This window comes from Chelon labrosus (assembly GCF_963514085.1).
Source record: "Chelon labrosus genome assembly, chromosome: 9".
NCBI lineage: Eukaryota > Metazoa > Chordata > Actinopteri > Mugiliformes > Mugilidae > Chelon > Chelon labrosus.
Window position 1 is genome coordinate 21,831,586 of NC_140359.1, and position 123,989 is coordinate 21,955,574.

Consider the following 123,989-nt stretch of genomic DNA (forward strand, 5'->3'; position numbering starts at 1 on the left):
CACTCTCCAGTTGGTGGGAATGGCACTGGTGGCAAAGTCACTGCCCATCTGCTCCTAGCTTCCAGCCTTACTCCTCTCTCCTGCTCCATCACCAGCTAGAGGCTCATTCTGCCTCTTCTCCCGTCCTGCGAGCTGCTTGTTGTCAGTTGTCTCCAACATCGCCACCAATGGATTATGTCACCCTTCTATCATGTGTGCAGATGTTTGGTTCTCTTATTTATCTACCTAATTTACTGAATACCGTACGTATCACAGTTAAGAGGAGGCTTTGGAAAACCTTCCCACCGCATAAGTATTTTATGGTGGACGCCGCCTTTGAAAGTTTCCATCTAATGTTGCAGGTTTCCACAGATCAGCACATGAATCAGAGCAGTCAACCTCCACAGATCAGTGACACAACACCAGGGACCCACCTGTTCAATAGGTGGAGTGATTGGTGGATTTAACCTCATTAAATAATTGAACAGGGCTGGTAACTGTATCCGGGGATGTTTGTGGTCTGCAGCACTGCAGAAAAACTTTAGGAAACTTTTTAACTAGCGCCTTTTATCTTGGCGCGGTTCTGTTTTCTCAAGATCTGAGCGTTTAAAATGTCCCAGTTTTATCACTGCGGGTTAAACATTAGGTTGACATGGAAAACAGCATAATAGAAATCTGTGTGTGCAAAAACACACACACAAAGCTACGCTCAGACACAGCACCGACTAGATGGCACTGACTAAGGCGCTGTATTATCGAACCACAAGGGTAAAAATGCAGCGAGGTGGAAAGACGCTGCTGTAAATCATCAATCATTGATCAGTTAATGCTGTGATGTTCATACTTGGTATTGTTATTACCCATCAATATGCTTCTTGACCTATACGAAGACAAATGACTAGACAGAGTGCGCCGTGTGTGTGTGTGTGTTAGAGAAAGAGAGGAGGAGCTGATAATTGAAACATGGCTCCTCTATTGCCTCGGAGCCTCCCCAGAGTATTAATTCTCTCCCCACATGAAGGCTCACACATCAATGTAATACTCACTCTCGCTCTCTCCGTCGCACACACACAGCATGCAGTCCATATGGATGTGCCATCCTCCCACAGACACACTGATTCGCACTGACAGCCATACTGAGAGGCTCAAGCAGTCAGGACACAAATAGTATCAGCTCTCGACCATCAGCCCGCTCGCGTATTCTCTGCAGAGAGCCGCCCCTGTGCCGTATCTCAAGAAACGTACACAGTAGTGGAGATATTTTCACTTCAATGGAGATTACAGTGCTGCTCATAATTGGTAAAAGAAAAAAAAAAGCTGAAGACAAACGATGGCTCATTTCCAAACTTCATCAGTCTGCGTCTCTGTCATCCAGCAGCTGTGAAGCTATTTTCCCGTCGTTAGTGACTTGATTTGTTTTTGTGTCCCTGAAAACCTTCTTCATTCACTTCAGATACAGTTTGTTTATGTAGCCTTGTGTTTTACTTGTTGAGTTTAGTTTTATTTATCGAGACAAAAGGGGAAGAAGTGATTGTATGAAAGTGTTTTATAAGTTGCTGAGACTGTAAACGGATCAAATTATGATAAAAAAAACTTCAATATCAAAATGTCTTATTAAATAATGCCCTCCAGAACCATCCATAAGATCCTTGTCATGCTACAGTTTGCAGAACTAGATTGTTCGTCAGTGCTTTCCACAATCATGCGACAGGCAAAGAAGAGCCTACAGAGTGCTAAAGTCAATTAAGCGCTGTAAGTTTCATGAATGTATATTAACGCAGATTAAATGACTGTGTCTAATGTGAAGGGGGTTGCTCATAGCAACAAATAGTTACCCCAGGCTCTGCAGTTTTGTTTCATCTTTAGAGAGCTTTTAGCTATTTTTGTTCTTGTGCCTGCAGCTTTGCGGTTTTAGTCCACCCTCTCTCTCTGGTCGTATTAACATTGCTTCTATTCATAGCAGGAAGTTCAGCCCTGAAATCAAATTGTGCACTAGTGCCTGCTTAGGACCAAACCAAAGACAAAGTTACGGTGGTGACAAGTTTGTCAAAACCAAAACCTGACCTCACCATAACACATTCGCTTAGCAAATTGATTATAGCTGTTGTGATGCTTCGTAGAGGCCAAAACAGTAATTGCTCTTCATGAAGTGGGAGACTTTCAAGAGACACGTTGACCTTTAGTCCCTAGATTGAGTCAAACCTGTCTTTTCATCAGACCACATTCCCTGTTTCTTCACCGTGGTGTCTTCAAACCTTTTTCCGGACTAAACACAGAGGACATTATCCAACTATTTCCACTGGCTGATTCGTTAAACCGATCTTCCTGTTTGAAATTGATGGAACTTCCCTTTATATCGACCATATTTATGAAGAAGCACATGGCCTTTTTCATTCTTCACGCTGCCAGTCATCCCATAACTCCAGGTATGGCTCATTTTGGAGGAAATCTCAGTCATGTTATTTGTCAACACACCGTACCCGCATAATAAGCTGACTCCCCGTGTATCTGCGCGCCACGGCAGAGACGTGAGACCATCGCGCTCAGATTGAAACACCCACTTATGTGTGAGGGTTTTATGGAGTATTGACTGTACTTCTCCCTTTGTGCTGTCAGTCCTTGTCACCACACTCTTCCTTCTGCCTGCACGTCTCATTTCTCTCCATATGCAAGCGCACACGGGCTGGCAGAGTCTGAGTCTACCTCCCTTCCTTCTGTTTAGATCCCAGTTGGCATCTCGGCTTCACCTGCGGAGTCGCCTGGTGACAGCTGACATTATGGTGAGAGAGAGAGGAGAAGGGTGAGGTGTTCCTGTGGGTGGGGGAGAGATGGCGACAGAGTGACTGACTGCGAAATAAATTGGAAAGAATGAAGAGATGACGAGTTGGAGCAATTGAGGGCTGATATGTGCAGACGTCCAGCGTGAAGAAAAACAATAAATATTAATGTGAGCGGCTAATGAAATGACTGCTGTTTTCCACCGTATGAATATATATGTGTGTGTTGGTGTGTTTGTGTGTTTGTGCGAGTCTCATTCTAGTAAAATCAGCCGAGGGCTTTGAAATGTTGCCCTGCGGCTCAATTAGACCTCCTCAGAGTTTGATGAAGGAGGGCTGCACAATAAATAGATATTGAAAGAGAAAGGAAACTCAGCAATGAATGCTTGTGTTGGGGTTTTATTTTATAAAGAAAATCACCCTTTTGTTTTTCATTTCAATACCTTCTGTTGTTTTTTATGTGTTTAACTCTCATCTCACTGCTAATGCAGCTGGTCCCACAGAATCGTGTACGACAGATGTGCAGTCATAATCTGTAAATTATGACTGCAGCGGGTTTAACACTCAAACTTCTAGTATTTGTTTTGTGGTTTTGCCAGCTAGAACTGCAATATTAATTATAACACACAAGCCATCACCAGCTCCGTAAATTAGTTTTCTGTATCGCTATGACGTTTTACCGAGACTTTGCTCCGTACTGACTGAGGTTTAGTCCCGATTATCTGGTAATGCGAAACCTCCTGAACTGCTCGCAGACTTACGTTGGATTAAAATCTGGATGATCACAACGGCCAATGAGAGAATCAAGTCTACGAGGACATAAACCAGGGTCTGTGGCACTTGAGGCTTACGTTCTGACAGTATGACAGATCTAATCTTTAGTTCTCTCTGTAGACATGTTGACTGCACCCCTGAGCAAATTCTCATCCACACTTGTTTTGCCTTCTGATTTATTATTAAGTCACAGCGAGTTCTTCCTCTTCTTCTCATTTGATTGGTAGCTAACAAACCAGCCTGCAGGTGCTTTACTGTAACCAACTGGATTTGGGTGTGGATTAGAAGCAACGCCCTCTCATTTGGCACTGTAATCTAAATTATATCTTGTAGTGTGTGTTGCGTAGTTTTTTTACAATCTTGTAGAGTGTGCTAGTTTGAGATTAGCAAGAAGAACATCGTGATGCATCCTGTAGATTTGGCAGTAAAAACAAACAAAAAAAATGTTCTCCTTCTCTCCAGGTACTCCGGCTTCTTCCCACCGTCCAAAGACATGCTATTTAGGTTAATTAAATTAGCCGTAAGGTGTGATCGGTTGTCTGTCTCTGTGTGTTAGCCCTGCGATAGACTGGAGACCTGTCCAGGGTGTACCCTGCCCCTCGCCCAGTGAGAGCAGGGATAGACCCACATGTTCGACTATTAAATTTGAACTTTCTTACACATGTGTTGATAATTTCATCCAGTATCCAATAGATAGGGGTTCTGTCTGCTAGCATATTTCCTTCGGGATCAATAAAGTATCAATCTATCTATCTATCCATCTATCCATCCATCCATCCATCCATCCATCCATCCATACCAGTACCACACTAGTATGCCACTAGCATAAACTACAAAGCTATTTTTCCAGACTTGCTAATGATTTTAACTTATGAGAGATCACACAAAAACATTATTCAGTCCTATTTTACGCCAGCCTGGAGGCCAGACTAACTTCCAAAGCTGGTCCAGTACGTCTCCACTGGGAACTGATTATGGCCAAGCAAAGATCTGAACATGGGAGCTGGGACATCAAAGCATGAGAGATACATGCTGTCTCTCTCACGTGTCTAACTTATTAATGGGAACTATATAAGCTACACCTCAGTTGTCTTTCCTTTTCCTTTCCTTCACTATCAGTGTTTTCATATATTTATGAGTTTCTCTAGTCACTTAGGGCGGGCTTGATGCTGTGAGAAGAGTAACAACGACATAGTCATCCATGTCGTCTGAGCACTGCGGATTTTAATTTGTTTACAGCAAAACGGCTGCAGTTGGAAAAGCGAGATCTTTATAGTCTGCTATTGCATCTGTTGTAAAATATATTGAAAGAGTGATAACTTCTAATGATGAACGGTTAACAGCAATTAAGGAATTTGTTGAGAATGCCTCAGTCCCCTCACGTCCTCTGACTGGTTGTAGAACTATCCAGTTGTGCGCTGTGGTCGTTTTTCTTTTTGTTCCTCTCAGTATCAGTTGAAACATGTCCTATAATGAAATCCCAAAGGAGTGTTACCAGTCTCACATTGTGATGAGACTGGCTACATCAGGCGAGTTTAATACTCCTGCTCGTGTAGGTTTTTGAAAGGGATGAATTAATCGCTACCCTCCAAATTCAGTGAATAATTATCAGTCTTATTACGTTACGTATTACATATAATTACAACCCTGCGAAAGCTCGACAAACCTGCTGTAACTGGACGGCCAGTTTTCAGGGGTGGGATTTCAGTGAACGATCAGTTCTGTGCTTAATTGAACGCAGGCTTGTTGTGTTTGGTGGGTTCCCAGCTCTATTTAAATTCATATACAGTATCTCTGGGCTGCAGCGTGAGTACGTGGGCGTTTGTTGTATGTGTAGCAGATGTAAAAGGAAATGTGTGTGTGTGTGTGTTTGGGTCTTGGTGTATTTATAGTCCGTGCTCTTGTGTCTGGCTTTATGTCTCATTTTATGCTCGCCTATAGATGTGTTGTGGATGCATCTCTGTGGTCTCAGTAAGACTGTGGGATTATTGTTTTGTCCCTCACAAGGATAGAATATAAAACTAAAGTAACGCAGCTGCACAGCCAACTAATTTATGGAGGAAAAAACATATTGATGTTTCCGTTTTCTGAATGCATACAGTAGAAAAAACTATCTTTAGCGTTAGTGTGGCTGGTTAAAGTTTGGATGTACATTCATTTTCTGTAATTGCTTATCCTCTGGAGGGTCGCGGGGGGACTGGAGCCTATCCCAGCTGTCACTGGGCAAAAACCATTCACGCTCACACATACGGCCAATTTAGAATCACCAGTTAACCTAACGAGCATGTCTTTGGAGGGTGGGAGGAAGCCGGAGTACCCGGAGAGAACCCACGCAGACACAGGGAGAATATGCAAACTCCAGTTGGCCGACAGATTAAAACCCAGAACGTTCTTGCTGTGAGGCATCAGTGCTAACCACCACACCACTGTGTCACCCATTGAGATTTAGTTGTATAGAGTTTATAATAAGTCCCTAAAGAATACTGACATTCGCAGTGCCCTCATCCTTTCATTATGCTTTTACATTTCTTTACAAGTCACCTTGTCGCTAGCTCGCTGTTAGCCTCCATGGCTTCTAGACATCCAACAGTTGCCTAGCAGCAGAGTGCTCTCGAGACCTACGGCTCGAACACCAAGCATTTTGTGTACACGCGTTCCCACGTCGTATCCACAAGCTCATGAGTTCCTTTTTTGGAAGGCGGCAAAACATTTTTCTCCCGAGGTGACATGTTTAAATACTTTCTGACTTCCAAGAAGCAGTCACGCAGAACAGATGAATCTCTGCAGGGTGAGTTTGAGTCACGCTGAGAAGAAGTCAGAGAATATGTGAGCGGGGACATTAAAGCATGAGAGAGACATGCTGCGTCTCAGCTGTGGCCTGGTTAATCACTGATAACTTATTAATGGAAACTCCTTTCTGCTAATATAACATAACCAGACTACACCTCAGTCCTCTTCCCTTTCCCTTACTGTCAGTAGCGTCTTTTTGCACAGCAATGCAGTACTTTCTTACCTCTTCTGGTGTCTGTAGGTTCAGATGAAGAACATCTAAAGAAATGCCAAATATAAATTGCTGCAACCATATATTTAAAGCTGCCCTAATCAGAATTTTTAATCCCAAACTCTGCAGTTCTTTGAATCCTGGTTTGGCCTTGGAGTGTGTTGAACTTCACATCTTTGAGTTTTATTTCTGAGTTTTATATAGCGTTCTCTCCGGGTTGTCATGTTTGTCTTTGTCCACCAATCTCAGCGACCAAGAAGACGCTAATATCTCCCTGATTGTCGGATCACTCAGACAATCTGTCACTCTGGTTTCTGTTCAGCGCAAAATATCACCGAAGTTTACATTTCTATAGATGGCTTGAAGGTGATAAACCTTTATAAACTAGATTGTGATTAATCCAGATTGTCTCTGTGTCGCCTACAGTGGCCTAACAGCACGTAATGAGGCCAGTGTTTACGCTTCATGTAAACCAACATTCACTGAACCAACTACAGCGTCTGACGTTTTAATAATTTACGGCCGAGCATCGCGATGTGCACCGTGTCGCTTGTCTGTGTTTGCTTTGAGGTTTTATTAGTGTAGGCTGCGCCCTATAGGAGGGGTGCGTGTGTTGTACAGTTGTACATGCTCCGCCTCGTGGGACGTGCGTGTTTGTGTGTGTTTCAGAAGATGTTTTGCGCGGCTGCGTTAAAAGACCGAAGTGGTGCCCTAGGACAAAGCTAACTGAAGCGTTAAGGCACAGAAGATAGTGGCTGAATGTGTGTGTGTGTTAGTATTCCTGCGCATCCAGCAGTCCATGAATAAACAACTAATGTAGCACTGGATTTTTCTTTTGTTTACACTGCGTGTGCCTGCATCTGTTTGTCTCGCGGCCCTCTACTTTCCAATTTGTGAGGAGCCACACTGAAAAGAATTCTCTCCGTTCTAATTTACTTCTCCAAACAAGCGAGTCACCGTCGAGCTGGTTCACTGCATCTTTATCGTGTTACTCCTCTCTGTTGTGCCGCTCTGGATTTGTGATTAAATAAGTAAATTGGGCAAATGGAATTGTTTTCATCATTTTTACGTTACGAGACAGTTTTATTCTGTTTGTCTGTGCAGGTGTTTATTCCTTTTTCTCGTGGTATTCCTTATTTTCCACCTTAGTCTCTGAATTTTTGCTCTTTTATCCACGTGTTCATGTGGAAAATGTGCAGAAATAGCCTTGAAAATGTATTCCCCCCACTGCAAGTGCTTTCCTATCTTCACCTCCTCTATCTCTCCCATCCTCCATCCCTTCCGTCCTCTGGCCGTCCTTTGCTCTTCTTCCCAGATAAGCCACAATTCATTATGCTAATTGACGCCAGTTCTTCCAGGAACACGAGCAGACCTTGTTCTCCTCACATCTGTTTCTCTCTCCCTCTATTTTTTCATTTCCCATTGTCTCCCACCACCTTCAAGTGTGGGATTTGCATGGTCTGACTCTCCTGTGTGTTTTTTTGCGAATGTGTGTGCTGCCTCCTCCAATCTTCTTCTTTTCTCTCCCCCTTCCTCTTCCTCTGTCATCCTTTCATTTTCCTCTCCTCCCATCACAGTAAACAGAGCTTCTGTTTGTTCGGTGTTCACCTCTTTCATCTTCCTCCCCACACATTCATGCATGCGTGTGTGTGCGTGTGTTTTGCATGTGTCCATCACAAGCAGATTAATAATACAGAGAGTTTAAGAAGAGGCATTCTCACGAAATCAGATCACATCAGACTAAATCAGCGTTGGCTGGATGAGAAACTGAAAGCACGCCAAGAGATGAAGAAATTGGGGGGAAGAAAAAAATAAAAACACATTGGAGCATAAAAACTTGATCTCCACTGATGAAAGAGGATAAATGCTGAATATGAATGAGTCGGAGGGGATTGGTCTTGCATAGTAAGAGCCGTGGGGATGAAGTTGAAGCTAGATGCAAGAAATTAATAGAGTCGGGATTTTAATTCATCAGAGATTGAACTGAGGCTCGATATTTCAGGACTCGATAACATTTGCTGCAGCCTGAATTCTTAGAAAGCTGATGTCAAGCTTTGCGTCTTTAGGCTGCCTTAACTCTCTCTCTATCTCTATCTCTATTTGGATTGTCATGAGCTACAGTTTGCAGCCAGATTGTTGTAATCCGTCCTGATTTAAACTTTTTCAACACCATATGGTGAGTGACACGACTACATGATGGTAGTGTTGGCTTTAAAAAACGTTGTGGGCGTTCATTCAGACACAGAGATCCAGAAGCGCAACTAGTTCTTGTTGGAAAGTGGAATGATTGACCATGTTTACATGGTCTTTAGTATCCCGATTTTGATCGGGTTTTTGAAGTATCTCGTTTTTGTGTTTGTCCATGTAAACACCAGACTGCGTTTACATGGTCTTTAGTATCCCGATTTTGAGGCTTATCCCGGCTTTGAGCATATTCGGGATATGGTGTTTACATGGAACACAGAGAAACCCGGTTATTCATATCCCCGTATACATGATAAATACCAGTAACCCATTTTCCGATCGCTGCATCCTATCTGCGCATGCGTGTTTCACGTCTTTTTCAATGTTTTCCAACGCGACCTAACTTGTTCAATGGAGCGAGGTGGAAAACCAGCGTCACGTAGCTTTTCCGCAACAGATTTGAATACATAAGCATTTCTGTGTTTTCTGCCATCTAAACACGTCGTTATGTTTAGTTCTTTCATTACTTTAAGGGAAAATTCTGTCTCTTCGTCGCTCCAAAAGTGAGAAGTTCTCGTTGCCGCCATGTTGTTTGTATATGTAGTGCGTCACTTGGCGTCACTCGCGCCTGCGCAGACAGTGGGCAGCCGTCAGAAATCGGGATAAGGTGTATACATGCTCCAGTATCCCGGCTTCTATCGGAGTACTCCAGGTAGCAAAACCGGATTTCTTGAAATCGGGAAATGAGCATATCCCGATTTCTGAATTCGGGATATGGTGTTTACATGGACAAACACAAAAACGGGATACTAAAGACCATGTAAACATGGTCATTGTTTATAGTTTATAGAAATCTAACCACCTAAACACACTCAGCTTGAATTCTCTGTGCAGACCCGTGTTGTTTCTGTGTCATAGTTCAGTCGCCCGTCTACCTCTCAGTATTTTTCCACTGACCCCGCCTCTGCTTCGTTCACCAGCCACTCCCACCTCATCAGTCAACTCAGCTCACCTGTGCACACAGCTGCACCTGATCCGCTTTAATAAGGCCAGCTTATATCCTCCAGGTCCACACTCACTGCTTTGCCAAATCATTCTTGTCTGTGCAGGAGTTTCCAGCATTCTTCTGCTTGACTTCCCGGTACAGACCCTGCGTGTCTCTTGATTCACCTGCTCCCTCTGCCCCCCGGTGAACCATCTCAGCGTTCTGCCTTTGCCCTCTCGGTTCCTTTGTTCCTGAGTGTTGTTTTCCTGCCTGTGGCTGTCTCTCTGTAGTGCCTCTGACTGTCTTGGCCTGACTAAAGGCTCATTGAAGGTACTGCGAGACATAGACGCCGTAGCCTACGCCGGTGGGAGCCCTTTATACTTGTGTGCTCGTTCTTTTTTTTGCCAGTCGGATTCATTTTTGTTTCTGCTCCCTGCTTCACTTTCAACAATGGCGACTGAAACTTTCCTCGAAGACGAGTCGTACAAATGTTTGTATCTCCGAACCCCCTCAGTTGACCTTTCCTCAATGTGTTCCATCTTTATTGATCCAAAACAATCAATTTGAAAATTGCGGAGATCGAGAAATACTAAAGCGGAAACACGCCGCAGCCCATTGTTCCATTTCTGGGGAGGTGCATGTCGGCTACAGCGCTAGGGTCTGCCTATGCTCTGCGTCAAAGTCTAAGCCGCCTGTAACTCCAAACTAATTCAAAAAGAGACGACCAAGAGGTGAAGCTTGAGTGGCCTCTAGTCAGGCAGTTGGCAACCTATGAGGTGATGTGGCCACATCTTTTGTTGCCCCTAAATTTCTGTCCTGTTAAAGTAGATGAGTTATATAAAAATTGATCCATGTACGATTGTAATGAAATTAGCTAGAGAGACAAAACCGATCTCATTTTTTTAATCACTACTTAAAATATACTTTTATTTTGGAGCCTTTTATGATTTTAAGTGAGTTTTAATGTAGCTCTACTGTTTAAATTGTTCTGTCTTTAACTTTTATGTGCCTGTTTTTAATAATGCAGATTTTTATGTTCCTGTGAAGCACGTTTTTGATTTGAAAAGTGCTTTACAATTAAAGTTGCTGCAGCTGCACTCGTTGCGGTAATCATGCATGTTATGTATGTTGCTCTTCTATGTTGAATTGGTATCTGAAACATAGACTCTCTGACAATCTTCAAATCCAGACTCAAAACTCATCTTTTTAACCCGCTTTCCCTCTAATCTCATTTCTATATACTTTTTAAGTCGGCTTTTATTTTTATTGCATTGTATATTTTATTCTCATGAGGTTTTGTATTCCTGTTTTTTGTAAGGTGACCTTGACTGTTCTATAAAGTGCCCACAAATAAAATATATGTTTGGCATGATTTTATTATTCGTTCTTGTGACATTCACAGCACTCACGTAAAGCTGCTATTAGATTCATCATGTAGGGTCTTTAGGTCTTACTTACTTTGCATCTAATAATGCAAAACAATAATCAGCTGCTCTTTTTAATAGTTTTAAATTTAACAAATAGATTAAATACCTATACATGATGTGAAGGGAGCTCACTGTCCTTGGTATTAGTCCTTGTTCATGGTCTTATCAGCACCTTACTGCAGCAGCTTATAAGATGTTAAAAAACACTCCAAAACTCAACAGCCATTTTAAAATGGAGACAAAGTGTTCCTGAAACACTTCCAGATCAGAGGCTAATCATATTTTTCAGGCACACACATAATCTCCTGCTTAATTCAAAGATGGTCAGCCTGGTTTGCCTAATTTCCATATCGACCTGAACTCACTCTCTCTCTCTCTCGCTCTTCCTCTCCCTCCCTCCCTCTTCCCTCGGCCTCCCCTTCCTCCAGGCGGACGGCAAGGCGGTGGATGGCAGCCTGCTGGGAGATGCCAACGGCGTCGAGCCAGCGCCAGGCAGAGCGAAGGAGTCTGGGAAGTGGCAGAAGCCGAGGTTCTCTCGGAAAGCTCTGATGAAGTGCTGCCTGGTCAAATGGATCATCGCCAGCACGCAGCCACAGGACAAAGGTGAGGGGAGGGAGAAATCCTTCTGAATGCTCGACAAGTCTCACTAACAGTGCTTGAATTGATCGCTGGATTGACTGGATGCACCTCCTGGCCTTCTGGAGGTCCCCGCAGGGTCGACTGACTCATTGCGCCGAGCAGATGACCTCAGGGTCAAGTACCGAGAGATCATTTAACTGCATACGCTCATTTATCAATGTGTCTACGGCCGCGGTTTCACCATCAATATTCTCTACACAGACCTGAAACACTGCGATACATCTTACCTCACCCTGTTTGTTCCTCTTTTTATCTTCACAAGCACATGGTGGATAAACAAAACTGCAGGATCTAAGGTAAAACTCAGTTAAAAGACAGTGATTGCAACATAATCCACCAATAAAATATTAAGTACAGATCTAAAGAACAGAAAACCAAACTTGTAGGGCTGGAAATTTACAGAAGTCACACCAAATATCCGTTGCCTCCTTTATTCTTACAGTATAAACAAATAATTTAAAACAACAATTATCAGGCTTCTTGTCAAACAGTAGCTGTATTCGATCCATCTATATCTACTGGATATGTTATGTATTTTTCCTCCTCAGTAGAAGCCTGCTGAGGCTTCAGAAAGGATTTGCAGTCCTGAACAGGCCTTAAAAGACCTAAAAGGTGATATTAGAACATCGTTAATGGTTTTTTCAGCCTTTGTGGAGTCAGGATGTTGCTTGGACTGAGCATCAGTCCTGGTTTGTTTATGAGTCTCAGTGCTCCACCCAGTGGTCCAGCTGTGATCGTGCACAGTTAATCTTTAGCCTTCAAGGAATCAGACTTCATATCTAGTCCGCCTCTTTTAACTGATGTGTTATCACCCGCCACTTATGACAGACAAAGCTTTCTGTGGATGGTTTTCTGGGAATGTGTGGTTGAATTATCCACTATTGTTGCGCTGTCCAAATAAATGTTTTATGGTTCTTGAAACAAGGATCAATACATATGTTTGATATTCTCCAGTCAGAGGCTTTATAACCTCATTCCTCCTCCTTCTCTTCTTCTTCTTCATCTCTTTCCCGTCATTTCCTTCTGCACCTCTCCCTCTCCATCCCTGCATCATTTAAGTACGTCTCTCCTTTCCCATTTATCTCGGCCTTCTCATTTTATTCACTTCTTTTATTAATTTATCTCATACGTGTCTCCTCTTTAACTTCATTAACCCCTCGTCTGCCTGTTTGTCGCCTGTTCCCTTACCCATTTCCTTTCTCATCTGTTTGTTTCTGTCTCCTTCCCTTCTTCTCCCTCCTGATTTCTCTGTCTCTCATTTTCCTTTACTAACTCGTTTTTGCCTTCCATACTGCCTCTTGCTCTTTATCACCACCTGCTTGTTTCCATTTTGTCCTTTCATCCACTAAATGTTATTTTTTTCTGTCCTTTCTTGGCCTCTTCCTTCTTCACACCATATCTTTCTCATCCCTTTTTTCCACTTTTCTTTCCTTCTCTTCGTCCTTGTCTCCTTCCTCCCTACCTGCCTGCCTCCTCTTTTTCTGCATGAAGCTGTATTTCCTTTCCCTCCTTACCTTTGCCAAAGTTGAAACAGGCAGCAAACATTGCCCTGTCTCCTCCACAGAGCTTTAATTAAACCAAATGAGGCGGTGTTCGTGACTCGTCTGAGGTCAGTTCATCCTCACGTAGCGTGTAATGCTACTCTAGCGGGTCACTGAAATGCGAGAGCTCGATTCGGTCGCATCAGGCCCGTCGCTGTGGCTATCACACAATCCTGTTGATCACGCACACATTTTTAATCGGATAAGCGTCTCCTCTTTCTCTCTTGGCTCCGGTGCAGAGAAACGTTGCACTTTGGCGTCCCCCTGTGGCAAAAACAGACTGTTTACATTTGAGACAGTGTGTGAATCCCTTTAATATCAGAGAGCATCCAGCAAGCTGCTTGGATAAAACGTGTTCAGGCTGAAAGTGTTGTTTTCCTTTTTGTCTTTGCAGCAGATTTGGCCTTTGTAGACCCAGGACTTTTTGGATATGGCATCAGTTGCAGTGCATTAGCAGACATATTTTACACTGTGAAGATCTGAATTGCACATACTTAGCGTTACCTGGTTTAGGCAGCTGATTTAGCGGTAAATGCAGTTTGAACTTTTGACAGATGATGAGTATTTTTACAGATTTCCATAATCTATAGTAAGGTAATGCTTTTTTTCTGTGCCTTGCAGCTAAATCTGTGAAAGCGTCACAATAGTCACGGAGAGAGAAAGAAAATCCTGGCTGTGATGAGATATATATATTATCTCAGCAGCGCCGAGGGAGGAGAGATTCAGCTTTGGCAGTGGGCATGCCCTCATAATAGTCGGCAGCTAAAAATAGCCGCTCGGAGATGGTGCACCAGACAGCGGTGGTGGGGAGCTGGATTAGTTTAGGTGTGGAGAGGTTGAGGCTGTTTTATAGACTGCTAGACATGAAGTGCTACGGCTAAGGGTTTGTGGAGATGGATGCTACTCTGACCTGCTGTCAGTTTATTTCTTGTGATACTGATACGATATGAGTCTTTAAATGTTTATTTTTTGGTGCTATTTTGTTGGAAACAGAGAAGGTAGAGAGGTTAAAGGTTGTGCAAAATGTGCTTTACCAGGACTGCATTCGTAGCAGTATGGAGAACGTTTATAAAGATGAATTAACTCTCCATGGCGTCACTCATAGCAGGGAGACTGGTTTTGAAGCTCAGTGTGGGTGGCATCGGCTCTTGCCATCTTGGCTGTGCTTTTGTAGTTCCCAACTTTCTGCTCAAAAACAGATGAAGAGGTAGACGGGTGTCGTGGCAACTGAAAATCAGTCGCTTGTCTAGTGCAGATGAGAGTTGGTCAAAATACCAAGTTATGACACAATACTTCGTTTCTCGAAACCTTTATTGCTTGCAAGCAAGAGCCACTCATCAGCGACGGATGATGACTGAAGAGAGGCAGTCTCTCCTCAGCGTTTATACTATCCTAAACAATGTTCATATCTGTAGTCACATCATAAGATTACATATGACTTGACACAGCTCATTGTACTAACATCTCAGCATGCATCTCATGACACACACTTCTCCTTCACTTTAACCATCATTGATCATGATGTACCGTGACCTTTCTCCAGAACACATATACACGGAAGAGGTACCTCAATTTCCCCTTCAGGATGAACTCCTCAAAGTTAGTTCCTTATGTTAATTCACACAACATATTACACAATGGAGCTTACAACAACATATCCATTCATACCTTGCAACCACATGATTATCATAAGGCAGAGCTTCAGACCATACCACAAGCTTCCACCCTACATACAATCTAATGTTGCATCCAAATATGTTAGGTTTCATATATAATATAAAAATAATAAGGGACATTTAAGAATTTCCCTCACATGGGGCCACCTGTGTGGGAGTCCACCTGTCGTTCAAAGCGCCCACACCCTTAATTATGAATAAACGTAAGCCATAATATAATTTAAACATGTGTGTAAATATTAATTCACCTCTGTACGATTGCCATTAATGGAGAGAGCATTAATTAATGGAGGTTACTGCTTGTTTTAAACCAACACGTCGATAAAATTAATAATCAGAACATCATAAAAACTTTTCCTGGTGGGCTTGAATTTCTTAGGTTGATGATTTGGTGGAATCTGTAAGTTTGTGTGCACTGATCAGCCAGAACATTAATGAGAGATGAAGGGAATTACATTAAAGACATGCTCTTTAGGTTCATTGGTGATTCTAAATTGGCCGTAGGTGTGCATGTGAGTGTGAATGGTTGTCTGTCTCTCTGTGTTAGCCCTGCGATAGACTGGCGACCTGTCCTGGGTGTATCCCGCTTCTCGCCCAAGGACAGCTTCGATAGCCTCCAGCCCCCCCCCCGCAACCCTTCACAGGACAAGCGGTTACACCCCCACCCCTTAGCAACAACACTCCCTGAGTGCAGCCATCCCCAGCAGGACAAAGTGGCCTTCCACACCACAAAAACTGCTTAAGAACAGCTAAAAATATAAATAAATAATATAATCCAAGCTGTCGACTGGGCTTCTAAACTCCTCATACCCCATACTAATCAAGTATCTATGGGATCCTTTGGAGCAAGCCTGATCCACAGAGGCCCCTCCCCTCAACCCATAGGACCCAAAGACTCCTCTATCAGCATCCTGGTGCCAGACACCACAGGACACTCTCAGAAGGCCCATGTCCATTTCAATATTAGATATTAGGCAGGTGGTTTTAATGTTGTGGCTGATGAGTGTACATTCATATCTTGCAGATCTGTTCTTTGACACATCCATCATCTGTCTAATGCCTCAGTTTGAATGGATTTTATGTATTTATTTAACATATTTATTTAACATATTCATTAAATATTCGGTGGAAACTGAGAGACGAACAGGAAAGATATCAGTGGCTGTAATATGAAAAGTGTAATATGAGTCGGATTAGATACTGAGAAGAGGCGAAGAGGGAGGGAGCAAAGTAGTGAGATTTGGTTTCTTATCTGAACTACTGCAGCTTGGGTCTGTATGACTTCTGCCGGTCGGTGAAAGTGAGGTGAACTTCAGAGGGCGAGCGTGTCCCGGCGACCAGCGCGGCGGCCTAATGTTGGCTGAAACAGGAGGAGCGTTGATGGGTGTCGGTTTGGTGTCTTGCGGTTTGTCAGGGTCGGTCATGTGAAACGCCAGCGGATCAGGGCGTCAGGACAGACACAGCATCATGCGATTCAGTTCACCTCCTCTGAGGCAACAAGGGTAGAGGAGAGAGAAGAAGAAGAAGAGGAGATAGGACGTGGAGGAGGGAGTGGACATCACCTGTAAGCAAACTGGGACACCAAGGAGGGTTAGGGTTTTATCTGAAGACGAACAGGCAGCATCAGATCAAGAGAACTTTTTACTTTTTCTGCATGTGCTTTTAGAGCATCTTTTTCCTATTTGCTGAAGTGGTTTGACTGACTTCATCTTGCAAGAACGCAGACTTTTTGCTGCTGCTGGCGGCCAAAGTTTTGAAGATGAGTGCGTGCAGAGCAGGGTGTGAAAAGGAAATCACCAGGCTGCTGCGGTGCTTCTTTGGCTTCATCACGGGGACGCTAATTCAAGGTATTATCTCGTTTGTTATTTCACTAACAACAGGTTAAACGTCTGTCATTGATGGAAACTTTATTTCTTCTGGTTCTGATAACAAAAACAAAAACACTTTGGTTCATTTTCTGATGGTGTTTCACTACGAGCACTGCAGTTACAAGAATATCTGTGTATGTTTTTTATTTTCTGTGACAGAGAGTTCATTCACTAAATATGAATCTGTTGGAGAACGCTGTATATTTATTTAATTTTTAGTTTTTCTCTTTCATATGTTTACTCTTCTTCATTTGAGAGCGTGGTAGTACGGTACTTTTTACACAATTATATTTATCTGACAAGTTGTTTTTATCTTCTTTCCTCTTAACTTATTGATGTCCCACACTTTCACATTTATCTTGGGACACTTTCGGAGGTTCCTGACCAGTAGGTTAAGAAACCTCTGACCTAAACTGATTATAAGGCTTCTTAACATTGAATTATTTAAATTAACTAAACATATATTATTGGATAACTTATCAGTCTTTTATTAATTACCTATATTGCATTTTCGTAAACTTCTAGTCTTGTGTTTTGTTTAGTCTTGCGTGCACTTTTGAATACAGGGTTTATACCACTTGTGCTACTTGTAAAGCAGCATTTTACTTCACTAAGATCGTCAGTACTCTTCCATCTGTATATTAAATATCATTATCTTTAGTGAATATGTAATTCTGACATGTGGCAGACGTTTCGAACCTTTAGGTCTCAAATAGGCTCTAACATTTACCTCTTGTAGCCATACTTAAAAAGACTTTATGCCTTTTTTGTCCTCAAATCCTCATTATCATTGCTGTTATGCTGCTATGGTGTGCGCTGCTGGTGGATTTTGTCCAGCCAGTGGCACATTTTCCAAATTACTGCCATTATTACTATTCTGTCCTTCTTGTGTTAGCCTGTCTGTCCTTCAGGTCATCATTGATTGGATGAAAGTCTATCCTTTGTCCTCTTCCCGTGTCCTCTCATCCAACAAACACTTCATTGAGTCACCACCAGCTGAATCAGCACTTCCTGTCCCCAGGTTCTCCCCCTTTAGCCGTCCATCCATTCCCCTATTTGTGAAATCTCCATCTTTTTGTAATATATTCAGAAGTGTAAGGACGCCTCAGGGTGCCCTGTTTACACGTCCTCTTTTAGAGAGGCAACAGGAGACGGGACTGGAAGATGAACGCTCTCTGCAGATGAGAACCACTTTCTTTTGCCTCCTGCTGGTTTCAGTCTCACTGCGTCGTCTGTCGTCTTGGCAGTTCCCAGTTTGAATCTCCATAATTGAGTCCTCCTCCAGGTAGCTTCAGGTGTCCAATCCGTTAACCAAACCTAATTTCGCCTTAGCAGGACGGGCAGATGGAAGGGAAAGGGATAGAGATACTTAGGGGATGGATAAAGGGAAATGAGAGGAATAAAAATACAACCAGGGCAGGGGAGAAAAAATGAGCTTTGATTAAGAAGTACCTATTTTAATTACACAGCTTAGGTTGGCTTTGAACCTGCCCTGCTGAGGTGGTTTTATGAAAAGGAGATTATCTCATGTGGAAGTGAGACTTGGGTTTACTTTTAATTGGAACGCATCAAACAGTAGAAAGGTAAGAAGCAGAGATAGCAGATGTGGAAAAAATCCTGAAATAACTTTTCTGTTATGACCATTGTTAGATTTCTGCAGCTCTTGTACAAAGCTGGAGAGGCCGTACTGACGGTTTAATTGTCTGGGGTGTTGTAAACAGAGTGTGTAGCGGGTAGTTTTTATGAACACTTGATGCAATGTGAAGAAAAGTTTTCATCTTTAGTCCCTGGAGGTGGCTGTTAGAGAAGAGGCAAGCAGTAAAAAAAAAAAGATACGACCTGAGCAGCAGCGCTTCAACCCACTGTACTGTTTGTTTTGTGTGTAGAAAACCACCATGCAGATTTCCACTTGTGTGCGTATTTACATGTCCAGAGAATCAGGTGCAGGTTTAGATTTCTCTGTGGCTTGTTTCTCCTTGTGTTGGTTGTTGTTCCAGATCAATCACAGAAACTGATGACAAACCTCAGAGCGTGTACCTATTGGTTTGCAGCTGAGTAAGCTCTTTATACGATCTTTGAATAGCCAGAAAAATTTGATCCACTCTCTCATGTTTCACTTCCTTCTCTGTCCTCTCTGATTGTGTTAGTGAATGGACGTTAGCGGCTCCTACGCTCGGCTGTGTGTAGTCTGGTGTGTGACGCCCTCTAGTGGACAGATACGTGGTCTTAGAAATAAGACCTAATAAGGTGTCTACAGATGTGTTGCCTGACTAATAAAATAGATTTATATATAACTAGGCACAAGTTTTACCTCATCATGAAAAGAGTTTTAAGTAGAAAAATCAAAGACATCACGTGATCGGTGTGATGTTCAGCACACTCCCAATTCGATAACACAAATATCTCCTTGTTGCAGCTCCTCAACTTTGCAGTAGAAATCAATCAATAATTAAATAATTAAAACATAAAATGTTATGAAAATTCTTGATAATGTAGGGCAATTAAATCTTAAAAATGTAAAATGAACGAGCACGGCCCTCTGACGGGAAAAAACTAAATAGTTATTTGACATTGTGAATTATAGCCTTAATATTTATTGATCTGGTAATTAATTATGTATGAAAATGTTCTGTTATTTGTTGTTTTGCTGGTAGGACTGTGAAACACACATCTCCAGGGTCCAATGAGTGCTCCATAACAGGGATTGAGATGACTGCAAACAAGATACGTGGGGAATTAGATTAATTATTTTTCCATTTCTCATCAACATGCGAGGTGTCACTCAGTGACCAGAATAAAACATGTGTCATTTTACATTAGTGCAGTTAGCTTGCATCTGTCCAAAGAGCATATGCCTACCGAGCATGCGCCTCTAATGCTCTGTGTTTGTAGAAATCTAACAAGTTTAAGAATATGCAACATTTAGAGCCAAGCTAACTGTAATTAAGTGGTGAAAAGTTTATCAGGCTGACATCATGGTCATCTGCAGGTCTAGAGAGGATGACCCTGATGGAGGCCACAGGCTGAAACACCTTGATCTAATAAAGCTGTTCCATGGACTTAAAAATTTTGAACGTAGGTGCACTCATTGTTACCCTCTGTTTCTAGTCTTTCTGTGAAGCTAAGCTAATTAGCTCCTGGCTGTAGCTTTACATTTCCTGAGCAAAAAGAAAGTGATTCATTTATTTTTGAATGTCTCAATGTTTTATCCCAACTTTAGTAATGAATGGTAACCATGTTAATCTTCACACAGTTAGTTATGGAGACAACATAAGATCTTATTTATTATTAACTATTTATGTCATGTTGGCTGTGTGAATCCATACAAATAACCTGAACTTGATGCACATTGACTGACTAGCTTGACTCACTTCTAGATGGAAATGAAGCAGATTGCCCGTAATAACTTTGCGCTGATGATCATTTTATTCATTTTCATCTGACTTTCAGCCTAATACAGATTTAAACTGTAACGGCTAAAAGCACCGCTGCCTTTATTGTAGTTCGGAGGTGTGTGTTATTGCTGCTTTTGCTTTTTTCCGAACAAAACGCAGTCAAATCAATGTTTGTTCATGAGTCCCCATGAACAGATTTGTATAAGTATCAAACTATGTGGCCCTTCTGTTTGGAAAAATTAGTACAGTTGTAGATTGTAGTATAAAACACAGAGGGAAGTACACTGCCTGGCCAAAAAAAAGTCGCCACCTGAATTTAACTAAGCAAATAGGTACGAGCCTTCTATTGGATAATTACTGCATGGGTGATTATCTTTCAGCTGGCAACAAGTTATTTAACCCCAACTGATGCAATGAGTAGCTTCTCATTTCTTAAACAACCATGTCTAAAGACACATCCTGTGGTTGTGGGAAAGATGTTAGTCTGTTTGAGAAGGGTCAAATCATTGGCATGCATCAAGCAGAGAAAACATCTAAGGAGATTGTAGAAACTACTAAAATTGGGTTAAGAACTGTTAAACGCATTATTAAAAACTGGAAGGATAGTGGGGAACCATCGTCTTCCAGGAAGAAAAAATCCTGATCGTGATCGGCGATCACTTAAAGGAACTCAAGGGATTGGGACTGAACAGCTGTGTAGCCTTAAGAAAACCACTAATCAGTGAAGCTAACTGGAAAAAAAGGCTTCAACTTGCTAGGGAGCATAAAGATTGGACTCTGGAGCAATGGAAGAAGGTCATGTGGTCTGATGAGTCCAGATTTACCCTGTTCCAGAGTGATGGGGGCATCAGGGTAAGAGGAGAGGCAGATGAAGTGATGCACCCATCATGCCTAGTGTCTACTGTTCAAGCCTGTGGGGGCAGTGCTATGATCTGGGGTTGCTGCAGTTGCTCAGGTCTAGGTTCAGCAACATTATGTTGCCCAAAGAATGAGGTCAGCTGACTACCTGAATATACTGAATGACCAGGTTATTCCATCAATGGATTGTTTCTTCCCTGATGTTCACGGGCATATTACAAGATGACAATGCCAGGATTCATGGGGCTCAGATTGTGAAAGAGTGGTTCAGGGAGCATGAGACATCATTTTCACACATTGATTGACCACCACAGAGTCCAGACCTTAACCCCATTGAGAATCTTTGGGATGTGCTGGAGAAGGCTTTGTGCAGTGGTCAGACTCTCCCATCATCAATACAAGATCTTGGTGGAAAATGAATGAAACACTGGATGGAAATAAATCTGGTGACATTGCAGAAGCTTATCGAAACAATGCCACAGCAAAGCTAAAGGCAGTCAAATGAAATATTAGAGTGGGGGTTTTTTTGGCCAGGCAGTGTACAAATTACACATGTTAGTGATATAGTTAAATATAGAGATAATAGAGAGATGCTCGGGTTTCTAGGATTATGAGTTGTTAGAGTTGTTTGGACTCAGTCACGTTCCTATGAGCCGAAACGATCAGAAGAGAGGAAGGGGAAAAAAAAGAAACGTAGAGGTGTGTGATGTGTGTGATGTGAAAGGTCAGAAGCTCAGCAGAGCCGTTTGATCCCTTCCTTTTTCTTAACTCTCTCGCTGTGACGTGGTGTCACAAACTCAAACAGATTTTCAAATGAGGCCTCGCACACCCTCACATATCTCTCTCACCTGTCGTCTTTTTCCACAGTGTCAGGCAGCAGCCTTTGTCGGTACATGAGATTCAGACTTTCAGGCTCTGCTCATTTGACTTCTTTTCAGGCTGGGCTGAGATTTTTAGTACCCGGAGTCAAACGTACAGGCTCGGGCCATTTACAGCATTCTGTTAGCATTGATCTCCATGACTGAGTGTTCACATTTAAGCCTCTAAAGTTTGGCTCTTGTCTCGTTAGCCCTCCTTAGCTCTCCTTCAGCATCCAAAGTATCTCAGTCGGCTTTGTTGTTGTGGTGGTTCAGCTGCATTATGGGAGCTGTAATGGCTGCTCTCTCTGTGGAGGCCAGGAGGCGCCTCTCTCGGCCCAGCTGCCTCTCTCACTGTGGCCACAGTGCAGCCAGGTACCATCGCTCAGGTAGGCACTCGCATTAAAACTCTGTCTGTCTTTAGATTCGCTGTTTTCCACTCATTTGTTGCTCCATGTATTCTATTTTCTAATTTTCTACTCTTTGTTTCTCTAATTAGTTGGTTATCAATACATGTTACTGCTTTACAATATAGTCTTATCCACAGTATTGATTAAAAATTTATAATTTATTCATTTTATGTGTGAAAAATTGGATTATTTTAAATGTCATTTTGCAATAACACCATGTTAAACACCCAGTGCATGTAAAAGTTATTTATAATACCTTGATATTAGCCAGATTTTGCACCTTTAAACTGTTAATGATAATAAAACTTTTCTTGAGTTAAGTGTAAATGTTTCCTCTGTAATGAAATTTTGATTATTTTGCAGCCATAAATATTTATTTATCCTTATTAAGAATTTGCAAAGATAACATACTTTTTTTAATAACCTTCCAAAATATATATAAACTAAGTGCTGTGTTGCTAAAGTATCACAGACGAGACAACAAGTGTTTAGATCAGCTGACTATCCAAACAAAGGTTCTAAAAAAGGCAACTGGACTTGTAGAGTTTTCTGAGAAGACGTTTCACCACTCAGTTGCCTTTTTTGAACCTTTGTTTGGATATACCATGACCTGGATGACTGAGAACCTTCACAGACATCAGCTGATTACTTTAGTTTGATTATGTGCTGGTTAAATCTCTCATGTGTGAGAGAGTTATTTGTCAAACTCTGAGCGTTTCCCTATGACTGTGTCAAATACCCCAGCAGTCAAGAGGCTTAAGTGTGTTTTCAGCGCGTCTTCCTCTCCGTGAAGATATTAGCTGATGTGTCCGACTAAGAGGAAACGGTGGGTGCTCTCTCCCTATTTACCGAGTGTTGTGTCAGCAGGCCGTGCCATATGTACCTTTTAAAAACCTGTTAGCGTCCTAATGGCCTGGCCAGAGGAAAGACCACACATTTTTCAACCTCATCAATGTGCTGCAGAACAAACTTAAATGTTCAAAATAAACTCAAACACACGCAGATCGCCACATGCGTGCTGGGTAACTGGCCCAGACACCATCGTTGTGACATTTCAAAAAAGTATAATTTAAAAAAAAAAAACCTACATTTTAGTGTCTCCACCATTTACTTCCATTTATTTATTTATTTATTTTTTACTGTGGAACTTCTGAATTACATGTTGTGAGACTTCCTTTGCGCAAAATGCATTTTTTTAATTGCAGTCCCAACCATCTGATATCCACCGCCAGCCAAATCAAAACACATTTTAAAGATTTTAAATTAAAATACAACTAAGTTAAATTCCTGGCCGCAACTTCCACTATAACACCAGCCAGTCACTACTTACATATATGAGTTCATGTTAAATATGTTTAAACTAGCTTTGTATAGTTTGTCGTTGTTATAGGTCGGCTGCCATTGCTTTTAATGTACATGCACTCTAGTATAATATGTATTTTGATGACCGTTTGTTGATGCCCAGCAAGAGAGTGGTGTTTGGACATCGCTTTAGCAGTTGTTGATGACTTTCTGTTGTTGCCTCTTATAAATAAACAAATGGGGGGAGGAGGTGGGGCACCACCAGCACCATCTCACCACAAAGATATTGATCCATCTCTCATCTATACGCCCTATCTCTAACCAAGTCGATGCATTAACACACACAAAGCCTTGATACATTAGCATGTGCAGAGTAATCAGCTATTATCTTTTCACCAGCTGAACACAGCCCTCTTCATGCACACTCATGCTCAGACACTAATATTTCCTCTTGTTAGACAATATAGAGATGTACATGTAGTATTCAGGGTTCACACTATCTTCTGTTCACAAAGAAACAGATGAAAACTTTGAGGAGGAGCAGATGGAGGTGGGTTTTCACCTGTTTGGGTAATCTGACTTCACCCTTCATCAGCAAACTCTGTCAGTGGATTCTAGTCTTGGACAGTCAATCAGATGATCCCAAGAAGATGCAAAACCTCCATCAAGATGAAACGCAGAAGCAACATTGGGAACTTTAACAGGAAAACTGACTAAATTAAGATGCAAAATGACCAAAATGACTACAAAAAGACAAAATAGACTGAGGAAAGCCACTAAAACATACAAAACAACAGTAAAAACCTGCAAAATTGGAAAACGGCAACAAAACTAATACAAAAAGATACAAAATGACTAAAAATATTTGCGAAAAGACAACAAAACTGATCACTGACACAATATGACCATTAAAAAACATACAAAATGATTGCAAGAAGACTCAAAACAACCATAAAAAGATACAAAACGACAAAACTGTCTCCTTCAGAGGCAGCTATTTACATTATTTCATATTATATTGATTATTTGTTTCATCACCTGTTTATTATGGTTCTCTTCTACACCTGCTGCATGGATGTGAGAGTATTAGAGGTGAAGAGGTGAAGAGGTGGTTGTGGCGAGGACAGAAAGCACAAGAGCAAAGAAGGAGCCCAAACAGGGGGGGGTTGAAGGTCTGTGGTTGACCATAGTTGTGGAGTGACAGAGGAGATGGAGTGAGGAGGAGGAGGAGGAGGAGGAGGCCGAGGCAGCGAGCAAAAGCAAATCGGACGGACAGATGGAGCAAAAGAAGGAGTGAAGTAGACTACACAGAGAGAGAGGAGGACAGGATGGTTTTAAAGTTTAAGGTGGAAGGGGCACTTCAGTTGTTAAACCTCAGCTGAAGCGAGCGCCGAGGTTCGAGGGAGGAAGAAGTTGCTGCTAGAAGCTGCAACAGATAAATTCAGGAAGCGGCAAACAGAGAGAGAGAGACAGAGAGAGAGAGAGGGGAGTGGTGGAAAAGTACATGCGGAGGAGGAAGGAGGAGGTAGTTGCTGGGGGAGGAGGTCTCATTCCCCACAGCTCCTCTCAGTTTCTCGGGATCTCCCCCCTGGACGCTGCTGCCGCCGCTCTAAGTGCCTTCTCTCCACGCTTCCATATCTGGACCTGGATTTTTACAGACGCCGAAGACGGGAGAGCAACACCAAGACTCAACACAACTATCAGCGCTCAAGTTAAATCTGGAAGCTGTCCGGTTGACGTGAGGATTACTGAGTACTGTGGGAAAAGTATTTGCTTGGATGATTTAACAACAAAGCTGGTTTGAGTACTTTGAAAACATTGTTGTAGTTTTTATTTTTATTATTTTTTTATTAATTTTTTTGCAAGACTGAGATGTCGCTGAGACTAGAAAGTCAGTTTGTGCTCAGCCTGCAGGTGAAGTATTTCCAGTGTGTTTATGTCGCACAGCTGAGGTTTTAGAAATTGCTCATACGGTTGAGGAACATAATGGGGTAATTTATTTATCAGTGCTAATTTGGTTTTGCCGTTTTTATGGCATGGAAGATGAGAACACTTGGGTATTTCATGTTCGGTTCTTGGATGTTCTGTTCGATAAGCCAGCCATGTTCACTCAGACTTTCTCCCAGCTAATGGGAGCAAAATCATGAAAATGGACACCGAGGCCGCACCACAGTCTCTGCTTTTCCTGAACGGCATTTTCATCTAAAGCCAATATGTGATTTATTAGCGTAAACTATGACGAGAGGCCGTAAGAAGCAGTTCGGAGCAGAAACTTGCGTCTTTGCCAGTCTGAGCTCCTGAGAGCACGTGCTGGAGTAAAGTCTGGAAAGTGACTCTAAACGTTTCCTTTAATGCACTGTGATTAATGTCTCATGACACAGTCCCTGTTTTCCCTTATGGGTCTGGAGAAGAAGGTTTTCCATATATGTCAGCTTCCACATATTTTCCACTTCACCATCAGTGTTGACATTAGAGCAGCCTTCGTCCAGCTCGCTGGCCTGGATCGCATGCTGCATCCCGGGCCTGGAAACAAACTCATGCACTCCCCCTCCGACCAACACTGATTCCTGCCTCTGGGCCAACATCTGTTGAAAACACTCTCATTGTTGACTTGTACGGCCCGGAGTGACTCGGGTCGGCCCTGAGGCTTCCTCTCACCTCGCCACCGGGGACCAGGCTGTTGTGTTGCAGGCTTGTCACTTAGTGGGCTCCACCTGTGCTGAAGTCATGGGGATCCAGGGCATGGAGCTGTTTGCCATCGGCGTGGTCATCATCCTTTTCATGGCGGTTCTCAAGCAGTTCGGCATCTTGGAGCCAATGTCGTCGTTTGAAGGTAAGGGCCTATATGGGGCCCCTCTGCAGTTTGGTGCTACTGGTATCTTGGATGCACTTCAGCACTGCTTCAATTCACCTTTAAGCATTATACAAACATTTAATAAACAGGTTTTAGACGTTTTCAAGTTAATATACAGCATTTGGCACCAATAAAGTCATATATACATGTATTTGTGTTGTATATCTTCTTAAAGACTCCAGCCTCTGCAGGAAGAATAATAGTTGTTGACACATGGACGCGTAAATTCTAAAGATCTGACGTTACAGTGTTTAATAAATCACCTGATTAAATGTTTGAGTGCTGCTGATGAATCCTAAACACTAATTATTAACCGACACGTTTGGTTTACTGGTGTCGCAGTCTTTACAGAAACACTCTATGATAAAATCCTAACATAATGTTGCCGTGTTTCCTAATTTGGTGATGAAGGTGTTTCTCAGAGGGTTAAATAAAATAAACTGTTTAATATTGTCCAAAATAAGCAAACTAAAAGGACATGGGGGATGATGAAAAGGTGGCATTTTGGATTTTTTATTTTTTTTTTTTCGTGTACGCAAGTCCAAATTCTTGTTTGGATAAACTCTTTATCAGCCTCCGAGTAAACACAGCTGGAGCCGTGCGTCCAATACTTTTGATTTCTCGTTTCCTGAAATGGGGGGAAAATATTCCAGCATCACGTAAAGGAAAACTAAAACTAACAAGTCACAATTTACGGTTAATGTGTAGTAATAATACTTGGGTAAAACGTTGCCATAAGAAGAGATAAGTCGCACCGTTACCGGTCGTCCATTGTGGAAATTCAAAAGTGACACAGCAGAAAAGGAGCATAAAGAAAGGACAAATTACCACAATCCCATAAATTAATTAAATGCAGTACATTTTAGATTTGTGCAAGAATAAGACAAGACAGTAAAAATACATATATATACATGTGTTGGTACAGCTGTTAGTACAGATGTTTACTAACTGACCACGCGCTATTTCCGTTGTCCTGCATCCTCTCGCACATTTGAATTATTTTTGTAGATTTAACTACAGCTTATTGAAGTTTGCTTCTTCCTCATACAACTGTAAATGTACATGTCTCTGGATTAGTAACAATAATCTTTACATTTTAAATTGAGTTTTAATCATGTGACGTCTGCGCTCCTTGCAATTTTGTTTTTAAGTGTCACAGTTAAATACAAAAGCATGGGGGGGGGGGGATACCTGTAAATACAATATAATTTCGGAACAATCTGCAAATCTGTGTAGCCGCCATCGTCAGAGTGGCAACAGATTAATGGGTCGTCTTATTTTGCCCTCTTAAGGAGGTACACCCTGGACGGTCCGCTGCATATTTGGGACAGTAAAAGAGACATCTACTTTCCGACTGATGCCGATCCCTTTGATTAGAGTTTTGGGCTGAAGGCCAGCGGCTCAGAGTGCGCTGCCGTCAGCGTGCCAAGACAATTACGGCCGGAAGGCTCCAGTCGGCACATTAGGGCTTCTCATGAGGTTCTGCATCATAAGTAATAAATTCAACAAAAACACCAGTAATGTCCTTTTCATAATTTATCACTCCTTTCAATCTCTCTGTTCTTTCTGTTCTTCCAGTAGTACCCCCCCCCCCTCACTTCACCTCCCCACACACACCTCTTCCTCCTCCTTCCACTGCGGCGGGGCCTACACCCCCGGTTTAGCATTACTTCACATTAATTATACATGCAGTATTGAACAGGTTTGCTCTGAGGCCGCCTAAATATGGAGCCTCTAGTACTCCGCCAGGACCCTGAAGGACACTGGCCATCCCTCAGTAGCCACCAAAAACCTCTTCATATGTCTTCATCACTTACTTTATCATCTCCCCGTGCGGCTAACCTACCACCTTACTCTACCTGCTGCCTCATCTTCTCTGCACGTTCATCATGTTCATCTATATCACAGCAGATATTTTACACCTTCACCCCATAGATTATGGATCGTCAATAGTTCACCCATATAAGAAAGAGAAGATATATATACTTACATGAACATCATTAGATCGTTATGTTTTCCAGAATCCACAGGTGCAGACGTCGTGCTCTTTGTTGGCCGGCCTTGATAGAAATAGCTTCCAAATGGCCACCCAGCCTCAGCTATAAATATTGATTTATCGAGACTCTCACCGTGGCTCTGATTCACTCCTGTGGTTTGTGTTTTTTTATGCAGTTTATTGTCCGGTAAAGATGCCTCTGTAAAACTTTAAAACGATTACTCCTTCTCTTTCTGCAAATGCACTGACGTATGGAGTTTGAGGTTTATCGTTCAATACATCATTTCAGGTATTTTTAACATTGTCAGTGTCCTTGATGCTATTTCTGGTCATATATTTTTGGGGCCTGTAACAGGTCACATTTCATGATTAGGTCTGTAGCCGAGGATCATTTGCATTATCGACTCTTCCTCTTTATTTATCAATAAAACATTCGGTCTAAAAGCTGCAAAATCTTGATCAACAAGTTTGTCTCTTTCAGTTTGTCTCTTGACTACACTAGCAGTATATTTACATGTTTCAGTGCCTACTCTGTTTTAGGTGCCTGGCAACACAATGTTGTTAATGGAGGGCCTTTGGGTCCTGTGGGTTGAGGGGAGGGGCCTCTGCGGCTCATCCCACAGACACTTGATCAGTTTGGGATCGGGTGAATTTGGAGGCCAGGTCAACACCTTGTGCTGTTCTTCATGATTTTTTTTAGTTGTTCCTTGTGCCTGTGTCAGGCTGCATCCTGCTGGGGATGGCTGCTGCCATGAAGGAGTGTCGTTGCTATGGGGTGGTCTGGTCTAGGTGGGTGGTACATTTCTAAGTAACATCCACACGAATGCCAAGTCCAAAATTTCCCAGCTGGGCATTGTATTGTCACAAGATGGTCAATGTTATTTACTTTACCTGCCAGTGGTTTTAATGTTGTGGCTGATCAGTGTAAATGTTACTTATGACCTTTCTAAAATCATGGCTACAGTCCTGAACACTGTTTCATGTTATTTTTAAAATGCTACAGAACGAAAAGAAGTAACAGCAACAGCCTTTGGTTCATTTATTTAAGTTGAGGCAGATCGATTCAGATTATCCCAAACTTAAATAAAATTTCAGGTAAAATAAATATAAAAATAGCAATACATTTTCTCCCAGTTTGCTTTTTCAGACATGTTTTTTCTGTGCAAACGTTTGTGTCAACGCCGGAAAGCTGTTTTCACAACTGCTGAAGAGAGAAAGTTTAAGACATGACTATAAAAACTAACATGAATGTTCTTTGCGGTCCAGTATTAAACCAGAATAGACTTCATAGTGGCATAACAGACATCCAATAAGGAATAAGGACTATACTTAATTTGAAAAAGGCAGTTTATTAGTTTCATAAGTTTTTAGGGGTAGGGGCGTGTTGGACAAATAACTATTCAACTGTTTTTATGTCTAAAGACAACATCAGGATTGATATTGTTGGTGTTTAGCCAGATATTCCACATTTAGCATCAGCGGTGCATTAGAGGTCCTTTATCAATCAGCAGACCAAGAAGGTGTGGAGGCGTGTTTGTTGAATTATTTATATCATCAGCACTCAGCTCATCTCAAAGAGTTGGCCCTGCCCGAAAAAAGGCACTCATCAGCACTCCTTGTGTAAGTTTATCTACATGTGTGTTGCAAGTCCACTTAAGTGATGCGACCCAACAAAACAAAGCTGCCGGCCTTTGATTATTCAGTCTCTGGTGTCGATTTTAGACTCCGCTCGGCTCGGCCCTATTTTAGGATGACACCGAGGCTGGACGGCCCGGTCTTTGGAGACGTATGAGGCCTATTTTGAGGTTGTCTGATACCAATATCTGGTATTTGTTTCTCCAAATTTGACCCTTGCGCAGGAAGTGGTAACGTCTGAACAGAGATGGGGAGGAATGGGGTTGTTTCATTTGTTTTTTAGACTATTCATCAACTTTCTAAACTTGCAAAACAGTGAGTCCTACTGTTAATTTTCATAATTATATATTAATTACTTAAATATTTAATTTAAAACACTTTAAAAAAACAACTTCTGTTTTTTCTAAGCTAAATAAAATGTATTCTAAATACTTCTAAATAGATAAAGTTCTGTTTTTTGCTTTGTTTTTTTTGAGAAAATAAGTTCTAACCTCCGTCCTGTGCTCTCACCTGCACGGTATAAGGATTCTGGTTTTAGGATACGTCTCTAGGATGCATCATCAGTGACGTTCCTGGTGTCATCGGGGGGTTTTTGGGTCTTACAAGATCAGACCCTCTCACCCAGGTGACCCAGCCGGGGTTGATCAGGTCCCGGCTTGCATCCCAGGGTCTCAGCCCTTAATCTTTGGCCTGTGGCCTCAGTAGTGACACGTATCACTCCCCTTGTTCTTTTTCGCGTCCTGCTCCGGTCACTCCCAACGCTGCCACTTCTTAATGTTTTCCAGCAGCATTGTCCGCCCAACCGCGAGCGGAAATAATTGTCGCCTGTGTCTTAACATCGTCTCATTAGTGACTTATTAATCATGGAAGTCTAAAGCTAACCAGCTAATAACAATACCATCTGTGTAACTTAAAGACTGAAGTATCTCTCTGTGTCTTAAGCCCAAATCTAAATAAAGCTTGATACTGTTTTAAACATCTGTTCAGTTCATCCTTCCATAAACAAGAGGTCTCCAGCGTAATAACAGACCTAACGCGACTAAGTCTCATAACAACAGAGTACTTTTATTTATTGTTTTTGCTCAGAAAAACCAGGCTTATTTTAATTTTTTTTAGCACTCTATCAGTTTGACTTTCCTGTCGTCTCATTAGTCTCCACCAGAGGGAAGCAGAAGAGTGTGCCAGGGCCTGAGAGAGCCTCTCCTCCCTCTTCTCATTATTACATGAGTATAACAGTGCTGGCTGTGAGTGACGGGACTCCTCTGGGTCACGAAATCTGTGCTACGGACCCCAGGAGACGCCAACAATTAGAAAGTGGATCACAGAGCTGAGTAGAAAAAAAATGGGATTCAGGACACCTGTTGACCTTTATCACCCCGCTCTCTGCTTCCTTAAAGGAAAAGGAAAATTGTTTTGTTAAAATTTTGCAAACAGAAGTTAAATATCTGTAGTGTCGTCTATTTAAATCTGTGACGTGTAGCGCCGTGACGTATTTCCTGGGTTTTTAGTTTGTTGTTTTCATGGAAAATAGAAGAAATGTGGCTTTTTTTTCCGAGGTTCCTCAGGAGTTCACAGGTTAATTAGCAGGAGATAAGGTGTGAGATGGAGGGAGGATACAGCGGAGGAAGCTGCAGAGCTTTAGTCAGTCGTTCTCTTGCGGACTTTTAGGAAGCATTTCACCTCTGGATACAGTTCTGGATATTTTTGTTTTGTCAGCAGCTACTGGGCGAATCATATTCACCAAACGTTGCCTTGTACCAAAAAGACCTTACACATGTGCTGCGAGAGAATCTGAGCTTCCTCTTTAGCTGATTGGATTTCCCGTGGATTAACGTTATTGTCCAGATTTTGGGGGGGTGATTTCTCTCTCTCTCTCTCTCTCCCTGGACGTATTTTTAATCTGAACCACTTGACCTTAATGAATGGAGTTGGACCATTACACCCTGCTGCGAGGAAACAAATCCTGAAAGATCCATTGGAGCCCGAAAGAGCGCAGGGGAAAAAAAGACAATTAAAAAGGCAGAGCTAAATAGAGTAACGGAATCGTCAGGAAAAAAAAAGAAGAGCGATGAGTGAGTGACACTGTTTCAGAGACGAGAAGAGACAGAGAAGAAGAAGAAGAAGAAGACAGAGAAAGAGAGACTCAAAGAGATGGATTAAAAGACACGTGTGTGTGTATATATATATATATAAAGTCCAAGGATGTAGAGAAGAAGAAAGAAAAAGGCTCGAGGACGAAAAGCTAGAAGAGAAGAGGAAGATGAGTGTGAGATGGGAGACGGAGGGACTTCAGACAGTTGGCATCGTCTGCCTGGTGATCATGTTCCTCAAACTGATGCACCTGCTGGGCCTGATCGACATCACTGAGACCGGTGAGACAACTCTGGAGAGGGGCAGTGAGGAGGAGGAGGAGGAGGAGGAGGAGGAGGAGGAGGATCGACGGGGGTCGAGGAGGCTGGAGGGCATTTTTTTTTTCTCTTTTGCTTACTTTAATCCACATTCGTCTGTTGTTTGACACGTAGATATTTGTCACAGGAGCAGAGTTAGCTGTCGTTACAAACACGAGACAAGCACAAATAAAGACTGTTTTGCTTATCTGGGATTTACTCATTCTCTCACTACTCCTTGAGCCTGTCAGCAACTTACATCTTTAAATATGTAAATCTTTAAGTAGGATTTAAATTTACTGTTTTTTGCAAGCTGTAAAAACTAAAATATTACCAGCAGACTCTCATCTGTATAATCACATCATCGCAGTTCTCTCAAGGTCTGTGACAACTCAAATATCAACAAATACTTAATAATAATAACAATAATTAATCTCGTTGTGGCTTCCTGGGAATCCTCACACTCTTTGAGCTGTGGTGGAACGTACACATGAGCCAACATTATCTTATGTCTGTTCCTTTGTGGCCGTCTTTCAAATCAAGTGCTATAATTAGACAAAAAACAAACAGGGTCTGGTGTGTTCGTTTGCAGCTGTAGGCTACTTTAAGGATGTGTGACTACGCTCCAGCGCTCATAACTCTGACGCTCACAGAACAGTCAGTGTGAGATGAAAATCTTAGTAATGCAAAGACAAATCATCTTGCATCATGTTTTGATCAAGAAAATCTCAACTAAAGGCCTCTCTTGTCTTTGAGTTGAGTTTATTGTCTCGAGCTTTTGTTTATAACACCCAGAATGAGCCTCAAAATACATTACATACATATATATATAATTAATAGAGCAACAATTGCGACCATGTGGTGAAGGAGGTCAGAGGTCGTTTCTTTCTCACTTTGTGCAGGGCGGTGTAATGTTACCAGATACGTGGCTCGTCTCCCACCTTCAGTTCCCTTCTCTGGGAGTTCGCTTGATGTTTCACAGTATCTTGTGTTTCTCTGCTCTGCTGGATGTTTTATGAGGATATAACGTGAGTCCTCTCCTCTGGACTCCCCCCCCCACCCCCCAGCACCCCGTCGTGATAAAGCTCCCAGCGTCCGATCTGCCTTGACTTGTTTTCTTTTTGTTTTTTGTTTTTTCTTCCTCTCGCTGTCACTCTCTCACTGTTCTCCATTTACTCTCCTTTCACTCCATCTTGGTGTCAACGCCCCTCCTCTGTTCTCTCTTGTCTAAAGATGGTGAGTATGTAACAGCAGAAACACGACTTACGTCGGAGAAAACTTCTTCCCTCCTTCCTTTTTTTTGAAATCTCCTCCTTTTTTTTTCCCAGTTGTGCAGTGCTTTCTCTTAGTGTGTGTGAACTGACGACCAATAACGCCACGATGCTTTAAACCGTGCATTTAATCAAAAAAAAAAAAAAAGGTGTCCCTGATTGAATTTCTCAAATTTTTTTGGTTTTCAGCTTTTTCTTTCAAAGCAACCACCTCAAACCGATTCTAGTTTGGTGACATTTCCGCCATAAAGAAAGTACCTCCTCTTCTTTTTTTTTACTCCCTCGTCGGCCTGCCTTGTGCTCCTCTACAGTTTTTTACTGATTCTCTCTCTTGAACTCGCACGTCCCCCCCCCCCTTCCCCACCTGCTCTATGACAAAATGCCTCCCTGTTGAATGTGTGAACCCACCCCACCTCCCCGAATGTTGACCTGCATCCACTCACTCGATGTCCGCCCCGACCTCCCTCTTTTCTCTCTCCATCTTTCCCTCTCTGCACCACTTCTTTCCCTCTTTCTTCCCCCCTCCCCTTCCTGTCTGTCTCTCCATCCCTTTCTGGCACTCTCTCTTTCTCCCACAGACAGCAGCGACAGCGATTTGGAGCTGTCGACGGTGCGCCACCAGCCGGAGGGGCTGGACCAGCTGCAGGCTCAGACCAAGTTCACCAGGAAGGAGCTTCAGTCTCTGTATCGAGGATTCAAGAACGTACGTCCAGCTCCTCTCTGCTGCTGCTGCTGCTGCTGCTGCTGCCTCTGAGACTTCCCCAAATGCTTTTGCCAGCACGCTTAATATAGACCCAAATTACTCTAAGATATATCTCTCTCTCTCTTCTTTTTTTTTTCTTCATCTCTTGAGCAGGAGTGTCCCAGTGGGCTGGTTGATGAGGAGACATTCAAGTCAATCTATTCTCAGTTCTTTCCCCAAGGAGGTTAGACGTTAAAACAATCATTTCTTGTTCGGAGCTGTGAAAAAAATGAATCGATGGTAGGGATGCGGAGGTGTCTGTGTGTGTTTCTGTCTTTTGGCCCCAAGAAAAGATGCTCTGAAATATTTTGCTGTACAAAAATCTGAGCCCTACATTCAGATACACAGATATGCTGCTAGATTTAATAAACGTATATGAGAAGTAAAGGTAATGGAGAAAGCCCACCTTTCACTGGATGGGTTTTACTGATGTTTTCCTCTTGTAGCTGATTAACGTGCAGCATACTTTAAATATTACCCTAGATATTCTCTAAAGGCCGTAACAGTTCAAAAGCCCCAGAAATCTGTGTCATTAACGGCCATGTTTTCTTAACAAGAGTGGATCAGTGTAAGAACACTTCAGTCTGTTTTTAATTTACTGACTTGAAACTGGATGTATGAATTAACAAAAAAAAAAACACACATTTTATGAGATAATCCTTTAATTTATCCCACAGTAGGATTTAAATCTAGCCTAAAATGATCAGTGAAATATAAAATATTGTAAAGTACCAAGTAACTACAGCTGCTACAAGATATAGTGGCTTGTGAAAGTATTCATACCCCTTGAACTTTTCCACATTTTGTCACATTACGACCACAAACATAAATAGATTTTGTTGGAACTTTATGTGAAAGACTGAGACATTGGGCACGTAATTGTGAAGTACAAAGAAAATTATACATGTTTTTTTTTTGTTGTTGTTTGTTTTTTGTATTCAAAGTATCCCTGAGTCACTACTTTGTGGAACCGCCTTTTGCGGCAATTACAGCTGCAAGTCTTTTGAGGTATGTCTCTACCAGCCTTGCACATCTAGAGAGACTGAAACTTTTGCCCATTCTTCTTTGCCCACCTCAGTCAGCTCAGATGGAGAGCGTTTGTGAACGGCTGTTTTCAGATTTTGCTACAGATTCTCGATTAGATTTAGGTCTGGACTTTGACTGGGCCGTTCCAACACATGAATATGTTTTGTTTTAAACCATTCCATTGTTGCCCTGGCTTTATGTTTCGGGTCGTTGTCCTCCTGAAAGGTGAACCTCCGCCCCAGTCTCAAGTCTTTTGCAGACTCCAACAGGTTTTCTTCCAAGATTGCTCTGTATTTGGCTCCATCCGTCTTCCCATCAACTCTGACCATCTTCCCTGTCCCTGCCAAAGAGAAACATCCCCAGAACATGATGCTGCCACCACCATGTTTGACAGGGGGGATGGTGTGTTCAGAGTGATGTGCAGTGTTAGTTTTCTGGCACACATAACGTTTTGCATTTAGGCCAAAAAGTTCAATTTTGGGCTCATCTGACCAGAGCACCTTCCTCCAGATGTTTGTCCCCCACATAGCTTATGGCAAACATCAAACGACACTTCTTGTGGTTTTCTTTTAACAATGGCTTTCTTCTTGCCACTCTTCCGTAAGGGCCAGATTTGCTCAATGCATGACCAATAGTTGTCCTGTGGACAGATTCCCCCCCCTGAGCTGTGGACCTTTGCAGTTCGTCCAGAGTCAACCATGGGCCTCTTGGCTGCATCTCTGCTCAGTGCTCTCCTTGTTCAGCCTGTAAGTTTAGGTGGACAGCTGTGTCTTGGTACGTTTGCAGTTGTGCCATACTCTTTCCATTTCCGGATGATGGATTGAACAGTGCTCCATGAGATGTTCAAAGCTTGGGAAACCTTTTTTATAGCCCAATCCTGCTTTAAACTTCTCCGCAACTTTGTCCCTGACCTGTCTGGTGTGTTCCTTGGACTCCATGATGCTGTTTGCTCCCCATTATTCTCTTAACAAACCTCTGAGGCCGTCACAGAACAGCTGTGTTTGTACTGAGATTAGATTACACACAGGTGGACTCTATTTAGGTCAACATTCGATCATTCAGCAATCATCAGGTGACCTCTGAAGGCAATTGGTTGCACTCAGAGAAAAGGGGGCTGAATACTTTTGCACACCGCACTTTTAAGTTTTTTATTTGTAAAAAAAAAATTAAAATCATGTCAAATTTTCTTTGTACTTCACAACTGTGTGCCACTCTGTGTCAGTCTTTCTCATAAAATTCCAATAAAATATATTCATGTTTGCGGTCGTAATGTGACAAAATGTGGAAAAGTTCAAGGGGTATGAATACTTTTGTAAGCCACTGTATTAACTGTGAGTTAAACACAAGATTCAACTCTCCTCCCCAACCCTGCGGTTTTCATTCTTTTTTTTTTTTCTGTTCACGTCTGATTCATTAAAAACAAATCTCTTTCGTCCGCAGATGCAACCACATACGCCCACTTCCTGTTCAACGCCTTCGACAGTGACAGAAACGGCTCAATCCGCTTTGAGGACTTCGTCATCGGCCTCTCAGTGTTGCTCAGAGGTTCGGTCACCGAGAAGCTCAACTGGGCTTTTAACCTCTACGACATTAACAAGGATGGCTACATCACCAAAGAGGTGTGTGAGAGTGTGTGAGCGTGTGTGAAATATGTAACTTTTTTGACAGTTTAAACTTACAGGAAATATGGAAAAGAGGTTGACATACATACAACAACTTTTAGGATGTGCAACAGACATACTAAATAGTTAAAGATGTACCTGTACAGATTGATTGGAAGCCCTGTGTGAACCATAGTCCGTTTATAAATATGGACAAAGCTTCTGGGACCCGTGGGTTTCTTGTGGAGCAGTTTTGAAGCTTAGTATCGGTGGCATCGCCCTGTCACATCCTGTCATCTTGGCACTGCTTGACTTAACAAAATCAAAAACGGGTCAAGAAGATGAAGCGTAAGTGGAGGTCGGGTGATTTAGGCAGATCACTAGTGACCTGTGACTGCAACTATCAGCCAATCAAACTGACCAAGGCCATAATTAGGCTTAACTTTAAGCATTTAAGTTCTGTAAACAGGTTCATTAAATAGAAATTCACCTGTGTACAGTCCAGAGACCAGCTTTTATCTTTTTTACCAGGTCGTAAACATGTTCATTTCTCTTGCAAAGTTGGACATTTTAACGTGGAGGTCTATGACAGGGGTGTCAAACATACGGAGCCCACCAGAGGTTCCAGTCTGACCCATGGGATGAATTTGCAAAGTGCAAAAAATTACATAGAGGACACTGACAGAGGACAATTGTTCAATAAAACTGCCACCTATTCCTAATTTGTTCACTGTTTTAGTAAGAGTTGCAGACATGACACAACACTGAGACCCAGAACTAAACAGCAGATGGCAGCAATGCATCGAAAATTTCACATATTTATCTTAAGAAATTTCAGACTGTAGACTGGCGACATGTCCAGGGTGTACCCCGCCTCTCGCCCAATGACGGCTGTGATGGGCTCCAGCCTCCAGAAAACAAATGAATGAATGAATTTCAGGTTGTTTATAAAATGTTTTGTAAAAGGATAGTTAATTAAATGTTAACATTTCCATAATGTACTTCTTTGCACTAAAACAAAGGGAAACATTTGGAGTTTTGTGCTAAACACCTTGCCACATGTGCCGTCCTTAATAGCTTCATATATTAGTTAATTGAATTTGATTTTGCAGAAAAATATGCCCATATGACACTTCCTATAAAAAGAATCATATCACATGTTGTGTTGTTATCAGCATCAAACCATACACAACTCCAGAGACGCTGCCATATTGATTGTTTCTTCACCCATGTGTCATGTAGGAAATGTCAGCCATCCATACTTTGGCTTATCACACGATCTAGCAGACATAGTGAATCTATTTGACATACAGTAAAATGTCAGGTTTTTAGTATTGGTTGAGTTACGATAGAATAAATCTAAATAAATCTGATTATCAGTGTGGCATATGTGGCATTTCAGAGAGTCGCATATTGACAAAACCCTAAATGTTTAATACTAGATCTGTCTGCACAGCAATTTCAAGTCCAACCATATAAATCTGATGTACTGAGAGACACTGCATCATTCACTAAAGGATGTTTAAATCTATCCTGCACTTTTTTGTAAAGCCTCTTGTAGTTTGTAAATGTAAATAAAGAGACGTTTCACTCTCCCTCTGTCGTCTTCTCTCCAGGAGATGCTGGCGATCATGAAGTCAATCTATGACATGATGGGGAGGTACACCTACCCCTGCGTGAGGGATGACGCACCCTCTGAACACGTCGACAAGTTCTTCCAGGTTGTTAATGCTCACGAACTGCGTCGCTAGACCTCCGCTGCAGCTAACCATAAGTGCTCCCACTAACTCATTTCTCTCTGTTTGGATTTTTTGATGTCTCTTTCAGAAAATGGACAGAAACCGAGATGGCGTCGTGACTATTGAAGAGTTTATTGAGACCTGTCAGAAGGTGACTCGCACATTTTCACCCAGTACCACTCACAAGCAAAGGCGCAATTTTACAATGTCAAAACTAAAATCACAGACACTCCTTGAAAAGGGTGTAAAAGGTCAGGGTGCCTGGTTCTGTGATGATCATCATCGTGACTCACATCCAGAGCCTGCCTTAAAACAACACCATTAATCCTGTTATCTTCTCCTCTGATTTATACTACTTCACGCAGTTACTATGCAATTACACAAACAGCTACCAGGGCAAGGAGGCGAGATTAAAGCTCATTTGCTTTTTTTAACGGCTGACTCCCAGGCTCGTTTCATTGTCGGAGTAACAACGCCGTGATGCTTCCATTTCTTATTACTTTTTTCCTTCCATCCTTTTGTTTTGGTTTATTAATTTTTAATTTGAATTTGAATGCATGGCCCAAATTGCAGCACAGTTACGTCAAACAAACCAACGCAAAAAATCAGCACTCAGGGAAGGAAAAGGAGCAAGAAATGGGGTCATTTTGGTGATTTGACCTTCACAGAAGCAGCAAATCAGTCCTTTCGAACTTTGTTAAAATCTGCAGAAAACACAACAGAAGTTCTACAGAAGAACCCGATCTAAACTAAAAAACAGACAGAGATGGAGAAAGTGGACATGCAAAAATATAAATTGGTTATTAAAGGAGGAAAAACCTTAATTCTGACTCGGTGTAAACATTATCTATCTGTGGAGACAGTGCCACCTACTGGACACAGACAGACACCTGCGTTATATCATCCATAAACATCCAGTTCCTGTTACTGTCAGATGACTCTAATTAGCCATAAAGTGCACATGTTCCAAAATACAACCATCTAATTCAAAGATGAAGTGAATTAAATCCTTATTTTTGTTCATTCAGGTTCAGTGACTTTTTTTTTTAGTATTTATTTGTGAGGATATAAATAAAAAAAGAAACAACAACAATCTTGATTTGTAATATTTCATTCTTCTTGTATAGTACAAGATTTACTCTTGTTTCTACTCATAGGTGGATACACATTATGCCTCGAGTTATATTTACTTTGATGAGCCATGACATGTACACACATGTTCCTAAATTCTCAGTATCAGATTATATTTCACAGTTTTTGGGCCACACGACTCTGATTTTACTTGCTTTTTTTGCGTTTTAATAAGTCAGAAGACCTCACCTCTGTGACTCTACTACTGTTCAAACAGATGCTTAAAATCATAAAAGATTACACAACATATTTTTACAGCTCAGATAAGTGTAAATTATTAAAGGAAGCCTTTCCCTCCTTATCTAAGAAACGAAAGCATCATTGGTGAGTGGAGCAGAGGAAATAACGATGCTGTAATTCGTCAGCGTCGATGTATTTATGAAGCACGTTTAAAAGCAACGGATGTGCATGTTGACCAAAACAGTTTGCTGTACAAACAGAATAGTTAAAGCATTGCACGCTGTTCAACTGTGTCCGAACTCGCCCATGCTGTGTTTGGTTACCTGTAAACATCAGTAGAGTCCGGACTCGCATGAGGTAAGTAAATGATGAGTCAAAATCTACCCGAAACACTAAGACAGCACATCTGCTGCAGCTGTACTAAAAGAAAGTATGTAGTCGCCTTTACTGATGATATATTTGCATATTTGTGTCACGGAAACTTGAGGTGAGATCGTCAGAGTTGATAAACCTGTGTTGGTAAAAGGCAACTTGTGTAAGCAAGCAAGCAAAAAACAAAGTGAAAGCTTTGCAGTCATTATTATTATAAGTGTGATATCTGTATATTTCAGACTTCTGGTGACAGATTCTTTTTTTTTTCACTTACAGGACGAGAACATCATGAACTCTATGCAGCTGTTTGAAAATGTGATCTAAGGATTCAGGTTGCTCTCAGTTGTTTCCTTTCACTGGCACAACTCATACACAAACGCAGCACAACCACAACCACAGTCACGCAACTCCATACCCATACCTCCAACACTGACATCCTGGTACCCAACGTCCTGTAGGTACTGTACAAGTACAAGAACCCGCCTTTTTTTTTTTTTTTTCTATTTCCCTCCTCGCTCATTCAGCTGTATCTTTCAACTGCTCCTGGATTAAAAGGACTGTTACGTGTAGAAGAAGAGCTTCCTGGGTAATTTTTCTTTTGTCCTCAAATGATGCAACAGAAGAAAGTCCTTGTGCGTTTTGTCATCACACTAAAAGGATCGGGCAACCAACAAGGAATGAAGAAGCTTATAAATAATCCGCTGACCTGAGCCCACGTGGATACTAGCTTTAACACTAACATACTGTGTACGCACTCACACACTCACAGAGCTGTCGTTTCCTCGAGAATTTTTAGAGCACCGGATGAACTAAAGCATGTTTGTCATGAAATGTGATGTGGAATTAGCTTGCACTATGACTATGTATAATATGCGCCTGAAATAAAAGGCACTGTAGATACCTGCACCTGACACACCACTGATGGAAACCAGTGTGTATGTGCTGTATATATGTATAGTTAATAGTTATATATCCTGCATTGTGTTGCTCTCATCTGCGCTGGGTGACGGGATAAGACCAGAGCTGAGCATTTGTTTAAGAAACCCTCTGTGTTAATCAGATTAGCGTCTCGTTCAGTAGCAGAATTTCAGTGGGTTATTCAGATATCATCTTTTTTGTATTCTCAGAGATTACGTTTAGCTGTTCAGGTTACAACGGTGAGTCCGTGCGGTACAGCGAAGGAACGACGGGACTGTTAGAAGTGTGTCCTCGTGCTGAGTTACGGCTTAATCTTGTTTCTTCAGTATCTGCGAGCATGCTGACTTTTTAAGTGCCACAGTATAATGTACAGTACAGTAGGACCTTTGTGATGTCAGTTCATTAAAGACGCTGTCGACAGCTGAGACTTCTCCTTTTTTATGTGTCCCCTCGACATATTTCACTACTGCGTTCGGAGGATGACGCAGCAGAAAACTGTGGGTGAACAAACAAGAAGTGTCTTTTATCAGGAGGGGAAAAAAATGAAGTAAGAATCTCTTATCAGCAAACGTGAAGACACAGCTTTGTGCGCTGCATTTACTTTGTAAAGATAAACAAGGTAGATTTTTTTATTTAATGCCATCTTACACTTTGGCAGATGGTATTACTTTACTCTTTTGATACCTCTAAATTTAATATTCTTAAATAAATCTGTGCTTTCTAATATTCTCACAACTCATCAGGTTGATCCTGTGACCCTTTGGAAGGGACAAACCCTCCAAAGAGCTTGTGAAACTGAGCTCAACCACCAAACTGTATAGTAGTTGCCTTACACATAACAGGAAGGAAATTTAATTATTTATAATCTGATTGTATATGTAAGAAAAAGTTGCACAATACGTGGTTTGTAAAGGGTGATGTGAGGACTAAGAACCACTCAACGCAAAGACGCAAATAGATTTCTGTATTATTTGAGTCAAACCTTTCTAAATTTTTCTTGTGTTGTACAATATTGACTCTTAATATACTCACAAGTGGATGCGCAACATGCCTAGAGCTGTCTTTATTTTGTTCTTTTAGAGAATGAACCATGGTGCATGCAAAACTGTTCTTAAATCACAAGATTGGATTATATTTCACAGTTTAAGGCTGCACAGTTCAGGTTTTATGTGATTCTTTGAGTTTGAATAAGTCACTAGACCTCGGCACCGTGACTCTACTGCTGTTCACACTGATGCACACTGTAGATAAAAATCTATTACAGAACATAATTTTTTACAGCTCCAGAAAACTGTAAAGTGTCGATTGGGTGGCACTGCAGGACTTTCCCTCATGATGTAAGGAAAACAAAACTCATCGTGTTTAGAATAGAGGAAATAATTAAGATATTATTTGTCAGTGTCAATATTTATTTATGAGGCACATTTAAAAACAATGGCTGTGGATGTTGACCAAAGTGCGGTCGAAGTCACAGCTTCACATAACTTAAACTGTTAAACTGTGTGGGCTCGACGATGTAATTCAAAGTTCACAAACAGATTTCATTAGAAACAAGGATGAATTACTAACTGGACTACACAGATATCTGCTTCCTTCAGGGATTTATAAATTGAGTTAACGGTAAAAGCTTCGAAGCGACACTGCTTGCGAAAGAAGACTTCAGACACGACAAACTAATGAATACAGGCTGGAAATAAATGGTCATCTGATTCTTGTACACGTGACCATATTCTAGTTGAGACTAGCTGAGACGGGATGAAAGTGGGAATTGTTATGCATTGTATGCGGAAATACCACTGTGTGCTGATTGTCGCGCCTTCTTGTTTGTGTCTATGGTATAGCTTGGCCTTAGTAATCATTTTGACTCCTGACTTTGCTATAGGGCACATATCTAAATTATCAAATACTGTATTTTATTTGAAAAAATAAAAAAATAATTCAAGTGTAAAATCTTTAATAACAAAAAGTACTACAACTTCACCACATAGTGTTTATCTGCTTGTGTAAGAGTTATTGGCAGATGAACTTGGAGTGTACAATCTAGTGTTTGGCCCAGATGTGTATATATATATATATTTATATATATATACTGATCAAGCATAACATTATGACCACCTTCCTAACTTTCCTTGTGTAGGTCTCCCTCCAGAACAGTTGTGACTCACCAGAGAATGGACATGGGCCTTCTGAGGGTGTCCTGTGGTATCTGGCAACAGGATGTAGTTAGTGGGTCACCTTTGGGTCCTATGGGTTGAGGGGAGGGGCATCTGTGGATCATCCTATGGATAATTGATTAGTTTGGGGTCTAGTGAATTTAGAGGTCAGGTCAACACCTTGGAAGATAAGATAAGATAAGGTTTAATTTGTGACATGCACAGTTATACAAAGTACAATGTACAGTGAAATGTATTTTTGTACCTGCAGCCAGTAGTAAAAAAAAAAGTACTACAGTAAAACAGCAATAATTGCACATAAAACACAAGATAACCAATATAAGTGTAAGAAAAATAAAATAAAGTATAGACTGTAAACTCAAAATGTAAACTTAGAGGGGGGTAGCTCGTATATATACATATATACATTTACAGTACTGAAAACAGCTATGTGAGTAAAGTGCAGTGGTGGAGTGGTATTTAAGGTTTTTTTTAGTTGTTCCTAAACCGTTTTTGTGTGTGTATCTGTGTCAGGCTACATCCTGCTGGGGACGGCTGCTGCCATCAAGGTTTATCATTGCTCTGGGGGGGTGGGGGTACCTGGTCTGGTCTGGTCTGGTCTAGGTGGGTGCTACATGTCTAAGTAACATCCACATGAATGCCAGGTCCAAACAGCAGAACACTGCACTGTTACAAGATGTAAAAAAGATGCAATGTTATTCACTTCACCTGTCAGTGGTTTTAATGTTGTGGCTGATCGGTTTATATCATATTAGATTATGAAATGATGGCTACATACATGTAGATTATATATATATAAAAATATATCAAAACTAGCTTCGTTACTAATACTTGAGAACACGTGTTTTCCACCCCTGTCTCTCTCGGTTTCACCGCAGTTACAAAACTGTGTTATGTCAGAATAATAATAGCGTGATTGGAAGCGTGTGAATGTAGGGCAGACTAAATGAGCAGCCATCAGATGGCAGTGTGGTGGGTTACATGAGCCTAAATGCACCGCAGAAAGAATGGCGGAAAGATCTAGAGTTGGTGGTTCAGGGGGGGCAAATAACCTGCTCTTTGGGTAACAGCGCAGAGGCGAACACATAACGGGAAGCTTATGCAAGGAAGGTTATTATTACAGAAACCGTCGGAGGCTGTGTCATGACATCTCCTCGAGGAGGGGGAGGGAGGTTGGGCTGCGTCACCGCCTCGGCCGCCGCTGATTGGCTGCGTCGCGGGGTAGAGGGCGGGGCGAGAGGTTGGCAGTTGACGTCAAGTGCGATGTGGGCATGCGTGGTGACCAACGTCAACCCCCGTGGCTTTATGAAAGGCGAAATCCCTCCATCTCTCTCTCCGCGTCTGGCAACGGTTTCAAAACGTCGAAGCAGAGGGAGCCCGTCTCGCAGGAACTGTCCTTGAAGACGGCCCGCATCTCTTCGCCGCTGTCCACCGTGCTCCGGAGCTTGTCCTGCGCCGCCAACGGTCGGCTGTCTCTCCCTCCCTCCCTCCGTCCGTCCGTGCGTCCGTCCCTCCGCCCCCCCTCGCCGTGCTTAAAACAACACACAAAAACCCACGGGGACGAGCCAACGCACGCAGCGCTAGCCGAGGAAGGGAAGTGGGCTCCGTCTTCTCTTTTATCAGGCAGGTGAGGACAAAACCGTGCCGTGTTTGAGTCCCACGAGACGGACTTACCGTACCGTGTGTGTGTGTGTGGATGTTACGAAGCCGGGACGTGTAGAAACTTCAGCTACGGCTCCTCTCTTTTACAGCCGGAGCTCAAGCTAGTAGCGGGGCAGCGTTTTAGAGAGGATGTAAAAGGTCCCTTGCCCTGGCAGCTTAGAGGAGACTTCATGTGTCTGCTGATGCTGGAGTGTGACCGTGGAAAATTAAGGCCCAATTAGTCAGGCTCATCCTCGATCACCCCCCTCCTTTACCTTTACCCTCTTTAGAGGAAAAATACATGTCAAGCATGAGCTATTTCCTTATCTGTATCCTGTGGAGACCATTTGTCTCAAGGTTTCCAGATAAAGAGGGCTTTATTGTGTCTTTAATACGCATGGCACAGTGCAAGAAGAAGGCTAAGCATGCGTTACTAAACTAAAAGGTCCTGTATCAGGTAAATTAATGAGACCCCCCCCCCCCCTGGCAAGAATTAAACCTTCACCAGGGCAGCACTAACTGAGACAGCTTAAGATTTATTGTCCCTTAATGATGGTGGTGTCCTGGATACGTGTCCAGGCAGGTGAGTGTGAGTTTCCATCTCATCTGCATCTACATGACTGGGGAAAAAAAAAAAGACGCTGAAGACGCTGCATCCTTTTAGAGACCCCAGTTTCCAAATAGCTGCTTAATTGTCTCAGCTTCAGTTTAAATCTACTTGTAGTTAGGTTTCTATACGACAGGCATCTATTACGTCTGTATTACTCAGCTGCTGTTTGATGAGTAGGTGTTTGAATGCTTATATTTTAGCAAAAGGTTAATTTTAGACCTTTTGTTGAGCTTCCCATAAGTCTACACTTTTCGTGGGACGAAGAGCCTGGACGGTGCCAAGATGAGTGTTTGGTGGCACAAGCCAAGTCTGCTGCTGGCTTTTGTCATTTCTGTGAAACTAATTGGTTTTTGAATCATCTGCAGTTTGCTAGGTGTGGCTTTATTCATTCCCGCTCCCCTTATACATTTAACTCTTCGCTTTGCACCTGCACCTGTAGTTTGCACAAAAGGTTGAGATCGGTCATTCGTATTTTGTCTTGTAATGTTTTTTTTGCTGCCAGTCGGTGTAGAAGACCAAGGCCAAGGTTAGTCCCAGTTCCTCTCTGCTAGTGGTTCTTCTTTTTTTTTTTTTTTTTTACAGATACAACGTTAATGCAGAGTTGGAGGCCAAAGTAAAAGCTGGGAATAATGATGGCTGAGCATGCTCACACAGTAAATTTGGGTCTGGTCCACGTGTACATATAGTGCAGCGTCAGAAGTGTCATTCATGTGTTTCTCAATAAACTTGCAGCGTGTGTCTCTGCTCCCAGCAGACGCTTCACTTTTTTTCAGATGAGACAGATGGCAGTTAAAACACTTAAAGACGAACCCGTGACGGTAATCCATAGGTAGGCGCTGTCCCGGAGAGGCAGAAGAGCAGTTGGAACTGCAAGGAAGTGCATCGCAAGTCCTCGTAATTTTATTTATTTATTTATTTATTTATTTATTTATTGTGGTGATTGGATTCAGTGATGTAGATTAAATGCAATATCACAGGTTTAGACATAACTTCTCTTAAGAAGATCAGGTAGAACGTGGGACTCTGGTTGTGTGTTAATCCTGAAAATCTGTTTGAGTCAAGTCAGGTGGATTGGTTGTGTTACAAAGCAAAGATGATGCAAGCTCTGTCTCTGCTGTACAAGAGGAGAAAGAAAGAAATAATATATATAAATAATGAAAATGCTATGTTTATTCCTTGAACCAAGCTCTGTGTACATGGTTCTGACTCTGCCACCTGCCTTGCTGCAGTTATGTGTATCTGCAGCTCTACTAAGTATTGTTTCCTGATTTACTCCAGTTAAAACAACTCTCCTGATTCTCTCAGACCGAAGGATATAGTGTCTCGGGCCAGACTGGGCCAAGAACAGGGGTGGCAGAAATGGATTCCTGGCCCTGTTTGCTGTAGCCGGCATGTGACTAAGATTACACTTTAGTGCTGGGTCATGCAGTGCCTTCCCACTGTACTGCGTAAAGGTGTGTATGTGGGGTAAACTGTAACAGTCTGACTTGTGTCTCTGTGTAGTATATCCCAAAAACAACATCTCCTTCTCTTTATTTGTAGTTTTATAATCTGTTTATTGCTTAGTAAAGCGAAAGGAACTAAAATGAGCTTTTATGGTTTGTGGTTACACATCATGCATTCCTAAACTTCCTTGTGTGTGTGTGTGTGTGTGGTGGGAGGAATGTATTAAGACATAAATTACATGGCCAAAGGTGGCATGGGAAGCTATATGATTAATGTATAACAAGACCGAACGAGTCCTCCTGTGTTCAGATCCCAGCGTCTTTTTGATCGGCCGTCGCCCCACATATCGTTGTGTTTGTGTGAGAGCTGCAGTTGAACGTCCGTGTGCAATTGCGCCGTTTTTAAAAATTCAACAAAACAGTGGTTTACTGGGTCACATCTGGCCTGGAGTAATGAGTCACAGACCGACATGAGCATTCAATAGCATTTCTATGTGGACGGGAAGAGCCCACTGGAGACACTCATTGATTTATTGACGATCGCAACTAATCACACTTTTGTGCACATGCTAATGTTTGTGTGTTAAATCTATATATTTTTTATTTTTTTCTAATTTGAACTGAGTGTTATTAAGCTTCTGGTTTGTAATAGTTTTATTTTTTTTTTTGTTCCTTCCTTATATAGTTATAGTTGGAGTACAAAGGCCTGAATTGAGTGTGCCTTAGTCATTGTTTGCTTGTGCTGGTTTGTGTAAGAGTGTTATAACAGCCATTATTCAACTTGAAACCTGAAACGTATGATCAGGTTTCTGTTTTAGAGGTTGTCACACGTCCACACTAATCCTTGGGAAACACTAAAAAACAAACAAAACAAAAAAAAAAAGCAGAAATGAGGCGTACTGGTTGGCTTCCTTGAAGACCTTTCATCACTCATCCAAGTAGCTTCTTCAGTTCGCCTGAAACCTCCTTTGTTTTTTGGATATACCTCAACATGGAAACATCCCTGGGAAACGTACCCAAACCCAAAACTCATCATACACACAATGTGGTTGACTCTGGTACTGGGACATTTGTCACAACAAATAGGACCAGTGAAGATCTCCCATCTGCTAAAACCATCTAAATTACTCCAGCATAAATGACTAATACTGAATAATTCAGTTTAGAAAGTTATTAGTTATGAGTTGTTAACTATTTTCATCATTAATTTAATTTCAGTCCTCATTTATGGATCAAAATCTCGTGACATTTCGTCATTCCAGTCAGTGTGGTTTAGAAAATACTGGAACAAAGTAGTGATCCACATGATATGAAAGTTTTCATAAAAATTTAATCACCAGCACGACAGATGATGAATGGACTGGTAGCGGCATACGAAAGAGGAATACTAATTGACTTAGTGTTTTCCCGTCCTACTGGAAATTGTCCATGTGTCTGTCGTTGCCTACACTAACTCACTAAGCCATGTAATAATATTGGAGTGTAGAAAACAATGTGCGTCTATGCCAGGTCATGGACTCCATTAATTATTTCTACTGAAAGGCAGCTTTTGACATGCCTTTTTACCACTGTCTTTCAGAATAAAAGAAACAAAACCGCCAAATCTACAAAGCTGTAATCTGCAAAGTTGTCCAAAAAAAAAAAAAAAAAGACTGCCTGCACTACTTATTCTGTGTAGTGCAGGTTTAGCCTCCATTGCTGCTCACTTTCAAGGTTAAAGGTGTCCAGCCATAGAGTAGAGCTCCCCCTGGTGGCTGGCTGCAGTATAGGTCATAAGCTCCACCCCCTCCATGCTTGTGGATGGAGAGCCGAAGTCCCGCCCCTTCCGATTGCCTCCATGGGACCTATCTTTCGAAAAAATATGAACGGCAGTCTATGGCGAAAGATAAATTATTTTCTGGTCCCAATCGACTTGTGCCTTGGATTATACATATGTTGTTTTTCAGAATAAAAAATTATTTTACATGTAAAGAATGTCACAGTTTGTCGCAAGATAGTTAAGTAAAACGCTATGGAAAATACGTAATTAAACGAACTACAAGTCCAAGTCACTTACCTTACGTCACCACATTTTCCTTCCACTCTTCGTTTCTGTCTGCCCTTACAGTAAAAGACACAGCTAACGATGCCGGTGTCACCTCGTTTGATGCTTCTGCCTTCGTCCTGGAAGAAGACGGTAAAGCTCAACAAGGAGACAGCCATAGTTCTCTAGTGACGTACATTGTTCGAGACGAGAGATGTAGTTCACTAAGCGATCTCATACAAAACCTAACGTTGTTCAGCTTATTTACGTCAAATAATTTATCTCTTGACGTGAAAAATTATCTTTTTTTAAATTCACACGCATCATATGTGAAATTCATGCCACAATTCGAACGGGACCAAAAAATAATTATGATCTCTCCATTAACTCCCGTTCATATTTTTTCGAAAGAAGTAGAAGGGCGGGACTTCGGCTCTCCATAGGAAGTCATTTTTTTGTTTTTCAAGGATGGATTCTGTCATTTTAGGTAGTTAATATAACGTCGATGCATGTTCAAGTGTCAATTATTTGGATAAGTTTCGTGCGGTTTGCGTGGCTCCACTCTGGGATCGAAAAATAGCATCAGTTTTAGCCAATGCAAGGAAGTTGGGGAGACGTTGTCCACATTTATACAGTCTGTGGGTTCAACATGTCGAGCAACATGACCTTGCCGCGTGTTGAAACCTTGTTCCAGGACTCATTCGTGGATTTCGATCTTCTGCCGGCCCAGGTCTTCTTTGTGAGGGGCCCAGCCCAGTGATGATCGGCCCTCAGTAGAGCATCTTCTTATCTGCCTGAGCCTTATTAGCTTTATCTCTCCTCTCCCCTGTTATCCCACCATTCTTCAAAACTTCCCCTGCAACATGTGTGTGTGTGTGCGCTGATTAAACCGCAGTGTTGGGTGTGTTGTGATACGTATTGAATTAACTGGAAATTATAAAGATACGTTGCAGTCGTGGGACACTTAAATACCAATTTTCTGACATTTTACAGACAAATGATTCATCTAGCATTTATAGAAACCTGCCGATTAATCAATGAGGATAGTAACTGCTGCAGCTCTAGACCTGTAGTGTACCTCCTGTAGTACTACAGGTTGTTGAAGGCCGCTGAATCATAAACCAGTTTTAGAAAGTTTCCTTAAGTGTGCCAGGTCGGAGTCTGCATTTAATTTGAGTGATGTAATAGACCACAGTCACAACATTTTGTCTGATGACCTACTTTGATTATAACAGGCTTTAAAACTCAGTGTCTGCTTCAACATCCCAGTTTAGGCATTTTCACTTGACAATTACTGAAGCATTTTGGGGTCGCAGGAAGACGGTCTGTTGCCAGAGTTACTGTACAAGCAAGTAGAACTGGTTATCCACTGTGAGCCGCAACAGGAGTCTGGCTCGGTTAGGCTTAAAGGCTTTCATCAACTTCACCGCAACAATGGATACCTTTAGAGTACGTCCCTGCTGGGCTCGATGGGGGGGGGAGAAAGGAAAAAAAAATGCCAGAGGCTGTGGGAGGTGACACGACTTGTGAAAGTGTACAGTTACAGTACAAGCCTGCTGAGAACGAATGCGAGACGCTACACCCATTCATGTGCTGCCGACAGCGTGCTGTGTGGGTGTAGGTGTTGCTTTGGGAAACGGGATGGAAATACAGTCAAAGGGCTGAACTCTCTGTCGTCTTGATCTAAATCTAACCGTTATTCCTGCTGCTTTGGTGTCTTAAACTGAGGAATGTGTTTGCATAGCGCAGCACGATTGTCCACCTGCTGTTTAACTGTAAGTACTCAAGATTATTTTGGCTTTGCACCCGCCAAGTTATTGGAAAACCCAAACTGCAAGAGTACAAGGTTATATCTATCTGTTAACCAAATTTCCTGTGCTACAACAAATCTCAGTTAATAGAGGATGTCATGTTGGTGTTCTGCTCTGGTGCGTAATCACAATCAGATCAGACTTTTCTTTACGTTGCTACTTCCCTAAAGCCCTTTTCACAAACGTCACGTCTGTTATTCAGCTGGGATAAACCAAAACCGAGTGGAAATGATTGGTGAAATGAAACAGATGATGAAGATGATATACAACAGCATGTGCGCTTGAAGTGCTGGGACCTGACCATCCCTGAATCAGATTTTGCTGAATCATGATCAGGAAAATGTTCGCAGTAAATCCTTTTAAAACTCATCAGAAGTCCAGAAAACCTGCTGCACCTTGCGATTTGCCGTGCACCTGCAAAATCGAAACTCAGATACACCAGCCATATAGTGTAACACTAAAAGCTGGAAGTACAAGTACAACAAGTATAACGGATCTTCCATATATTTGTTGGTTTTGTGAATTCTAACGTGCGGTCTTGGACGTTGTCTAGATGATGTTTAGCTAAGAGCTTTGGCTGTTGTGTTACCGCCATTGACATTTGCCGCAGTAATCAGGCGTGACAGCCAGCGAGTGTGTGTGTGTGTGTGTGTGTGTGTGTGTGCTTCTCCTCCAAGTGAGTATCGGTCTGATGTTTTGGTGTTTTGTGTGTACGGGGGAAAAAAGAAGTGGGGAATTTCTTTCAATGGGCCTGTAGGTTCACTTTCCAACCACAAACCTCATCATGTGATTTAGTTTTTAGTTTCTCGTTTGGGAATGCGTGCTGATGGCGTAAACTCACACGGTGTTGATGGATTTCAGCCACTGAACTAGTTAAAGTGTGCTCGCTAATGAATACAGGGAACAAATTAGTTAAATGTGTGTACTTGTTCACTAAAATAGATTTTGCTAATGAATAAATGAATAAATCTGCTCTTTTTGCACAAAACCACTACCTCACCATCTCATAGTTTAAGCAATTATTTATTTGTAGAGTTTATTCCACTGTTGGCAAACTGTTTATACAGAACGTCTTTATATTTCTATTTTTTTTCCTATATATATTTTTCAGATCATTGTTATTTTGTATGTATTTTTCAAATTTGTCTTTTTGGTAACTCTTTTTTAACCATGTCGAATTGTCTTCTGTACATACATTTGCCAAATTCCAGGAAATTTCCCATACGTGGGATTAATAAACATATCTTCTTATCTTATCTTATGAAACACTTATAAAATGCGTCACACTTCTATGGATGCGTCACTATAATAATTAAACTCAAATTAAGATGAACCCATATTTGGTTTTTGCCTTTAATTATATATTATTCATTCATTCATTCATTCATTCATTCAAGTAAATTTTCTTGTTCCAGCTTTAAAAATACAATTGATAATTCAGAATCAGCTTTAATAGCCAAGTATGACACATACAAGGAATTTGACTCCGGCAACTTTTCTCTCTAGTACAGAAGCATCTTAAATAAGTGAAATAAGAATAAAAAAATTAAATAAAATAAGATAAAAATTTAATAAATCTCAATTTGTACACATAAAATAATAATTCGCAGGTTTTGCGTTTTTACATTAGTGTACCGTATTTTCCGGACTATAAGTCGCTCCGGAGTATAAGTCGCACCAGCTAAAAAATGCATAATGAAGAAGAAAAAAACATATATAAGTCGCACTGGACTATAAGTCGCATTTTTGGGGGAAATTTATTTGATAAAATCGGAGACCAAGAACACATTTCATCTTGAAAGGCAAGTTATAGTACTAACAATAGAACAACGGGCTGAATAGGTGTCTGGTATGTTAACAGCTATTCAGATAACTATAGCATAAACAACATGACATAACAAGTTTACCAAACTCTCGATCTCACTCCAAATCACTAAATCCATTGAATTCTTCATCCTCTGTGTCACTTCTAAGCAACTCCGCGAACTTCGGAGGTAGACGGCGCACCGCCGCTATTACGCAGGAGTAAAAGAAGTAGCAGATACTGGCAGACAAGCGTAGAGTGCCCTCTCGCGGCTGTCAGTATGAAAATAACGAACACGTGAAATTATATATTTTAATATATAAGTCGCACCTGAGTATAAGTCGCAGGGCCAGCCAAACCATGAAAAAAAGTGCGACTTATAGTCCGAAAAATACGGTAAATGGAAAATATTTTTACTATTAATAGTGAGACGCAAAAAATAATAATAAATCCAATTCAAATAAAGCTTTATTTGAAAGATTCAATCTTGATTCATACAAATCCTTAAATCAATCAAATAAATCAAATAAATAAATAAATAATAATTAAAATGATCAGAGATGATGAGAGCGTCAAAACTAATGACTAGAGCTACTCTTACACCATAAGTTTTGTCAAAATCTCTTTCACTATCTGAAACTATCTCTAAACTATACGATACTGAAATGAATCGGGACCCTGCGAAGCGTAACGATTCAGGAAATCGGTAGCGATACCCCTCACTAAATCCACAGCTGCTGTCACTGTGCTGTTGTTGTGTCAAACTCTCTTATCTCTCCTCACCTCTGCTCCGCTGACAGGAAGCTGACCAATGTAAACATGACCTTGCAGCCGCTTTACAGTCCCCTCCCGCCCCCATGGTGAAATACGACCTCCCCACATGTAGGGCATCGCGTGCTGCCCCCCGGTGTGCAGCAGCCCACATGTGTTTGATTTATATCATCTTTACTTTCCTGCTAGATGAGTTTCATAATACTTGTATTGATGTGTGTATTTATTTGGCAGCTGGTCAGATCTTAACTGCAGATATGCGGATGTTTATATTTTTCATTGTGAGACTCTGAAGCATCTTATTCCAAGTGACAACCCGCAAGCAAACGTGCGTCACACACTTCAACCGGGAACCGTTTCAGAACGTGATGAACAACGTTTAATTCAGGACGCGACGGCTCGATATTAATGCGGCGGTGTTGATGTTAAACATGCGTCTTAGTGTTGTAGCTTTTAGCCTTGACGTGTTTATCAACCACAGAGTAATGTGTATTTGCTGGCTCACTCAGAGTAAATACTTTCTTTGACGTGCCATTAATTAGGTCGTTGTGTTAGACTAAACCGTAATTTTTGTTTCTGCACATTTCAGCGCAAGTTAATGAGCTTTGTCTTGAATTTATTGTGCGTCCTGCTCGGCCGTTTTGTCCGTTCTTATTACGTCTCCTGGCAGCGGCGAACGTTTTTACTACTGTACGGCGTTTTGTTTTTCTAGGTATGCATTAGTCATGGCCCTTCAAATTTATTGTGGGTATAAATAAACCATTATAAAACAGATGTTTATAGAGCGTTTAATGCTATTACAGCAGAAAGGCAAAGAAACGCTGTGTTGTGTTCTGTAATTTCATGACGGAAAATATGAAAAGGCACATAAACTATTTAAAAAGAGTTGGAATTTTTCATTTTGGTGTTAAATGCTCTTAAATTTTTATTTGAAAACCTCTTTGGACAAATGCATTGGCTCAAAACAAACCCCAAACTAGACTTAACTGACGTTTAAAACTTGAACTGTGCAAATAAGGCTTCACATTAAAAGTTTCTTTGCTGAGTCATGATCAGGAGAAGGGCTGGCGGTAAATCTCTAAACGTATGAGCAGTCCAGAAGAAAGGCTGCACCACGCCGCAAAACTCAAAAGGCGTATAAAAATGCTTGCGAGGCGCCAATGATTCCAGCCTGTGCTTTAAAAAAAATAAATAAAAAATGATTGTAATAAATATTCCAATAGTAGATGTGCTCGCTCAAATCAATGAAGCGGTCGGATGTCAAATCAAGTTGCACAGGCAGAACTGGCAACTGTCCGGAGTCATTGCTTCCGTGCAGCGATATGTTATCTGTGCAGACGATAACGTGCAGACGTGCTCAGATTTAACTGAGATTAAAAACGTGTACCGGCGCTCAAACTTATTAAATAATGAGGCAAAGAACTACCTGCTTCCTTCCATGTTTATGTTTTGAAATAGGATGAGTCACGGTCACGAGGTTTGGCCAATTGTTCCTCTAGTCTAATTAGCTTCTGTTCTACGATATAAACCTCGCCAAGTTTTGTTTTTATGGACGTAGAGGTGATGTAATTCCAGTGTTTGCAGTATGATTCATAGTCTGAAACTAATCAGCAGCTTTTATTCATTTTTAAATAACACATTTTTCTGTTTCACATTATTGCAAGATTTTCAAAGATGCCCTCTTGTCCCTGAGAAGTTGACTTTTTAAATCGTTTTTTTTTTTTTTAATATATACAGCTCTGGAAAAAAATAAGAGACCACTGCAAAATGATCAGTTTTGCTGTTTTTTTCTATGTATTTATTAAAATGAACATTTTTGTTTCATTCTATAAAGTGCTGACAACATTTCTCTCAAATTTGAAATTAAAATATTGTCATTTTAGAGCATTTATTGGCAGAAAATGACAACTGGTCAAAATAACAAAAAAAGATGCAGTGTTTTCAAAACCTCGAATAATGCAAAGAAAACATTTCTTAAACAACACAAAACTAATATTTTAACTTAGGAAGAGTTTAGAAATCATTATTGGTGGGATTATCTCAATCTTTAATCACAGCAGTGTTTTTTTTTTATAATCTTCCTCATAAAATAAGATTTGGTTCAGGTGATCACCTGATCAGTGTCTCAGTAAGTAGAATGAGGAGGGTTGTGTTGGACTGGACTGGCTGCCATAGATGTAGAGATGCTGATTTAAGAAACATTTGTGGGAGTGGTCTCTTAATTTTTTCCAGAGCTGTTATGGAGAGCCAAAGTCCCGCCCCTTCTACTTCCGGGTCATGGGACCTATCTTTCGAAAAAATATGAACGGCAGTCTATGGCGAAAGATAAATTATTTTCTGGTCCCGATCGACTTGTGCCTTGGATTATACATATGTTGTTTTTCAGAATAAAAAATGATTTTACATGTCAAGAATGTCACAGTTTGTCGCAAGATAGTTAAGTAAAACGCTATGGAAAATACGTAATTAAACGAACTACAAGTCCCGCATGCTGGCGCGTACAGAACCGACCAAAACTCCCTTCGTGTAACTACAGCTCTCGACATGACCCGATTTATAATGATTTTCACCTCGTTTGATGCTTCTGCCTTCGTCCTGGAAGAAGACGGTAAAGCTCAACAAGGAGACAGCCATAGTTTCTCTCGTGACGTACATTGTTCGAGACGAGAGATGTAGTTCGCTAAGCGATCTCATACAAAACCTAATGTTGTTCAGCTTATTTACGTCAAATAATTTATCTCTTGACGTGAAAAATTATCTTTTGAATTCACACACATCATATGTGAAATTCATGCCACAATTCGATCGGGACCAGAAAATAATTTATCTTTCGCCATAGACTGCCGTTCATATTTTTTCGAAAGATAGGTCCCATGACCCGGAAGTAGAGGGGGCGGGACTTCGGCTCTCTCTATATATATATATTGTACACACACACATTGACACATTAATCAGTAATGACAAATCATTAGTTGCAACCTTGCTTTAAGCCCATGAGTGTGAGCTTTTGGTGAAGTAAACCATCTGATTTGAGGAAAAATAAAACAGGTGTTCCTGACCACTAATATTTATTCTCCATGGACACGAGGAGATAAACCTTTTCTACTGAAGCCAGCAGTGCTCCTTGCATGAACTCTTTGAACTCTTGGCTAACATCTGGAGGGTAGATGGAGCCGATACACACACACACACAAATCTAGCGCTAGAGATGAACACCACAAACATCGACACAAACATCTGGTGTGAAGTCCCCCCTCCGGTTGGAGTCCCACACAGCTCGGCGCAGGCCCGGGCAGGATCCACAGACAGGGTTACCATGGTTATAGATCCAGGCGTTAACTGTCCGCCAGCCCTGTGTATTCTTGGAGGAGTTAAAATTAACACAGCAGTTTCTTTTCTTCCTCCTCTTTCTAACACGTTCCCTCTCTTTTATTCTTGTTATGTGTTTTCTTTTACATAATATGAAAAAATAAATAAAAATCTCTTGTTATGAAACCCCGCATTTCCCTTCTGCTATATAATCACATGAGCTCAGTATCAGTTCTCCCTCCTCTCGCTCCAGTTCCCCATGTCTGTGCTGTTTTCTCCCGGTTGTGTGATGGTTTGTGTGTGTGTGTGTGTATGTGTGTGAGAGTGTGTGTGGCCGGATTCCCGGTCAACACCAGCAGACAGAAACCGCAGGGATGAGTTGAGCGGAGTGCTTTCGTCTCTTGGGCAACAGTGGAGTCGGGCATTTGAAGATTTCATGCTACAGTAGCATGGCTCTCCTGGCATTAGCGCACGCCTCATCAGACTTTTAAGTCACCCAGAGGCTGCTGGGATACTTTATGTCATACTCTACAGCTCACAGCTTACTCGGGAGTACTGAGAGCCACAGGCTGGGCAGCGCTGAGATCGACTGTGTGCTCTGTGTTCAGTGGTTTCAGGAAATGTCTTGACTTGTTATCACGAGGCGCTATAAAGGGCTGGAGATTTCTGGCCGTCAGTTCTAGTCAATGTCAACACATTAGGAAATATCTTGGGAATGAAATCTGCAAAAACAAAGTCGGACAATGCAAGAGAGTACACCGATCAGGCATAACATTATGACCACTGACAGGTGAAGTAAATAACATCGACCATCTTGTGACAATTCAGTGTTCTGCTGGGAAACTTTTGGACCTGGCATTTGTGTGGATGTTACTTCGATATTACACCCACCTAGACCAGACCAGGCAACCCCACCCCATAGCAATGACACTCCTTGATGGTAGCAGCCATCCCCAGCAGGAACCAAAAAAACGGTTTAGGAACAACTAAAAAAACATGAGAAACAGAAGGGAGGTGTTGACCTGGCCTCCAAATTCACCAGATCCCAAACTGGAACAAGTCTGATCCACAGAGACCCCTCCCCTCAACCTTTAGGACCCAAAGGCCCCTCCACTTACAACATCCTGTTGCCAGACACCACAGGACACCCTCAGAAGGCCCATGTCCATCATCTGATGAGTCTGTTTTGGAGGCACAAGGGAGACCAACACAATATGAGGAAGGCGGTCATAATGTTATGCCTAATCGGTGTATGTTCAATCATCCAGTCCGTTTCTCCGTGGCAAATTTGCAAAACTGACTCACGATTTCATTCTCTAGCGAGGTGTCACAGTTTTTATATTTAACACGCCCAACAGCTGTTTCCAAATATGGACCTGGAAAAGTAAAAACGAAAATTAAAGGCTGACTGCATCGAGAGATGGACGGATTACATTTTGTAGGGTTTACTGTGATGGCTTCCTGTATCGTGTAAGCTCAAAGCTTCCTGTATCATTGACCTTTTCCACTAATGCAATCTCAAGTATTACTACTTATGCATGTTGGTGCGCTAAGTGTTATCAAGAGCGGAGGAGGAATAAACACGAGGCCTTCGGCTCGGAGAGTGGAAGTTTAAGCTGCCTTTCTCAGGAGAGGAAAGTCCGGTCAGTGAGCTTCAGGTTTGAGTTGCAGTTGTATTATTGTTTGGCTGCATTTCCTTTTAGGCATGCTGCCAGATATAAAGAACAATTACAAAGTTGTAATAAAGCAAAACTCACCTTATAAATAAATTAGCCTCAATTAGATGTGTTTTCTTTTGCAGAGGAAAAAAAAAACGGTATTGATCTGCAGTTTCCGCTGGTTTTTATGTAATTTATGCATGTGTTTGTAAATCTCTTCAGCAAGAGAAAGTTGGTTCAACATCCTCACCTCAAACTGGTTTTCTTTTAAGGCCTTTCTCACGACTGGTGCTCGGGACAAGGTTGAAGTTTTAATCATGACACTCTTGACTCGCCGGAGAATCTGAATTACAATCAGCACATCACTAATAACGTTTGCTTGTGATTAAATGCTGTCAAATTAACTTATGTCTCGCCTCCCTCCTCCTTATCCTTGACCCCTCTGTGTCCCTCCTCTGTGCCTCCTCTTCCCCCCGTTCTCTTCTACTCTTATCTTCTCGTCCTCTCCTCCTCCTCTTCTTCTTCTACTGCCTCCTCCTTTCCCCTCTCTCTTGCTCCTTCCACACAGATGCTCCCAGCCGCCCAGCTTGACAGGAGTGATGGGATGTGTCAACTAGGTATTACAACTATCCCAACATCTTACACTGCAAGCAGGGGTACTGGCTGGGTGGGAGAGGATATTCTGGGAGGGTGTGGGAGTCTAAGATTTAAAAACAAACAAAAAAAAAAAGTGAAAAGGCAATGCAACTTAGAAGAACGGCGGTAATAAGATAGGGTACGTTACAGGTGACAGCTAGTGGGCATGTGTTGACATTTGATAGGACAGTTTCAGCAATGTTGTCAACATCTTTATTTAGGAATGCTGGAAGATTATTTTTTTGTATATTTGAGGGAGACGTGATAGCCTTTTACAGTTTGCTTATTAAACTCACAGAAAAACGAGTGAAAGGAGGAGGAATTGTTTGTTTTAAACCTTATCCGAAGATTATTCCTGTTTTTTTTCCCATTTCTCTGAACACTGTTGTAGGAAAAATCGATAAAACAGCATCAGAAAGGTAATGGTAATTCAACTGCGCAGTCATTTTGTAGTAACCTGGTCGTTACCATCCTACGTTTCCGCCCCAAAATTTGATTTCGGTCTCGCACGGAGTCTGGCCCAATTGCACTTCCGCGGTTCGCGTGTAACCGCGCCAATCAGCGAACAGTTGAGTGATGCCGCGAAACTCGCCTGCCGAGTTGCTTGTAGTCCAGCGAAGCTTGTAGTTCAACAGCATAGCAACAATGGCGACGGAGGAAGAGACGCTAGAAGCCATCCGCGAAGTTGTCTCAACTCTCGAGAGCGTCACGGAATTAAAACCAGAACAAGAGGCTTGTCTTGTCAATTTTATAAATGATAAATTTTATAAATTTATTTAACTGGAAGCGGAAGTGGTAAGAGCCTGAACTCCGGCGCACAATATACGTCATTACCAAACGTTGCTGATTGGTTAAGGGAACTCCAATGATTTTAAACCTCAAAATAAGCATCCGCCCATTACGGAGACAGATTCCTATTACATTGTGCCAGACTATGTGCGAGACCGAAATCAAATTTTGGGTGGAAATACGTAGGATGGTAACGACCAGGCTAATTTAGTAGGATGAGATTGTCAAAATAACTGAAACACGTGTCGGTGCAACACAATTTGATTCAGTAGTTCTGCAAACCACAGCCTCAAGAGCTTTTGTTTTAAAGGAATGCTGAATGCCATAACCTTCATGAAGAGAAAAATTAGTGCTTTGAGTTTTCACTTGTGTACCTAATAAACTGGCAAGTGAGTGTATACGTGCGGTTCGTAGTACAAAAGCAAACAGCTGTAGAATAAACTGTAATCTTTTTAAGTATTTTATTTTATTTTCCTTGTGTGTCTGGGTATGTCTTAGTTGTAGCCAGTGTTTCCGTGAGTTGTCGTCAGCAGCCCAGCCCCACTGCGTCAGAAACAGTTTTTCACGTGAGAAAATAAATTGGTTGCATCAGAATAAATCCATAGTAAATTAGTTTAAAGCTGCGCTAATGCACAATACTAGTTGGTTTGGTGGCTTGTTTTCTTTAGTGAGTCATGGATAATTAGAGAGGAGATCTTTTTAAGAGTATTTGTTTGGAAATAGTCCAAACTGTCGTACTCACTGATCCACTTTCCAGTCTTTTGTGTTGCAACGCTCATCTCTATAAGTGCGTACGAGCGGAGTGCAGTGGATCCGTTTCTAACTCTATTAATGAGCCTCAGCAAGAAGATGCTGTTAAGCTACTAAAGCACTGGAAAGGGTTTTCACTGAAATGTGGAAACAAGAGTTTTATTTATTCCAGTGTTGGGAGTTTTTACTGATGCCCAGAGCACATTTCATCTACAGTGTGCTTCACTTTCTATATACACCAGACAACCATGCCTTTCTTGCCAGAGCTTAAGTTGGCTTGTTCAGCTTAATTTAATTTAATTTACTAGAGATCAAAATGCATGTACAGTACACTATGTGACAGAAAGTAATCATTACATTACCAGCTGCAGGAACTCTTGTTTACTCACAGCTGTGTTTGGCATCTCGATCACATGTGAGACGCCCCCGTTTCAGTAGTTTTTATTTAGTCGTAGTTTTATTTGAAGTGTTTGGCAGCTGATGACAGATTTACTTTGCCAGTGTCAGTCAAATTAGTAAGAGGAACACCGCTCAAGGCAAAGAGAAGTTGACGTTACACAAGAAACCAAGCAATGCCACATCATCCCTGCTAGAAAAAAACTGACATCATGGCTTTTTGCCTCCTGCACTTTTTTCTTAATCTCTTAATTTGTCCTGTTCTTCTTCTTTATCAAACATAATCTCTCTCTCTTTTTCTCCTTATTCTCTCCGACATGTTGGCGACATGGATTATTAACTGAAGTTTAAAACTTCCAAACTATCCGCAACTAATGACTGTTGTCATTATCATTTAATGTGCAGATTATGCTTTTGATTATTTTGACTAATTGAAAAATGTCAGTGAACATTATTTTGACAACTTAATGGCCAAGGCAAACGTCTTTTCGATTGTTGTAACTGACCAACTCATGGTGCAGAATAAAAATAATATTCTGCATCGTCTATATTTATCTATAAATATTACACAGAGAGCGTATTATCACATATGGCCAAGAAAATCAGCAAATCCTCACAAGTGAGAAGCTGGAATCGGTGGATTCTTGGCAGTTTTACTTGGCAAATGGCTGGGGCAATAGGCTGACCATCAAATATCTGGTGAGCTGTTTCAGCTCCAGATCAGATGATTACCGAGTTAAGCTACTGGAGATTTCAAAGTACTTTTCACGGTTTGTTTTAGTCCAACAGAAAATAACGAAAATTGGGGACAAATCTTGATATTTGTTCTGCAATAAAATGGATTTGAATTCCTCTTTTTACTTGATAAATCATCAGGGGCATTTAAATTATTCTTGTTGTCCAGAATAGACTGGACCAAAAAGAAAAAGAAGAAAAACGGTCCAACAACTTGGCAGCTTCTGAGCCTCTCTGTTGCTATTAGACCTTTAAACTAACATTAGAGATATGAGAACCCTTTACATAAATCAATATATTAATCTCTGTTTGTTTCTCTGTCTGTTTCCCCAAGCAGGTGAGGCCGTCCCGGACAATGTGATCAGACTGAAGGCTTCATCTGCGTTGTCCACACCAGAGCGAGACAGAGGAGGGACGGCGAAAGAGGACGAGGACGAGAAGGAGAACGTCATAGACACAAGGATGGGCGTGGGGAAGAATACCACCTCCAAATCAATGGATAGCAGCAGCGAGGGAGGAAAATATGAAGAGGAGGGAAAACATGGTGCAGATTTCTACCCTATCCCGGTACATAACTGTTTTATAACTTTTTTTTTTCCCTCTTATAAAAGATTTTCCCACTGTGACATAACATTCCTGTATCGTGCTCATGTAACCAACAGTGACAAAGGCAAGGTTTGCATGCAACCTCGCAATTATGATCCTCTTTCTCCTCCTCCTCCTCCTCCCTTTCCCCCCCCCTCCCTTTCTTTGACTCTCACGATCATATTTGGCATTGTCTTTTCATTGGAATGCATTTGTTTGAGCGAACACCAACCACAAAAACCAGCTGCTCCTGCTCCGTTTCCCTTTTTTTTTTCCTTTTGGCAGCAGGCCATTGCTTTATGTAGGTCAGTAGGCAAATGATCTTATGACACCCTTTCTTTAGTCACACAAACGCACTTTACACAATCCTGGTAGTGCAAATTTGCACGGTGGAATACTGGAGTTATTGTGGAGACAAAGTGTGATTGGTGCAGAAACTTGTGTGTCGTAATAGACCGTGTTTCATAAAAGCTGCTCGCCCTGAAGGCAATGCTTTCAGTTCATCAGATGAGCTATAATTCAGCACTCACCTGTGGCCACAGATAGATATGTCGATACCCAGAGGTAGCTTGGAGTGGAGCGAAGTTAGAGTGATCCTTTAAGGATTTCCTGGCCCAGGTTAAATATCCCATGTGGCCTTGTGACCGTGACCGTGAAGCTTGCTTTCTTCCTTTAAGTCGAGAACTGATATAAGGTCTGTTCCATTAGCAAGAACAACCCAAAGTTTCCTTTGAGGCAAGGGCTACACAGTTCATATTTTATTCTTGAACAGATCATCAAAAGGTTTACACAACCGCTCTCCGTCCAGTTGGAAAAATTCCTTGTGATTCAGAGTCCAGAGCGTCAACTGATGTAGTTACACGAGGCCTTTTTTTTTTATTCCGGTTATCTGTGGAACACTTGTCACCAGGTAAATGTGGCCATTGTGAGGCGATACTCATTTTCTTTGCACACTCACCCTGCTTGCCGGGCTGGGCATGTAGACAGAGCAGAGAGTGTTTGCGTGTAAGAAAACCCTGACGTATATCAGAAGGGATTGATTTCGGGACTCTGCAACAAAAATACCCGGACTCTAAAAGATCACCTTGTAAATGTAACCGGTGTAATCTTGCGTTGTGACGTATCGTCTTTACCTTTCAATCGTCTTTATTCTGATAACAAAGATGAAATAAAAACAAACGGATGATCAGCTCGATCTACCGCAAGCAACGCCCCTCTCTCGTAGAATACCAAGATAAGAGCTAGCATAAAAAATATACAACACGGAAACATACCTGATAACAAAGATGAAATAAAAACAAACGGATGATCAGCTCCATCTCCCTCAAGCAAGCCCCTAAAATGTGGACATAACATAGATGGATATATAAATATTAACCCATGAAACGAGGCCCAGTGATGCATAAAACAAATGGAAAGAAGGAAACCGCTCACCTCTCTCATAGAAGACAAAGACAAGAGGGAGAGTTTTGGGCGGGACAAGGGCCTTTATAGAAATATGGGGTTCCACCGAAAAAGGAACACAGGAAACACAGGCTATGTGTTGAGTAACACAACGTGGATACATTGAAGACCTGCACAAGAAAAGCACACACTTAGTGGAAGAAGTTTGTCTGTATGCCGACAACTTTGAATACCGTCGGAATCGCTTGTTTGTTTTTAATTTGTGTTTCTCACGGTACTTACTCTAACTTTCACACTCCTTCACCTTTCTCATATTTTACCGTGGCTTTGTCAACGTTTTGTTTTGGACAAAAAATCTGAATTGCATACGTGTGTGTGTGTGTTTAGGTGGTGGTGAATGGAGTTAGCAGTGCCAGCGGAGACCAGGACACGGAGAACACAGAGCTGATGGCCATCTACACCAAGGAGAATCAAGTAGCAGAAAAGGTAACTCAAGGAAAAAAAAAAATAAAAAAAAAAGAAGTGAAACGCAACCCTCAAGTGTGTTGCTCATCGCCTAAAGTGCCAGATTAAGTAAATAAATGCCTGTTTAAGCAGAAAGACGGTCACATGATTCAAAAAGCTTACACATACAATTACAGGCACATGCTTGTGTTGACATTGTCATTTTCTTAACCACAGTCAGCGACACAGTTTCAGTGACTTCTCTTTTCCTCCTGCACTTTCCTCCTACATCCTAAAAGTTGTTATCCAAGTTTGTTATGACGACTAACTACTATTTACAGTGCAGCCTAACTTGCTTTGCTTTATAAAAGACAAAAATGGCATTAATTGTGGTGTGTTTATATATATATATATATATATATCAGAGGTGGAAAGTAACAAAATACATTTACTCACGTTACTGTATTGAGTAGTTTTTTTGTGTATTTTGTATTTTTAAAGTAGTTTTTAAAATCGGTAATTTAAATTTTACTTGATTACGTTTTGAGTGAAGTATTGTATTTCGCTACATTACAAATCCCATCCGTTACTGAGTAAAAAAAAAAAACGTTGACTAACGAAAACCGAAAAAAAAATCGCGCCCGGAACCACGTAGTGAGTGACGTATGGTCAGCATGTAGGCTACCACTACCAAGCGCCAAGTCTTTCTGTAGGAGATTGAGAACGAGATGGAGGTGGATCAGAAGAGCGACGACGGTTCAGAGACAGTTTGATTGACAGTTGATTATTTGAAAAAGTTTTATGGGATGGTCAGAACTGAAATTGCACATTATACCTTTCTAAGGGTCTTACATGTCATGTGTGACATGTGTTATGTTGTCATTACATGTGTATACATTTGTATAGACTTTTATACATTTGTATAGATTGTTCTTTAATTAAAAACTAAACAGTTTTGGATGTATGACCCCTTGTCCTATTTTCACTACATGGGAGAGATCCCCCGCCCCGTTCTACAGGTTTTTTTTTTAAATGTAACTAAGTAACTTTTACTTAAAATACATTTTAAATTAGCTACTTATTACTTTTACTTGAGTAATTTTTCAGATGGGTAATTTCATTTGTACTTGAGTAATATTTCATCCAAGTATTGGTACTTTTACTTGAGTATGATATTTTAGTACTTTTTCCACCTCTGATATATATATATTGTAAATAAATGGGCTTTAGGCTGATGGAAATCTGGAACAAATCGTCTGCAAGAAGATGCAAACTTCTCTGAGCATTTGCATTGTTAGAAAAGCAGCAGGGTTTAGATTTGCATGTCGTATTTTGTCTTTAAAACAAAGCAAAGTGACCTCACTTTCTCCTGTAAGTGACCGTCAGTGACCTTTTATGAATCCTCTGTTTTACACGGTATGCTTAGATTTATTGAGACACATTCGTCTTCCAGAAATGGATGAATTTTACCTTCTAACGTAAAAAGCCGTGTGTTTTACTGTTGGTTCCTTTTATTTTTTTTAAAACTATAAAAGGTTACGTAGTTCTTCAACCACGACTCAAAGGAGCTGATTAGATATAAAACCAGAAGAGACTGAGTCATCAAACGGCTTCGTGTTATCTTCCTCTTTTGCTTGTTGTCACTGTGACGGTGCAGTTTTCTTTCTCCGAGAGAACAAAGCGATGTGTTGTGCTCTGCTTCACACAGTGTCCTTCCTTCCTTTCTTTTCATTCACATCCTGTTTTGTTTTTTTATCACATATGTTTCATTCAGAAAATTCAGACCTGCTCTGTATGTAACACAAAGTTGTGGTCTTCTTTTGATTAAACTACACCTACCAAAAGTTGTCATTCATGCTTTTTCTTTGTGCGTCTCTGCCTAGAGCTCGTTGTCTGAGACGCTGGACAGCACAGACAGTACTGACGCTAGGAGGATGGATATGATCTACACTATTGAAGACACCCCTCCCTGGTATTTGTGCGTGTTCTTAGGCTTACAGGTAAATGTGCTGCTTCACCACAGGGACTGAATAACACCTGCGTAATCAGGGTCTGTCACGTCCCTTATCGCGACGTGTGCGTCATCTCAGTAGTTTTTTTTTTTTTTGTCCGAATGCGGTCACAGTTCATTACACAGCTGAGCACCAGACACCAAAATAGGTTTTTGCTCACAGATGTCATTATGTTAGTGGCTCAGTAGGTCAGTGTCCTTACTGTGACCACACTGTGACCACACTGTGTTTGTACAGCTTGTGACTGGACTTTTGTCCTCGGGTCTCTTAGTCATTCATGGAAAGAACTTGATGCAGAACTTCATTAAAAATGTGTTTTTGAGAAATTTCTGTTCACCAACAAGCGGCAGAGAGGTCATTAGCATGTCTATCCACTCCTTTAATGTTCCCTTTGACATTTCAGTTCAAAACCGTGTTCAAGTCTGTGCAGAAATAAAGAGCTGGCATATATAACTTACCCTTAAAATGTTTGAAATGACACTCAAATGTAATTGCAACCAACTCTGTGGCATCTTTCCAGCACTACTTGACATGCTTCAGTGGAACTATCGCCGTGCCGTTCCTCCTCGCCGAGGCGATGTGCGTCGGCTTCGATCAGTGGGCCACCAGTCAGCTCATAGGGACCATCTTCTTCTGTGTGGGGATCACCACGCTGCTACAGACCACGCTGGGCTGCAGGTACACAAACAAGCAACACTGTCTAACGTGGACATAAGGAAAAGCTTTTTTTCCATACATGCGCTCACAGACGCACTGAATTTGCTGTCTTAGCCTCTCTCTCTCTCTCTCTCTCGTCACTAAGTGCCACTTAAAGACAAGGGCCATTCTCACGGTGAAGCAGCTCTTTCTCCAGCCTCCCTCTTTATGTCACTCTGAAGGGTGTTTAAGTGTGTGAGCAATGGCCTTAAGTAGATGTTTACGCGTCCTCTTTGGTCACAGAAGGTCCTCAGATCTTCACGTCACCCGGTAAAGAAAATTTACAAAATGTTCAAAATATGTTGCCGATAAATTAACTGGGCGTTATCGTGTGTGTACATTTTTCCTCTGCTGCAATAGCTTTGTATGGTTTCTTCATCAGAACATATAGAGTGAAACATTTTAAGTTCCTTGTTTTGCTCATGTGACTGCAGTTGCCCTGAAGCAGAATGGCACATAGTCACATGATGAGAACGTGAGAGTCTTTGTCTTCGTGCGAGAAGAAAAGTAACCTACCCCGAAATAGCTTATCATCTCTGAACTGAGACAACAGACCTGACGCGGTAGAAACTAAACATGTGTGGCGTTAGATTGCTGGTCACGGGCTGCGTGCGGTTCAAGTGTTGCATCACGTCTGTGCCAGCAATGCTGACACGGTAATCGATTTAACACGCAAGGTCTTTGTTAGAAGAGCCGTTAACCAAGAGGGAACTCTGCTCCGGGCCGTACCAGCAGTGTGCTGCGGGACGTTTACATTTGTGATGCAACTTCACATGCTACCACGCTGACGCTTTTTAGCTCATGGCCTTTCGTCAGGGTCATCAAAAAACACACAGAAAAGGAAAGGGCGTTTTAAATGATTCATGGAGCTGGGCAGGTCTCTGGCAAAGGACAATTGTGAAAACAAGAATAATAAACGCAATCAAATCAATGCAAATAAAGAGTACAAATGCCTATAGATGGATTCAAATGGAATAAAAACAGGGTTAACCATAATACAAAACTGCCACGTAGTAAAAGATTTTATAAAAGCTCATTAATTGAAAAGACCTCACTCATAACGTCTGATTTAAAAGATTTAAAAAGAGAAAATCCAAAATATTTTTTCTTAATAAAACTGATATTTCCACCTTTTTGGTCTAGGCTCAGTAGAAAAATAAAGTTGAGGAGATGTGACTGAAATGTTTCACCAGTATACCTTTTGTGATACAAGCAACATTTTTAGTTTTGCATGTAGCTGGTCCTTCCACTGATGGGACGGTTAAAGGATTTGAGGTTTGTAGCTTATTGACGGTTCACACAGAACCGTTGAAGAGAGACGCCTTAACAGTTGTCTCCCTTATGAGAAGGACTTGATGATCCAGCTCTTCTTGGTAAATGTGGTTTACTGCCTGGCCATACCAGTGTGAACATGTCAGGAGTATCTCCTTTGAACTAGTTCCTCGCAAATTTATCTGCTTCTGTTACGCTACCGCACCTCAGTTGTTTTTGTTTTTGTTTATTTTTCACTTTAAGTCACTCTGATGGCTGCTCACACACACATTTCTCCTTCACCCTTACGTCTTTTTATTTCCCTTGCTTTTCTTGCCCTGTCTTGAGGTGCTCGGCGTTCTGAACACATCTTGATCTGGATCTGATCTGCGGTTCATCACATGTTCCTGCCCATTGTTCTTTACCTTAACACACCCATAAAGTTACATGAGCAAATGGGTCATGGGTTTCATAACCAGTGATTCAGCTGATTAAACTGTGAAGGTTATATCAGTCATTTCTGACATGATTACCTGTTGCGGTGGATATTATTCAAGCTTTTTGGCCGGCGTTTTAATGAAAGCTTGGTCGTGTTGGCCCGAGCCGTTATTTTTCTTTCATAAGAGAGTGAAACTTGTTTTCTAATAACACTAATCTTTCCATCTTGGCACGGCAGATTCGGTGTTCCTGGGGTGCAGCAGCCTTTGGATCTCCTCAGTCTCATTAAACCAGACCGAAACTTGCTTTTCATTTTAACTGAGCAACTCGATGTTCTTGAGTGATGACAAGAAAGTAGCGTGCAAACGCTGTCCTACGTGCTTCTTCTTTTCTTACTTAAACATTCAATGCCCAAGAGAAACGACTGACAGACACGTGATGACTTAAAAAAATAAATAAAGAGTGAAGGACTTGTGAAAGTGGCATGTAACTTTCCTAGCGAGCAAATAATTACAAGTCCGTGTCTGCTAACAGCCTCTGGTCACGTATGAACTGTCAGGTTTGTTTAAGTACTTATAAACTCTGCTAATCCTTAACACTTAAAGCTTCTCGTTTACATATTTCATCTCTTCAACTCATAACAGATTTGTTTCGCCGCTACCTGCAGCTGAATAACTCCACCACTACCGTGGGTATTTGTGGGGGGGGGGGGTGGCTCTCAGATTTCAAACCAGCACACCGTTGGCATCGGCTAATACAAACACACAAGGCGTGTTGCGTGCAAGTCTGGGTCTGATTCTTCAGATTTGTTATCTTTACCGATAATCTAGTTATCTTCCCGGCTGCTTGGGTGTCATGATTACACCCACATTCCATTTTATTTATTAGTGAATTATATAAATAGATCAGAAAGATGTGAAATTGGCAGATCACCCTCAGTTAAACCACAAGGTGAACTACTTCATCCTCTTAATAGTTTAAGTTAAAAAAAAAAAAAAAGAGGCAACCATAGGAGGACTTTAGACATAAACTTTAGCCTTTCCCCTATTAAAAGGGGAAACATGAGAGACGTGTCAAGATTTCTGCGGCCGCTACATTCTGTGGTTTCGTTTTGTTTTGTTTTCCAAAACACCCTCATTAGCCGAGTAAATGCCCACAGCTCTGAAAAATGAAGTCTTTGTTTCAGTGTTGGCTGCTGCTGATATTAATTTCATCAAGGTTATGATTAACCTCCTATTATTAACTCTCAGTTCTCGTGGGCACATTTTCATCAGGTTACTTATTATAAAAAACAACTTCAGATTCAGATATATTAGGCAAAGAACTGACTATTTTTCAGCACAACCTGGCCAGTTTGAATATACCTGTTGCTGTAGAGTACTTCATGATATAATATGATAAAATAAAATAAAATCTGTAACTGAAATATATATTATCCTACATAGATTTTATTTACGTGTCCTCCTTTTCTTAATTATAAATGCTGCGTAGTTTTTCCGCTGTCACAGTTCAGATTAAAACTTATCGTCCCAAGTCTTTGCTTCTTGCTCAGATCTTCCTCGTTCTCTGACGCAAAACAAAGACACACAGAAGCGTCTGGTCTTGGCTTCGACGTGAGTGGCATTTCTGTCGCCCACTCTATCTCTAAAAGCCAGTGCTCAGCCGAAGTGACAGACAGACAGTGCCTATTTATCCATCCATCCCTCTGTGGATCACTGTCTTTGGAGAAATGCCATCGAATGGAAACAACCGAGGGAGGGAGAGGAGGTGGAGGAGGACGAGGAGGAGAGCAATGGGGGAAATGAAGAGATGATGAAATGTGGATGACCGGCATTGACGACATTAATCTATACTTAGTTTTGGTTTAGTTTCTGGTTTATATTCATCATCAATCATTCATGTAACGTGCATCAGCTTTTATCTTGTACTCGTTTCACAGTGTGTGCTTTAGTCACATGTTTGTATGACAGATGTGTGTTTATCTCGCTCCTCCTGCTGCTCTCCTCTCTCTCTCTCTTTGTCTGTCACTAACCGGCCGGCCTCAACAGATGGTTCCCCCCGTATGAGCTGGGTTCTGCTCAAGGTTTCTTCCTGGTAAAAGGGAGTTTTTCCCTTGACACCGTTGCCTCAGTGCTTGCTCTGGCCATTTATTTAATTAATTCTGCTGAAGGTGTGCTGTGGTATCTAGCACCAAGACGTTAGCAGGAGATCCTTGAAGTCCTGCAAGTTACAAAGTGGGGTCTCCGTTGATCGGACTTGTTTGTCCTGCACATCCCACAGATGATTGATGACGATGATCAACACCTTGAACTCGTGGTTGTGTCCCTCAAACCATCCTTCAACCCTTTTTGCTACGTGGCAGCGCAAAATATCCTGCTGCCCCTGCCGTCATGGAAAACTGTTGCCTTGAAAGGGTGTATGTGGTCTGCAACAATGCTTGGGTATCTGTCAAATTAGCATCTATCCATGGGAATCCCAGCAGAACGTCGTGCAAAGCATCTCACTGTCTCCGCCGGCTTAGCTTCTTTATGCACCTGGTCGTCCGTGGGCCAGTTCTGGTGCTTGCCTGCCCACAAAACAAACTGCAATGCACCTTTCTATCAGAACCAGCATTAACTTTTTAAGCTGCAGTAGCTCGTCTGTTGGATCCCACCACACAAGCCAGCTTTCGTTCCCCACGTGCGTCAGTGAGCCTTGGCTGTTCGTCCTGTCGCCTTGTTCACTGGACCGCTTTTGATAGATACTGACCACTGCAGACCAGGAACACCACAGAAGAGCTACTGTTTTTAGAAATAATCTGACCCAGTCGTCTAGACATCACTAATTTGACCCAGTTGTCAAAGTCACTCGAATCCGTTTTCTCTGCATCAATGCTTCAACTTTAAGGACAAACTTTTCCACCAATAATTACAACAACAACGGAATGGTTTTAGACAGACAAGTTTTCCACCCAACAGCAAATACTTTCTGATCTACTATAAGGATTATGCATTACACACAGATAAAATGTTAACAGTGTGTATATATAGTCATATTAATTGGTGCTACAGTGTTAAAAGCTCTATCCATCTTTGTTTTTATTTTTAATCAAGAAAAACTGGTGCACTGCACCTTTACAAAAATAGCGCTGTCTCTTTAAGAAAGACGGTAGTGTTGAGTTGTTGTTGAAGTTGTGCGTGGCTGTGGATGTGTGCCGCTGAACTGAGGGCATGTTGCAAATATAAAGTAAAAATAAATAAAGATGAATGTTTGTCTTGGAGTTGCAACAGAGAAATGTTTTAGGCTAACATCTAAAAAAAAAAAAGTTTTCAGTGGCACGCGATCTACCCGCACTACCTCCGCGATCTACCGGTCGATCGCGATCGACGTAATGAGCACCCCTCATTTTCTGACCATCAAGGCCCTTGCCGCTGCCACTAAGGTCCATCATTTAGTGTGACTGTGACGGCAGGCGTGTTGTGCAGAATGTGCACAGATGCTGGCGTGATGCCATGTGGTGGGCGTGACCAAACAAGGAAGGATGCAGCACCGTTCATGATACTTTTTAGCTTTTGACAGACAATAGGCAGTAATGTCATGCATTTTGAACGTCTGACAGACCACCCACAACATAATAGGCGTGTTCGACTTCATGCAGATCTGTGCAGATCTGACTTGACGTGATGCATGCTGGGTTGTTCATGCTCATAGACCTCGAATATGATTGGTTAAAATGAACTTGTTCAACCCAGCATGCATCACGTCAAGTCAGATCTGCATGAAGTCAGAGAACGTCTAATAGGAAGAGAAGTGGCACTCTCTGGTTACTTCCGGTTTCTGGACTGGCTGCAGTAACACGTCTCTGTCCATGCGGGGGCGCTCGCAGGCGAGTGCAGAATGAATTGGAGCCGATGGGGTTTCACCCCCAGAATCCACTTTTCTCAGGATATAATTTTTTATCAAGTAATTTGAAAGTTGCATTCAAAAGGGGGGGTTAAGATAATACACTCAGCTGAAAATTGCATTTTTAAGTTCATTTATCTGTTCTAAAAATCCGTTCAAAAAATGTGATGACGTCACATATTTTCATACTGCCAGAGGTGCTGCTTTACGGCAATTTCCCCCGTGTACTTTTTACAACACATATATAACGATATGAAAATAAAACTGACCGCAGGAAAACATAAATACAGCACACAAATATTAACTTGGACAGAAAGTCCTCCTTAAGAAAATGTTTCTGATTCTGCTTTAGCTTCAGGTGCCATCAAACGAGGTCTCTGGTCGTAATCAGTCGCAAGTCCGTCACTAACCAATCAGCATTCATTAGCAGAATGCTAGCGTGTTCCGGCCAACAACGGCCCAACCTGTAAGAAATTGAAAAGACATAAGTGCTCATTCATTCGACTTTTGGACTATAATCTATATTGAACTTGCGGAATCAACAATAAAATCTACGTTGATTCAACGACAAGCAGGAGAAAGAGATACATTTAGCCGTCTAGCTCCACAGACTCCCATTCAGTCTGCACTCGCCCGCGAGCGCCTCCAGTGGAATTCTAATGGAACTGCAATCAAGATCGATACAATGGGGCTAATGGGAAGTGCCACGGCTCTCCGTAGACGGGCTCTGATGAAGTCGAACACGCCTATTGTCATGAAAAAAAGGGGCGTCAACGAAATAATTTCGTCATCGTCATCGTTGACGAAAACAACACTGCTGCCTTGCCTATCCCACCTACTTACAGGTGTCATATCTGCTAAGCTAACTACCTTTAGCTGCCATTATAAAAACGAGTTTTGCTGCTGCTGTAAGATGAGCAACCTTATGCTGCTTGGGGCCAGAATAACCAGATAATCTCTGTTATTCACTTCATCTGTCAATAATCATAATATTATGGCTGATAGTTGTACATTAAAGCTCTAATTTGAATAGATTTACCTGAGTATACGCAGATACTGTGTGAGATTCAAAGCCTGTCTTAACACATACTTGCAGTCTGGACTGAATAATACACCAGATGTCACATAGACCCGGATTATTAGGAATGATGGAGGCTCAGTTTTGGCTGAGCATCAGCACTATCAGCCACCATCTGTCCATCAGCAGTGAAAACCTTTCTGCCCATCCCAACCTTCCCTATCATGACGGGTTTTATTTAGAAACTTGTTATCTTCACTGAACATGAACCTCTCCCGTCGAGCATATCTCTGCTCATGTTTCCTATTTCAAAACAACACAGTAAAGTAACAATGGCTGATTGTTTTCATGTTCAGGTCACTGCATGGAAATGTCTGGTTACAAACACGAACAATGGACTTTTTTAGTGAAGTACAGACCTCTTTCATCGGGATAAACTTGCATATTGAGAGAGAACAGCTTGACCTATAGAGAAAGAAAAAAAAAAGTTTAAAACAGTGTTTTTATGTCCATGTGCATATAAACAAGTAAAATCTTTATTTTAAGTGTCAGGTGTGTGCTTTATTTAGCAGGGCATTCAAGTCTGATCTTTTGAGTCATTGTGATTATAGAGGAAAAGCATTTGACTGCTCGACAAAACAAAAAAAAGAAAAGAAAAGGAGAAAAGGCTTGGGGAAATTTAGCGATGAATGTCAAGAGGCAAAGGAACACGTGCACAGCAGTGAAGAGATGGAGGGGGAAGAGATGAGGTTTGATGAGTCACCGTGCCAAGTGAGGTCGAGCAAAAATAAAAAAATAAATAAATAACGGAAAAATGGCACGAACGCCGTTCTAGGAAAGGTGAAGTGTGCACATGTGAGTGCTTGAGTCTGCAGCTGCCACCTGCAGAAACGTGACCGGTTAGTTCACTTGAATTAGAAATGATTCAGTGCAGATTTCCGTTTTTAAAATCATGCCTCCTTTTTTTTTTTTTTTTCATCCTTGCTGCTTTGCTTAATTACCTTTCTCATAGCGTTTTAAAAGAAAACCGAGTCACCGTGTGTATTTTTTGGGTTATAATCTGAAGGTTTGAAGTCTAAATTCTTTAATTGTGACAGTACTGTGAGCATTTTGTGTCCCTTTTCCCACTTGTGCCTCTATTTGATTGGAAACAAGTGCAGAATAATAGTAAGTCTGATGTTTTGTAAGTAAGCGTGGCTCGAGAGGAACAACACGAGATCTGACTGTGGATTTAACGTTCAGGTGAAACTGTAATTTATACAGACTAGTGTGTTACTAAATATAACACTTGGCCACGAATGCTCACTTCCACTTCCTCTTTATAAAGAAGGTTTAATATTCTGTTTCTTTTCTGCCTTCTTCACCTTTATTTCTGCATGGAATCAGCAGAGTGGCTTATTTCTGTTTTATTTATAATGATTTTCCTCTACTGTCTTGTTATTTTATAGTGATGTTGGATCTGCGGCAGCAATAATGGGCCTCGTTACTCCCTCCTCTCTTTAGCTGACCTTTAGGTTAGACAGCAGCAGACGGGAGGAGTCTCCCACTCCAATTTAAAATGAGATTTAAAAAAAAAAAAAAGACAACAGCTAGCAAGAATAACACGAGCCAACGATGATTATTTGTCTTTGCTGGTATCAAATGATCCTTCACAGATTAATATATAAGCTTTTCTTGCAATTTGTACATCTAAACTGAGCTTTTCTTGTGTTTAGGTTACCTCTGTTCCAGGCCAGCGCATTTGCCTTCCTCGCACCCGCCAGAGCCATCTTATCACTGGACAAATGGAAATGTAACGGAACAGGTAACGCCTCTCCCTCCTATCCTTTTTTTTTTTTTTTTTGTCTCACTCTTGACTCAACATGAATTAAATAATAAAACGTTGTCATGAAAACTGTGTGTTATGTTGTTTGCGTGGATCTCAACTTTGAAGCGTTAAACGACCCCTGATAGGATTAGCTGGTTATTTCCGTGTCTCCAAGTCTCCAAATAGATAGCTAGAATTATGGTTCACGCTGTGATCTTATTATGTTTCACTGTTTGACTGCTCTCTCTCGCTCTCTCTCTCTCTCTCTCATGTCTCTTGGTCGTTTTTTCCGTCGCCAGTGGTTCCGGTACTGAACAGCACAGAGCTCTTCAACACAGAGCACATCTGGCACCCCAGGATACGAGAGGTGAGGCAAAGAAAGACGGATGGCAAAAACTCCCCACCCGCCCCCAGTACTTGCCCATCCCATCTGTCAAAGAATGTTATTCAACCCAAGTAGCTCTGGTTGAATAACACTGTGTTCTTATGGGGATGTTTGAACAGTTACAGTTTAAGGAGACAGTTCAAATAGAGACGACACTGTTTCTACATGTCTGCAGGGTTTTGGCGTGGCAGTCGCCGTAATGTGTGTTAACCTTTTTCCATTTGCGTAAGCCCGTTGAGTAATTGTTTTATACGTGACGTGTGAATGAGACAAAACTCAATCAGGCGGAATCAAATTATTGAACGGAGGAAGGGCACGCGGTGCAATAAAGGGTGACGGAAGAGGACACAAAGGCGGCGATAAAGACCGAGCAAACGGGATTATCACTCACGACGCTGGTTGATTCTTTACGCCCGTCTCATCCAAAAACACGATGCGGACAGCCGGTGTTTATTTTTGATCTATGAATTCGATTGCAATCTCAAGATGTTGTGCTGTTACCAAGCAATATCCCTTTGGGGGATCTATAAAGATTTTCTGATTCGGCTAAAGGTTGAGAACAGTGTGTTTGTGTGCAGGTTTTCCTTCAGGCAATTAGTTATCAGAGTTGATAAGTGCTGATTAATTTCTGCAGTTTAATGGATCAGTCCTGAACCAATGTATTTTTTCTCGTGATTAGTTTATTTGACAATCGTTTCTTTCATAAATAGTGTGTGCTTTTTTTTGTGATTTAATGCGACAAATTATTTTGCCTGCATCTTATAAAACGCAGCTCCTCCTGTAGCTGCTCTGCCCTGATTTATATTTACCAAATGGAAGTATTGATTTAAAATCTGAACAGTCAGCATCATCTGTCCTTTTTCATTTTTTTTCCCCCATCTCTTCTATTCTCATTGCTCTCGTCAGATCCAAGGGGCCATCATTGTGTCGTCCCTGGTCGAAGTGTGCATCGGAGCGCTGGGTCTGCCGGGCCTCCTGCTGAAGTACATCGGACCTCTGACCATCACTCCCACCGTGGCTCTCATTGGCCTCTCTGGTTTCCAGGCTGCAGGGGAGAGGGCCGGAAAACACTGGGGCATAGCTATGCTGTGAGTTCGGGGCTCTCTCGTTAAAAGAAATTCACATCTTTAAAGTCTCATTCCACCTAAAATCATCCACATTATTCCAAATAACAAATGCATTTCTAAATATTAATACTTTTGGGGAAAAAAAAAAGATCTGAATCTACAAATAAATAGATTTTTTTACAGCTACATACAGGAAAAAAAGATGTGGTAGCTGATATCTGCAGCTCTTTCGCTTAACTGAACTGATTTATAGTGATTGCATAAACACTACGAAGTTTCTCCTTGGTTACAAAGGATATTTTAAGAAATCAAACACTTCCTCTACTTGCGTAAAGGACACGCTGGATCTTGCATTGACTCTTGGAGGAGGCTGCTGTTCTTAGCCGTAGTAATTCAGGTTGTCTGGCATTAGCTCCTGCTGTGTCATGGCTGTCAAAGCTGTAGCCAGAGGGTCTCTCCTTTCTCTGTGTTCCCCGCAGGGACAGAGGATATGTGCCTGTAATTGCCACTGATTTCCCTGGCAGTTAGGATAATTGATTGGCTCTGAAGCCTCTGGAGTCCTAGTCAGACGTCGGCAGGACTAAATAGGACAAGCTTCCACAGAATTGGTTCTCTCGCAGGAGGATGTTCGGCGTAGGAGATGGTAACACGCCGTTGTATGTTTCTGTCCGCAGCACTATCTTCTTGGTGCTGCTCTTCTCTCAGTACGCCAGAAACGTTCACTTTCCTCTGCCGGTCTACAAAGCCAAGAAGGGCTGGACTTCCTACAGGTTGCAGGTCTTCAAAATGTTTCCTGTGAGTACACGCACACCTCAGCTATGTGTCTTTTTTTTTTTTTTCACAATCACTGTCTGGGCTCTTCTTTACGACTTTGTTCCCATATAAGTCACAAATGATCTAACGGAGCTAATGCACTTCTCACTGGGAGGTGTATGAGTGTTTCCTACCCTCTGCTGGTGAAAGGATGAAAACTCATTTAAATTCACACCAGAGTTACATACCAGCCTGATTCATACCCATTTCATTAAAAGGCCTCCCGTTGCTATTTGGCTTTTCATTTAAAATGTTAAAGTGGACCTAATTTTTCTGCCTTAATAGAAGGAAATACACTGCCACGCTTTTGAACTGTGTTAAAATGTGTAGAAAAGCTTCAAATCACAGAGAAGTGGATGTTAGAGCGTCTCTTCCTTCTGTATTAATATATAAATAAAGTTCCAGTAGGCACTTTATAGTTACGAGAAGTATTTAAATCTCATCCCTTACATGTGATTGAATTGTTTGCATGATTTAGTGAATGTAAGCTCCCTCATATGACATATTAAACTAAGAGGTGACCTAAAACATACTCTTTTAAAAATGGAAAATGAGGATAAAACTTAAATGCATGCAAGCAACATGTGATTGAACAATAGGGACGTCCCAGTCGAGGTTCTTTCTTTTACCCCCCGATCCGATCTTTTTTAATCTTTTAATATAAAGTGTCAGCCAATCTGATCCTAAATAAACAAAATGTCCTACCCCGGAGATTCCTAAAGACTTTTCTTGTCTTACTTGTATTCTCCTAGATCATGTGTGCACTGTGCAAATGTATTAAGTCCAATAAATATGGTTGTCAAGGTTAATGTAGCTCGCACCTTGGCTCCAGAAAACCTGTGTCCACAGAAATGGGTTGTTCCAACTCAGTAACCATCTTTTTGACGCCACTAAAACATAAAAGGATGCAGTCGTCTTCTTCTTTGTTTATTTATTTCTTTTTTTTTCAGCTTTTATGCTAAATATCAAAGAGAATAAAGACATTTTTATGCTACAAGGACGTGGTTTTGGTTTATGGCAGACATAAAATAAATGACTACAAAACCTCAGGCTTGGCTGAATCCCAATACCAATCCGATTGTTGTAAAAAACGCCTGGGTCAGCCCCAAAACCGATTGGGACGTCCCCTAATGAATACATTATTTTTTTTTTTTAACATACTTGGAATACAATGAGGTAACTGAACCGATTTTCTTTTCTCCTGCGCCCAGATCATTATGGCCATCCTGGTGTCGTGGCTGCTGTGTTTCATTTTTACTGTGACCGACGTTTTCCCGCCAGAGAAGGACAAGTACGGTTTCTACGCCCGCACGGATGCGCGTCAAGGAATCCTGGCGGCGGCGCCGTGGTTCAAAATCCCCTATCCCTGTAAGTGTGTTTTATGAGGAGGTCGAGAAGGAGGAAGGGGGTTTTGGGAAAAGGAATAGGGTCTAGTTAACCGAATGGCAGCAACAGTCTATAATCATATCAATATTTTAAAAAAGTGGTTGGAAGAAACGGTATGTTTGTGATTTATGGAGAAATAAAACTAAACCATATGGAAAATGCACAAGAGCAGAAATGAATGCTGCTGTGGTACACCAGTAAAGACAGTAGTTGGAGTCTTTGTCACATGTAGAAATCCCCAGAACAAACAAAATGAGTAAATATAAAGATGTTTTCTGTGTAAGAGCAGATGTTTCTCAGCTCTGACCCACGCTGTGTTTCTACCTCTACAGTCCAGTGGGGCTTTCCGACCGTCACGGCCGCAGGCGTGATCGGCATGATGAGCGCCGTGGTGGCGAGCATCATCGAGTCGATCGGCGACTACTACGCCTGCGCTCGCCTCTCTTGCGCTCCTCCTCCTCCCATCCACGCCATCAACCGGTAAATCCCCCTTCATCCGCTTCCCGTTTCTCTAGAATACTCCAGTTGTTTATGAAGTGCGGCATGGACGGTTAACTTTGTGGTAGATATTTTAATGGCGGCGCTCTTCCTCTCTGTGTCTGTAGGGGAATATTTATAGAGGGCATTTCCTGTGTGCTGGACGGTCTTTTTGGGACAGGAAATGGCTCCACCTCCTCCAGTCCAAATATAGGCGTCCTGGGAATCACAAAGGTAACAAAGCATTTTTTGTTTTGTTTTTATTTATTTTATTTTTTTACCTTTTCTGATGTTTGTCTTTGCTGGTTAATTTTCTGCCAAATGACTCATCAGTAGATCATAATAGTTTGGATAATCAAGTCAAAATGGCAAATGTTTGCTTGTCTTTTCATTGTTTTATAACATTTTAAACCCAAGAAGTCTCCTTGAGCTCCTAGAAATGTCAACGGGCCTTTGACTAAGATCCTTCTCTCTGATTGGTCCTCCAGGTGGGCAGCAGGCGTGTGATCCAGTACGGCGCGGCCATGATGCTGCTGCTCGGTCTCGTGGGTAAATTCAGCGCCCTGTTTGCCTCTCTGCCTGACCCGGTCCTGGGAGCTCTGTTCTGCACCTTGTTTGGTATGATCACGGCGGTGGGGCTGTCCAACCTGCAGTTCGTCGACCTCAACTCCTCCAGGAACCTCTTCGTCTTGGGCTTCTCCATCTTCTTCGGCCTGATGCTGCCGAGCTACCTCAAGCAGAACCCGCTGGTCACCGGTGAGTGCAGGAGGGAGAAGGATCAGGCTGGACTCGACCTAGGAAGTAACAGTTTTAAAACAACATTTATATTAATTGACATATTTACGTTCGTAACAACACATGGGAGGACTGCTTTTTATAGACACCTTTGCAGAAGATAGCCTGTTCTTTCAAGTAATTTATAATTATTTATCTTCTCAGTGCAATACTGAAAGTATGGACCTGACATTCATTCATGTGGATGTTACTTAGACATGTACCACCCACCTAGTCCAGACCAGGCACCCCCACCCCATAGCAATGACACTCCTTGATGGCAGCAGCCATCCCCAGCAGGATGCAGCCTGACACAGACACACACACAAAAACACTTTAGGAACAACTAAAAAAAAAACATGAAAAACAGCACAAGGTGTTGACCTGGCCTCCAAATTCAGTAGATCCCAAACTGATCAAATATCTGTGGGATGATCCACAGAGGCCTCTTCCCTTAACCCATAGTATATATTATATTTTCCTGCATTTGTAGGGAGTTGCTTATGTGATTTTGTTACTTCTAAGCCACGCTCTCGTCAAATTACATGAATAAAGATGAGTTTCCGGTGGAGAAGATTGCTCATGTTTCCTCTGAAAGCTGTAGCTCTTTTTCCGTGTCATGTTTACTGAAGATGTGTGCTCACATCTGATTTGGAATAATTATTTTGGTACCGCTGCTGTCCTCATCAGCACCCACCTCCACCTGCACGTCCTTGTCCACCTCTGACACGTTTAACTGCGATGTTAGGACTTCGTGGAACATTTTTCACTGCACAAAGACTGTGGTGTATTTGTTGGAACAACTTAACTGAACGTGACTGAGATCAAACATATATTTTTTGTCTGTCACTAATCCCCTCTCTTTATCTTTCTCAGGCATCGTTGAAGTCGACCAAGTGCTGAACGTGCTGCTCACCACTGCCATGTTTGTTGGAGGTTCTGTCGCCTTTATTTTGGACAACACTATCCCAGGTAAAGTATTTTATTCACTCCCATCATCACATGGCTGGATTAACATAATGGTTGTTTGGATTACGCGAACCAAAAATCATAACGATGTTGCTGTGGTTGCCAAGCAGGTACAGGTATACGTGTAAGGGCTGGCGGTTATAAATCTAATCCTCGAGATCTCTCTGGGAGAGCAGGAAGACGAGGCTGGAAAAAGGTCGCCTTGGTTTAACCGGCTGCTACCTGGATAAGAAAGAGAGGATCGATGGGCGGGCGGACACACATCTATGACCTCGATATCTTCAATGATGTTGTGCGATTGTAGCAGCAGTGGAAGACTCGAAGACGTTGTTCCTCGTTAGTTTAGAGTCTGAATTGTGTAACTTAAGGAGCTCATTATTAATCTTTTTTCCTTTTCTCCTCAGGCACCCCTGAAGAGCGAGGCATCAGGAAGCTGAAACGTGGCACTGGCCTCAGTGCAGCAGAACTGGAAGGGATGCGATCTTATGATCTGCCGTTCGGAATGGACTTCATCCGCAGATACCCGATCTTCAAGTACCTCCCCATCAGCCCTGCGTTCACAGGCTACCAGTGGGGGAGGTTAAAGGAGGCCGGCAGGAGCAGAATGGGACATGGGGATGTGGCGAAGGGAGGAGGATTGGCAGGGGAGGGAGTCACAGCTCCTGGGGAGAGTGGGGTATAGCCAACGGGCCTGGAGGAATCTTAAATGTTGCTGAATCTGTGGAGCAGGGGACGGTACACTTTGATAAAAAAATGATGGGAGAGTGGAGGACAGAAGCGGCGCAGGATTGTGTGGAAGAAAACGCGATGCACCCACCCGCCCCGTCAGTGTGTGTGTGTGTGTTCTTTTAGCTCGTCTCTTGTCTTTTCCCACTTCCCGCTATGCTATTTTAAGCATGCTATAGCAAGTCACAGCATGCTGTAAAAGATGCCACCACGCGGAGGTTAGTTGGTGTGCGTGCATGTGTGCGGTGAGAGATGATTAGCGGGTTAGTGCATTGATTTCACTGCACCTTTTATCCAGAAGGAGACGGGTGGACGTCAGACGGTCGAGGCCGAATGCTTGACGATTCACTGGCTCGTGATCGCTGCTAACCGGAAACATTACCTTACTAAAAGCACAGTCGATTGGATCAATAAACAAATCATATGCCTCCAGACTTTATGCAAACACGTTAGAGACATACATGCGCACACACCGGCGGCCTCGCAAGGCGGCGCTACAGTGCACGACACTGGGGGCTATGCGGACGGATGGAAGTAGTTTGTCCGGTGCCCTTAGCCAGCCATGCAAAGTGATTGTGAGATTTATTTTTTGTTTGCACTATCTGCCTCCTGATTTCCAAACTAGAATGTCACTTCACAGCTCGCTCCCTCTTCCCACTTCTTCTTCTTCCGTGAAACTCCTCAGAGACTCGCTCAGCAGCGCATCACGCTAAAGAACCTCACGTTTACCCTTCGTTATGTGGTAAAAGTGCTAAAATTCCCCGACACCTCACACGTGCAACGAAAACACAAATCACTAACGTACCAGTTTACGTCTTTTTACAGTGTCAGTATTATGCATCAGCTACTAACAAGACCAAAACTCTATCTTTCCTGAACACACCCTTTGTCTCAAATGAGGCTAGTTGTAACTTTTATTTTTTTTGCTTTAACCGTTGGCTGTTACATAATTATTATTTTTTTGTTATAACATGATGCAGTGACAGCAGTGCACTCGCAGAAGCTACCGTGACGCACACAGACACGTGGCCTTGTCGGTGAGACCTTGTGTACATAGATGCTAAGCTTAAATGACAAGAGAAGAACAGTTTAAAGGGTCACTCGTGCTCTGGTTTTAGCAGTAGGATTTATAAAAAAGCCGCATTATGAGTACTTCACATCTGCCGTGATCCAAACCCACTCTGTGTGTTCAGAATAGTTGTACAATAAGAAGAAATTAAATCTAATGAGAGGAGGGTTTGGACAGTCCATTATGTTCCCACAGATAGTGCTGCGTGTGTTTTTGCACCAGTCGATCGTGACTTCTGCTGACGTCGTTAACAGTTCACACTTGGTAGATGGTGGTAATGACTTCCCCCTCACATTCCTCCTCCTCCTCCTCCTCTTCTTCCCATCCTCAGTCATCCGTACGCCTTCCGCTCTCATCCCAGTGCAATTGGTTATCCGCTGATACTCGTTTCTGTTCGCGTTTTGGCCGAGCAACACAAAAGTTTCAGAGCACCAGCAGCCTCTAGAAGAAAGCTCTTATTCGACCACACTGTGTGCCTCTGCTGCTGCAACTAAAAATACAGCAGTTTAAAAATAGTTTGCAACAAAATAATCTTGATAACATTAAGGATAACTGCTAACATTTTTACTAAACCAAAAAACAAAATCTATAATCATTTGTATTTCTTCTTACTGTTACCGTAAACCAAAACTGGAAGCATTGGCAATTGTTGCTACTGATAAACCTGCAAAATTAGTTTGAATTCTCATCCCAAATCTTCCCTCCTTTTTTTTTTTTCTCTTTTGTTAAACCTATTTATTTATTTATTTACGAGAAGAACGCTGTTCCTTGCACAATGTTGAAAGAACATTTATCAGTTTACGTTCTCGTGCCCTTTGACGACTGGTGTGACGACGTCAAAAACCCCCCCTGCCCTCAGACTCAGCTACAATCTGTACCTTTTTTTTTTTTTTTTTTTAGAAACCCACGTGGGACAGTAGCTTTTAAAGGGAGTTACTAATGTGAGATAAAACAATCTGCTTCTCATTCATTCCATTTATATTGTGTTTTGTTTTTAAAGTCAAGAGAAAAAGTACTTAAGATGTCAGGGCCTTTTTTCTTTTCAAAGTACTGTTTGCACATGTAATGGTGCCAAGAAGATCAGGGTCTAACCTGAAACCCTGAATTGTCACTAGAGTGCTTATCCAGATTATAGTCAAGTGTGAACATGTCTTGTTTAATGACCTGAAGACAAGTGGATGAACAGCTTTGGTAGCGTGTCCTGCTCTATATCCCCGTTTTGATCATGACTCAGCCACATCTTAATTTATTTCCTCTATATCCAGTGTTGAGCTACATCTTTTCATATTATAAAATCAATGTTAAAATACAATATTTCCGCACACTTGTTGCTGCTAAGTGTGGTATGTGCCCTAGCCACTTGCGCATCGGGGTGCCCCATTGCTGACAAAAGTGGCGCCACAAAGGAACTAGTTTCACCCTTATAAAAAAATGCAGTATGCAATAAAGAAACGTAAAAAACCTTGAATTGCTTACGCAGCTGCTAATTCCCAATTGCAATCAAATGAGAGTGTGGAAATGTTGGATTTAAACATTGTTCTCACCAGTTATACAGCTACGTTAATACTAATAGGATGGAGAGAAACCTAAAGAATGAATCTGAACCACAAAACAAAAGGCCGTGCTGTTGTAGTTGCAGAAACTGCAAATTCCTTGTCCACACTTTATCTTTGCTCCAAGAGGATGATCAATCCCTGCATCTTCTCAGAGCTGGAAGGTGGTTTGAGGTGGTTTCTTTTATTTTATTTTCTGCCCATCATGGCATGCACACATGATAATCACACGCACAACTTTTTCCCCCCCTCCTCTCTGTGTCATACCATGTTCATGCAACCAGCACATCCTCCAATCCGTCTCCTCTCTCCACACATTCTGATTCACGTCCTGCAGTGAAAATATACCCGTGTCCTCTTCATGTTTCGTGTACCTGGTTTTCTCCCCAGGAGTTTTTAACTGTTGATGTTTCTAGATGCAGGAGGAGACACCGGCTGGCCACCTCCTTTAAGATCACGTTGGTCCCCTGGCAGCTGAGTGAAGCCGCCTTATCACTTCACGTCAGCGTCAATGTCGGACGTCTTTGTGCCTAAAGGCGGCTTCCTCTTAGTTTTAACTTTTGCCCTCCAGTTTTTACTGAACTTAATCTCCTATTTCAGGTTTGATACTTATTCATCTCTCACTAAGTTGTTACAGAATTATCCCAGTTACAATAAAAACATGGTTTCCCAGCTTGAATTCAAGTTGGTCTAGCCGACAGATGGTTCTTGAGAAGGTGGCCAAAAGGTGTGTAACACAAAGACATCAAACCCTTTCAGTTATTTTGAAAGGGGCCGCTATCTGAAAAATATACTTCTGTGTATTAAGTGTTTAATCTTTTTCAATGTTTTTTTTATACATTGTTTTTATGTTTTTGCAAGCAAATATTTGTAAAGAAACAAATTATACCTTTTAATCTTAAATCATGCTGGAAAGCGCACCATTTTTTTTTTTTGTTTTATTTAAAAAAAAAAAAAACATAAGTAAATACATTTTAAACCTGTTTTGAATCTGTGGTTTGGTGGAATCTTTTGTTCGTTAGGACCTTTTCATATTGTATTTTTTTACTCTAACATTGCTTTCTGTCCATGTTAACACATTACCAGTATAAATCAAAGAAGAAGCTGAGAAACTTTAAATAGATGTAAAAACAAACAACAAACACAAAAAAAAAATGTATATTTAATGGAGTAAAGTTTGCTAAACATTCTGGACAATAAGTGTGAACTGATTGTAGCAACAAAAATGTTTTATTCTTTGTTCCTAAAACTATTTATTAAGATGTTACAGAATGAATTCAGTCTTTTGTCTTTTTTCGTCAGTAATCCTGGCGGTGACGACTCTCCGTTTTGTTTCTCTCCTCCAGAGTGAATGAAGGAAAAACGGAAACTAAGCAGCTTCTTACATTTAGCCAAAGCCTTCTTTTCTTTCTGGCGTCAGCAGCTGTGCTAACGTAAAACTAAAACGGGAAGTGCCAGAGGTTTAATTGTAAAACTTAAATATTGATCAGATACTAATACGGACAGGCTTCATTTTTCACACATTAAACGGGACACATCTTTTTTCCTGTTTCGTCATTGTTTGATTGCAACCACAGGAAACCAAATCAGTATTCGTAGATGAATATCTCCACCCTATTTTGTCACTGTTGCCATCAACACCAAGCAAGTACCCTAATGTACAGCTACTGTAAAGTTTCATCTTAATATTATAAGGCTGGTTATTTCATGCATTGTGACAAACTGGGCAAAGCAGCAGCAAATACTGTGTAGGAGGGTCTGGCTCCATGTTTGGCAAATGGTTTGTAGTAATTTAATCTTATGGTGAGAGTATGAACTACTGACGCTCAGTGTCAGCTAATACAGACGAGGCCTTCAGATGGGTCCATGCTTTTCCACCAAATCTTGAGGTCAAAATCTAGTTTGCAGTAATCTGATCCTGGACACACTATCCACAGAGAGAGAATGGGAGTTATTTGCCAGCAGCCATGCTCGGCAAATGAACCGTCACAAGAAATGTTTTTGTGTCACAGCTACAGTGCTGCGTCAAATCTATAGTTAAATATCAGCGTTAAATTTGTTAGATATTAAGGCTGACGCTATAACGATCAGATTTATTATAGGTGAAAATCAGCTATAATTACCCTGCAGGAGCCCAGTTGTGTTTTAATTCAATACATATTCATTCTTGTAAAGTTTCTACATGTTAAAGATCAAATGAGACGTTATTGATCCCCTTGGGGATATTAAGGTGTAACAGCGGCAGGGTAAGACAAGTAGGATTCAAAAATAGATTATGCTAAGAGTAAAATATACTAAACAAAACATATTTAATGACTGTATCAAGTTTTAGGTATGTATACGAATACTAATAACTACAGTTGGTGAAAAACTAGCCAAAGTTAATGAAAGGTTGAAGTGATTGAGACTGAATATACATGGCATTCATGAATAAAGTATATATTTTATTGTTTAAATGTTAAACGGACAGATTTATCTATTTATTTACGTCCCAGTGTTTGAGTGTTTCCACTAAAAGTTATCTTTGAGGTGTGACATGACAAGCCAACGTCAAAAGTGGCTCATAAAACACTATGAATAAATTTGCAATCACAATTTTAAGCATTTTTGACCGTTGAATTTCAACCGTTAAGTGACATGTTTTTAAGTTCAAATATTGAGTTTGACACGGGACGGTGTAGTTTTTTTTAGCGTGTAGCCCTTCCAGCCTCTAAATATGGCTTCCCTTTGACCAGCGGCGACTGCTCATTATTAACCCGATTGTTGTGCGCGTGTTCGCCTCTCCCTATTGTTGTCCTGTTTTCATTCATCTCCGCACGCAGCGCGGACAAAGGCGCGCCGGGCTCGCTCTCTGATTGGCTCAGCGTCGGGGGGCCCCGCGACGACGCTGAGTCGCGAGCTCCGGCACAACTGAACAGATGGATCCCCTCGCGCCCTCCTCCTCTTCTTCTTCCTCTTCTTCCTCCTCCTCCTCCTCCTCGTTCTTCTTCTACCAGCAACTGGATGCGCCGCTGCACGCGCCCCAGTGATTTGTTTTTTTTCTAACGGCAGGAGAACGAGCGAGTTGAGCGAGGAGTTAACCGTTAAAGGACAGTTGACCGTTAAAGGACGGTTGAACGTCAACGGAAAGAGGGAGGCGGAGGTGGAAGAGGAGCGCCGAGGAAGAACCGCGGTAAGTGAGCCCGGAGAGAAGCTCCAAAAGTCGGCTGGGGATCAGGCGGAGCGTCGGTGTGGTGGTGGTGGTGCTAAGTAGGTGGATCATGATGTTGATGCTGTCTGTGGGTAAGATGTGGTAGATACGGGCTGGGTGTAGTTTAGATAGCGTGGCTGCTTGTACTAAAATGAGACTTAAATTTTTTTTAAAAAAAATGTAAAACAGCCGCGTTTTCTTTAATTTTTTAAAAGAGCAGGCGACACACATGTGGACTAAATACCTCCAATATCGTGGTGCGTTTGTGGTCTTTTTAACATAGACACTAAAGTATAATGCGCCAAGCTCAGTTTTAACAGTAGATAGTATAAAAATTTCGTGTCTTATCACATTTATTCTGTAGCAGGGAGTGTACATAGCTATGTGTTGGTAAAACAGGTTACATAACAAGCAGTTAAGATTCCTCTCAGCACACATAAGGCTGGCTAGACTGAGGCAGTGCCAAAAAAAAAAGTGAATGTTTGGCCACACAGTTCAGGCCTGCAATAAATCCTACAACAGTGAAGGTCACAATCTTCATTTTTTTGGGGGGGGATTAAACTTATTTAGAGATGAAGATGTGGATTCAAATATACATTCTTGTATTGGGATTAGTCTTAAGTGGGTGCACCTGATAAACCAGCAGTCGAGAAGCCATTATTTTCCCCACTGATACAGTTTGCTCCATAAAAGGTCAAAAAATGTCTATTGCGTCTCTTTAAAATGCCCATTATATTGATCTAAAACCCCCTGAAAAGCAGTTTACCGTCACAGAAGACTATGAAAATGAAAAATATTGATGTCGTTTGGTTTTTGTTCTATTTAACATGAAAATTGGCCTTCATTTAACAAAATAGTTGCAGGTAAACCTTTTATCCAATAGTTGTTCAGCTCTACAGTCAAGCTGAGGTGTAAGAATAGTTTCAGTCCGATGTGGAGAATATGGAAACTGGATTCAAGTCGAGCCTCACAGCATTTTTCTTGTTTTGACAACCTCAGTAAGCCTAAACTAGGAGCAGGAGAGACAACACACAGATACACTATTTTTGGCTCGGCGTTATGGGCTAGTTGCTGGAGCTCAGATGTTTTTTGTGTTGCTATGACAATAGCGACAATAGTGAGGCAGAGGAGGAGTATTGTGGAGGCTGAAGGAGGCAAGGGAGGTGGAGTCGGTGGGTTTCAGAGAGGACAGGACAGGAGGAGGCTGGGAGCTATTCATCGAGGACTTCGGGCCAAAGACACTGACAGATCGGTGGCAATAGGGCAGAAAACAAGCGTGCATGTGTGTCAATGAAAGAGGCAGAGAGAGAGTTGGGGTCGGGGGGCGGGGGGCGGGGGGAGTCAGGAAGTGGTGGTTTTAATAGCATGTTGGAGAGCTTCTAGTCTTTCCACAAGGGGACACAGAGGAGACGTGAAGACCACAACAAAGCTGAATGGGAATGCAAGACAGCAGCAGAGAGGGAAGTATTTCCATATCAGGAAAATTAGACAAAGTTACAAAACAACCAAGCAGATTAAGCCTCATAATGACATAAATATGCACGGGGGAAAAAAAAAAAGGGGGAAGCTGGAGTCTGAGGATTGGCTGACGTTGTAATGAGACCCAAGGGATTTCAGGCAGCAGTCAATGAGTTTTACATTTGGACTGGTGTCCACTACAGAGGCGATGTGTCTGTGATCTGAAGCGGGACTAGGTCAGACGTGGGTCAGTCTGGCTGCGGCCGTTTTTTTCCACTGCCGCAGTCTAAATACCGTAGAGACAATTTCCAGAGAAACATGGTGACAACAGAGAGAAGCTTTTTAAGTGTTTGGGTATGTTTTTGGTCCAACCAAAGGCAATAATATATTGTATAATCTGTAATCTTTAGAAGTAATATAATAGACATAAGGTCATGGTAAGGTTGGTGTCCGCATTTGATTTAATGACCAAACGAGCAGAACAATTCACTGTTCATTTTAATGCCAGGACCGTAGCAGCCATTGACGACGATGAGGTTGTGTAATCACTATATTTCTCGTAACAATGGGATTTTGACAACCAATCTATATTCTCTATATTCAGCTGAAACATAGACACAGTGGGTATTTTTAGGAAAACTTCCATTTTAATCCCAGTAGACCATCAGATGAATAATAAAGTGAATAATAAAGCCACTTTTTTAGGTTTTATTTCTGTTTTTTTGTGTCGCAAGGTATCACCATCTGGCAACAAAGGTGTTCATGAGATAGTTGCTGATATAAATAATAGAGAGCCGAAGTCCCGCCCCTCTACTTCCGGGTTATGGGACCTATCGTTCGAAAAAATATGAACGGCAGTCTATGGCGAAAGATAAATTATTTTCTGGTCCCGATCGACTTGTGCCTTGGATTATACATATGTTGTTTTTCAGAATAAAAAATGATTTTACATGTCAAGAATTGTCACAGTTTGTCGCAAGATAGTTAAGTAAAACGCTATGGAAAATACGTAATTAAACGAACTACAAGTCCCGCATGCTGGCGCGTACAGAACCGACCAAAACTCCCTTCGTGTAACTACAGCTCTCGACATGACCCGATTTATAATGATTTTCACCTCGTTTGATGCTTCTGCCTTCGTCCTGGAAGAAGACGGTAAAGCTCAACAAGGAGACAGCCATAGTCCTCTAGTGACGTACATTGTTCGAGACGAGAGATGTAGTTCACTAAGCGATCTCATACAAAACCTAATGTTGTTCAGCTTATTTACGTCAAATAATTTATCTCTTGACGTGAAAAATTATCTTTTTTAAATTCACACACATCATATGTGAAATTCATGCCACAATTCGAACGGGACCAAAAAAATAATTATGATCTCGCCATAGACTGCCGTTCATATTTTTTCGAAAGATAGGTCCCATGACCCGGAAGTAGAGGGGGCGGGACTTTCAAAGTTATTATGTAAGGGAAGATTGCCATGTTTTCTTCTTTCTTTTATAAATTAAAAACATTCATACATTTTTATACTTAATAACAGGAAGCAAAAATAATCCTGGTATCATATTGACATTTTTAGTCGACTGAAACTTCAGGCTGATCTTGTGACTTGCCGCACAACTGTGGCGTTGTTCTGGTTCGACGGCCGACCACACGTCTGACTCAGGCTACTGGCATCTGTCTTTGACCACAGCGCTGATATTAAAGACTAATGATCTCCATTGTCTAGGTCAATGGCGAGCTTTTGAGCGCTTGACAGGCCCAATATAGGCCGCTGAAATATTGATGGACCTTGGCGTGGGGCTGGCTGATTGGTGTTTTAATATTTAATTCAACCACGATAACTGAACACATTTATTTCAGAGATTGACAGCCTTGGGTTATTTATCAGCACAGTTTGTTTACATGAAACTGTTTAGGTATGTGTCAGTTTATGTCTGGGTCTTATCAGTTTTTTACCCCTGGTGATGCATGCATGCAGAGTTTGGGTGACAAATCATCTGTGCTACTTGAATTGAGGAAGTTTTGGGCCGTGTCGAGGGCTAGTGTCAGTTTCCTGTGTGACTGACTGAGTGAGCAAAGGAGGAAGTGATTTAACGGAAGGGGAGCACTTCCTTTTAAACGCCCCACTCGCCCCCATTTGTTCACCGTCAGACTCAGAAGAAAAGACCCTCGTGGGCCGTTTTTAAACCGACACCTGAGTCACAAAAACTACTACCTGACGACACCTAAATAAGTCTGGTGTCTGTCTAACCTTACGCTCTCCGTCCACACAGGCGCCTCCCTCTCTCTGGTGACTCTACAAGACTTCTTTACGGTAAGATCACTTACAAACCTACAAACACATATCTACATAGTTTCTCCGCACATTTGTCTCTCTGACATTTTATTTTAAAGCTTTGCGCTACATTACAGATTAGTGAAAATGTAAAGGATGTACTGTACATAGCCGTGATCGTGCTTTGGGCTACAGGACATGCTAACGTTGCTCTCACAGTGACGATGCTATATGCCCAAATAATCATAAACATACTCAACTGCTCACATGCATATGGGCACGTCATGGGGTTGCGAGTAGGTTTCCACTGATTACAGCAGTATGGTCATTGTTTTTCTTAACCAAATATATATATGAGGCATTTATTTTCCCCCCAGAGGTCATCACCTTTGACCCTTTGTAATCTGAGACTATAATTCGGTAGTTTCATAGTTTGGATGTCTTTAATTTTGGCTTCCCGCTGATTAACCGTGGGAGGTTCTGTGTTGAGTCATCTTCTTGTTATGGCTTTTTTTTTGCTGGCTGCCATGAAGATTTATTTATTTTTTTGGCGATTCTGCGTCCATATTACGAAGGAAATTAAAATTATACTGCAAGATCCACACGTTCTTCATCTTCTTTGAGCTCAGAATTGCGACAGCCAGCTTTCAAATATGCTCTGCACAAAACGTGAAGTGGTAGTAAGTTATACTTGCAAAAAAAATGTCTTTAACAACATGTCTGTGTCAAGGAATACACGGAAAGATATGACGGCAAATGACAGATGAAGGCGTACAATGTCTTTCTGTCGGTGCGTGGTCAGAGATAAATGTTTAAGCTGCTGAAGTAATGTGGAGCAGTAGGTGGCCCATGTGTCCTGCACCTGTCCTCCTTCTTCCGGAGGTTTCTGCGTTGCCAGATTCACACACGCACTCACTCAGCAGAGACGGAAGGGAAGCGCCACACGGTGATGGCAGAGTGCCATGGAAAACAGCTGCATGTGCGAATGTGCCATGTGTGTTTTTGCGAGGGAAAGGGAAAGAAAAGACGTGAGATTTAAAGTAGTAAGATGAAAATGCGACGGCTGCTTTGCTGAATCGCACGGTAATGTTTTGAGAGTGTGCGAAGCTGCTTTCACTATCAGCGTCTGCAAGGAAATCGTTGACAGGAAAGTAGATATGATCTGCCTTTTATTGTTTACGGGCTCCCACTACTCCTCCTCCTCCTCCTCTTCCTGCAATCACTCGGCCCCCCCTCTTCGGGGCTGTCCTCTTCGCATTTTGTTGGGTCATGAGGAGTCATGAGACTGAGGCTCAGATGGAGGAACATTAACGCTCTGTGTTGCCTCTTTGTCTCTCAGCTCCTCTCATGCTTACTGGAGGATGGATGACACGCAGGACAGAGTTCAGATTGGAGAAAACAAGTTCATCAGCAAGTAAGGTTTCACTTCCTGCATGAGCACGCACACAGATATATATATGTGCACGTATGATGGGTGATAACGTCACCTGACAACAGACACACAACACACACAGGACAGAAACAAGTTCACCTAACGCTACAACAGTCAGTAGTTTGTGTACTTGGCTTGTTGTTGCAGTGCAGTAACATCCATGGCGTGCTCCTTTTAACAGTATTTCCTCCTGAATGATTTCGCCTTCTCTGTCTTCAGGTCAACAGTCCTCTCGCATCTCAAAACATACAACCTCTATTATGAAGGGCAGAATCTGCAGCTACGACACAGAGAAGTAAGTTATAACACATGTCTGTCTGTTTGTTAATTTAATAGTTATCTTCAAAAAGTAAGATCCTGAATGTCTCCAGGCTTCATCCTTATTATCTTTTTCTCTTTTTCTCACCGTCTTTTGCAGTTTAATATACCCCACCCATTATTTGTGTGTTTGTGAATGTGTGTATTGATCGCGGCTCATGTCTCGTAACTAACAGGAAGAGGGGGAGCTGATCATTGAGGGCTTGCTGAATATCTTTTGGGGCCTGCGACGACCGATCAGGCTCCAGATGCAGGGTGACCACGAAAGGATCCGGCCGCCCCCCTCCTCCACGTCCTGGCACTCGGGATGTAATCTGGACAGTCAAGGGTGAGCGATCCAGAAGGGTCCGGTTACACCTCGGTGACCCGAAGTGACGAAACACTGAAGGTCATTTAGGGTAGATATAGATTTTGTGTAGTTTGTCTAAGAACGGAGCATTAAATATGTCAATGTTCGTCATATTATTACATTACTGTTTTTTTTAACCCGCACCTGTGACTAAGGTTTGGGTTTTGACTCAGGCTATAACCGATAAATCTGTGTCAATAGGCTTGAAGCCCCCTTTTCAGCTGCCTTTGATGCATGACGCTGACATTTGGTTGCAGGAAATGGACTAAATAACTTGAAAGAAGCCAAATAATTCTCTTGAATATAGCTTGTAAATCCTTAAAATATACTGTATATACAAATTTAAAACATGAAGAATCCCCCATCAGCTGAAACTACCCAACACAGGTGTGACATACATAAAGTAAACGGTTGACGTACTGCTGCTTCTTGGCAGGAAATCTCACCTCTGTCAGCGTTTGGTAAAGTTGTTTCTTCGAAGTCTGTGCTCTTACGCTGACTTGATGGTATTAGTAATCGTGACTCATAATTCTGTCTCAGAAACAATCATTTTTTTAACGTCTGGACAGTTTTATTAAATATATTTGCCAGTTTTATCTACAAAATGTTTCTGTTAACAGTTTTGCCAGCTCGTGGCTCTTGTCCTCTGTCCCTCCATTACAGCTCAACTCTCTCGTTTCCCTTTTAAAGTTCCCCCAACAGCACAGACGCTCAACAGACGACAGAGCAGAATCTACCCACGGTGGAAGTGACGCCAGCCGACTACCAACCAGAGGACAACGGTGTGATGGAAGAACAAGCAGAAGGTGAGAAGCTAATTATAGTAGAAATATTAAAACACGATATATATACTATATTTATCAGCGTCTTTCCGATGTTTTGCCAGATTGCAATGAGTCATAAAAATCAAATTAACTTGCCTTTAAATAAATCCTTAATACTGAATCTGTAGTCAGCTTTCAGCTGTTGTACATAGGCATACAATCATCGTCGGCTGGAAGTATGTCATTTCCAAACTGTCAAATTCTCAGGAGCAAGACACTAAAGGAGTTTGTTTTAACTTTTAATTTGTCCGTTGCTTTAGTTTCCACTGAGTCATTTGGGTCACCGGGATCTTGGTGTGACTAAATTCAGTGTATCTATCGTTTGCCCTGTTTTTATTTTATGGTGTGCTGTCAAAAATTGTCAGTATTTAGTTTTGATTTAAAGTTAAGTGAACATTTCCAGAACAATTGACCTTTGGCTAAGCCCCGCCCTAGAATGTAGATTGACCAATCACAGCCAAGAGAGCTCCCACAGGGTCCGACACTTTTTCCACAGCGCTCCATTGACTTTAACGCAGGCGTCTCATATTTTCGGTCTCGGCAGGCTACTGTATATAGCCTGGGTATGGATAAGCCCAATGATGTGCGCGCAAAACCCTGTGGAGCTAACCAAAACATCACCGTTACAGCTTAAGTTGCATAGTTGTTGATACGCCAACACACGCTGAAGAAATACAACGTTATACGTGCGTAACGTTAGTCCGTTTGCTTCGTAATAACGATTATAGAAGTGAATAGAGACGTACCCAGCTTTGCATGAACAGTGTTGCTCCTTGATATTGATACCAGAGCCTTATAGATAACCAGAAAACCACAGCCCAGAAGAGAATGTCGGACGTAGCAACAGTAACCAAGGGGGGCGGGGCTTAGCCAAAGGTCAATTGGCAATAATCTTAGGTATTTATTGTTGATTTGACAGAGGACAGCGAGAGCTCCGCTCAGCTGCTCAGGACGAAAAGTGACGCTGGAGTTTTAAGACGAGGCCAACGAAGGTCCCCGAGCGACCAGAGGAAAATCAGACGCCATCGATTCTCCATCAACGGACACTTCTACAACCATAAGGTAATGTCAGTCCCGTGACGTCATGTCTTTCTTCACTGTCAAAAATAATAAATAAAACTCACAACAGTTGTGAGGCTGCTGTTAAACGTTTGTTTAAACTGACGCAATAACACATTTAGCTGTGCACTCTCCACACAAACATGTACCCATAAAGTGAAATTAGTGTTTTTAATGTTTGTTTTTTTTCAGACAGCAGTGTTCACGCCCGCTTACGGTTCGGTCACTAATGTTCGGATCAACAGCTGTATGACCACGCCTCAGGTGCTACGAGTTCTCCTCAACAAGTTTAAAATTGAAAACATCCCGGAGGACTTTGCGGTCTATCTCGTCCATGCGAGTGGAGGTGAGTGCGAGTTGTTCGGTTCATTTCTTGTCGTACCAGAGTGCAAAAACTCTGCCAACATCTACGTGTTTCACTATTAATACCAGAAAGAGAAAGGAGAACCATACTTTTAGCATATTCCTAACCTCTCTAAGGGTAAATTGGTTTGCAGTCAGCCAACATACATACAAAATAATAAAATACACATAAAATACACAAGTTGATGAATTTTGAAGTTTTAATAGTGTTGCAGTCACAGTGATGTATGAATCAGAGCTTCTTTATTCATTAAATTCCATTAAATTCAGGAACTGTGATGAATACAAACGGTTAACAGTGCAATTACTTTACAGTATGAATATTGTTTTGTTTAGGTCAAGAGTGGAGCACAGGTTTACTTGTACAGCACATAAACCCTCTATTCCTCTGCGTCACATTCATCTGTTCACCCTTATTGAATTACCAGAGCTGCAAAGACTACGTCACGTCTAGTTAGTAAACAAAAAGCAGCCAACGAAGAGGAAAAACTCTGCGATAAAGAGCTCTGAAGATGCTCTGGAGCAAACAGACAGAGCATGGTGGTGTAGTAACGCATGCCACATCAAAATGTTTTTGTTGACAAAGTTGTGTAATGTATTTGTCAGGAAGTGGAATGTTTATTTTCACTGTGGAAATTAGTCCCAGATGGTTTGAGAAGATTGTTCTCCAAGAAAAATCAGGCTTAGTTTGAGTTACAAACTGAGATGTGAAAAATATTCTGTTATAATTCAGAGTTATAACTGGAATCCACTTAAAGAAGGTCTAAGATGATGGTTATTTGGTTTGAACGTGTAAAATCATCATTATTTTTGTCCTTTAATCAACACCTGTTGTGAATGTGTTCCAGAGCGTGTGAAACTGAAGCGGACCGACTTTCCCCTGGTGCTGAGAATAATGCAGGGTCCATGTGAGCAGGTCTGCAAAGTTTTCCTCATGGAAGAAGACCTGGGCGAAGAAGTCACATATGATGTAAATTAACAGATTTATGACTTCATGCGATGAGACACTACATTTTGCTGCTTTTGTGTGTGATCTTATATCTGTAAATCTTTTTATATACTATTGTCCATGTATTTTTCCCGGGTCTAGCATTAAGATCTTGTTTGCTTCCACCAGGTGGCGCAGTACATCAAGTTTGAGATGCCTGTCCTGCAGAGTTTCATCACAAAGCTGAAGGAAGAAGAGGACAGAGAGGTGCAGAAACTCAAGAAAAGGTACATGAACTACCTCGCAGTGTAATCCCAGCATATTCATTCACACGTGTTAAAAATTTTTTTTATTAAATCTGTCTGTGCTGACCGACATTCAATCTTTCTCTTTCTGCATACTTACTTGTAGGTATAATTACCTGCGGTGCACAATTGAGAAACAGCTCCGTTGTCTTCCAGAGGGGCCATCGTGCATGTGATCTGCTCATGGTGAGGATTCCCAACACAACAAACTGTCAAAAACATTCCCAGGATACTACAACCTCCTAGCCGTGACCAAGAATCCTCTGATGACAATATAATGTAGGGGTTTCGGCAATTATCCTGCTCCTCCGAGTTCCTCCCTTCACCGAATCAAATCAGTCGACCTACTGACAAAGCGTGTGGCCGTGTCAGAAATAGTCGTGACGACTCACGCCACGGCCTTTGATCACATCCTTGTCTGCTTTTCTTTCTCTTTTCGTCCTCACATACAATGCACACAAATATATTGTACGTTGTGAGTTTAACCTTTTTTTTTTTGCAGAGTGAGCCTGAAATGAAAAATGTCCTGTCTTCCCTCCAGATGATGTATTCAGAATCCATTTTAAAGCACAAACGTTGTATGGTCTTAGTAAAGTGCCTGTTACAAAGTTTCTCCAAGCACAAAAACCACAAAATATTCAGAAATTAATGCTGTGAGTAAAATTCAAAGCAAATTCTGGGGGGGTTTAACATGACGCTGTTAGAAAACAAAACTCATGAACTCAAGCTAATGTTCTTATCCTCAAAAGCTGATGCTGTTGAGTGTATTAACAGTTAGTCAAATGCTGGAGTTGATTAATTAGATGAGAAGTTCACTGCTGGGACTGTTAAAGACGTGTCTGTCTTATGATGCAGTTTAAAAAAGGTTTCCTGTTTTTGGGCAACGCTAACTTCCTTCACCAGCTGTTCGTCGTATCGCTCCATATTTACCAGACAGACTTGATGCCACCTCATCAAACTCTCAGCACATTGGACATTGGTAACGATTCTTTTATATCCAGCAGAGAATAACAAAAAGAAGCACATCACAATAGTGAAATCCCACGAGACTGTGAATTACGCTGATGGTTTTTTTTTTGTGGCGAATGTTTTAAACGTATGAATGAGCCTTTCGGGGCAGAACAGTTTGCCTCCACGTGTTCAGCACTTTGCAAAAGAAAAGCCGGCTCAATATTTCTGACCCTGTTGTTGAAGATCTCGCCCGCCGTACAGTGTTTGCGTGACTTCGAGAGCGTGCATGTTTTATTTTTTAGTGACTCTTAAGACTTGCCTGCTTTTGTATTGTGTCTTTTACAAAAAAAAATAATTTTAGTCTTAAAAGTGTTACAGACTCATGCCACTACTTGGAAAATGTAGTTTTCTTTTTCTTACAATGATTGTTATTTAATAATAAAAAAAAAAGAAAAGTTGTCATGGGAAAAGATGTACATACAAACCTGTAATCTCTGTCGTTTTTCTTCTGCTCATATAATAATGTTTAAATCTTAAAATGTGAACACATTGTGCTCAGATATAACGTTTGTCTTAGTCGAATTTTGAGGACAACACGTCAAGAGTTCCAGTAGCTTCCTGTCAGTGCTTTGTTAAATAATACGGACAAAATTAGAAAGACAAATGTCCTCTCGCAGGTATTTATGTGTGATGTCAGTGCGACAGCAGCTTACACTCAGCCAATGAGCATTTGTGAGACGTAGTGATCCACGCCACCTGATTGAGATTGCCGGGAGGATAACTGGCTGGCCCTGAAACATATTTTCCTTCAGACAGTCGGAAGAGTCTGAGCTGCAAACACACTCTCTCTGACTTTTCCCATCAGAAGACGAACATCATCTCTACCGCCGCGCTTCGTTCACCTACAGCCACTCAACAGGTGAGGTTGTTTCTTCTTTTTAAGGCAAGTTAATTTATTAGATTAGACTTTAATTCACTTCTTAAACTTTAATTCAAGCCAGTATGAAGATTTTTCTAGTTAGTGATTTAAAACAAAGTGACTTCTTTCTGTGAATATCCCACACATGTAGTAGTATTTGTGCAATTTAGGGCCTTGTTACTAGAAAGCACAAATTAAAAAAAAAAAAACTCATCTTCTCTGTGGATCTGTTCTGCTGCCTCTGTAATCTGAGCCACTGGATTAAAGTCAAACCAAGTGACCCAGTGTAATTATAGCTTGAGTCGTCTTGTAGGAGGACACAGATTAGAGTCTACAGTTCAACAGCAGCACAACTGATGTCATGCAGCTCACTGGTCATGTAATCACTGGTGGTCATTAAGGTTGTTTACTTAAGTAGAAGTGGCAATAATCAAATACTCCAGAAGTATATTTTATGCAGAACAACAGTGTAACATTAGTAGTTTATTATTAGTGGTAATAGTGAATACTTTAATGTTGCCGTTAGTCAAGATGGAGCCAAATTAACTTCATGTCCTGTTAGGTACTTTTATAAATCTATGTATGTGACGCATGTAAGGTAAGTTCTCTACCTGAGAAATAACCAAAGCTGTTAAATAGATGTAGTAAAATAATAATAATTTGTCATAGTCAATAGTTCACATGTTGTGGTCCTGGAGCTGCATGACTCCATTTAAGAATTTCTTTTGCAAAGCTATGTTCAGGATACATAATCACACATTAGCTTGTTTGTGTCATCTTTCTTATTTTCTTCATTGACATATTTATTTATCAGGTTTTGTTACCTCTTAGCCCTTCTTTCTAAGATCTTGATCATGTTATTCAGACGTTTAATCAGCTAAAAAATGATTAAAACATTCATTTAATCCTAACAAATAACTGTTTGCCCTTCCAGGACCACAGATCTAGAGACAAACTGCACCGGCTCCTAATTAGAGGATGTTTTGAAAGCTATCTGATCTTTCGTCAGCTGCAGTGTTAAATTGTTACGCGTCGCTTGCGTAAGATGTGTCCTCAAAGCTGGATTAGCAGCTGTGATCTGTACAGCTCTTTATTTATCGGCGACGTAAAAATACCACGCAGCAGGACTAAAGCTGCACTTTAGAGAACATCTCATCAGTGTGTGAGCACTTAGTGGCAGCAAGAACTACCGTATGATTACAGGTTTGAGACACTTAGTACTTCAGGTGTCTCCTTTCTTGCATCATTTTAGAGAAAATATTGACAGTTAAAGTTAAAAGTTGTGTTAAAAACTGACATTTTGCATGCAACTTCTATAATTGTTATTATTTTGTCTCAAAAGGTATGTTTATTTTTTCTTTTATTTACAGAATGGGCATCTAATACACCTTTTGATTTCTCTCATTCTAGTGGCAGAACATTAAATGCACTTCAGTAACAGATTCACTCCTCCTTATAATGTTCTTTATTTTTTTATTTTCACAGGTTAAAAATAATGTTGGGCCTTCAGAAACTCCCCATCACAGTGGCCCTCAGTTTTCTTCTCCTTGCCACACTGTTGCCCAGCTCTGAGGCCCGCCGTGGTGGCCGCGGAGGTGGTGGCTTTGGTCGAGGACTAGGAGGAGGAGGAGGAGGCTACAGACGTGGCTGGGGTGGTCAGCCCCAGAGACCAGCACCTGTCCAGAGCAGTGGACCCAGTGCAGGAAAAGTGGCCGGTGCTGCTGCTGCAGGAGCAATAGGAGGAGCCATGGTCGGGTCTGCCTTGAGCCGCCCTGCCTATGGGTATGGAGGCTACGGAGGAGGATATGGAGGCTATGGAGGCTACGGAGGAGGATATGGAGGATATGGAGGGGTCCCACGATATGGTGGTGGAGTCAGGGGTGGCTATGAGCCAGAGGGATCTGGAGATATGGAGTACTACACTGCAGCCTCCAGTGGCCCCATCTACAACAGTATCATTGTTGTCATTGGCTCCATAATGTCCCTGCTCTTAGGCCACTGGGTGGCAGTCATGTAGCACTGCAGACAGAGCTGAAATCCCACAAATAGCCAAAATATACGCCACAAACGGACAGTTTTAAGTCAAGTTAGAACTCAAATATAATGTTTGAAGAGTGAAACTTTCTGGATGATTTGTTTTTTTCAACTATTTAGTGACCCTCCATGAGGACAGGAGACAGAATTTGACACATCCGTCAATCAGCAGGTGTGGTGCTGAACGTGGAAATGAGAAGAACTAGAGCACACTTCCACAAGATAGTTGTCTGAGTCGTCTGGTCATTTGGTGGTATCCCCCTCTCTCATTTCTACTTTTAATGCCGTGTTTTTATACTTCTCATGTTGATATCACTGATGGTGATCTAGTCTGATTTTAGACCAGGAATAGATTAGATGTGTAAACAAGCTGAGCCGAACCCGAGAAGCCATGTCAGGACCAGAGTTTAAGAGCAGCTACACTCTTAATATAATAATAATAATAATAATGCCATGTCTAACTTTAGACTCTTATATTCCCGTTGTAATTACTGTCTGGTCTGTATATTATAAAGTCTTTATTTTAAGCATATTTGTGTACATATTTATTTTTGCCATTTTGTAGATTGTAGATTTTTATGTAAATATATATATATATATATATTTATGTTGTTGTATAAATAAAAATACATTAAAACATTTGTTTTTGCAAGATTTGTTTTTATGTTTTTACCCCTAGTGATCAGGGGGTTGCTATGCAGTCAAACTATTACAGAGGTGTTGGCATATAAAAAGCCTAAGTGTATCATGGCAAAGAATAAAGAAACACCAGTATACTAAATAATATGTTTATTTACAACAAAAGTAACAACTAAATACATTTAAGTACATAGGTGGGAGGGTTCTGCTCCATTACTGCGGGGTTGCTGTGCTTTAAATCAAAACCAGAAGCTGTAATATTAGATTTGTGGACAAACTAATGCCAGTCTTATGGATGTAAGAGTCACACGGGAACCAGGTACGTCTAATCCCATCATTATGCTTCCCCCGTCAGGAGCCTAATGGCATAAAAAAAGCAATGTTCAAGCCTACATAGAGAATATTTCTTTTGTTTGCTTTTTATAAAAATTTGCAATTAATTCTTTGTGAACGTCAAGAATTAGATGCAAAACATATATTCCTTTTGATCACAACAAGCCTTATCATGTGTCACATGATTTAAACTCACTGTTAGCTTTTTATTTTATTTTTTTTACATATGTATAAAGCTTCTAACAACTCTAATTTTCAGTCCCCTACCGGTCTTCAGAGCAACAGAGCAAATATCCACAAAGGTAAGTTACTTATGTTTTTAAGTTTATTTGAGAAGACAGGCACAAAGCAGGACAGCCCTCAGGTCCTCTAAAGGGCCCTCTAGTGGTCGTAGTACTTATGATGTTCCACATAAGGAGGAGTCGGGGTGGGCCGATGGGTCGATAAATCATTTAAGTGTATGACTGCTGTTATTTTCCCCTTTAAACCAATGCCCACATTACTTGTAACCATAACCATTCCACAACATTAACCAAATGTTTATTGTATTTAGTCGCATTGGCAGTAAACGTCTTCTGTTCTAAACCCACCCCTGATCCTGAGGATTGTATTCAGGAGACAGTGTGGAATATAATCGATGTGCATGTTCTAAAAGCCAGACACAAGATGGCGTAGGCTGCATACAGTGACTCATTAAAGGTTTTATGTAGTGATCAGGGGGTTAGCATATAAAAAGCCTAAAAGCTTGCTCTTATTGACAATGATAAATACAATGATTTTTTTTTTTTTACAAACACAGTTTTGGCAGTGTGTGAACTAGAAAGTCACATTTATTCACTCGCTTCACAGATTGTCACAACTGCTTTTAGGGATGTATGACTTTATGTCTTTTATATAATTATTTTAGCAAGTTCTTTTCTGTACAAATCATATCTTGACACTATAAATACAACAGTTAACACAACATAACATTCAGCAGGGTTTCAGATAAGGTCTCAGTTCAGGTCTTAAGTACACCTGAGGTATTACACGTTAAGAGCACTTCTGCAAGTGGAGAGAAAGGCAAAACACTGGATGAAAGTAAAAGAGCTGGACGAGTATACAAGAAAGAAATGGAGCACAGAAAACCTGCAAAGCAAAGGCAGTATGCATGGAAAATAGATGAAGTTCACAAATGTTCAGATGCTGTAATAGTACTACTTCATGCTTACTACTGTCCATCTGATTGAGTTTATAAGTTACAACAGATGTAATAATCTGTCTTTTTGGTTTGAGTGTTCTAACGGATATGATGAATATGATAAAAGTTTAAAGACATGAGTAGATATGATCCATTACATATACTCCATGCTTACATCCATGCTTACAGTGTAATATTTCTCAGTCTAAAGTGTGATATTAGTAATAGTATACCGATTAAACTAGTAAAATCAGTCAATTAACTAATCACCACTATCCTCTGCCAGCCCCACAGGTGCACGCCAACTCTCCCGAGATGTTTTTTTCTTGTGAGACAAATGAGACAAAGTCCCTGGCTAGCTCCTTAATAAATAATAAAAAGTAAAAATGATGAAACACACATTATATCCCACACAGAAAGAGGAGTCAGTCTCAGTCTCACTTTTAATTTTTAGCACCGTGGCTCCAGAATATGTGAATGTAAATGGGCCCGATTCAGTAGTGGTGTAAAGTTAATAGTGTACACTTAACAAGAAGGCCTCAGCGCAGCAGCATTGGCACGTTGCTGTTAAGTAGCATCATTGCAGTACTGGTGACTACAACTAAAAGCCCTTGAAAGCCCATCTCAAGTCCCTGCGCCCCTCCTGTCACTCTCATCAAGTACTTTTCCGTGTCAGACATGTAGCGCTCCAAGCACTTCCTGACTTTCAGCTGCTCGATCAATGACGGGTAGCCGATCTCCACGATGCTGACCGTGTCGTCGTCTTCATCGCTGCTACCAGCCCGAGGAGCTGCTGGCACTGCACTGGCATTTGGTTGATTTACAGGACCGGGGGTCAAAGATGTGTCAGTGCCGTTGGTCCCTGTTGTGTTGCTGCCTGTGTCTGACGCTGAGGCGACAACAGTAGTCGTGGTTTTAGTTGTAGCTGATTTGCTGTTTGTCTTTTGACTCTCTACGGGCAGGAGGTCATTTCTCTTCATGCAGGAGTCCATGTACTCATCATAGGTCTGAGGGGGTTGACTGTATTTGTAGTCTCTACTGTAGTCGTTGGTATCAGTAGACTGTGCGCCGTATTTCCTGTGCATGTAGTGGTTGTAGTGATACTCCTCCTGGCGACTGTGGAATTGGAAGGGAGGACGGGGGAACCTTCCTATTCCGTAGCCCACGGCCATGCCTGCCACAGCCCCTACAGCTGCTGCTGCCACTGCGGTGCGCCCAAACCCTCTGGATTTAGTAGAGGGAGCAAAGCCCTGAGACTGAACTACGCGGGAGAAGGGAGAGCCACCTCCAGCCCCATAGCCCCCGTAGCCCATGCTGCCTCCGTAGCGAGGGCTCAGGATATTGTTGTTTGGGTTGGGGTTTAAGTGTCCACCTCTGTGCCCACCATAACCTCCATACCCTCCTGCATGCGGGACACTTGGATGATGGTTATAGTAGCCTCCACCCTGCTGCTTTGGGTAACTTCCTGATTGTGAAGGATGGCCTGCATGTGTGGTTTTTCCAGACTGTTTAGGGGGTCCACCCTGAGTGTTGGAGCCCTGATTATTTTTGTGGCCCGTATTAGAGTGGGTGCCACCTCGGGGTTTCGAGCCCCCAATCTTCCCAAACCCTCCTCTGCCCTTGGCCAGTGAAAACGGCGTATGGTGAAGTAGAAGAAGAAGAAGAGTCAGACACAGCAAAGACAATGAACTCGGCTTCATCTTCACCCTGCAGGGAACATCGTGACGAGAGAAGGATGGGGACACAAAGGGAGAAAGAAAAAGGAGATAATAATATAAACGTTAACATTTTTAATCGTTTCATTTCACAAGAGCTGCTCTGGAAACAGTAAAATCCCCAAACCTTTAACGAACATGCGGTCAACACAACACAACACTGCAAACTCCATAGACACTCTGTCTCTCTATGTCTCTAGTCGGCTGGCAAATCAATAATATCTGCAAGCAACCCAGAACCATACCACAAATTACATCCTCCAAAACGATCATATAGTTTAATTACCAGCTTTCTGACACTGTTTCATCATACACTGAACATTAGAACAGAGATGATGGAGGATTTAGTGCGGGACTGTTATATTGGAACGCTTTCATTATTAGTTGTGAAACTGGCAAGTGAGTGTTTAAGATTGTTTCACACAGCGGCGTGGCGCATACGGCTGAATTATTTAGAGAAATGATGATTCAGTGTGACCAGCTGTTAACGCTCCTGTTATGACTGAATAAGTTTATGAATGGCTTTTACAATTTTTTTGTTTGCCGTCTTTTAGAGGCAGCAGCTGAAACAACAATCCAACCACAATCAAAACAAATACTGATGGAGCCAAGTCAAACGCTGACGTAGCCTCTGATCTGTAAGCCTATTAACATTTGATTAAAACTAAATATGAATATTTGCAGAGAATAGTAATAACTATGAAGTGCTTAAGTCTTAGAGATAAGGATAAATACAGGAATTAATTCATCAACAAGTTTCCTGATAACGTTTGCTGGTTTAATCTTTCCAGCTTTACCACACACACAATAAAAATCTAATATTAATAACTTCTAACCATTAAAATGATTGATTTTCCCATCTCAGTTCGGTCAGTACACCGTGAGCTAGAGACAAGGTGTGGCAGTGATCCAGTCTCACAGCATGAGGAGAGGTTTGATGAGAGGAATAGAAATAAATACTTGACGCCACACCCTTAACAAACTGATAACAAAATAAGAAAAACATTAAAAGCAAGCCCCTATAATATTGCGACTGCACATGGACTGATGATTATAATAACAGCATGAGCTTTCATTAGCAGGCCGTGCTTCGTTGTGTAGCCTGCCCTCTGCCATTGTCCTTCAGCTGGAGGATGAGGCTGTGGGTAACTTTACAGCCCGGTAAAGGTGGCGTTTACAACCCGGTGGTGGTTGAACCCTACTTTTATTGCACACACAGACGATGCTCGACACATTTCATTCCTCTAAATTAAAATAGTACTCTTAAATACAGCCTTACCCTGAGGAGCGGAGACTGTTGTTGTTGTTGTTGTCTGTTTCCGCTTTGGATTTATCCTGAACAAGTCTCACCGGAGCGTGTTTACCTCTCCAGTGTCGCCTCTATATAACACAGCCCTCTGAATGACGAGGGATGAGGGTCGCCTAGGAACAGAGGAGGGAGGGGCGGGGCTTACATGGACTAATTTCCCAGAATCCTAAGGCATCATGAAGACACGACTCCATGTGGAAAATCACTCAGTTAATGTTCAATCATGAGGTTACTTTACGTGACTGCCTTTAGTTTAACCACACTGAGCCTAATATACATGTTTGTGGAGCGTGTCCCGTTTGAGCCAGTGTGCGCATGCTCAGGTTAGTGGGTCATGCCTGCTGCTGCATAGAGAACAGGAAGAATAACAAGTGTCCAGTGCTGCTGCTGTGTTTGTGGAAATCAAAGCAGTCACTTTGCTGTGTGTGTGAGAGTTCTTGAGGGGATTCACTTCAGTTTGTTAAGACTTGAATTTCGAGTTTAAGGTTTAGATTAGACCTTAAGTTGTGGTGGTTAAGTTTAAGGTGAAGGTCAAGCCTTGATGCAGGTTCTCTCCAAGTCAACAGGTGTGTAGTTATCTATCTATCTATCTATCTAGCTAGCTATCTATCTATCTATCTATCTGATCATTTTGGATGATGTAGTTTGCAGAGCTGTTAAACTGGAGTGAATCAAACTCTTAAACGGTTTCTATCATTAAGCCTAGCCCATTTAAAGGGTGTTGTCGAAATAAGAGTAAAGTGTGTGTGTGTACTACAAACAGCCTCCAAAGTGAAAACACTGTTGAATCAAGAGCTCTCAAGATACAAGATCCCGTGCAGGATGTTATCTTAGAATCCTTTCAATTTCACTATTGTACCTAATGAACTGGCAAGTGAGTGTATATTACTTTATCATTCTATTATTTCTTAAAAACAAGACTTTGCAGATTAAAATATGATGCTATGTTATAGATTATAATACCCACATATAACAATTAATGTTAAACATCAAAAGCGGTAAGTAGATATACGTATCTTATCTAATTTTATGCATTACACTTGGTTTTAATATGTATTTTGTTGAGGCATTGCTACGTTTATTTAAATAAAAGACTGGAATACTAATTCCACCACTAAAAGGCGCTAGTATCTCAAATAAATATATAATAGAGTGACAAAACTCTATATGCAGTATTTGTTTGAAGACTGGAGTTTTAAAACAGCTATCTTTTTCATTATGTCACTATCTGTTGTCCAAATTTACATCCAGGAGATTTTTCATCATTGTATCAGACATTATGAAATCTCAAAGTCTTTGGTTTAATCTCTATTTAAATTTGCCTGTGGCTTCAAAGTAATAAATGTTGGGTTCATTGTTTTAAATAGGCAGTGATCCAATTTGTGATGCAGACACGGAGACAAGGAGACATGTTGACATGATGCAGAGGAACTACGCATTTCAGAAACTTGCTGTTAAACACAAAAGTTCTCAGCTGATAGCTGATGGCGTCACCACTTTGTGGTAGAAGCAGAGAGCGTATTATGTTTTAATTACCTCTGGGAGAAGGAAGAAGAGATGGTGAGTGCTTTTAGGAGCTAGAACTGAGAGCTCGGTGCATTAATACATTCTGAATATGAGAAGACAGCCTGTTAGCCACTGGAAGTTCAACAGTAAAAAAAAAACGCCCGATCCATATGTTGGGGGTTTAGTCTTTTCGGTAATAATGCTATGTTTTCGTCTGAATGTATTGTTCTTGCCTTCTATCCTTGGTAATCAGACACCACAGTCTACACAGTGTTAGAAAATAATCTTCATCCATTTTCAGCAAAAATAAACTCAAATGGCGCAGGAAATCTTTCAGTGCACAAATCTGACAGTCGATCAGATCCTCAGAGGTCTTACACTTTAAGAGAACTTCAGCGATCACCAGAGAGGGAAGAGAAAGGCAAAAGGCAAACAGGGAAGTTTAAAAACATCCCAAACATGTGACATAGGCCTACCGTACAAAACAATGGCTTGAGTCCACTATCAGAAGATAACAATCTGCATCATCCTGGAGAGATTTTCAAAAGAAAATTCTCAAACGGGATTCTGAATTGCACGTCAACATTAGCAACCCCATACACAGATCATCACCATAGCAGAGAGACTGTACCAGAGCCAGAGTGCAAACTAATCCACCCTGACAACCGGCCAAGTTTATTTATAGTAAAATTTGATAAAAAAACAGTCAACAGCTGTCTTTGTGGCTCTGTGAGGCAGTGATGCCTTCAGCTAAATGCTAATGACAGCTTCTTAATTTAGCACATAGTCGAGTAGAGGCTGATAAGAATGTAGATCATGTTCATGCCCCCGAGCGAGGGACAAAGTTGATTCTGCATTAGGCCAAATGTTTTACTCTGTGTTTTAATAATCTACCCCAAATTAATCAACAAAACAATATCATATCTCAATATCATTGTACTTGTAATTATTCTATGTTAATATTTTGATAGGCTTTATTACCCCACCAAACTTTCCTCCAGCCAGTTAAAGATTAACATGAACCGGAAGAAGGGAAGAAAGCAGATATCAACCAGTGAAAATAGGACTTTTGTTCTGGGATAAACTAAACCGTAGGCCTATTGTATAATACGTATATATATAACTAAATCAGCAGATTACAGTTCAATAACTAACTACAGTGTTCATATTCTTTTGCGCCACACATCTTTATCCATCTGACTCCTGTGGTCTTGTTAAGCCTGCAGCCTTAAAGTGATGCAGTCCTTGTTAAACTCTTGTTTTATAAGCGCCGATAGAAATCTTGCACGCATGGATGTAAAGATATGCTGCACATTGCTGGTGATTATTTATTAAATTATAAGTTCGGGCGAAAAAAAAAAACAAAAAACAAATGCAATTGAGCTGTCATTACCTGTACAGGGGACTTTACTTTACTTGCAGCATAAAAGATATGCAGGACAGTACAGGTGAGGCACAGGCAGATGCAACAAACTTTTAAAACAGGCCTGGAGGAATATATATATATATATATATATATATATATATATACATATGTATTCTTAAATTTGTTTGAGGTTTGGCAAAAAACTATTCACATAAAAGAAAAGCAACACCTTTTGTAAGTGTGATTTGGGTGAAATGATCACTGAAGTTCAATAGAAACCTTTTGATGTCTTTCTCGAACTTCTTCAGGTTTTACCGAGTCACACTGACGTCCTTATAAATCGACTTAAACAAGGTTTTTTTTAACAACTTCTTGGAATAAAAGACACCATTTAAATGATTAAAGTTAAGACGACATGGCTCCAATTTTTCTGTGATCAATGGCGCCATCTGCTGGCCATGAAACATTTTTAAAAATCTACTTGACTTGCATAAACGAGGATAAAATGTTTATGTTGTTGTGCTACTTTTATCATTAGTGGTGATAATTTCAACAAAAAATACAAAGGAAGACAGTTGTAAAAGGGTGTTATCATTTTAATCATGTCAATTCAGTTTTTTCTCCCCCCCCCCCCAACCCCCCAAAAACACTTTTGCTCTGGTAAGAAGTAACACAGGGGTAAAAACGTAACGGGACAGCAGTGCAATGTTGAACAAGAAAACAAACCGTCTGTGAGAGCAGTCGGCAGCAATAGTGTTTAGACAGAGCACAGCGCAGATGAAAGGTAAGATGAACGGTTATTTAGGACAAAAACGAGCTGTGGATGCAGAAGAATTAATCTTGTAGAAACTATTTTCAGTCTGTAGCAGTCATTGAACAAATCAGACCAGAAAAGCCCTCCACATAAACTGTTTCTGAAAGGTAATCTTGGTTTTGATGACCTGCTGTGATGCACTCAAACTTTTAACCAGAACGGACAGGGAATTAAAAAAAAAACATGTTGTGAAGTTACTCTTTAAAAAAAAAAGCACCAACCCTTTTCTTTTAAAAACTGCCATAAAAGTTGCACAAATCATTTCACATCTAATCAGTACTTCACGGGGAAACACCGTAACGTTTTTAAAAAAATGGCAGTAGAGCACAAACTAGAGTAAATGAAGCAACTATTCTGATTATTTTTCATGTTTTTTGTCTTGATCTCCTTCACACGTCACAAGTGAAGATCTTTGCTTTTCAAATCCGTATCGACACTTGTAAGATTTTTCTGAGAACAAATGGGAAAGGGAAAGGGAGACATTCCACTGAAGAGAAAAGGTGCAACTGGGCGCTTTTAAAGAAAAATCAAAGCACAAGCGGATATGGTATAATATAGAAAATATCTCCTCTGATGAAAAAAAAATGCAAACAATTGCCCTTTAGCCTTAGGCACATATGTAAAACCAATAACACAAAATGTTCACCAGCAATCATTTGGCTTTCGAATGCCTCCACTCCTTCTAGGAGGTGCCTACGGATAAACAGCAACGAGGGGGAAAAATGGACAGCAACTCCATCCATCGATGTCAAATCTATACGGGGGAGTGACAGAATCTGGAGCGTTGTCAAAAACACACACAAAACCGTTTTAAATGCTCCAATCTCTACCTTTATGATCAAACTTAAAGGACGTCTGGGTCAATCGGTTTAAACAATACCAAAAATATCAATCTCATGTGTGGCGCCGGGATTTAATCTTCTCCCCCACGTTAATAATATATCTATATCGGTAACATCAAGTATTTTCTCTCTTTTTTTTTTTCAGCTTAAAGACATTTTAGCATCATAGTGTTAAAACACAATACATACTCTGTATATGTAAATAAAAATCTGCATTTCTAACAGATTGTCTTTTCAGTGGAGGCAGACAGTAAATCACTTCTAGGTTTGAGGAGGGAACCTGCTCTTAATAATGTACAAGTCTTCATTCACTAATTATAGCAGCGGCGAACTATGCTAACGTCAGGGCCAGTCCAGATCTACTGCTCCATCTGCAGACAAAAACGGATTTCTGACATTTTTTAACTGAACCGTTTGCATTTTATTCAATTGCAGGTCCTGGATGTTCCATGTTTTGGCGTCTGCTTCTAGACATCGGAGCTCACTGAGCAACAATGAAGGTGAGCTGAAGCAGCTGAAGTATTTCTGACTTCTGTCATATTCTGAACGTTAAAAAAAAAAAAAACTGTCTGCAAATAAAAGAAAATAAAACGGATTAACTTGGCCTTTGCATAGCGAACTGTACAAAACTGCTGCTTCTCCGATGCAAGACAAAAATATACATGATATTTACAAATTTACAGAAGGAGGAGACCATCTGGACTGAAGGGAGAAACCACCAGACAGACTTCCAGGACGTTGGGTCAAAGAGCTCCCGCCAACAGTGGTCTGCCAGTCCAGTGAAATGTCAGGAGAGCTACAGAGAACGGAGTGCACGAATACGAAAAGCACCGGGTCAAGGGTAATAAGACGCAGCTGCTGAGACGAAGCAGAGACGGCAGCTGGACTTTAGGTCCAAAGAGAGAAGAGGGGGGGGTTTATGGTGATCCATCCATAAATCTACTGAAATGTAGACCTGTCCCCTACACCCTCTTTACGCCTCTCCCTACAGGGAGTCCATGCTGTCCTCGGTCCAGAGGCTCCTGCTCCTCTTTACACGCCGTTGGCACTCATCTTGCTCTTCTGGGTCACCTCTGTTGCTGCTTTGGCCTGTGGATTAGACAGGATTCACTTCAGGTGACATCTAAAAACCAATTCCTTGTTGATGTTTAATGTTTGACACCACATCTTACATGGCAAATACATGTTACCAGAATCAGATCTGTGGACACGTATATTAAGGGATGGAAATTTAGTTAAATGGATTTTAACTTTAAACATGTTACGTAACCGTGTTTTGGAAGGAAATAGGTGACATGGTTTTTATCATGAGACCTGGGTGCACTGGCTAAGCCAAATAAACTTTCTGCGCTGGAGAGTTGTCTTAGATTTGGTGACAAGACGGTTGTTTAAATATTAATAAATTAATGGAGAGATTACAAATATAACTACAGTTTCCCAGAGAAGATTTAAATAAGACTTGTTTTCAGTCTTAATGCTGCTAAATTAGGAAGTGTTCACATTAATCCTTATGAATGTAAACAAGTTCACGGCTTCTTACAGCATAAATAACAATGTCTCTACACTGAGGTTTGACATGTGCATTGGCGTCTGGACGCCTGGAAGCTGCTCACATGTTGACAGCGATAGGTCTATATTTATAAGTTATTTTTAAACCGTACACAGATTTAATTGCTGCACTTCCTGGTTTGCCAGCAGCTTTCTGTACCGGTTAACTCTTTTACGTTTACTTGTACAGATCTAAACTAAACAGACTTCCAGACAAGTCTCTAGACTTTCCCCCCAGTGTATTCGTGTACTTTGTGTCCCACCATGACAGATTAGCAGGGTCATGTGAACGAGATCAAAGCAGGAAGAACTAATTGGATTACGAAAAAACCCCACGCTGGTTTCTGTGGACGCTGCAGGTCCGAGCAGCAGCAGCAGCAGCAGCAGGTGTTTACCTGAAGGACTTCAGCAGGAGTCAGAGGTTTGTCCGACACCACGGGAGCCTTGTCTCTCATCTCCTCCACCTTCAATACATGGAGGAAAAGAAAAAATTAAATAAATGTGGGATTGTTTTATTAATCTTTTATTAAACAGCCCCTCCAGATACGCTTATCTAGCTTTTATTAATCTGTTATTTCAACTTTTAAAGGTGTAGCTTAAAGAAATAGTCTGGATTTTATAGAAAACGACTGATACGAGTTTTATCTGTACAAAGTGTGACGGTGTGTGGATCAAATAAACAAGACAATGTATTAATAAGCTAGCTTTTAGAGATCTTGTCACCACTGAGCAGTCTTTATGCTAAGCTAATGGCTGCAGTGAAGTATCAATCTTTAAGTTTCAAGAAAATAAGTTAATTTATCTAAACATCAGACTGCTCCTTTAAGCATCTGGAATACTTTGTGGATAAATACAGATAAGTGATTTGCGTGAGTGCGTAAATATCTTGACTCTGTCTTATCTATTGCTACTGTGTATGAGTTTTCCCCCTGTGCACTGACCGGTCTGTCTTTGATGATGATAGCAGGGTCGGCCAACACGTCACTATTGACCGGGGCCGCGTTGGCTCCCGTGTTCTCTACCGAAGGAGGAGCAGCAGGCTTCTACGAAGACAAAGAGCTGATAAGAGGACAACATCTGACACAAGACCACGGGATGAAGCTGCTCCAGTTTTTTTCCTGTTAAGTGGTTATGAGGTATGTGTTATCTGCTTATAGTTACGTCACTTAGATGTGTACAAATATCTTTTGGTTTTGGCCTGTTGGTTTGATATATTTAACAAACTGAGGTCGCCACTTCTTGCTCTGAAAATTGAGGGAAATTTTCACTCTCCGTCTTCGATAAACCCACTATTAGATTACGGCTAACTTGTAAATCACTTATTGCTGCTCTAGTTACCAACACACTGGAGGACTTGTGAACCTCAGAAGGGCTTGAGTAACAGTCTGTACTTTCATCAGGAGAGCAGAGACTGCATGTACCAGACATCAGTGACCTGCATACCGGCCATTTAAGAACTGGAATGTTAAGCGGTGTATAGCTCTCTCTAATCTGGACATTCGAGTGTGTGTGCGTGCAGTGGTGTGGCCTGTAGACGAACCTCGAGTTTGGGAACGGGCGGGATAACAAGGGGTTTTGGTTTGAGGTCCGTCAGGTACATGGCTCTGGAGAGCAGCAGCAGCGATGGAGGAACGTTCTCCTTAAGGTGCAGGTCCAGCCACTACACGGAGAAGAGCATTTATTAAAAGAGATCCAAAATCTTGGCGTTATTGTCTACAGTCTTTCTCAATCATGCAGAGAGAAGCCTCAGTTACTGCAAAGCAAATGGATCATGCTTTTATGTCTGTTAAGCAAATAAAAGCAAAAAAAAAAGTAATAATTTTCTCACCTGTTGCATCTGCTGACGTAGCTGATCGGTGGTGAGACCCAGAGACCTCATCCCACGACTACGACATGCTGACTGTAACTCTGACACACTCATAGCTGCCACACCCTCTGCTGCAATCATCTGGGAAGAAACGGAGAGAGGAAGTGTAAAAAACGGACCTAAATAAAATAATAAAATGGTGTGCAGCAGTTGACAGGCCAGGTCCGCGTCCTCCGACTCACCTCGTCGTCTGACTTGATGGTCCTGAGCTGCATCATCAGCTGAAAACGCAGCAAGTTATTTGTGCCGATGGGCTGCAGCTCCAACAGTTTGCACAGAGCCACCAGCTGGGGCCGCTCCAGGTGCTCCAGCGTCAGCTCGTCCTCAAAGAGCTTCGAAAACCGCACGATGTCCTTCGTGGAGGGCTGCTCACCGGTGCCCCGGACCTGAGACAGAGACACAGAGTCGCTAGCGTGAAGCAATCGTAGCGAATGTCATGAAGCTGCGTATTAAAAACTTTCCTATACTTTAGCTGGCGTGCATACTCTGTGTAAGTAAAAATAAACGTGTATTTTCAAGCTTTACCTTTGCAGTGACTCACCTTCTGAACGTATGTGGAGAAGCGCTGCGTCTCGTCCTCCGTCTGAGCCTTCGCTTTATTCCTTCGGGCCATTTCAGCGATGGTCTCTTGGAGAAACTTGGCCAGTTCCAGCTTCGCAGCCAGACCTTTCTTCTGCTTCTCCTCCTGGACGAAGACGACAGAGACAGGCAGGTTAGTTTAAAGAAAAAAAACTCTCCTGAGCCCTTGTCTCAAGAACGTTATCTGAATATACTACAATTTCTCTAAAGCTCTACGGTGAGGTTGACATTTCTAGGCCGGTGGATAGTCATTGGTTTAGCTTTTTCTCTTATTAATCCCTATAGTTAGTTAACAGGTCACTTTACCAGCATAGAAACCTGCTCCTTTCTTTTCAGGAAACTAAAGGTTTACTAAAGGAATCTCATGTTAACATTTCACTATGATGACAGCTTTGCTACGGGGTAACACTTTTAGTATTTACAAGCACTGTAAAGTCAGTGGAGACCTACAGGAGAGACAAGATCATAATTAATAACCCTATAAATAAAATACTTAAAGGCCTACATGTCAGCTCCCAAGGTAACACAAAGTCAGCTGCCTGCATGCCGAGCGGTTCTTAGCACAGAAACCATATCTGTGAAGTTATGTAATCACAGTGAACTCTATTGGCAGGTCACTCAGATGTGACAGGGTGTGCCTGTTTGTCTGTCTATGTCTATGTGCACATGAACACGTGCCTTTTTGGACTCCGTCTCAAACGTGGAGGGCAACATCTCTGGGAAGAGCTTGAGGAAGACGGGGAGAAGGAACTCCATGAAAGGAACGATGATGAACACCATGAAGGGGACGAGACGGAAGAGGTCGGCGCAGGTCCTCATCAGCTGTAAACACACAAAGAAAGACAATGATTGCGTTAGAAAAAGTTGGGTAACAGGAGCCGGTGGGTTATGCTGCCGGCGGCTGAGCATATAGGGGTGTGTAAGATGAGTTTCATGTCCCTGGCAGTCCTCTTCTAATACAGCCCAAATATAGATCCACAGCAGTATGTGCACAGCATGTGGGTTGAGACATTCAGTAACAGTATGTCCTCCCGCAATGATGGACGAATGTCATATCTTCATAAAGTGAGATAACACGTATCTGAAGTTGGCACAGTGAGCGAGTACACAGAGGGTTCACCTGAGGGTGATGCCAGAGCAACTAGATTCAGTCCAAATAAACATACAACAGAGTCTGGGTCCGTACAATGTCATCTGCTATGGGCTTACACTGCATGTCGGCCACTAAGTAAAGAGAAATTTAATTAAAGAAAGGGCAAAAAGGTTTGAGGAATCCATGTCTCCGTTACAGCTGGCTTAGTTTTCATGTAAAACATCTTTTAGCAACTTAAATGTGATGTTTCTGTGTAAGCAAATTAATATGTGTGGATATTGCCATTTAATTTCTTTAAATCCAAAATTAATTGGGCTCTAATGTACATCTACACAGATATTTTGTGTATTTTGAGCTTTGCTTTGCGGGTATTTTATGCCTCTAATGTGCTGCCGTTTGTAGAAAACAACACTTAAGGACATTCAAACGATTCAGGGAAAAAGAAAACAATCATGACATTTAAAAAGGTACTTGATGACATAATAAATAACGTTATATTTTGGTGCCACCGTAGACTTTAACCTGCGATTCAGGATTATAAGAATGAGAAAGCTGAGTACATAAAGTGCTAGGCTGCTGCTGCTGGTGAACACGTTGAACGCCGCAGTGAATGATTTACTGTGCGTGCTGTTGCTCACATTAGTTACGTCTTCAGGGACACACGGTGCACATTCTTTGTTGACATGTACAGGTGTGAAACATTCAAAAGCCTCAGGCAATAAAATAAATCCCAGACGGACTGATAACGCAGAGGAAGAGGCTGAGAGGGAACCAGGCTGACTACTTCTGAAGTCTTTTGCAATAAATGGAAACCAGACGAACTGCTATTGTGGCCAGAGGGCAACTTATGACAACATTAGGGCAATAACATAAAAAGAGGCTGCAATTGATTGATTTTAGGACAGAGCAGATCTGTTTAGATAAATTTAAATTATTTTACCACCTGAAAAAATAAACTGAAGAGCCACAGCTGAAGCCATTACTTTCAGCTGCATTACCATTAGAAACAAGTTAGTTTCACGGCTTGAATGCACCCATTTGCTGTCCGTTAAATGTTTTATTTATCATTAAATGCTGGTTTAAGAGTCTCCACCCTTGGCCCAACCATTAATTTAATCATCTCTTCATGCTGATTATTTTCTAATTGGTAATTTATGCGATAGAATATGCACAAAGAGAGTAAAATGCTCAATACGTGTTTAAAAGACAAAACACAAAATCTATTTAATATATGAAGAGATAAAATATCCCTCTTTTTTAATAAGTTCTGGTTAGATGGTTGTAAAAACCTCAAGTTGTATGCAGTGTATAATAAAATAATATTGTGTGTAAGAGCTGAAACTTCACTTTATTAATGTTATTAGTACCCAAAACAACAGCTCGGCCATTTCGATCCGTTTTGCTCTAATATAATCTTCTCTGTGTGTGTTCTTCTTATCTTGTCTGATGCTTTCTGTCTGCAGCATGAAAGGTGCCACATTGATATGTCCTTAGTTACGCTCTATTTTTAGACACGTATCTGAATCAAAGGTGAAAGGAGAGATTGTGTCATACGCTGCAGAGATTGTGAAGCTGCTTGAGGCAAATTTGTGATTCATAATGACGGCTCGTATGAGTAAAGCTGACTAGCGCAATCTACCTAAATGTAAAATTTTGCTTTAGATCCGTTGGTTTTGATTGCATTTAGTTGTAAAAATGTGCCTGATTAAGTGTTTCTTTTAATGAATGACACGATATTTAGTGACAAGCTATGCGGTGCTTGGTGTTATTGGGGTTTCCGTGTAAAAATTATACCATAAGGTACATTTAACGTCTCTTACCCTTCTCCTCTCTCTGCGTGTAAGCAACTGTCCATGCAGCAGCCTCCACACCATCCTGCCAGCAATGCTGATGTCAATGCCGAGTAACCGGAAGCCGTTGTAGTAATGCTTCAACTCATCCACAATCCTCTGATACAGAGACTTTTTCGCGATTGCCCTCTCCTGAGCTGGAGAGACAGCGGCGGCGGCTGCTGTGGTAGTAGTGGACGCAGGAGTGGGAGCTGATGGAGGTTGGGACTGAGATGCAGCAGCCGCAGAGTCCTTTTTAGATTCTGGAGACGTGTCCAGGGTAGCGGCTGGCGTGGGCTTAGCATCCTCCTGCTTTATGTCCTGGAGCCAAACACCTGAGCTGTGTAGAGAGCGGGCGAGCAGGGCGGCGCTATGACCTCGGCCAAGGGCATGGCCTCGGAGGGAGTGGGGGTAGCCGTAGCGGGAGTGCCTGAGTGGGAATGAACACGCGTGGTGGCGAGGAGGGTCTATGTGAAGATAGGCTCTGGAGGACAGAGAGGAGCAGTTGTGCCTCTTGGATAACAAATATGACCCCCTGTTGACAGAGAAGAATAACAAGTTAGACGTTACATAATACTGGTGCAAGAGGATATTAGCTTGAGCTATTAGTGCTCAGAGGTGATGGACTGACTACTTAATGTAATAAACTATATATCCACAATTATTATTTTGATAATACTTTTAAAGAAAGTGAAAGTGCATCAGTTTAACTTTCTTATTTCTCTTGACTTATAAGGGAAAAATCACTGGATTTAGACTTTAGCCAGTTGATTAGCATTTATTTTAATTAATTTTTCTTTTTACATGAAATACCAAAGTTCTCTCTCTCTGAATATTTTCCAAAGTGAGGATTTGGGCTCAGATTTGGATTGATTGACAAATATAGATCGCAAACAAATGCTACTATTGTCGTCTTTTTATGATAAATACACAGACCAGGAACTAGTTTTATCATTTATCTATTGACTATTTCTTTTCTCATCATAATTGGCAAAAATAAAAATAAGAGACTCACATCAAATCCTTACATTTAAATAATTAAAACCAAAAAATATTATTATTTATTCGCTTTATAAATAACTATAATATATATCAGTCATTTTAGTACAACATTAGCACACGTTTGAACTTTTTCTTGACTTGGTTCTTCTTGGCCACTGTACACAAAAAACTACCCCACACACATTTATGGAACATGTTGCATCAATGATTAACCTGCTGAGTAGGTAAAGTACCATCTGCCCAAAAAACAAGCCCATATGTCACAGACAACCAGTTAACCGTGTGATGATTTGAGTTCAAACCTAAAACCTACCAACTACAGCCTGGCACAAAGCACCATGGCTAGACAGAGCAGCCATAAAAAGTTACTAAGACAGCTACGCCCCACAGTAATACCTATTCAGGAATGATTTATGACATATGTTAGGTAAACATTTCAAAGAAAACAAATCCAAAATACGGTGAATCATCACAACACACAAGCCTCTACATTCTAGGAAACATTCATCTGCTCTTGAACAGTATTAACAAGTCATAGTCAGACCTATGATGATACTGAATCCTGCTGTAGTTCACACCTAGTGACTGTAATCAAATGCCTCTCCCACGCCACACACAGTCAGAGCAGCTGAAATAAAATATACGGTAATGCAACGTGCATATTCCCTTCCCTGTGAAACCCATATACAAAAAATGATTTATATCCTACATCGTTTACTTACTCACAGTTGGCACGGTGCAAGGTTTATTGGCATGTTACTGTCACTTGATTTAAATGGATTAGTGTGCTGTCACTGGTACGACTGTGGCTAAACAAGGACCCATAAAAACATATTCCTTAACACAACAATACAGATAAATAGATCTTCAATCAATGAATGTAATTTGTAATAGTTTATAGTTGTATAAAACATTTTATTTCTAGTTACTTTCTATTTTTTATATAGTTTTTGTATTGTATGTTCAATGTATGTTACTGCTACTGGATGCTTGAATTTCCCTCGGGATTAATAAAGTATCTATCTATCTATCTATCTATCTATCTATCTATCTATTTCCCATTGCATTAGTGTGGACGCAAGTAAATACACTTAAATGCCATTAAAATGTATACAAAAAGCAGGTAGGAATTACTGTTTTTGGCTAATCTGAGACATACTAACGTCAAACATCCAATCTTTAATGTACAACTTGAGTTATGACCTGACTTTTACCAACAGTGAGCCCTGACAAAAGGGATAAACCAGGGCTCCAAGCAAACTAACTTTTCTAACCTCGCATCAACAGTACCTCCTGTGTGTGTGTGACTGGAGTCATGAGACACGGAGAAAACGCTGTAATCGTGTAAGAAGCTGTGTAAACAGAGACGTCCGAGAGCTTGTAATTACTCTCAGTGCTGTGTAAAGAAAGCATGTTTTCAACCCTTAGTAAGAGGGGAAACTCTGCGTTGTCTGTGTGCTCCGAGGATAAATAAATAAACACAAATGTAACCACGTCCCGTCCACTTTACCTTGATCTTGTGACGGCGAGGAGCACCTGGTGACTGAAGACTGCCATGGTAGAGGCTGATGAGTTTTCTGTCAAGAGGCAGAGAGAAAGAGAGAGGAGGGGGGTCATGCTGAGGTCCGGTTATAATTAAGTCGTGTGGTGCAACTGGAGGCTGACTGGAAAAACACCACAGTCCTATCACTTACACGTGCTCCTCGCAGCCAGTAATGATGAAGCTTGCTATGATTAGTATGACTACATCAGGATGTCAAGTATTATGTAACATTACAAGCGTTACACCGGCTGTTGCTATGACAAACATCGTATACTTATTATTACTAATACTTATTTCAATTATGACAATTATTATTATTAAAAAATGTTGACTTATATTTGGAAATTCACTTAAACAAACCTTCAAAATGTAGTATTATATCACGTATATTAAGCTAAACAGACACTTGACGTAACTTGGGGCTAAACTTGGTAGGAAATCCTGCTAGCACTGTTTTGGTACTTTTCCGTTAACGTTAAAATTAAACTCCAGCTTATTAAAAAGTTAAAAAAATATATATATATATATATATATATATAATGTTAGTAGTGAAGCAACTCATGTGTTATGGTTTACATTAGCACATGCTAGCGCTTTCCTACAAGCTAGAACCCTCTGCTAACCTACCGGGTGGCTAGTTAGCTAAAGCTAAAGCTAAAGCTAGTTAGCTCGCTAGCTAACGAAATGGCAGTCCGCGTATGACGAGTCCACTAACCTCCAGCGTCAATGACCGAGCTATGGCTGCCGCTGCTGACTGGGCGTTGCAAGGCCTAAATGAGATAATCCATCCGAAACAATCGGTCGAGGTAAACGGGAGCGACGCAGGCAACGTCTGATGTTGTGATAAACCCATTTACGGTGGGGGTTTATTCCGTTTAAAAATCGCAATCTGGATGCGTCGTGTTTACTGATCCTGACTTGAACGCGCAGCGCAGCCTTCCCAGGCAAGCTGCACTGAAAGGTCACACTGTACATGCGTGAATGTTGTGTGCGAAGCATCCGAAGATCGTGTATATTACGAAAGATGAATCACTCTGTTATTTTTTTTATTTTTTTAATATCCTATCGTCAGTTTAGTACAAGTGGGCGTCAACCCAAAACCACTTCATTTACAGAATTAAGAATTATTATTGCTATTAGTAAGAATATAACCCACCTTTACTAAATAAATTTGCTTGGGAATAAAAACTGAATGAAAATAATAATTATATATTTTAAATGACATACACGTAGTTACCATAGCAGACCGTGTCTTGGTGGATGTTAGGATATTTTCGACTCAGTGCTGCATATTTATTATTGATCAACAAATCTCCCTGTTTCTATCTATTTCTATATCTCTCTGTCGGTGTTATGCCCTTTCTTTCATTCCACGGTTTTGCCGTGAATATCTAATCTGAAATAGAGGCAGAGTGAGAGCTCTTTCCTTTTCGCCTCCTCTCAGCTGCAGATCAGGCGAGGAGGCGTTCAAGGGCCAATCAGAGCGTGGTGCAGACGTAACTACAGTATTCTGCATGACGTTGTGGGCCAGAGAGAGAGAGAGAAAATAATCAGCAACAATTATTTTGTACACTTCATTACAAAATTACACCCTTAAAATAAAAAATTAAGCCTATTTTTTATTTTTTTATTTTATTTTTTATTATATTATTTTCTTTTAAAAACATCCTGCTCTCATAACATAACACCCATCATTTCCTCTTTCACTAAAGCGTAAAAGGCGTGACTTTTACCGCTGTCTGCTGCTTTTTGATGCCCCGTACTCCTGTTTCAGTGCTAAAGTATGCGCCTTTGTGAAGTAAACTACACATCCCGGAGTGCCTCTGTTGACCCCTGCAGCCTGCATCTGTGTGATTTGGCGCTGAGCTGGAGACCGAGCGGGCCTTTTTTTTTTTAGGAGCAAGGGGGCGCTTTTGTTAAAAACCAGAGGAAGAGGGGAGCTATAGATTATTATAAAAGAGACAGGAAGAGGGCGAGAATTGAGCGTTAGCTTGTCTCTCCAGCGGTGTTTCGACTAAACGCTCCGGTCCTTTTACATTGACGAAGAGCCAAGCTTTGGGATTGGGTAGCGACCAGATAGCGTAACAACCCCCTCCTCCTCCTTCTCTGTTGAGAATTGCGTTAAAAAACGAAAAGCAAAGGCCTGAGCTTTATCAATAATCACAGGATTATTTTTTTTATTTTTTATTTTTTCATTTTTCCCCTTTATAGATTACACGAGGACACGTTGCTGACTGGTGTATGTGTTTAGAATGGGACACGCTGAAGGTACTGACATGTTTTTTTATTTTAATTTCCCTGCATCTTTCGACTCGGCATCGAAATCTGTGCTGCTCCTTTTGCTCCCCTCTTTAGCGACGTTTTGCCGTTTCTGTGTCTTGTTACCCCCCCCCCTCATATTTGCACCCCACACGGGCCGCTTTTGGTCGTAGCCAGCTTGTTTTCGGGCACATTTTCCTCCTAACCGCCAGTGATGGAGGTATAATCACGGCAGACAATTTGATTTAAAGGGGCAAAGGCAGCCATATTGGCAATGGAACGTTAGCCTAGCCAACATTAGCTTCCCCTTTCATCTTGATCCATGTGTGCTGCCCGTTAACGTACAAACAATAAATGGAAGCGTTTAGCCTCGTGTGTCAAAAGACAATCTGTCGTGTCCGTGTTTTATGTCTCTTTTTTCTAAACCTTTTAAACGGTTCCCATTTCTCCCATTTCCCTCCCTTTGATGCCAGGTAGCTTTAAGCTAGCATCGCAGGAAGCTATAAGAGCATTCAGTGAAACATTTTTTTTTTGTCTGCGCAGTCGTGTTTAAACAAAACCACACAACTGTAACCGGGTATTAAGCTTCACCCCATTCGCATATGAGCCCGTAATTATATTAGAAGTCGACACGGGCACCTAGTGACCGCCAGTTGACACCTTATGGATGTTTACATCACCATTATTCACCTTTCCAGTGCTGGGCACCCTGAGTTGTCAAATTAAACCTCAATCAGCGGATGGGTCCGCGTCCACGAAACGCTTTTAATCTGATTTAATTAATCACCACAGATATTAAAAGTGTCAAATATGAGAGGCCGAGCAAGAACCTGGTAGCTGCTCTTTGTTTTGTTTGTGGTGCCAACCCCACCATGTGTTTGTGGTGGTGTTGATGATGATGATGATACTAAAACACGCAATGATCAATAGCTTGTGGTTTTAGAGGCACTACACTTGTGATTTAATGGTTGCCATAGAGGAGTCTTCCCAATCTTAAATTCACACTGCCAGGAATTTTAAAAGACAGTTTAAGCTTGTGAAAAAAGGTGGTTTGGATTGTGAGAACAGGTATCTAACATTCACAGTTTAACATTTAAGATGTGGTGATTTATGCAGATTATTTCAATTTCAATCCTTTGAGACGTGGATGAACGGAGCCCAGGTTTCAGTTTGTGTCATGTTACGTCTTCCTAAATATTTATCTCCAAACAGCTGATACACAACAAACCAGGCACAACAATAGGTGAAGTGATAAGATCGTCTGAGCTTAACGTTGTGAAGCTGCCATGTGTAGTCTGCAGTGGGCACATTATCTGACGGATGC

General features: G+C 41.4%; 5 protein-coding genes across 9 annotated transcripts; 4 read left to right on the forward strand and 1 right to left on the reverse strand.

Annotated features, from left to right (window-relative positions):
• The first annotated feature begins 11,660 nt into the window (after window positions 1-11,660).
• On the forward strand, window positions 11,661-42,201 carry kcnip3b (Kv channel interacting protein 3b, calsenilin). Of its 2 annotated transcripts, none has more exons than XM_084551526.1 (7): window positions 11,661-11,730; window positions 34,395-34,519; window positions 34,673-34,742; window positions 37,025-37,203; window positions 38,802-38,906; window positions 39,013-39,075; window positions 40,884-42,201. In XM_084551526.1, the coding sequence occupies exons 1-7, from the start codon at window positions 11,676-11,678 to the stop codon at window positions 40,929-40,931; spliced, it is 645 nt and encodes a 214-aa protein (XP_084407652.1). In that variant the 5' UTR covers window positions 11,661-11,675; the 3' UTR covers window positions 40,932-42,201. The 2 variants fall into 2 exon arrangements, with proteins under 2 accessions (XP_084407652.1, XP_084407651.1); XM_084551525.1 differs by lacking the exon at window positions 11,661-11,730 and adding an exon at window positions 25,894-26,506.
• A 2,810-nt stretch (window positions 42,202-45,011) lies between these two features.
• Window positions 45,012-86,129, forward strand: slc23a2 (solute carrier family 23 member 2). 3 transcript variants are annotated; one of them, XM_084551453.1, is made up of 16 exons: window positions 51,177-51,193; window positions 59,340-59,388; window positions 62,412-62,644; window positions 64,454-64,552; window positions 66,394-66,510; window positions 67,043-67,200; window positions 75,523-75,611; window positions 75,914-75,981; window positions 76,906-77,087; window positions 77,741-77,861; window positions 79,091-79,247; window positions 79,598-79,745; window positions 79,871-79,976; window positions 80,231-80,498; window positions 81,393-81,488; window positions 81,890-86,129. In XM_084551453.1, the coding sequence occupies exons 2-16, from the start codon at window positions 59,340-59,342 to the stop codon at window positions 82,165-82,167; spliced, it is 2,169 nt and encodes a 722-aa protein (XP_084407579.1). In that variant the 5' UTR covers window positions 51,177-51,193; the 3' UTR covers window positions 82,168-86,129. The 3 variants fall into 3 exon arrangements, with proteins under 3 accessions (XP_084407580.1, XP_084407579.1, XP_084407578.1); XM_084551454.1 differs by lacking the exons at window positions 51,177-51,193; window positions 59,340-59,388 and adding an exon at window positions 45,012-45,326 and having other exon boundaries at window positions 62,415-62,644; XM_084551452.1 differs by lacking the exons at window positions 51,177-51,193; window positions 59,340-59,388 and having other exon boundaries at window positions 62,247-62,644.
• A 1,698-nt stretch (window positions 86,130-87,827) lies between these two features.
• On the forward strand, window positions 87,828-98,761 carry rassf2b (Ras association domain family member 2b). Of its 2 annotated transcripts, XM_084552470.1 has the most exons (12): window positions 87,828-88,005; window positions 91,758-91,798; window positions 93,099-93,173; window positions 93,411-93,486; window positions 93,686-93,837; window positions 94,549-94,664; window positions 95,602-95,744; window positions 95,934-96,087; window positions 96,953-97,074; window positions 97,222-97,319; window positions 97,444-97,523; window positions 97,840-98,761. In XM_084552470.1, exons 3-11 carry the CDS (start codon window positions 93,121-93,123, stop codon window positions 97,511-97,513), a joined length of 984 nt encoding a protein of 327 aa, XP_084408596.1. In that variant the 5' UTR covers window positions 87,828-88,005; window positions 91,758-91,798; window positions 93,099-93,120; the 3' UTR covers window positions 97,514-97,523; window positions 97,840-98,761. The 2 variants fall into 2 exon arrangements, with proteins under 2 accessions (XP_084408596.1, XP_084408595.1); XM_084552469.1 differs by having other exon boundaries at window positions 87,830-88,005; window positions 97,444-98,761.
• Window positions 98,762-100,702: 1,941 nt separating this feature from the next.
• Window positions 100,703-101,741, forward strand: sprn2 (shadow of prion protein 2; the record flags this gene model as incomplete). The annotated part of the gene is made up of 1 exon (XM_084552163.1): window positions 100,703-101,741. One exon carries the CDS (start codon window positions 100,703-100,705, stop codon window positions 101,222-101,224), a length of 522 nt encoding a protein of 173 aa, XP_084408289.1. The 3' UTR covers window positions 101,225-101,741.
• Window positions 101,742-110,997: 9,256 nt separating this feature from the next.
• Window positions 110,998-121,383, reverse strand: letm2 (leucine zipper-EF-hand containing transmembrane protein 2). Its single transcript, XM_084552472.1, has 11 exons — window positions 121,122-121,383; window positions 120,374-120,440; window positions 117,853-118,396; window positions 115,618-115,761; window positions 114,902-115,045; window positions 114,543-114,746; window positions 114,322-114,441; window positions 114,034-114,153; window positions 113,435-113,536; window positions 112,889-112,957; window positions 110,998-112,034 (listed from the first exon to the last, which is right to left on the reverse strand). Exons 2-11 carry the CDS (start codon window positions 120,418-120,420, stop codon window positions 111,978-111,980), a joined length of 1,551 nt encoding a protein of 516 aa, XP_084408598.1. The 5' UTR covers window positions 120,421-120,440; window positions 121,122-121,383; the 3' UTR covers window positions 110,998-111,977.
• Between the last annotated feature and the right edge of the window lie 2,606 nt (window positions 121,384-123,989).

Excerpts from the sequence above, each read along its gene's own strand:
- kcnip3b (XM_084551525.1), top strand. The coding sequence starts at position 26,401 with ATGGGGATCCAGGGCATGGAGCTGTTTGCCATCGGCGTGGTCATCATC. Across the intron at positions 37,204-38,801 it reads ATGGCTACATCACCAAAGAG|GAGATGCTGGCGATCATGAA; the intron begins GTGTGTGAGAGT and ends TCTTCTCTCCAG. Across the intron at positions 39,076-40,883 it reads TTATTGAGACCTGTCAGAAG|GACGAGAACATCATGAACTC; the intron begins GTGACTCGCACA and ends TTTCACTTACAG.
- slc23a2 (XM_084551452.1), top strand. The coding sequence starts at position 62,348 with ATGAGAACCCTTTACATAAATCAATATATTAATCTCTGTTTGTTTCTC. Across the intron at positions 64,553-66,393 it reads AGAATCAAGTAGCAGAAAAG|AGCTCGTTGTCTGAGACGCT; the intron begins GTAACTCAAGGA and ends GTCTCTGCCTAG. Across the intron at positions 77,088-77,740 it reads CACTGGGGCATAGCTATGCT|CACTATCTTCTTGGTGCTGC; the intron begins GTGAGTTCGGGG and ends TTCTGTCCGCAG.
- rassf2b (XM_084552470.1), top strand. The coding sequence starts at position 93,121 with ATGGATGACACGCAGGACAGAGTTCAGATTGGAGAAAACAAGTTCATC. Across the intron at positions 93,174-93,410 it reads GAAAACAAGTTCATCAGCAA|GTCAACAGTCCTCTCGCATC; the intron begins GTAAGGTTTCAC and ends CTCTGTCTTCAG. Across the intron at positions 97,320-97,443 it reads GTGCAGAAACTCAAGAAAAG|GTATAATTACCTGCGGTGCA; the intron begins GTACATGAACTA and ends ACTTACTTGTAG.
- letm2 (XM_084552472.1), bottom strand. The coding sequence starts at position 120,420 with ATGGCAGTCTTCAGTCACCAGGTGCTCCTCGCCGTCACAAGATCAAG. Across the intron at positions 118,397-120,373 it reads CTCGCCGTCACAAGATCAAG|GGGGTCATATTTGTTATCCA; the intron begins GTAAAGTGGACG and ends CTCTGTCAACAG. Across the intron at positions 113,537-114,033 it reads CGCCCGTTCCCAAACTCGAG|AAGCCTGCTGCTCCTCCTTC; the intron begins GTTCGTCTACAG and ends TTGTCTTCGTAG.